Source organism: Thamnophis sirtalis, unplaced genomic scaffold (genome assembly GCF_051295495.1).
Source record: "Thamnophis sirtalis isolate CommonGarterSnake01/CBP01778 unplaced genomic scaffold, rThaSir2_p1.2 scaffold_1, whole genome shotgun sequence".
Lineage (NCBI taxonomy): Eukaryota > Metazoa > Chordata > Lepidosauria > Squamata > Natricidae > Thamnophis > Thamnophis sirtalis.
The window spans coordinates 175102544-175216449 of NW_028261381.1; the positions used below are offsets into that span (position 1 = coordinate 175102544).

The window sequence follows — 113906 nt, forward strand, 5'->3', positions numbered from 1 at the left end:
CTCCCATAACGACAACCCTGTGTGGTAGGACAGGCTCAGAAAGAGAGAGACTAGTCCTAAATCACCCAGCTGGCTTTCAGGCCTCAAGCAGGACTAGAATCCTACTTTCCAGACCGGAAGCTGCGCGGATTGGGTGGCCAAGTGGCAATTTTGCAGCCGATCGCACAATGGTCAACCAACCAACGCTCTAGGCAGTAGGAGGTCCTTCTCTATGGGTTTCCAAAAAAGCTTAAAGAACGTATTTTTAGAGGACATATTTTTTTTCCTCCACTCCTTTCTTTTTTCGGTTTACTTTTATTTGGTGAAATGTAATCCAAGACGGTCGATATATATAATATTCCTCTTTCCTCCTATTTTCTCCCATAACGACAACCCTGTGTGGTAGGACAGGCTCAGAGAGAGGGAGGGAGGGAGGGAGGGAGGGGGAGGGGGAGGGGGAGGGAGAGGGGGAGGGAGAGGGAGGGAGGGAGGGAGGGAGAGGGAGAGAGAGGGAGAGAGAGAGAGAGAGAGAGAGGGAGGGAGGGAGGGAGGGAGGGAGGGAGAGAGAGAGAGAGAGAGAGAGAGAGAGAGAGAGAGAGAGAGAGAGAGAGAGAGAGAGAGAGATAGATAGATAGATAAACTAGTCCTAAGTCACCCTGCTGGCTTTCAGGCCTCAAGCAGAACTAGAATCCTACTTTCCAGGACAATATCTTAATCGCTACACACATTCCTCAACTTACAACAGTTCATTTAGTGACCATTCAAAGCAGTGGTGGGTTGCAGCCGGTACGCCCCGGTATAGGCGTATTGGAGCACCGCCTGAGCTCCTTGCAGGTCTTTTAAGTCTTCTGCGCTTCTGCGCACGCAAATGGCGCATATATAGCACCTGTGAGATGTGACGCTGAGCAGCTGGAGCGTCGTGGAGGCTCGCAGAGGTGCTAAGATGCATGCCCGCGCTGCGCGCATCCATGAGGAACCCATCACGGTTCAAAGTTACAACGGCATTGAAAAAATAGACATGAACGTTTTTCACACTTACGACTGTTGGTAGCATCCCCTGAGTCACCTGATCAAAACTGAGACGCTTGGCAACTGGTTCATACTTATGACCGTTGCTGCGTCCCAAGGTCATGCGATAGCCTTCTGCGACCTCCTGACAAGCCAAGTGAACTCACTCAACAACTGCAATGATTCATTTAACAACTGTGGCATGAAAGGTCGTAAAATGGGGCAAAGCTCACTTAACAAGTGTTTTACTTAGCATAAATTTTGGACTCCATTGTGTTCATAAGTCAAGGACGATCTGTACATCACAACTGTATATTTTCTTCTCATACCCTGTTGCCCCTGTAGGAGGTTATCACCCAGCCCTCTCCCAGAAAAATGAAATATCCTAGGAAATATTGAAAAGGCAGAGTATTTCTCTGGATGTGAAAAGGGAGAAACATGTTTTAAAGGCAAAGTAACTCCCTGCAGCTTCCTGCCCCTACCCCCTTTGTCAATGGGCCATTAAGATGCCCAAGCCAGTCCCTTTACATAATAAAGAGTTCTCCCCTTCAGCTCCAGGGTGATGGGATTAAGGCATTATTAGCCTTTACCCACACCACCACATGGCATCTGAGAACTCAACCAAACCTGGATTCAAAACACAGCCTAGAGAGTTGCCCCTGCATGGCCCCATGGGAGTCTGTACCCAACATTGAAGCATGTGATCCCCTTTTCTGTTCAGGACTCAAGCCATGTGGCCTGTCCACCATTAAAACCATCTTTCCAAGCAGCCTCCAGTGTCTTTTCCCCCACTTGGAGCTGAACCCAGAAGGACATTTCTTCCAACACCCCGAACGTAAGACCTCTCTCGATAATAAGCTCAATCAGGCTTTTGAGCACATGCACTAAAATAATCCCTCCCCCGAAATTAAGGCCTCCCTGAATATATTGCGGTACAGCAGCAGCCATGACATGACCATGCTCACGCAAAATTTTTCGGGCACCAAACCGGTAGTAATGCTGGCAGGAACCATCGACAATGTTCCTCTAAGCCTTCTGGTCCTCTATCATCCTCTGGAGTCCATTTAAGCTCACGCCTGCTGCTTCCATGACTCCATCCAACCTCCTCATTCTCTGTCCTCCCCTTCTTCTTTTCCCCTCCATTGTTCCCAGCATGAGGCTCTTCTCCAGGGAGTCCTTCTTCCTTCTCATTAGGTGGCCAAAGTACTTGAGTCTCCTCTTCAGGATCTGGCCTTCTAAAGAGCCGTCAGGGTTGATCTCCTCTAGGGCTGACCGGTTGGATGGCCTTGCAGTCCAAGGGACTCGGAGCAGGAGTCTTCTTTTCCAGCACCAGAGTTCAAAGGCCTCCATTCTTTGGCGCTCAGCCTTCCTTATGGTCCAACCTTCACAGCCATCCATTGCAACTGGGAAAACCAGAGCTTAGTTTTAAAGAGGCACAAATAGGAAGAGGGACTGCAGGAGGCTATGTGCCAAGGTCTCCCAAGGGGGCTTGTTCGATGCTCACTTGGCATGAGATCCGAGCTTGGCTGTTGTTGCCATTCGCGTGCCAGGGAGACGGGCTCCAGCCCGCAAGCTGCAGTTTATTTAATTAGACTGTTTTCATCCGGAGGGAAGAAGAAGCCGAGAAACCTGTTGGGGAATCCCAAAGTCAATTATTTTCCCCGGGCTTTGTTCTTCATCTCCTTTTGTCACCTCCTGGGTAAACAAAGGAAAATGTTCTTTTGACAGCCCGGAGCAAGTTTGCTGTGGGTGTGGAGGCCACCAGGAGAAGCCATGATCAACTTTGCACCCTCGGGATCCGTGAGCAGCAAGCCAGCTCTTCCTCCAGATGTTGGTCAGGCCCATCTCACCCATGGGCAGGGGTGAAATGAGCCGAGGTGGCGCAGTGGTTAAATGCAGCACTGCAGGCTACTTCAGCTGACTGCAGTTCTGCAGTTCGGCTGTTCAAATCCCACTAGGCTCAGGGTTGACTCAGCCTTCCATCCTTCCGAAGTGGGTAAAATGAGGACCCGGATTGTTGTTGGGGGCAATATGCTGACTCTGTAAACCGCTTAGAGAGGGCTGAAAGCCCTATGAAGCGGTATATAAGTCTAACTGCTACTACTGCTACTGAAATCCAGCAGGTTGTGATAGGTTCTGGAGAACCGGTAGAAGTTTTGAGTAGTTTGGAGAACCAGCAAATGCCATCTCTGGCTGGCCCCAGAATGGGGTGGGAATGGACATTTTGCAGTATCCTTCCCCTGCCACACCCCACCAAGCCACAGCCACCAAGCCACACCACGCCCACAGAATCGGTAGTAAAAAAAAAAAATTGCATTTCACCACTGCCCACGGGCCAGGATTACAGGGAGGCTGGACTACACCTCTCCTAATCCCCTGCCGGATTCAACCGAAGCACTAGTGGAGTTTGGATCCACGCTTCCTTTTTAAGTGTTTAATTTGTTTACAAACATATCAATTCGTGAACAGAGTGGCACCTGGGTATCCTTCATTGTCACCTCAAGGCTCGACTACTGAAACGTGCTCTACATGGGGCTGCCCCTGAAAAGTGTTCGGAGACTACAATTGGTCCAGAATGCAGCCGCGCGAGCGATACTGGGTGTACCTAGGTACACCCATGTTACATCTATCCTCCGTGAGCTGCATTGGCTTCCCATCGGTCTCCGGACATGCTTCAAGGTGCTGGTCGTTACCTATAAAGCCCTACATGGCCTAGGACCTGGATATCTCCGTGACCACCTCCTGCAACATACCTCCCAGCATCCAATAAGATCGCACAGAGCGGGCCTTCTCCGGGTGCCGTCAACTACACAATGCCGTCTGGCGGCTCCCCGGGGGAGAGCCTTCTCTGTTGCTGCCCCGGCCCTTTGGAACGATCTACCCCCTGAGATCCAGACCCTCCCCACTCTCATGGCCTTCCGTAAGTCTGTTAAGACCTGGCTGTTCCGGCAGGCCTGGGGCTGTTGATCTTTGACTGAGCTTCAGCCCCATTACAACTGAGTGCATGTTGTGTTTTCTGTTTTTAAGTCATTTTGTCTCGTGTTTTTTAAAATCTTTTTTAATATTTTAAATTGCTTTTATGTAAGCCGCCCGGAGTCCTTCGGGATTGGGCGGCATACAAATCTATTAAAATTACAAATTACAAAATTACATTCTACTACAAATAAAACTAATAGCATTAGTCATAATTATTGCTTTCAACCAACATATATTTCTAATACTATTTATATGAAGGTGCAGTCTCATTATTCAATTATCCCATGTTTTCTCTTACTATTTGCTCCTATTTTATTATATAAAAGTGTATATAGTAATGTTCCCCTTTTTTCTTATTTCTCTTATTATAACTTTTAACCATGTCACCCTTGGTTAAAAAAGATTTTCTTTTTATCCTACCTAACTTCTAATCATGTCACCTACCTACAAAAAAAGAGAGAGGAAAAGCGGAGCAAATCAAAACACCCAAAAAATAAATAAATGAGAAGTCATCTATCCATTATCTCTTGCCCGCTTCAATACTTGAATTGCTATGCTTTGTTTCTCTATCACTTGCCTCCTGCATTCCTCTCTAGGAATCTTTCTCTCTTTCTACATCTGCTTTTTGGCTGTTCAGTCTGATCCACACTTCCTGAAGGCCTTACACGCCCCACTTGGGGCAGAAAGGGTAGACTTCTCAGACTGGCCTCCCTTGCAAGGGTGTTGTGCACCAAAGGAGCAGAAGATGCCTGCCTTCCTGCCTGCGTGGGATAATACATCCCTTCCTTACCACTGATTGTGTCCATTTGTGTGCCATGAGGTTGGAGTCAACCCTTAGCAGCCGCTCAGATAAAGGCAGTCCTCGACTTACGACCAGAATGGGGCCCAGAATGTACGTTGCTAAGTGATATATTTGTTAAGTGAGCTTTGCCCCATTTTACAACTTTGGTGAAAGGGATCACACGACCCCCCCTGGGCACTGGAACCGTCATAAATAGGAGTCAGGCTGCATTTTGATCATGTGATCCAACAGGATGCTGCGACGGTCATTAAGCGGGGAAAGAATTGTCCCAAGTCACTTTTTTCAGTGCCGTCGCAACTTTGAGCGGTCACTAAATGAACTGTTGTAAGTGGGGGACCACCTATAGGATTAATTGCCATTTGAAAAAACTCCTTGCAAAAAGAGGGCTCCAAAGCATGTGCAGAGTTCCTCCCGAGATTTATTATAATAAAACTTGTTATACATATATATTATTACATATTATACTCTTATTATATGTTATTATATTTATACTTGTTATTTCGTAAATGTTTGACAAACTCAATAAATGAATGAATGAATGAATAAATAAATAAAATAAAATATAGACGCCCCGCCCCTCAGTGCCTCCTTAAGCCCCGCCCTTTGCCCAGCCTCCCGCTCTCCCCTGCCTCTTCCAGCCAATCCCGTCTTCGTTCCCCGCAGCTGCTCCCACCCCGCCTTTTTTCCTTCCCTCCGCGAGCTCCGATTGGTCAGCAGCCAGGGAGCGCGAGGCGCGCGTGCCGCCACCCCGCCGGCCAATCAGCCGCTCCGGCCGGGCGGCGTCGGCGCCGAAACGACACCGGGGCGGGCCAATGAGGCGCCGACAAGCGCGTGTCCCGCCTTCCTTCCCCTCCAGGCCGGCGGCCACGCCCCTCCCGGTTGCCTGGCGAAGCCTGAGGCCTGGCCGGGGCCTGCTCGCCCGTCGCCGCGATGCCGCACGGCTTCAAAGCCGGAGACTTGGTGTTCGCCAAGATGAAGGGCTACCCGCACTGGCCGGCCCGGGTGAGTGAGAAAGGCACGGGGAGACGGGCGGAGGGGCGGGGGTGGCATGGGAAGAGCCGTCGCCTAGCAACCGCGCCCTCCCCCTCCCTCGTGGCGGGGGGCGTCTCCCCTCGCCTCCCTCGGAGTGCGCCCTCCACGTGACTCACGGAGGGGGGGGCAGCCCCCTCTGCTCCATGGGGGAGTCCCATCCTGGGGGGCTCTGATAAAAGGGGGGGAGGGGGAAGCTTTGGGGCCCACCACCACGTCTTTGCTAATGCCCCCCCCCAAAATCAGGAGGCTTGGCAGCAGGAGGGGAGGGGGTGCGTGGGGGTCGCCCCCCCTTTGCAAATATTGTGCAAAACATTGTGCAAATCTGCAGGCTCTTGGGTTAAACCCCCTGCTTAGCATGCACGTTTCGTGCGGGGGTGCAATTACGGGGGAAGGCGTGCAAACGCATCCCAGCTTCCTTTCGGCCTGGGCCTGGGTCGTGTTTTCGTGCAAGGATAGAGAAAAAAAAACAAAGAGCCCCCGCCCCCGTGGTTGTGCATGCAGGTGCAAGGGATACGGTTGCCGGCTCTTCTGTAGCTGCAAGATACCTCTTCGACTTGTCCTTGCCATTGGGTGCATGTTTTGTGTAGTATATATATATGTGTGTGTTTGTGTGTGTGTGTGTGTGTGTGTGTGTGTGTGTGTATAAATATAGAGGAGAACCTGTGGCTTAGTGGCTAATACAACTGCCTAATATGTAATACAGTCTATGTTCGATTCCCAGTAAGGGTATGGCTAGCTGATGAGAGCTAAATAGCTTGAAATAGATCTATACTAGTCTCCCTTTATTTATCAGCACAAATGCAACACACACACACACACAATATATATATGCTTTGCACATACACCCTATAGACACTATAAAGCACTGCACCCTAGAACAGGGATGGCAAACCTTTTTTGCCTTGGGTGCCAAAAGCATGCGCATGCGTGCTATTACATGCCCATGTGCGCCCACACCTGTCATTTAATGCCCCCCGGCTCTGTGCCCCCTGTGCATGCGTGCATGACCCCCCTCCTCTCCGCTGCCCCCCCTCCTCTCCGCTGCCCCCCCTCCTCTCCGCTGCCCCCCCTCCTCTCCGCTGCCCCTCCTCCTCTCCGCTGCCCCCCCTCCTCTCTGCTGCCCCGTGCATGTGCGCATGGCTTTTTTTAGAGCTTGGGGATGGTGAACACCGTTTGTCTAAAGGGGTATAAGGTTTCCTGCTTCAATAGGGGTTGGAGTAAAAGCAGCGGTGGGTTCCTCTCCCCGTCACTACCGATATACGCTGCTCACTGGGCCGGGCCTCCTGATCGTGCACGTGTGCTGTGCATGCATGTGCACTCCGCCTCCCCTGTGATACCCAGCTGCTTGTGCAGGTCCCCCCACCCTGGAGGCCCTCCAGAGGCTGTAAACACCTTCCCAGGGCTTCCGCAAGCATGCACGCTGGCGCTGAGCTTTGGCAATGGCTTGTGTGCCCGCTGATATGGCTCCGCGTGCCACAGGTTTGCCATCACGGCCCTAGAAAATCTAATCAGAAAAACAATTTTATGCCCTGAACACCATCACTCTGCTAAACAAATAATTCCTTCACCACTGTCAAAATATTCACTATTAGTCTTCTCATCGTTCCTATCACCCATCTCCTCCCACTTATGATTGCAGGACTGTTAACTTTGTGGCTTGTATCCTTACGGTTTATATTGGTTGTTTCCTAGTATGATTCGATTGCTTATTTATACCCTATGGGTATCATTATGTGTCGTACCTTATGATTCGTGACACAATGTACACTGAGAGCATAAACACCAAATTCCTTGTGTGTCCAATCACACTTGGCCAGTAAAGAATTCTTATCTATCTATCTATCTATCTATCTATCTATCTATCTATCTATCTATCTATCTATCTATCTATCTATCTATCTATCTATCTATCTATCTACCTACCTACCTACCTACCTACCTACCTACCACTTTTTCTCTAAATCTATCATCTATCTATCTATCTATCTATCTATCTATCTATCTACCTACCTACCTACCTACCTACCTACCTACCTACCTACCTACCTACCACTTTTTCTCTAAATCTATCATCCATCCATCCATCCATCCATCCATCCATCCATCCATCCATCCATCCATCCATCTATCTATCTATCTATCTATCTCTATAATTTGAATGAGAATATTCTTTATATTTGTGAACAGGTAGTGGTTTATATGTTTGCAGAGGGATACTAACTGCTATTGCTACTACCTTACTAACTACACTTAATTCACTTAACAATTGAGGCAAGAAATATCGTAAAATGTTAAAACTCAGGGAACAAATATCTCACCTAACAACAGAAATTTTGGACTCAGTTGTGGTCGTAGGTCGAGAACTACCTGTATGTTTGTGCATTAAAGCCAATTTGTTGTAGCGATTAAGACACTGGCCTAGAACCCAGGAGACAATGAGTTCTAGTTCCAGCTTAGACATGAAAGGCTGCTGGGTGACTGGGTCAATCATCAGGAGATGGTGAATGCTAATCCTGCCTTAGGCACAAAAGCAACTGGGGAGATTTGTGCCAATCTTCAGCAGATGTTGAGTTCTAGTTTCTCTTAGCATCAAAGGCAGCTGGGTGACTTTGGGTCAGTCCCCCTCTATCAATCCTCACGGGATTATAATGGGGAGAAATAAAAGGAAGAAAGATTATGTATGTTGGCCATCTTGACTTACTTATAAAGTAGTGAAGCCAGGATAAAAACTGAGGACTATATACAGTACACTGTGTAGACACACTCAAAATATATACATTATATATACTAGTCTCCCTTTATTTATTTATCAGCACAAATAAAAAAACACATTATATATGTATGTATATACAGAGAGAGCATAAAAGGTAAAGGTTCCCTCACACGTATGTGCTAGTCCTTCCCGACTCTAGGGGGCGGTGCTCATCTCGGTTTCAAAGCCAAAGAGTCAGTGCCATGACTCAATGCTAAAGGCGCACGGAACACTGTAACCTTCCCACCAAAGGTGTTCCCTATTTTTCTGCTTGCATTTTAACATGCTTTCAAACTGCTAGTTTGGCAGAAGCTGGGACAAGTAATGAGAGCTCACTGCGTTACGCGGCACTAGGGATTCGAACTTCCAAACTGTCGAGCTTTCTGATCGACAAGCTCAGCATCTTAGCCACTGAGCTACCGTGTTTAATAAAAAGGGCTAGGGGGTGACATGAAAGCAGCTTTCCAATATTTGAGCGGTTGCCACAAAGAAGAGGGAGACAAGCTATTCTCCGCAGGGCAAGAAGCAATGGATGGAAACTAATCAAGGAGAGAAGCAGCTTAGAACTAAGGAGGAATTTCCTGACAGTTGAGAACAATCAATCAGTGGAACAACTTCCCTCCAGAAGGTGTGGATACTCCAACACTGGAAGTTTTTAAAGAAGATGTTGGATAACCATTTGTCTGAAGTGGTGTAGGGTTTCCTGCCTGAGCAGGGGGTTGGACTAGAAGACCTCCAAGGTCCCCTTCCATCTGTTTTCTGGTCTTAGAATATATATGATGTCCAGCACTAAATAATAGCTGTAGGTTCCTTCTGGCCCAAGCATCAGGCCAGTGCTAACCCACACGAAATGTCAAGGGCTCCTGCTGGAGCGTGGAAGAGTCACCTGCCTTTGTGTCCAGGGGTAGCTGTTGTGGTCCAGCAGGAGCCGTTGGAGCTGCCAATGGACTCGGATAGCGAGGACCCCTATGAGTCTGCTATGGAAGATGTGGAGGACCCTGGGCAGGGTTCCGACTCAGAGCAGGGATCAGAGAGGCTGGTTGGCCACCAGGAGGCGCCTGAGGCATGGAGCAGTGGGGAAGATCAAAGGGAGTTTGTCCCAGACGCCAGGCAACGAAGGGCGGAGAAACGGAGGCAGCAGTTACGGAGACAGACTCATAAGAGATAATCCAGCCCAGGTGGTTGTGGCTTGGCCCCTCCCAAGAGAGTATATAAGAAGAGACTTTGGGAGGAGTCCTTTTGCAGGACACAACCGTTCGTACTAATCTGGGGAACTCCTTCTCTGGTCTGCCTTGTGTTCCCGTGTCTGTTGGCGTCTGGGTTGCTGCCAACATCTTGCCAGTGAGTCGTGTCTGGGCTTTCAGCCAACAGGATTATAATTGCTGTGAATGAAGAGTGGCAAACAGCTAAGCCTGTGTCTGCGTTCATTACCGGACGGAGGGGGGGGGGCAGAACAGGTAGCATAGTCCATGGTCTTGTAACCAAAGAAGTGTTGACTTTCTCTTGCATTGCCCCATGGTTTCAATGGCTCTGTCAGTCTTCTGGCAGTTATATCTGAATACAGAATAACAGAGGTGGAAGGGATCTTGGAGGTCTTCTAGTCTAGCCCCTGCTCAAGCAGGACACCCTATACTGGTGAACCTTTTTGGCACTGAATGCCTAAACTGGACACACATGTGCATGTCGGAAAACCGAACACCAGCTGGCCGGTGTGTGCACAGCTGTTTTTTGGGCTGTTTTCGGGCCATAAACGGCTTGAAAAATGGTCTGGTTTTTGGCCTTCGTTTTTCGGGACGTTTTTTGAGTCTTTTTCAGGCCAAAATCAGCCTGAAAACTGCCCCCCCAAAACAGGCATGCATGCGCCGGCCAGCCGGTTTTGGGGTTTCCGGTGCTCTGGTGCATGCGAAGACCAGCTGGCTGGCGTGCATGTGTGTGGCGGAAACCAGAAGAGCAGCTGGCGACAGCACCCATGCTCCCAGAGAGGGCTCTGCATGCCACCTCTGGCACGTGTGCCACAGATTCGGCATCACGTCCCTGCACCATTCTGGACAAATGGCTCTCTGATCTCTTACCTGTTTCAAAGTGTCCTCTGTGCCAAAGAACAAACAACAAGCCATCTTTAGTTATTCTGTTCTTTTGCTGAAGAAAGCAGGAAGCCGTAAAAGGATTTTTTAAAAAAATCTTTTTTTAAAAATTGAATTGAATTGAATTTATTTCATTTATATGCCGCCCTTTTCCCCGAAGGGGACTCAGGGCGGCTGACAATCCAAGTCAAGGGAAGGGATACAAATAAAGAATAAGAAAGACGAACAAAACAATACACAATTTAAAAAGCACACAACAACCATACCATTCAGGGAGGGGGGGGGGGGCAAAAGCTTTTTAGCCCCAGGCCTGTCGGAATAGCCAGGTTTTAAGGGCTTTGCGGAAGGCCTGGAGGGTGGTGAGGGTTCGAATCTCCACGGGGAGTTCGTTCCAGAGGGTCGGAGCAGCCACAGAGAAGGCTCTCCTCCGGGTAGTCGCCAGTCGGCATTGGCCAGCAGATGGAATTCGGAGGAGGCCTAATCTGTGGGATCTAATCGGTCTATTGGAGGTAATTGGCAGCAGGCGGTCTCTCAAGTACCCAGGTTTTTTTAAATCCACTGGGCTCCTCTGTTAGCCACCACTTGAAGGGTAGGAAGGAATTCCCTGTTTCTAATCTTGTGCTCGGGTTTTATTTACGATTATCCCTGCTGTCACACTCCATGGGATTTTCACAGGGGCGAGTTTAAATGCACATCCGTGCCGTTGCCAGCCCCACTTCTCTTCCCAAAGTCTTAGGCCGTGCAGTCAGTCACAGTAATAAAAGCAATAAATCAGCATCTCTGTCCCAGAAATAACTTATCAGTTTTCTGAGTTTAAATATTTGCCATTTGATGGGAAAGAAATAGCATTAGGGGAAAAAAATTCCGTCTTCTTGCATCCCAGTTTGTTCCTGCTCCTTAATTGCTAGTGTTAGTCTATTCGTTTCTGCACATTCTGATTTTTCCCTAATCATCTTCTCTCCAGTAGGAATCCTTGTCAGCTAGTTCTCTGGATTCCCCTCCCCCCTCTTTCCTCCTTTTTTGGAAAATAATATTTGCTCTTCTCCAGCCACCTGGCCCCACTTTTTATAGGGGGTGGACCAGTGTTGATGGCTTGAAGACGGGAGGACTTCAACTCCCAGAATTCATTCTCCAGCCAGCTTTGAGTTTGAATTGAAATTGGGTTTCAAGTCTTGCAATTGAAGTCCACCCATCTCCATGCCCTCAAGGTTAAGAAACACTGTGCTAGACAAATCACCTCTTTTCTTCCCTACAGGCAGTCCTCGAATTAACAACAGTTCTGTTGTTAAGGGAGACATTTGTGAAATGAATTTTGCTCCATTTTACGAACTTTCTCGCCGCAGCTGTTAAGTGAATCACTGGCAGTCGATAAGAGAGTAACCTGGTTGTTAAGTGAATCTGGTTTTCTCATTTGACTCTGTTTGTCAGAAGGTGGCAAAAACATGACCCTGGAACAGGTCATAAAGAGGAACCCATTGCCAAGAATCTGAATTCTGATGGGATGATGTTGGGGATGCTTTAAAGGTCGTAACTATGAAAAACGGTCATAAGTCACATTTCTTGCTCCAGTTGTTAATGGTCACTAAATGAACTGTTGTAAGTCAAGGACTTCCCGTATCCTTGCAATGCCTTGATATTTTTAGCACTCCTAACAAACCTTTTTGCTCAATCTGATTTTTTCCCTTCATGATGTTAGCCCATAGTTCAGGCTTCCTCATATCATTGCTCTTTTTGTGAATGGACTCTTGGTAATTCTGATTTAACAGACTAACAGATCTGTTCAATCAGATATTAACAGAGTTGGAAGAGGGACCTTGCAGGTCATCTAGTCCAACCCTCCGCTCAAGCCAGAGACCCTACACCATTTCTGACTGATGGCAGTCCAGTCTCTTCTCGAAAGCCTCCAGCGATGAAGCTCCCCCAACTTCCAAAGGCAACTTCTGTTCCATGAGTTGATTGTTCTCACGATCAGAAAATGTCTCCTTATTTCCAGGTTGAATCTCTCCTGGATCAGTTTCCATCCATTATTCCTTGTCTGGCCTTCGGGTGCCTTGGAAAATAGCTTAACCCCCTCCCCTCTGTGGCATATTCCTCTTCTCCCCCTCCCCTGCTTTTTCTTCCCTTTCCCCTCCTTTTCAGGACCTCCTTTTAATGTATACTTAGCACTCCATGTGTGTGTGTGTGTGTGTGTGTGTGTGTGTGTATGTATGTATGTATGTATGTATGCTGGTCTTGTTGTATTTGGGTCTTTTCCCGTGTAAGATTGAGATTGTTTTGGCAACATTTCGGCGAGGTCTCACTCGCCATCTTCAGGCTGGTGTTTTCAGCTTAAAGCGTGGTCGGAGCTGCTGTCTTTCTATAAATCTTGGTGGTGGGGTATGGAGTGCTAGGTTTGTTTCAGTAAGTGGATTGATTGGCTGTGTGGTTGTGTCATGATTGGTAGATTGGTGCTGATTGGTGGTGGCTGTGTGTCCGTTGTTGTTTTGTGTTATAACGGCCTGGGTGGTGGGTGGGCTTGACCACGCTTTAAGCTGAAAATGTCAGCCTGAAGATGGCGAGTGAGACCTCACCAAAACTTTGCCAAGACAATCTCAGTCTTACATGGGAAAAGATCCGAATACAACAAGACCAGCATACCTACACCCGTGAAAATCTACGAAAACAAATACTGTATACTGCACTGTTCAGTAGAAGCCATTTTACCTCAGTACAGTAAAAGCCATTTTAAGGCACCATAGGCTGTATCTTAACAGGAACCACCCTCCCCCCAAAAGGGTGTTAGGGGTGTCTTACCCCCAGAATATTTCTTTCCAGAGAGTAAGTCATCTGTGTACCAAGTTTGGTTGAAATTGCTCAAGGCGTTCAGGCTGGGTTTTGGGCTTAAAGCGTGGTCGGAGCTGCCGTCTTTCTATAAATCTTGGTGGGGGTGTGTGAAGTGCTGGCTTTGTTTCAGTAAGTGGAATGATTGGTCGTGTGGTTGTATCATGATTGGTGTTGATTGGTGTTGATTGGTGCTGGCTGTGTGTCCGTTGTTTCGTGTTGTAACAACCTGGGTGGTGGGTGGGGCTTGTTGATTAGGGCTGGTTTCCAGATGTCTGGTAGGTGGGAGGTATCGTCACGTTTATTCATGTTGTGCGGGAAGCTATTTCGATGGCTTCCATAATTATTCTCTTGTTGAAGTGTTCAGTTTTGGAGATTAATTTGGTTCCTTCAAAATTAATTTCATGTCCTGTGGCTTTAAGGTGCTGGAAAAGGGAGGAAGTTTTTTCTGTTTTTTCTTACTGCGTTCTTGTGTTCTGTGATACCTGCATTTATTCTCCTGTTCATTTGTCCTATATATGTTGCAGGGCAAATTTTGCATGGTATTTCGTAGACTCCTTGGTTTTCTAGCTGGATCTTGTCTTTGGGGTTTCTTAAGATGTTGGCTATTTTTTGGTCAGTGTTGAAGGCCGTCTTGATATTGTGTTTGTGGAGAATTTTGCTAATTTTATGTGTGGTGCCTTTGATGTAAGGGAGGAGGGAAATGCTGTTGTCCTGTTCTGTGTCTCGGTTTTTTGGGGGGAGTCTCCCTTTGGATTAGGTTGGTAATTGTTTGTCTTTGGAATCCATTGGAGATTAATACATTTGTGAGAGTGTGTAATTCAGTTTTCAGGTGGTCTTTGTCGGCTAGGGGTTTGGTTCTGGAGATGAAGGGTCTTGGCTACAGAGTTGATCTGTGCAGGGTGGTGATGGGATTGTGCGTTTAAGTAGCGGTTGGTGTGTGTTTTTTTCCGGTAGATGGTGTGTCCTAGGGAGCCCTTGGGTTTTTTGTAGATTAGGCCGTCCAGAAAGGGAAGTTGGTTGTTGCCAAACGTTGAAAAATGATTTACTCTCTGGAAAGAAATATTGTGGGGGTAAGACACCCCTAAAACCCTTTGGGAGGGGTTCCTGTTAAGATACAGCCTGTTGTGCCTTAAAATGGCTTTTACCGTACTGCTGTAAAATGGCTTCCACTGTACAGTGCAGTGGAGTTGCCATGGTAACGGCTTCACAATACTCCACAAGGCGGCTCCCCCTGGTAAGGGAGAAGATCCATCATTAGAAATTACATTTGGTCTGGGCATTTTACCCCTATAAATAAATATGCCAGGTCATCAGCTAGTCTTTTAAAAAATCCCCACCTGTCCAGAGTCTCTATTTCTATCAACTTTTATTTTTTGGTGTGGATTTATTTTGGGGGTGTTCAAGGCTGCCCAAAATTAGATTCTGAGAAAGGAAAATATGTGTATCTCAGAGCTGAAATGAGAGTCTCTTGGCATCCTTGTCCAAAACCATGTAACATGGGGATAACAATAATGTGTGATAATTATAGTAATTATTAATTATTATTATTTGTGGCATGGATTGTGTTACCTAGTTGGGTAATGAAACGTCCGCCAGAAAGCCACTAAGATAGGAGAGGACGAAGGACTTGCTATACAGCTAGTCCCCCACTTACAACAGTTCATTTAGTGACCATTCAAAGTTACAACAGCACTGGCAAAAGTGACGTTTTTCATAGTCACGACCTTTGCTGCATGTGATCGAAGGGCAGGAGCTTGGCCACTGGCTCATACTTACGACCGTTGCCGTGTCCCCATGATCCCCTCTTGCGACCTGCCAAGTCAAATGGCGGAAGCCCGATTCACTTAATGACCAGGTTGCTAACTTGTCAGCTGCAGTGATTCACTTAGCAGTTGTGACAAGAAGAGGAGGCAAAGCTCACTCAACAAATTTCTCACTTAACAACAGACATTTCGGACTCCGTTGTAGTTGTAAGTCAAGGACTCCCTGTATAGACTGAGAGCAGCTTAACCCTTATTGGTTATCATTACTGTGAATTTATTTAAAAGGTCACTTTTGAAATGGGTTCCCCCCCCCTTTCTCCCCCTTTTTGTAATTCAGGATATTTATTTATATATTTATTTATATTTATATTTTGGGCTTTTATACTCTGTTCGGTTCCACCTCTCTGTTTCCCTCCTATGTAAGAAATGTATTCTGCTTGGTTGTCAGACTCCCCTGGGGCCATGCAGGGGCAACTCTCTAGGCTGTGTTTTGAGTCCCAAGTTTGGTTGAATTCGGAGGTGCGATGTGGTGTAGAAGGCTAATCCTATCTTTGTTATGTAGAGTAAACAAGCTCAGGGCCCCTAATGGCACATTGACAAAGGTGGGGGCTATTAAGAGTGGTTCCACCACAAAAGCGCGTGTGACTAAAGCGCGGTGACAAAACCGCGCCGTCAAAACCGCGCGACAACAGCACGCCGACAACAGCGCGCCAACAGAAGCGCGCTGTAACATAACCCTAAAAATAAACCTAACCCTAAACCTTACCTTAAGTTAAATCGCGCTTCTGTTGGCGCGCTGTTGTCGGCGCGCTTTTGACATCACGGTTTTAGCGCCGCGGTGTTGTCGGCGCGCTTTTGACGTTCGCGGTTATGTCGTGCCACGATTAAGAATGAGTATTTCCTGCCTAAAAAACACGTTTCTCCATTTCTGATGCAGGGAAATGTAACATTCTGCCTTTTTCAATATCTCCCCATGATATTTCATTTTCCTAGGAGAGAGGTGGGTGCTAACTTCCTACAGTTCAACTCCGACTTCCCTTAAAATCAAGGACTCTGCCGTTACAAAGTCATGAGGGTTTTTAAACCACAGGCTCGATTCGTCATTTGTGACCGACAACCTTGAGTTGGGTTGTTGTTGTTGTTTTGGAAAAGTTCTGTCTGATGGTTGAAGCCAGAATGATGACCAAAAAGAATTTCCGGTCAAAACTTCGGAGCGATATCCGAAGCAGAGCCCTGCACGTTTTTGGCAATGCCCCTGTCTTCAAATTTGAAACTCTTCCAGCTTTTAAGGCGGACACTCTTGAATTCTTGAGTCAGATTTTGGAAGTGTTTCAAACTCAGAATCACCCAAACTCAGAGCAGCGCAGGAGAAAAGAAGGATTGGGGTGACGTGATCACTGTTTTAACAGAATAAGAGAATAGCAGAGTTGGAAGGGACCTTGGAGGTCTTCTAGTCCAGCCCCCTGTTCAAGCAGGAGACCCTGTACCATTTCAAACAAGTGGCTGTCCCAGTCTCTTCTTAAAAACTTCTAGTGTTGGCATCCCCACAACTTCTGGAGGCAAGTTGCTCCACTGGTTAATTGTTCCCACTGTTGGGAAATTTCTCCTGAGATCTAGGTTGCTTCTCTCCTTGGTTAGTTTCCACCCATTACTTCTTGTTCTACCCTCAGGTGCCTTGGAGAATAGTTTGACTCCCTCTTCTTTGTGGCAACCCCTGAGATATTGGAACACTGCTATCATGTCTCCCCTGGTCCTTCTTTTCATTAAACTAGACATACCCAGTTCCTGCAACCGTTCTTCATATGTTTTAGCCTCCAGTCCCCTCATCCTCTTTCTTGCTCTTCTCTGCACTCTTTCCAGAGTCTCCACATCTTTTCTACATCGTGGCGACCAAAACTGAATGCAAATATTCCAGGTGTGGCCTTACCAAGGCCTTATAAAGTGGTATTAACCCTTCACGTGATCTTGATTCTCTCCCTCTGTTGATGCAGCCTAGAACTGTGTTGGCTTTTTTGGCAGCTGCTGCACACGGCTGGCTCCTATTTAAATGGTTGTCCACTGGGACTCAAAAATTCCCTCTCCCAGTTACTACTATTGACCCTATATTATACCAGTATCTTCCAATATCTCAGGGGCTGCCATAATGAAAGGAGGGGGGTCAACCTCTTCTCCAAAGCACCCGAGGACAAGAAACAATGGATGGAAACTAATCAAGGGAGGAGGCAAGCTGGAACTAAGGAGGGGGAAATAGTGACTGTTTTTCACGCTTTACGACCGGTGTAGCATTCCCGGGGTTACATGATTAAGATTCAGCCGCTTAGCAACTGACTCACATTTATGATGGTTCCAGCGTCCCGGGGTCTCGCGATCCCCTTTTGCGACCTTCTGACAAGCCAAGTCAACGGGGATAGCCAGATTTACTTTACAACTGTTGTGCTACTAACTTAATAAGTGGTTCACTTAACCACTGTGATTAAAAAAAGGTCACTCAGTCAGGCGCGACTCAATGCCCGCTTTGCTTAACCCACATTCCGGTCCCCATTGTGGTCGTATGTTGAGGACTACCTGTAGTTAGGCTTGGAGAAAAGCTTTTTCCTACATCTGACTAAATGCCATTCTTGCAACTCTGCATACTTGCTTTTAAACTGTCCAAAGATTTGCACACAGCTATGGTGTGAGGCCACGGTGGCTCAGTGGCTAAGACACTGAGCTTGTCGATCAGAAAGATCGACAGTTTGGCGGTTCGAATCCCTAGCGCCGCGTAATGGAAAGAGCTCCCGTTCCTTGTCCCAGCTTCCGCCAACCTAGCAGTTTGAGAGCATGTAAAAAGGCAAGTCTAACTTTGCGCCTTGAGTCATGCCGGCCACATGACCACGGAGACGTCTTCGGACAGCGCTGGCTCTTCGGCATTGAAACGGAGATGAGCGCCGCCCCCTAGAGTCAGGAACGGCTAGCACATATGTGCGGGGGAAGCTTTACCTTTACCTATGGTCTCCCACTGGCTCTTTTTCCTCCAAGAACTTCCTGGGGAATTGAAAAAGGTTGCTCCGTTCCTACATTTGATAATTTCCTTGCATAAACTAAACAGTGAAACAGGAACGCTTTCTATTCCTGCCCTGACGCGCCTCTTCTTCATCTCTGCATCCTGTGAAAAAAAAAACAACCCACACATTTCGGCATTAGCGATTCCAACCTGGAGAATTGAATAATCCTATTTGAATAATTGGATATCGGAACCTTTGTTGGATGTGACTCATCCCAAAGAAGGTTTATTTCTAAGGCAGGGTTCCTCAACTTTTCCCCGGATTGGCAGCCCCGGGGGAGAGGGGGGAAGAGGAGATTTGTGGGGGAGGGGCATGCGCAAGCGGGATCGGGAGCACCCACAATGCTCATGTGAATGGGTCTGCGTGCACACCAGTTGCCCCACTTGTGTGGCCCGTTTGTGAATAGGTTGTGGACCGGTAGTGGGCGGAGCCCCCAGGTTGGGGACTCCTGTTCGAAGGGCAGATTCTGCTCAATTCTGGGCATCTTGTTTTAACAGGAATATATGTATGTATGTATGTATGTATGTATGTATGTATGTATGTATGTATGTATGTATATACTGTATGTGTGTGTGTGTATGTATGTGTATGTGTGTGTATGTATCTATCTATCTATCTATCAATATACACACACAAACACACACACACAAATAAAAAAAACACAAATATAACAAAGGCAACAGTAAAAATATTGGGTTTCTGTCGTGATGGACTCTTGTGACGAGCCGATTGACAGATGATGGAAGCAGTTAGCTTCCTCCCATAATTGGGGCTTACCAGGGGTTGTAAAAATCATATATACATACATACATACATACATACATACATACATACATATATACACATATACATATACATATATATATATATATAGACACACACACACACACACACACACACAGTTATTCTGGCTCCCTCTTATGGCCGATTGAGGAAACGGCAACCAATCACATTTTACAGTATGATTTAAAGAAACAGATACAACATTGTTGCATGATTTATATATTGCCAGCCCAACCGTTAGATTTATATTCCTAACAAGGTTGACCCCCTTTGCGGCAGCCCCTCAAATATTAGAAGACTGCTATCATGTCTCCCCTGGTCCTTTTTTTTCATTAAACTAGAGATTCCTAATTCCAACAACTGTTCTTTATACGTTTTAGACTCCAAATCATCTTTGTTGCTCTTCCTTTCACTCTTCATAGAGTCTCAACATCTCTTTTATATGATGGCGACCGTAACTGGGTAGGATATTCCAAGTGTGGCGAGAAACCAGCTGAGAAGGTCACACTGCTTAGCAGCAGAGTTTCAGGTGTCAATTATGGCTGTTAAGCAAGGACTACCTGCATAGCGTCCACTTCCCTTTTCAGCTCTTTCACCTGTGTGATTTTTGTGTGACACCATAAGCCATGATGCTGGGCTGGTTCCTGCTTGAGTATGGCTGGTCTTTCATTCCGTCTCCAATTTTTATTGACTTTGTCTTCCCCTCTTCTTTCCAGATTGATGACATCGTTGATGGGGCTGTGAAGCCTCCCCCCAACAAATACCCCATATTCTTTTTCGGAACCCACGAGACGTAAGTGCCAACTTGGGGAGGTTCTGCAGGTGACTCCGTGGCGTTAAGCCGGGTGGGATTGCTGTCCCTTTCTCTCCAAACCCTTCCATTTCTTGTTTGCTCTCTGTCTGTATCCCGCAGGGCGTTTTTGGGCCCCAAGGACCTCTTCCCTTATGAGAAGTACAAGGACAAATACGGGAAGTCCAACAAACGGAAAGGTTTCAATGAAGGGTTGTGGGAAATCCAGAACAACCCTCACGCCAGCTACAGCGCACCTCCGGTGAGTCTGACGTGATGCGTTTGGTTGCCCGGCTGTTTTGGCATCAGGTGGCCTGTTCTTTCAGCAGATCTGTATAGCAAAGGGCTGAACTGTGGGACATTCTGGTTGGGGAATTCTGGGAACTGAAGCCCACTTCCTAACCAGGGAATACTGGGAGTTGAAGTCCAGACGTCCCAGTTAGAGAATTCTGGAGTTGAAGCCCACTTCCTAGCCAGGGAATTCTGGGAGTTGAAGTCCAGACATTCCAGCTAGAGAATTCTGGAGTTGAAGGCCACTTCCTAGCCGGGAAATTCTGGGAGTTGAAGTCCAGACATTCCAGCTAGAGAATTCTGGAGTTGAAGGCCACTTCCTAGTCAGGGAATTCTGGGAGTTGAACTCCAGACATTCCAGCTAGAGAATTTTGGAGTTGAAGGCCACTTCCTAGTCGGGGAATTCTGGGAGTTGAAGTCCAGACATCCCAGCTAGAGAATTCTGGAGTTGAAGGCCACTTCCTAGATGGGGAATTCTGGGAGTTGAAGTCCAGACATCCCAGCTAGAGAATTCTGGAGTTGAAGGCCACTTCCTAGATGGGGAATTCTGGGAGTTGAAGTCCAGACATTCCAGCTAGAGAAAATACTGGGAGTTGAAGCCCACTTCCTAGACAGGGAATTCTGGGAGTTGAAGCCCAAACATCCCAGCTAGAAAATTCTGGGAGTTGAAGGTCACACAAGCTGGTTGTGGAATTCTGAATGTCCACAGGTACTGGTTGAAGAATTCTGACAGTAGAGGTCTGCACACTTTGAAGTTGTCAAGTTTGAAAAAACATTGCACAAGACTTCCAGCTGCTGTCATGAATCCGCTTCGCATCTGCCAGGATATTGAGAGACTGAATTCCTCAATTGAGTCCTATCCAGAGGCCTCCCAAAGGCCACCTTTCCCGTCACTACTCTCCTTTTGTCCCTTTCTCTCCTTCCTTAACCTTATAGCCAGTGAGCTCTTCCGACAGTGAAGCTGGCGACATCGACCCCGTCGGAGCGGGAGGAGGCAGCGACGTTCCCGGGGAGGAAGACTCAACCCCAGCCGCCGGTGTCGGGGCAGCAGGGATGACTGTGGAGAAGGCAGAGAGCGAGGAGTCGGACAAAGAAAGCGATCACAGCAGCATGAAAAGGAAATCGTTAGCCACGAAAGTGAGTAATTTCTGGAGGGTGCCGATTGGGAGCAGCGGCACTGATGGTTCTCAGCTTTTTTTACATCTTGACTCCAGGCCGAACCTGATTTGTGGTTGAGAACATGGATGCTAGTTAATGTTGTGGCCCACCAGCGGGCAGTACAGTGAGGAGGTTGGGGAGGAATCTGGGCCAGTCCTGGAGTCCGGGGAAGGCTCAGACGAGGGCTCTGTGTCGGAGGCAGAGAGGGGACCAGGGCTGTCTGACAGTTATCAGCTGCTTTCAGAGTCAGACATCAGTGAGGCAGAAGAACAGCTGGAGCCTGTTCCCAGTGTGCGCATGCACAGAGTTGCCAGACGAAGGGAGGAGCTAAGGAAGAAGGGTTGACTTGGAAGTGAAGTCACAGGTGGGAGGTGATTGGCTCCCTCCCACAGGAAATAAAAGAGGAGTGAAAGGGGAGGGGGCTTTTTGCAGGAAACCGTTTGGTCGTTCGTTCGATTCATTTCAGGAGTGTGAAGATCTGCCTGTGAATCTCAGAGACTCTGTGCCCAGTCTCTCCTGGCACAGGAGAATATTCACATGGGGCTTTCTAAGATAGATAAGGTCTGTGGTCATAAATATTCCTTTGAAAGACTGTGTTGCCAGGCCTTGGCTGAATGTGAATGTGAGGAATTCACATTCGTTTAATAAAAGGGGTTTTGTCAGGACCAGGACTTGGAGATCTATATGGATATGGTTGCTGATTGATGGTGGAGAAATGCTGGAATTTTTTTGCACCCTTTTTGGTGTGTCGGTTGCCTCTTTTGCTTAGTCTGTAGACGTTGTTCACCTCTGTTTATCCGTTGATGGTTGATTTGTCAGATTCGCTTCTAGAAATCCCCTGGCATTTTTGGAGTTGGCCGGTCCCATTTCCCCCCATTGAAACTAGGGTTAAATCAGTCTTATCTGTTGTGAAATTAAAATAACTTACGTCCTGCCTCCTGACTGCCAATTGGCCTTCATGGATGCGTCTCCTGCCAGTCTTCTGCCTCTTTGTCATACACAGTGCCCGTTGCAATCCTTAACATTGTATGTTTAGATTTAGATTTAGATTTAAAGTTTATTTATATGCCGCCCTTTTCCCTGGGGGGACTCAGGGCGGCTTACAACTTAAAAAGGGGGGGGGGGAGACAAACTTTTAACATATAAGACAAATACATAATTAAAACACAACATTCATACTATTCGGGCGGGTTGTAGTGTTAACCCCAGGCCTGACGGGATAGCCAGGTTCTGAGGGCTGTGCGGAAGGCCTGGACGGTGGTGATGGTACGAATTTCCACGGGGAGATCGTTCCACAGGGTCGGAGCTGCCACCGAGAAGGCTCTCCTCCGCGTAGTTGCCAGTCAACATTGACCGGCAGATGGGACTCGGAGGAGGCCTAACTGGTGAGATCTAATAGGTCGTGTGGAGGTAATTGGCAGTAGGCGGTCTCTCAAGTATCCAGATCCACTACCATGGAGGGCTTTATGGGTGGCAAGTAGCACCTTGAAGCGTACCCGGAGGTCGACAGGTAGCCAGTGCAGCTCGCGGAGGATAGGTGTTATGTGGGTGAAACGAGGTGCCCCCACAATCGCTCGCGCGGCCGCATTCTGGACTAGCTGAAGTCGCCGGATGCTCTTCAAGGGCAGCCCCATGTAGAGCACATGCAGTGATGTTGTAGATGACTCCAGTTTTTTTTATTATTATTATTTTAATTATGGGGTTGCTGGATGTTTCGAGGAGCTTTAGTTGCCTTGTGTGCTACGCCGATTCCATGTGGTTGTGGTAGTCTATTTGTGGTTTCTGAGATATTCCTGACGTATGGCAGTGTGTAATTCTATTTAGGGTTTGTGTTGGTCGTGCTATATTAGGTTGAGTGACACAGGCACGTCAATGCACACACACAATCTTAGGAGGCTGTTAAATATGGGGGAGGCCCACAAAAGTTAAATTAGAATTAAAACCGTGGAAGTTACCGTCTTTCCCACGGCGCCCGAGTTTTGCAAAACAAGAGTCTCTTTACTGTGGGGCTGTGCCCGGCCTTTTTTGATTCTCTCACAGTGGGAATATTTGCTTGGGATCCTCAGGGGTGGCCCTGCGGGAATTTTAATTATGTATTCCTGACACACTTTGTCTCCACTCCGTTCCTGCACGGAGTTAAGTAGCAACGCAGGGAGTCGTTTGTGATTTGACTGGCCAATAATAGGTAAACCTCAACCACAATTCATTTAGCGGCCATCCGAAGTTACAGCAGCACTGGGGGGGGGGATGTGAAGCGACTGACAAAAAGAGGAAATAAATAAAATAAAGGAAATACACACATAAATAAATAAAAGAAATACAGGAAATAAAGAAATAAAGGAAATAAAGAAATAAAGGAAATAAATAAAGGACGTGAAAGAAAATGAAATAAAGGAAATAAATAAATGAAATAAATAAATGAAATAAATGAATAGAGGAAATAAATAAATGAAATAAATAAATAAATAAATAAATGAAATAAATAAAAAGAGGAAATGAAATAAATGAATAGAGGAAATAAATAAATGAAATAAATAAATAAATAAATGAAATGAATGAAATAAATGAATAGAGGAAATAAATGAAATAAATAAATAAATGAAATAAATAAATAAAATAAATGAATAGAAGAAATAAATGAAATAAATAAATAAATAAATAAAAAGAGGAAATAAATAAATAAATGAAATAAATAAAAAGAGGAAATAAATAAATGAAACAAACAAATAAATGAAATAAATAAAAGAGGAAATAAATGAAATAAATAAATGAAATAAATAAATGAAATGAAATAAATGAATAGAGGAAATAAATAAATGAAATAAATAAAAAGAGGAAATGAAATAAATAAAAGAAATAAAGGAAATAAATAAAGAAATGGAGGAAATAAATAAATGAAATAAATAAATGAAATAAATGAAATAAATAAATGAAATAAATAAATGAAATAAATAAATGAAATGAAATAAATGAATAGAGGAAATAAATAAATGAAATAAATAAAAAGGAAATGAAATAAATAAAAGAAATAAATGAAATAAATAAAAGAAATAGAGGAAATAAATAAATGAAATAAATAAAATAAGGAAATAAATAAATTAGGCCATCTGATGCGGTGTCTGATTGTATTCCCTCGCTCCCGTTCTTCTAGATGCCGGTAGCAAAACGACCCAGGAAATCTTCGAGTGACCTTGAGCAAGCCAGCGGTTCTCCTTCGGAGGAGGAGAACTCGGAAAGCTCTTCTGAGTCAGAGAAGTACAGTGACCAGGTGGGGGTTTGTGCGCGTAGCCCCTGCGCTTGCGACCTCGGGAGTTATGTTAGGGAAGGGGAAGCAGTAGCAAGGGCGCTTGGATTCTTCATAGCACTTCACAGTCCTCTCTGAGGGGTTTGCAGAGTCAGCAACCTGCCCTCCCACAATCTGGGTCCTTGTTTGACCAACCTCTAAAGGATGGAAGGCTGAGCCAAGCTTGAGTCGTCAGGGTTGAACTCCTGGCAGTGGGCAGAGTTTGCCTGCAATGCTGCATTCTAACCACTGCGGGGAGATAGATAGATGATAGATAGATAGATAGATAGATAGATAGATAGATAGATAGATAGATAGATAGATAGATACATAGATACATAGATACATAGATACATAGATACATAGATACATAGATACATAGATACATAGATATAGATACATAGATACATATAGATGGATGATAGATGAGAGAGATAAATTATGATAGATAGATAGATAGATAGATAGATGATACATAGATACATAGATACATAGATACATAGATACATAGATACATAGATACATATAGATGGATGATAGATGAGAGAGATAAATTAAGATAGATAGATAGATAGATAGATAGATAGATAGATAGATAGATAGATAGATAGATAGATATAGATGGATTAGATAAAGATAGATAGACAAACAGACAGATAGATAGATGAGAGAGAGTGAATGATAAATAATGATAGATACCAAAGATGGATAGGATAGATGGATGGATGGATAGACAGACAGACAGACAGACAGATAGATGAGAGAGAGAGAGAGAGAGAGAGAGAGAGAGAGAGAGAGAGAGAGAGAGAGAATGATAAATAATGATAGATACCAAAGATGGATAGGATAGATGGATGGATGGATAGACAGACAGACAGACAGATAGATGAGAGAGAGAGAGAGAGAGAGAGAGAGTGATAAATAATGATAGATACCAAAGATGGATGGATAGATAGGATAGATGGGTGGGTGAGTAGATAGATACATACATACCTACATACATACCTACATACATAGATACATACAAAGATACATACATATAGATGAGAGAGATAAATAATGATAGATAGATAGATAGATAGATAGATAGATAGATAGATAGATAGATAGATAGATATAGTTGGATTAGATAAAGATATAGACAGAGAGAGAGAGAGATGAGAGAGAGAGTGATAAATAATGATAGATACCAAAGATGGATGGATAGATAGGATAGATGGGTGAGTGGGTCGCTGGATGGATAGATAGATAGATAGATAGAGCACTTATATACCACTTCACAGTGTTTTACAGCCCTCTCTAAGCGGTTTACAGAGTCAGCCTATTGCCCCCAACTATCTGAGTCCTCATTTTACTGTCCTTGGAAGGATGGAAGGCTGAGTCAACCGTGATCCGGTGAGACTCAAACTGCTGGCAGTCAGCAGAATTAGCCTGCAACTCCGCATTCTAATCACTTTGCCACCACAGCTGTAGCATTATATGTGTGGGAAACAGCTGTATTCTCTCTCATATATAATAGTCATTCTACTCTAAGGAGAAGCTACTCTTAAAGAGAAATTTCCAGACAGTGAGAACAACTAATCAGCGGAACAGCTGGCCTGCGGTATATCCTCCAGCCAAAACGGGCTGCGTACCCCTCCCACCTCTTGCGGCTCATTTTTGGCCGGCAGAATGCTGCAAGAAACCAGGGAGGGCAAAAGCAGTCTGCGTAGGGGCCTCGGGTGGGCTCCACACGGCCTGTTTTTGGCCAGCAGAGTACTGCTAGAGTCTGGGGAGGGCGAAATCGAGGTGCTGGGTGGGCCGCATGGAGCCCATTTTGGCTGGCAGGACCACCGTAGTTCTCGACTTACAACCATTCATTTGGTGATCATTCAAACTTACAGTGGCCCCAAAATAATCTGTGACTCAACGGGGGAAGCCAGATTCGCTTAGTGGCCCCCCGATTCAACAATTGTAGTGATTTGGTAAACAACCGTGGCAGAATGAGGTGCAGCTTATCACCCGCTTGGCTTAATGGCAGAAATTCTGGGCCCCGTTGCTGCCGTAACCCCCGGACTACCTCTATGCTCCCCTCTGCCCATCCTTAATGTTGGGGGGGGGAGGGGTGGAAATATTTTGGAACTGAGGGGGCTTCAATGTCAATTCCGCGTCTCCCGATGTAGGACTTCACTCCAGAGAAAAAAACGCCTGCCAGGGCTCCACGAAGGGCACCTGCTGGAGGGTGGAAGAAAAAGGTAAGAGGATTTTTCAAATCTCTTCCTTGGAAAAATTGACTGATTTTTATCGCTGGGTCGATTTAGAATCGGTGGCTTCATAACCGATACGAGAAACGAGTGGCAGAAACGGTTCGGAGTCAAGAGAGGCATTAGCCTTGTATCCCTACATAGCTGCAAGCGAATTAAATCCAAACCTCCCTTAAATTCCCTTGACCCAAATCTAATTCCAGGCAGGGGCTGATAGTGAGCTGAGAAGATTCCTATGCGTAGGCATTTTACCAATAAATCAATTTAATTGGACTTTCATTTGTGGGTTTGAACGTTCACACCTGACAACACCCATCCGGGTGCTCCCGCACCTGAACCTTCATATATGGCAATACCTGTCTTGCCTCTTGTGACCCGCCAGCAGAGCTGGCAGCAGTGTCGGACAGTGAGGAGGTTGGGGAGGAGCATGGGCCAGTCCTGGAGCCTGGGGAAGACTCGGACGCGGGCTCTGCATCAGAGGCAGAGGTGGGGCTAGGGCCATCTGGGAGTGATCAGGTGCCTACGGAGCTAGACAGCAGTGAGGCAGAGGAACAGCTGGGGCCTCTTCCAGATGCACGTATGCGCAGAGCTGTTAGGAGTGGAGAACAACAGAGGACAAGGAGTTGACTCGGGAAGCAAGGCACACGTAGACGCTGAATGGGTCTTCCCTGGCTGGGGAATAAATAGAAGGAATGGGGAGTGGTGGTCATAGGAGACAACAGTTCGTATTTCTGAAGATTTTGCTCATTGTGTTTCGTGCCACAAAGACTCCTTGTCAGAACCTAATTTGCAGCCTTTTGGCTGGGAGCTCACGAATTACCGCAAGGAACTCGTAAGGTTCCTCGCAGTTAACTCCTTGAAGGACCCTTGGCTCGACTTTGGGTGGGTGAATGCGATTAATTCATAGGAGGTAAATAAAGGGTTGATTGATTAGAGTTGATGATAGAGTTCCAGTTCAGCAGAGAGATGCCACCCACTTTCCAGGTTTGGGTTTTGTCGGGAAGATCATTTTGCAGGGCGGGAGGTCACTGATCCGTCTGCCTCTGGGGCGCTAAGGCTGCTTTTCCATTAGCAGAAAATCGAATCGGCCTCCGACTCGGAGAGCAAGGCAGAGTCCGAGGAGGAAGAGGAGGAGGACAATGACCGAGCGGGCAGCCGGCCGCTCACTCCCAAGTCCGATTCTGACTCCAACTCAGATGAATCCGTCAAGAAGCCCCCCCGTGGCAGGAAGCCAGGTCAGTAGCCCAGGTGGCTGCCAGAGCTGGACTGATCATGGGTAGTTTTAATCTTGGGCAATGGAGCATCTTCCTTCCTTCCTTCCTTCCTTCCTTCCTTCCTTCCTTCCTTCCTTCCTTCCTTCCTTCCTTCCTTCCTTCCTTCCTTCCTTCCTTCCTTCCTTTTTCTTGTATTTCCTTCCTTCCTTCCAGTCCTCCCTCCATTCTTCCTTCACTTTTTTCCTTCCTTCCTTTCTTCCCCCCCTCACTTAATTTTTTCCTTCCTTCCTTTCTTCATCCCTTCCTCCCTTTTTGCTTCCTTTCTTGTATTTCCTTCCTTCCTATTTCCTTCCCTTCTTCCTTCCTTTTTCTTCTCCATCCTTCCTTCTTGTATTTCCTTCCTCCCTTCATTCCTCCCTCCCTTCTTCCTTTACTTTTTTCCTTCCCTCCCTCCCTCACTTTTTTCCTTCCTTCCTTCCTTCCTTCCTTTCTTCATCCCTCCCTCCCTTTTTGCTTCCTTCCTTTTTCTTGTATTTCCTTCCTTTCTCTTTCCTTCGCTTCTTCCTTCCTTTTCCTTGTCCATCCTTCTTGTATTTCTTTCCTTCGTCCCTCCCTCCCTTTTCCTTCCTTCCTTTTTCTTGTATTTCCTTTCTTTCTATTTCCTTCCCTTCTTCCTTCCTTTTTCTTGTCCATCCTTCTTGTATTTCCTTCTTTCGTCCCTCCCTCCCTTTTCCTTCCTTCCTTTTTCTTGTATTTCCTTCCCTTTTTCTTGTCCATCCTCCCTCCCTCTTTCTTTCCTTCGTCCCTCCCTCCCTTCTTTTTTCTCCTCCCTCCCCCCTTCCCCTCCTTCCTTTCCCCTCCCTTCATTTTCTTCCATCCTTCCTTCCTTCCTCCCTCCTTCGTCTGAAGTCTCTCCACACTAGCCTTTTACTTTGCCTGGGGGTGGAGGAAGGGGATGCCTGGATTCAGGAGGGCTGTACTTCAAAGATGCCTCTTTCCAAACTCACCACCTCCCTCCTCCCCAGCTGCCGAGAAGCCTCCCCCCAAACCCCGGGGCCGGAAACCTAAACTTGAGAGACTTCCCAGCAGCTCCAGCAGCGACAGGTAAGAGACGGAGACTTTTTGTCATCCCCCCCCCCCCCGCTGGACTTTCCAGGACCTCCATTAGGGCAGCACCTTCCACGGGGGAGGCACGAGAGCTGAGCGTCCATGCAAACAAACAGCTGAGACACCCCCCCCCCTCCAACGCCTTGGACTCTCCCTCCTGTCTTTCTCTTCTGCCCCCTTCCCCGCAGTGACAGCGACGTGGACCGCATCAGCGAGTGGAAACGGCGGGACGAGGAGCGCCGGCGAGAACTGGAGGAGAAGCGGAAGCGCGAGCAGGAGCAGGAGCTGCGCCGGTTGCGGGAACAGGAGCGGGAGGAGAAGGAGCGGAAGCGGGAGAAAGCCGAGAAGGGGGCGGAGGCCGAGGCTGCGGAGAGCGACAGCAGCGTGGACAGCGAAGCCCCCAGGAGGGGCAAGAAGGGGCAGCCCAAGGCAGCCCCCTCTTCCTCAGACTCGGAGGCGGAGAAAGAGGTGAGCTTGAAGGGGCTGGGAGGGGGACGGTCTCCCGGGCCCCGGTCTTAGCCAGAGCTTCAGTTCTGTAGCCGCTGCAGCACAGAAAGGATTTGCCGTTTGGTTGGTGCCGATGCCTGTATTTTGAGGGCCAGGAGACTCACAAAGTGGTGTGTAGACAGTGAGCTTTAGCGTCACATTAAGGAGGAAAATTCCTGGGTGAGTTTGGGCCAATCACTAGGAGCCTGGGAGTTCTAGTTCTGCCTTAGTAATGGAAACCATCTGGGTGACTTTGGGCCAATCACTAGGAGCCTGAGAGTTCTAGTCCTGCCTTAGTAATGAATACTATCTGGATGAGTTTGGACCAATCACTAGGAGCCTGAGAGTTCTAGTCCTGCCTTAGTAATGGAAACCATCTGGGTGAGTTTGGGCCAATCACTAGGAGCCTGAGAGTTCTAGTCCCGCCTTAGTAATGAATACTATCTGGGTGACTTTGGGCCAGTCACTAGGAGCCTGAGAGTTCTAGTCTTTCCTTAGGCAGGAAAGCCAGTGGGGTGACTGGGCCAATCACCAGGAGACGGTCAGTTCTAATCCCGCATGAAAGCCATCTGGGTGACCTTTGTTAAGTGAGTTTGCCCCATTTTACAACCTTTTCTTGCCACAGTTGTTCGGTGAATCCCTGCCGTTGTTAAGTGAGTCATGCAGTGGTTAAGTGAATCCAGATCCCCCACAGCCTTTGCTCATCATAAGGTCGCAAAAGAGGATCAGCCTTCTATGCAACCGTTGTGCATGTCCGAATTTTGATCACGTGACCACGGCAAATGGTCGTAAGTGTGAAAAACGGTCCTAAGCCACCTTTTCCCCCAATGCCGTGGTAACTTTAAATGGTCACTAAATGATCTGTCACGAGTCGAGGACTGCCTGTGTCTCAGCCCCTGAGGATTTTGGATCAAGCTCACCTGTCTTCATTCTAAAGGCTTTTTGTAACCGCATCTTTTCCCTTTTTCCCACAGGTGAAAAAGAAAAAGCAACCATCTGTAGACCATTCAAAGAAATCCAGCCAAAAGGAGAAGAAAGGCCACGGAGAAGAGAAGACACGGAATAGGTGAGGGCCCACGCAGGTTTCCTTACGTATTTTTCGGAGTATAAGACGCACCAAGATTTTGAAGAGGCAAATTTTTTTAAAAAGGTTTTTGCACTCTGCAGATCTCCCAAAAACGGCTTCTTTTTTGCGAAAATCGTCCTTCCCCCCCCCCCCCAAAAAAGCGGGCATGAATACCCTTAAGGAGGCTTGTAGAGTGCTCATGCGGGTTGGGGAGGGGGCAAAAAAGAGCAAAATAGCCCATTTTTTGCTCATTTCTGCCCTCCCCAGCCTCCAGGAGCATTCTGAAAGCCTCGTAAAGGCTTTGCACGGCCATTTTGGTGAATTTGGTGGGTTTCTGGAGGCAAAAACATGCTGTATTCAGTGTATAAGATGCACCAGGATTTTCAGCCTCTTTTTTGAGGGGGGAAAAGGTGCGTCTTATACTCCGAAATACGGTAACCTATGGAGATTCTCAGTCATCCAGGTCATGGTTTTCCCAAAGGCGTTTTTTTAGGAGGCAACTGGACTTTCTGGTTTTTCTTTGAAGACGTTTCGCTTCTCCTCCAAGAAGCTTCTTCAGCTCTGACTGGATGGTGGGGACTGGAAGGATTTATGCTCCTTGCAGACAGCTGGTCATTTGCGTCCTTTGAGAGGGTCGTTGAGGCCACTTGGAGGTTCGTCTGTGTCCTCAGAGTCACCTGAGTGGTGCAAATGGGTGTGGGGCCTTCTTGGAACTGCTGAAAGGACTGTTGTAGACTGGAGATAGATGGTGTCGTATCCCTCCCCCTCTGTTGAGCATTCACCAAGCTGCCTCAATGGCTCTCTAAAAGGATGGAAATGACACAGCTGTCTGCAAGGAGCATAAATCCTTCCGTCCCCCACCATCCAGTCAGAGCTGAAGAAGCTTCTTGGATGAGAAGTGAAACATCTTCAAAGAAGACACAAATAAACCTCCAAGTGGTCTCAAGGACCCTCTAAAATGGATGCAAACGACTATCTGTCTGCAAGGAGCATAAATCCTTCCGTCCCCCACCATCCATTCAGAGCTGAAGAAGCTTCTTGGAGGAGAAGGGAAACGTCTTCAAAGAAACAAAATGAAATCCAGTTGCCTCTTGAAACAAAGCATCTTTGGGACAACCATGACCTGGAGGACCGAGAATCTCCATGGACTTTGGGATGAACATCCTTCGAAAGGCCCAGGAGTAAGAACAAATTTCCAGAAAAACTGCAAATGACAGGAACCATTTGCGCTTCAGTTTGAGAGGCAGGCAGCACAGACTCATCCTCAACAACCTGCACCTGTCTTCAACAGTGAATGGACACAGGTGAGAAAACATCCTGCAGCCAAGACGGCTCCCACAACCATTTGCACCACTCAGGTGACCCCCGAGGACACAGATTAAAACTCCCAAGTGGCCTCAACGACCCTCTAAAAAGGATGCAAATGACCAGCTTTGTCTGCAAGGAGCATGAATCCTTCCGTTCCCCACCATCCAGTCAGAGCTGAAGAAGCTTCTTGGAATGAGAAGTGAAACGTCTCCAAAAGAAGAAAACCAGAAAGTCCAGCTTCCTCTTGAGAAAAAAAGCACCTTTGGGATTTCTCCATGACTGGAGAATCACTATAGACTCTGAACTGGTGTCCATTGAAAGTTTTTTTGTTTTAAGCTGCTGCTCTAAATACCGTATTTTTCATAGTATAAGGCACTCCGAAGTATAAGACGCACCTAGCTTTTGGGAAGAAAAAACAAGAAAAAAAAAATCTGCCTTCCAGAAATTTGCTTCCTTGTAGCAAACTGCCTGTTCCAGTTTCAGCACAGACCTGATTAGTGCAAGCAGCTGATTGTCAGTTGGATCAGCCTCCCGACGATCAGCTGTTTCAGGCCGCAGGGATTGCCTATTGCTGCCTCTACGTGCCCCATTTTCGCCCTCTGCGTTCCATTTTTGGCCTCTGCGTTTTCAGCCTCTGTGCGCCCCATATTCTGCCTATTCTGATCCCCGCCGCCCAGAACAGGCGGAAGATGGAGCGTGTGGAGGCCGACAATGGGGCACGCAGAGGCAGCAATAGGCAATGGCAATCCCTGCAGCCTGAAGCAGCTGATGGTCGGGAGGCTGATCTAACTGACAATCAGCTGTTTGTGCTAATCAGGCTGTGCTGAAATTGAAACAGAGCCGAGGTGGCGCAGTGGTTAGGGTGCAGTACTGCAGGCCACTTCAGCTGACTGTTATCTGCAGTTCAGCGATTCAAATCTCACCGGCTCAAGGTTGGCTCACCCTTCCATCCTTCCGAGGTGGGTAAAATGAGGACCCGGATTGTTGGGGGCAATATGCTGTCTCTGTAAACCACTTAGAGAGGGCTGAAAGCCCTAGGAAGCTGTATATAAGTCTAACTGCTATTGCTATTGCTAAACTGAAACAGGCTTTTTGCTGCAAGGAGGCAAATTGCTGGGAGCTAGAGGCCCAAGGGTGGGGGATGGCGGGTGGGCAGGGCTAGATTCAGAGTATAAGATGCACCCAAATTTTGACCCTCTTTTAGGGGGTCTTATACTGCGAAAAATATGGTATGACCAGGGAGTTCTCTGCATTCCGTCCCTCATCTTTCTTTGATGCTCCCTGCAATTTTGGAGCATCTGAGTGATACTTCCGAGCAGAGCTGGTAGCCTGCCAGACCGGAGCGAATACTTGGAAAAATACTTTCCTATTTCTCTGCTGCCTTTTTCTCTCTCTCTGTAGGTCTCTGAAATCTGAACGAGGCAGGAAGAAGTCAGATCTGCCAGAAAGAAAAGTGGAGAAGAAAAAAGGTAACAAAAAAAAAGAAGAGAAAAAGAAAATAGCCGGAGGGTGGTGGTGGTAGCTGAGAGCCTTGAGTATTACCTACTTGGGAGGTGGGCTTGCGCGTTGGAAGTCGTAGAGATGATGGGGGCCTAGCATCCATGTCAACAGAGGTTGGGCCTTCACAGAAGAACAGGCTTGGAAGAGAACTTTAAGGTCTTCTAGTCCCAACTTCCCCCTCAAGCGGGAAACCCTGTAACTTCCTGGACAAATGGCTGCCCAGCCCCTATTTTTCATTGTCTCTGATTGCCTGGACCTAGAGCAGGATATACGCCTAGCCACTCAAGGCCACTGTGGAGGCAGCTGCTGGGGGAATCCCATTCAGGCTGGCAGGGCAGACTTTTAAAATACCCTTCCTCCTGTTGCAGAGCCCACAGTTGAAGAGAAGCTCCAAAAATTGCACAGCGAGATCAAGTTTGCCCTCAAAGTGGACAATCCGGTAAGCTGTTTGGAGCCAGTTTGATCTAGGGGTTAAGTTACCGAGCTAGAAACCAGGAGAGAGAGAGAGTTCTAGTCTTACGTTAGGCAAGCAGGAAAGCCAGCTGGGTGACTCTGGGCCAATCAGCAGGAGACGGTGAGTTCTAGTCCCGCCTTAGGTATGAAAGCCAGCTGGGTGACTCTGGGCCAATCAGCAGGAGACGGTCAGTTCTAGTCCCGCCTTAGCCATGAAAGCCAGCTGGGTGACTCTGGGCCAATCAGCAGGAGACTGTGAGTTCTAGTCCCGCCTTAGCCATGAAAGCCAGCTGGGTGACTCTGGGCCAATCAGCAGGAGACGGTGAGTTCTAGTCCCGCCTTAGGTATGAAAGCCAGCTGGGTGACTCTGGGCCAATCAGCAGGAGACGGTGAGTTCTAGTCCCGCCTTAGGTATGAAAGCCAGCTGGGTGACTCTGGGCCAATCAGCAGGAGACGGTGAGTTCTAGTCCCGCCTTACGCCTTGGCTTTAACATGGGTGGAATTCCACTCTCAGAATTCCACAGATAGCATCCTTTTAAGATGGGTGGACTTCAACTCCCAGAATTCCCCAGTCTGAATGCTTTAAGATGGGTGGGCTTCAAGAGGGGTGAAGAGCCGAGGTGGCACAGTGGTTAGAGTGCTGTACTGCAGCCACTTCAGCTGACTGTTATCTGCAGTTCGGCGGTTCAAATCTCACCGGCTCAGGGTTGACTCAGCCTTCCATCCTTCCGAGGTGGGTAAAATGAGGACCCGGACTGTGGGGGCAAATATGCTGACTCTGTAAACCGCTTAGAGAGGGCTGAAAGCCCTATGAAGCGGAATATAAGTCTAACTGCTATTGCTATTGCTATAACTCCCAGAATTCCCCAGTCTGAATGCTTTAAGATGGGTGGACTTCAGCTCCCAGAATTCTGGTAGTTCACACCTCTCCAAAGAGCTGGGATTGAGAAGCATTGCCTTCCTTCTTGAAGGACACCTGAACGTCCAGGTATACCTTTCCCCTTCAGGCCCCTCTCTTGATCGAAGGCCAGAGTTTCTGGAATCAAGGGCTGGAGGATGGCTAGTATTGCACACAACCTCTTTCCCCGCAATCCTTAATTCGCTGCCAGAAATGCTCTTCCTGGGACTGTCAAACCAACTCAGCCCCCCACCCACCGGGGCCGTAAGCTCACCTGATCCCCTCCTTTCCCTTTAGGACATCAAGAGGTGTCTGAGCGCGTTAGAAGAGCTGGGCAGCTTGCAAGTCACTTCACAGATCCTGCAGAAGCACACCGACGTCGTGGCTACTCTGAAAAAGGTATGTGGTGCCACGGAGGACGATTGGCGGTGGCGGCTATTTTATCTCCCCCCCCCCCCGCGCCTCCCCCCCACACTTGTACAGATAATCCTCAACTTCCAACAGCGCATTTAATGACCAAAGTTTCAACGGCGCTGAAAAAAGGGGACTTATGACCGTTTTTCGTGGTTACGACTGTTGCGACATCTCCGTGGCAAAATTTGAATGCTTGGCAACTGACTCGTATATACGACATTTGCAGTATCCTGGGATCACGCGGCCCCCTTTTGCAACCTTTGGAGGAGCAAAGTCAATGGGGAAATCCGATTCTCTTAACAACCGCGTGGCTTAAGTTAACAACTGCAACGATTCACTTAACAACTGTGGCAAGAAAAGTCGTTAAAACGGGGGCAGAAGCAAAGGTCTCCCTTAACAACAGAAATTTTGGTCTCAGTTGTGGTTCATAAGTCGGGGACGACCTGTACTCTTGCCGCCTCCTCCTATTTTCCCTACAACAACCCTGTAAGGTGGGTTAGGTTGAGAAAGAGAGAGAGAGACACGGAGAGACAAACAGAAAGAAAGGGAGAGAGAGAGAAACAATAGCAATAGCAATAGCAGTAGACTTATATACCGCTTCATAGGGCTTTCAGCCCTCTCTAAGCGGTTTACAGAGAGTCAGCATATTGCCCCCAACAATCTGGGTCCTCATTTTACCCACCTCGGAAGGATGGAAGGCTGAGTCAACCCTGAGCCGGTGGGATTTGAACCGCTGAACTGCTGATCTAGCAGTAGCCTGCAGTGCTGCATTTAACCACTGCGCCACCTTGGCTCAGAGAGAGAGAGAGAGAGAAAGACAGAAACAGAGAGAGAAAAAGAGACAAACAGAAAGACAGTGAAAGACAAACAGAGAGACAGACAGAGACAGACACAGAGACAAACAGAAAAAGATAAACAGAGAGAGAGAGACAGAGAGAGAAACAAAGAGAAACACAGAGAGAAACAGAGAGACACAGAGGCAAACAGAAAGAGATAAACAGAGAGACACAGAGAGAGAGAAACAGAAAGACAGAAACAGAGAGAGACACAGAGAGAAACAGACAGAGGCGAACAGAAAGAGAAACAGAGAGAGACAGAAAGAGACACAGAGAGAAACAGAGAGAGACACAGAGAAACAGAGAGACACAGAGGCAAACAGAAAGAGATAAACAGAGAGAGAATCAGAGACACAGAGAGAGAAACAGAAAGACAGAAACAAAGAGAGACACAGAGAAACAGAGACAGAGGCGAACAGAAAGAGAAACAGAGAGAGACAGAAAGAGACACAGAAACAGAGAGAGAGACAGAGAGAAACAGAGAAACAGAAAGAGACACAAAGAGAGAAACAGAAAGAGACACAGAGAGAGAGACAGGCAAACAGAAAGATAAACAGAGACAGAGAGAGAGAAACAAAGAGAGACAGAGAGAAAGAGACAGAGAAACAGAGGCAAACAGAAACAGGGAAACAGAGAGAAACAGAGAGACAGAGAGAAACAGAGAGACAGAGAGAGAAACTGAGAAAGAGAGAGAGACAGGCAAACAAAGAGAGAAACAGAGGGACAGAGAGACAAACAGAGAGAGACAGAGAGACCTTGTCACCTTCTGACAAGCAAAGTCCATGGAGAAGTCATATTTCACTTTAACGGTGGTGTTACCAGCTTAACTATTGCGAGAAAGGTCATAAAATGGAAGACAACTCGCTTAACACATGTTTCACTTAGCAAGAGAGAATTTGGGTTCCATTGTGGGTCGTAAGTGGAGGACTATGTCCCTGCTTCCCATTGTGGATTTTGGAAAACTGCACAGTTCAAAATCCTTTGTGGGTGAGCATCGGCATAGCTACGTCCGATTTATCTTCAGGTTAAGTGTATACAATTTCGGCTTGATGAATAAGATAATGCGTCTTATTCATCTGTTCATCATTAAACATTTGTTAAGGCCACAGTTGTTAACCAAATTGCTACAGTTGTTAAATTAATAACATGGTAGTTAATTGAATCTGGCTAGCTTTGAACATCACACTCATTTTTCTAAGCTGTTCTGAGCGAGGCTTCCCAGAGCATGAAGCAAACTCCTGGTCCCAACAAAAAACCCTTTTATTAATTGACTGAATTCTGCTCCTTCACCTCCAGCCAAGTCTTTCAAGGGAGGATTTACAGTCACAGACCTTATCTGGCTCGGAGAGCTGCTAGGCTGAGATCTGCAGAACTTGGCAAGGAATCTCAGAGAGTCACAAACCAATTAAGCAAACTAATTGTCTCTCCTGCAAACTCCACTCCCCTGTCGCTCCTCTTTTATTTCCTCTGGGAGGGGCCATTCACCGTCCACCTGTGGCCTTCCTCCCAAGTCGACCCCTGTCCTTTAGCTGTCCCCTTCGCCTGGCCACTCTGCATATGTGCACACTGGGAACAGGTTCCAGCTGTTCTTCTGCCCCACTGATGTCTGACTCCAAAGGCAGCTGATAACTGTCAGAGGGCCCTGGCCCCCTCTCTGCCTCTGACACAGGGCCCTCCTCAGAGCCTTCCCCAGACTCCAGGCCTGGCCCAGGTTCCTCCCCAACCTCCTTGCTGCCACCTCTGCTGGACGCTGGCAGGCCATAACATAAGCATGGTTTATTGACTCAAACTTTTTCCAAAAGGGCAAATGGAGATTCTCAGGGTTTGATTTTTTTTCTTAGCAAGTCAAGTTACCGTATTTTTCGGAGTATAAGACGCACCTTTTCCCCTCAAAAAAGAGGCTGAAAATCCGGGTGCATCTTATACACTGAATATAGCATTTTTTTGCCTCAAGAAACCCCACCCCCTTCACCAAAATGGCTGTGCAGAGCCTGTAGGACGCTTTCAGAGAGCTCCTGGGGGCTGTGGAGGGCAGAAATGAGCGAAAAATGAACCGTTTTTAGCTCGTTTTTTTCCTCCAGCCCCTAGGAGCACTCTATAAGCCTCCTACCCTTTTTTTGAAAGAAAAAAAAGTACGGGCCTGTTTTCACAAAAAACGGGCCATTTTTGGGAGATCTGCAAAGTGCAAAAACCTTTTTTTTAAAAAATTGCCTCATCAAAACCTCGGTGCGTCTTATACTCCGAAAAATAGGGTAATTGGTGAGCAACACTGGTTTAGTTCCAGTAAAGCTCATATCAGCTATAATCAATCTGATTGGGGCGTGTAGACTTAAGAAACCATCTTAATTGATGGAGCCTGAAGGGTTTGGATAGCTGCACACGAGGGAGCCCTTTGGAGCTGCCCTTCCGGACTGTCCCGGGTTGAACTTTTCTTTTGATCGCCATCAGATTCGACGTTACAAAGCGAACAAGGATGTGATGGGGAAAGCAGCCGAAGTCTACACGTGCCTGAAATCTCGCGTCCTGGGCCCCAAAACCGGGGCCAACCAGAAGGTGCACAGGGCTGAGGTGGAGAAGGAGAAGGAGGAAGGGGAGAAAGAGAAGGAGAAGTTGCCGGCAGGCGAAACGGAGAACGAACGGAGAGAGGAAGAGAACGCTGGTAAGGCCCTCTCCAGGAAGGAATCAAACTAGCGATAGCACTTAAGACTTATAGACCGCTTCACAGCACTTTCACAGCCCTCTCTAAGCGGTTTGCAGACTCAGACTTTTGCCCCTAACAATCTGCGTCCTCGTTTTACCCACCTCGGAAGGATGGAAAGCTGAGTCCACCTTGAGCCGATCAAAATCGAACTGCTGGCAGTGGGCAGAATCAGCCTGCAATCCTGCATTCCGACCAATGTGCCATGAGAGCAAGAGAGAGGGAGAGATTGTAGATAAACAGACAGTAGATAAATAGGGAGGGAGGGAGATGGATGGTCGGTAGGTAGATAGATAGATAAAGGTAAAGGTTCCCCTCGCACATATGTGCTAGTCGTTCCCAACTCTAGGGGGCGGCGCTCATCTCCGTTTCAAAGCGGAAGAGCCAGCGCTGTCCAAAGACGTCTCCATGGTCATGTGGCCGGCATGACTAAACACCAAAGGCGCATGTAACGCTGTTACCTTCCCACCAAAGGTGGTCCCTGTTTTTCTACTTGCATTTTTTACGTGCTTTCGAACTGCTAGGTTGGCAGAAACTGGGAGAAGTAACGGGAGCTCACTGCGTTACGCGGCGCTAGGGATTCGAACTGCTGAACTACCAACCTTTCAGATCGACAAGCTCAGTGTCTTAGCCACTCTAGCCACCATGTTCCTGAGAAATAGAGAGATAGAGATAGAGAGAAGAGATAGAGATAACACTTCATTCATTTTTTTTCATTTTTTTCATTTATTAAGATTTATAGGCCGCCCTTCTCCCTGAGGGGACTCAGGGTGGCTTACAACCACAGGGAAGGGGGTGCAATAATAAAAGACAAACAGTGAGTAAACTAAATAATTAATAAAACACAACTTGCATTCAACAGTCAACACTCGGGCGGGTAATTTAGGAACTTATCCCCAGGCCTGCTGGGAGAGCCAGGTCTTAAGGGCCGTGCGGAAGGTCTGGATGGTGGTGAGGGTACGGATCTCAACGGGGAGATCGTTCCACAGGGTCGGAGCTGCAACAGAAAAGGCTCTCCTCCGTGTAGTCGCCAGTCGACATTGATTGGCAGATGGAATCCGGAGGAGGCCCAGTCTGTGCGATCTAATCGGTCGAAGGGAGGTAATCGGCAGAAGGCGGTCTCTCAAGTACCCAGATCCACTACCATGGAGTGCTTTAAAGGTGGTCATCAATACCCTGAAGCGCACCCGGAGATCGACAGGTAGCCAGTGCAGCTCGCGGAGGATGGGTGTAATGTGGGCGAATCGCGGTGCGCCCACTATCACTCGCGCGGCTGCATTCTGGACTAACTGCAGTCGCCGGATGCACTTCAAGGGCAACCCCATGTAGAGCCCATTGCAGTATTCCAGCCTAGAGATCACGAGGGCTCGAGTGACTGTTGCGAGAGCCTCCCGGTTCAGGTAGGGCCGTAACTGACGGACCAGGCGAACCTGGGCAAATGCCCCCCTGGTCACAGCCGACAACTGATGGTCAAAGGTCAGCTGTGGATCCAGGAGGACTCCCAGATTACGGACCCTATCTGAGGGGTATAAAATTTGACCCCCCAGCCTGAGTGTTGGAATGTCAGCCAAATTATTGGGAGGGAAGCACAACAGCCACTCGGTCTTGTCCGGGTTGAGTACCAGTTTGTTAGCGCTCATCCAGTTCTTAACGGCCTCAAGACCCTGGTTCATCACGTCCACTGCTTCATTGAGTTGGCACGGGGCGGACAGATACAGTTGTGTATCGTCCACATATTGATGGTATTTTATCCCGTGCCTCCGGATGATCTCGCCCAGCGGTTTCATGTATATGTTAAATAGTAGGGGGGATAAGACCGAACCCTGCGGCACCCCATATGTTAGGGGCCTCAGGGACGATCTCTGCCCCCCGACCAACACCAACTGCGACCTGTCCGAGAGGTAGGAGGAGAACCACTGCAAAACAGTGCCTCCCACCCCCACCTCCCGCAGTCGTCGCAGAAGGATACCATGGTCAATGGTATCGAAAGCCGCTGAGAGGTCAAGGAGAACCAGGATGGACGCATGGCCTCCATCTCTGGCCCTCCAGAGATAATCTGGAGTCAACACTTAGACTTATATCCCCTTCACAGTGCTTTCCAGCCCTTTCTAAGCAATTTTACAGAGTCAGCCTCTTGCCCCCAACAATCTGGGTCCTCATTTTACTGACCTCGGAAGGATGGAAGGCTGAATCAACCTTGAACCCATCAGGATTGAATTGCTGGGAATGGGCAGAACCAGCCTGCAATGCTGCACTCCAGCCACTGTACCAACAGAGAGAGGGCGAGGGAGAGAGGAATGATAGATAGATAGATAGATAGATAGATAGATAGATAGATAGATAGATAGATAGATAGATAGATAGATAGATAGATGATAGATAGATAGTGTTCTGACCCCCATCGTCCCACACCAACACACTCCGAGCCAAAGATAAGTTACGGCATTTAATTAACAGACAGGTAGGTCCTTGGCAGCAAACCCGCACAGACAAGCTTGGGCAGCAATCCAGCACAGATAAGCCGTGGCAGCAATCCAGCCTGCCAAGCTCATAACAATGTTCTCCGACATTAGTTCCTGCGTTGACTTCTGCAAAAGGGGCGTGTGCACAAGCAGTCCTTTTATAGTCTGGAGAGGAGCCTAATTACCACCAGCTGAGTACAATCACTTCCTGTACTTGCACAACTGTTGCTGACTTCTATTAGCTCTTCGGTGCTGGGCATCCAGGAACAACTCACTGCTGACGTCAGGATCACACTCCCTTGTCTCCTCCCCACTGGTCCAAGGCTCAGGTGCCTCCTGGTGGCCAACCAGCCTCTCTGCGCCCTGCTCTGAGTCGGAACCCTGTCCAAGGTCCTCCAGAGCCGACTCATAGGGCCCCTCGCTATCGGAGTCTGGTGGCAGCTCCAATGGCTCCTGCTGGGCCACAACAGACAGACAGATAGATGAGAGAGAGAGAGAGAAAGAGAAAGAGAAATAGCACTTATAGACTGCTTCACAGTCCTCTCTTAAGAGAGTCAGCCTCTTGCCGCCAAACAATCTGGTCCCTCCTTTTACCGACCCCAGAACAACGGAAGTCTGAGTCAACCTTGAACCCATCAGGATTGAACAGCTGGCAGCCAGCAGAAGGAGCCTGCAATACTGCATTCTACCAGGCCTCCTAAATCCAAAGATTTCAAGAAATTCAGGAAATTTTGAGTAGTCCCACAGATTTTGAAAACCCTTGATAGGAATTTGCATGGTTCCTTGGAAAATGAGACTCTGTGGAACTGCCGGCTTCTCATCTTGACCCCTCTTCCCCTGTCCCCTCCAGGGGTGGGTTCCGGCAACCACTACTGCCGGTTCGCTCATGGGTGCTATTGTTTTGCGCATGCGCAGAAGCCAAAAACCAAGAGAACCGTTCAGGGGCATGGCAGGACTCATTCATTGCTGGTCCCAACCGTTGGGAACCCATAACTACCCCCACCCCCAAAGAGGACCCCATTCCTGAGAAGCAACCCAAGATTGCCAGGGGGGGGGGGAGAAATCCAGCCATTTGCTTGTGCCCTTCGCTGCTCTTCTCCTTTTCTCCTGGTGTGAGAAGGCCTCTTCCTCTTCCAGATCTCCCAGCGCCTGTGAATGGGGAATCAGCCGGCCAGAAAGGCGAAGGGGGAACCGAGGACAAAGGCCCAGAGGAGGACTGGACTTCGGAAGGTGGCAAGAGGGGAACGTCGCCCGAAGACCCCCACAACGAGTAAGTCTGTCTGGGTGGCCGGCAGGCACATGAGGGAGGGACCGAGGGCGGGAGGCAGGAAGAAAGGAAGGAGAAAAATCGGGAGGGAAGGGAGGCAGGCAGGAAGAAAGGAAGGAGAAAAATGTGGAGGGAAGGCAGGAAGAATAGAAGGAGAAAAATAGAAAGGGGAGGGAGGAAGAAAGGAAGGAGAAAAATAGGAAAGGGAGAGAGGAAGAAAGGAAGGAGAAAAATACGAAGGGAAAGGAGGGGGAGAGGAAGAAGGAAGGAAGGGTTGGGAGGGTAGGGAAAAAGCAGAGGACAGATAAAGGAGGGAGGGAAGAAAGGAAGGAGAGGAAGGAAATAAGAGGACGGGAAGGAAAAATGAAGGAAGGAAGGAGAGAGGACAGGTAAAAGGAGGAAAGGAAGGAGACATGGAGGGGAGAAGGAAGAGTGGAAGGCGGAGAAGACAGATGGAGAGAAGGAAGAGTGAAAGGGAAGGAGAAAAAGGAAGGGAAGGAGGAAGAAGGAAGGGTTGGGAGGGAAGGGGAAAAGGAGTGGACAGATGGAGGGAAGAAAGGAAGGAGAGAAAGGAAATAGAGGACGGGAAGGAAAAATGGGGGAAGGAAGGAGAGAGGACAGGTAAAAGGAGGAAAGGAAGGAGATATGGAGGGGAGAAGGGTGGAAGGAGAGGACAGATGGAGAAAGAGGGAGGAAGGAAAGGAAGGAAGGAGAGGGAGGAAAGGAAGGAGAAATGCGAGATGGAAGGAAGGAAAATAGAGGGATGAAAGGGAGGAATGAAAGAAGGGGGGAAGGAGAAAGAAGGGAGGGAGGGAATATCTTGCAAACTGCCCTTCCCTTCCTCGGCCTCCAAGAAGATCATTCCCAATTTAAGAAGGTGACCTCCGAACCCCGTTTCCCTGCCTTTCCTCCCGCCCTGATCTCTCTCTCTCCCTCTCTCTTTCCTCCCTTCCCTGGGATCTCCGCAGAGCGCAAGACTATCCCGAGACGGACCGGGCAGGGATGGAGCGAAGCACAGTCCAGCCAGAGTCAGACTCGGCGGATGAAGACGACGAGAGTTGAGGGCGGACAAAAGCCCCCACACCCCCCCCACACCCCGCGCGAGTAAGTGGCGGCCCCGGATTGTTGCGATGCTGGCACCCTCCTCCGCCCGGCGTTTCCGCGATGCTTCTCAAAAAGCCACGCAGTAGACGGCGTTCTAGGTCATGTCCTTCCCGAGAACTCTTCCCCCCTCTCTCCTCTCCCCCCTCCGCTCCCTCGACTATGATGAACTTTGGGGGGGGAGAGGGCAGCCCCACCCTCCCTTACCCCCCCGGTACGTTTGTATTGGCCCCACGTTGCCCTTCCTCCGCGCGTCCCTTTCCCGCCCTCTCCCGCCTTTAATCTTGTGATTTCCACAGAACACGAAATGAATATATAAAGGGTTGTTTTTTAATGAAAAAAAAAAGAAAAGGCCGCCGATCTTTGTCCATCTTTCTTTTTCTTTTTTTCTTTTTCCCTTTCTCCGCCTCGCTGGGTTGAGGAACGAGAAGAGCAGGGGTGGCGACGGAGCTTAAAACTTCGCAATCCCGCCGTATCCCGACGCCCTGGGACGGGGGAATTCTCAGTGAGGCAAGCCAAAGGGATTCCCCTAGAAGAGAATATTTGCAGGTCAGGGTGGAACTACGGGGTGCCTGGTATTCCCTGAGCTTCCTTCTCTTCCTGCGGACATTTCGTGACCCAACTAAGGAACGTCATCAGTGGCAGATGAGAGAGTGTTTGGAGGAGGAAGAGAAGGAGGAAAATGACAGTGGGGTCCTTGAGGTTTTGAACTTGGCTGTTTTCTTGCAGATGTTTCATTACCCTACTAGCAGTGGTGGGTTTCAAAAATTGTTCGAACCTACTCTGTGGGTGTGGCCTCCTTTGTGGGAGTGGCTTGCTGCCCATGTGACCGGATGGGAGTGGCTTGGCGCCCATGTGACCAGATGGGAGTGGCTTGGTGACCATGTGACTGGATGGGAGTGGCTTGCCCCCCATGTGACCGGATATGAAGATGCCAACGACACTTGTCAGAACCACCTTAACTCACCTCTCACACAGCACTGGCATGCATAAGAATATGATGTAAATTTGTTTTTTAAAAGGCATCTTTGGTTTGCGTTAAAACAACTTCAACACACGCAATGTTCTGATTGCCCCACAAACGCAGGAGTCATCCTTACCTTTCACAGAGGCACTGAGTTTTATAAATAGGAGCATGGTAGTGTAGAATAATCATATCCAAGGACCAGTGGTGGGTTTCAAAAAATTTTTGGAACCTCTTCTGTAGGTGTGGCCTGCTTTCCGGGTCCACTGGTGGAACCTCTTCTAACCGGTTCGGTAGATTTGACGAACCGGTTCTACCGAATAGGTGCGAACTGGTAGGAACCCACCTCTGTCTACTAGGTAACATTATCCCGTGCTAGAAGGAAATAGGGCTGGAGGAAGTGGAGGAAGAGGAGACAAATGACAATGAGGTCTTTGGTACTCTCTGAACTTGGCTTTTTTGGCGGAAATTTCAAAACCAAACTAGGAAACAACATTAATGCTAGAAAAGAGTGACGTTTGCATAGTGGAGGAAGAGGAGAGAAGGGGAGGAGGAGGAGGAGGTAAAGCAGTCCTTGGTGTTGTGGCCTGTTGGGCCAGTTTTTTGCCCTCCCCGGGCTCTGGAGACTTTCCTGAAGCCTGGAGAGAATGAAAATGGCTTCCCCCGGCCCTCGGGAAGGCCGAAAATCGGAGCTGGAGGGCTGCCATGCCGGTAAATACGGCTCCACCTGCCACCAGTGGCATATGTGCCACAGGTTCGCCATCACGGCTATAGAGAATAAGTATTTCCCAGCGCTCCCTCCTCCTCCTCTTAGCGCTGATGGTGTTATCCAGTTGGGTATCAAAACGTCTAGACCAGTGTTTCTCAACCTTGGCAACTTGAAGATGTCCGGACGTCAACTCCCAGAATTCCCCAGCCAGCGAATGCTGGCTGGGGAATTCTGGGAGTTGACGTCCGGACATCTTCAAGTTGCCAAGGTTGAGAAACACTGGTCTAGAAAACAAGCTCAGAGGGGGAAATGCTCTGTCGTGTTAACTTCCTGGCTGAGTTGGGCCCAGCCTCTTTTTTTGGGGGGGGTCCTTCTCCTGGCCCCCAATGTTTTGTTCGTTAGCAGAGTTTACCTCCCCCCTCCCGCGGTTTATGGATGATGGAATGTTTCTTATGATGACTCCCCGCAACGCCGTCAAACCCCTGCAGATATCCGAGGTGGCGCAGTGGTTAAATGCAGCACTGCAGGCTACTTCAGCTGACTGCAGTTCTGCAGTTCGGCTGTTCAAATCTCACCGGCTCAGGGTTGACTCAGCCTTCCATCCTTCCGAGGTGGGTGAAATGAGGACCCGGATTGTTGTTGGGGGCAATATGCTGACTCCGTAAACCGCTTAGAGAGGGCTGAAAGCCCTATGAAGCGGTATATAAGTCTAACTGCTATTGCTATTGCTACTATCTGAAGCCTGAAAGATGGCTAAAAGCAGGCTACGTTAGAGGTGTTGTGGTCCACCAAAGGCCAGCAGAGCTGGCGGCAGATTCGGACAGTGAGGAGGTTGGGGAGGAAGATGGGCCACTCCTGGAGTCTGGGGAAGGCTCCGATGAGGGCTCTGTGTCGGAGGCAGAGAGGGGGCCAGGGCCCTCTGACAGTTATCAGCTGCCTTCAGAGTCAGACATCAGTGAGGCAGAAGAACAGCTGGAGCCTGTTCCCAGTGTGCGCATGCTCAGAGTTGCCAGACGAAGGGAACAGCTAAGGAACAAGGATCGATTCTGGAGTAAGGCCACAGGTGGACGATGAATGGCCCCTCCCAGAGGAAATAAAAGAGGAGCGAAAGGGGAGTGGAGTTTGCAGGAGAGACAATTAGTTCCCTTAATTGGTTCCTGATTCTCTGAGACTCCTTGCCAAGTTCTGCAGATCTCGGCCTGGCAGCTCTCCAAGCCAGATAAAGTCTGTGACCGTAAATCCTCCCTCGAAAGACTTTGCTGGAGGTGAAGGCGCAGAATTCCCAGTCAATTAAGGTCAGAACAGGAGATCAAGAGGTGGCAGGGAAGACTTGCGCAGGTAACCCTTTGCTGGTGTTTGGACTCTGGCAGAAGAAGGAAGGTATTTTTTTTGCTAAGGACTCTTGGACCAACCCCCAAACCATCTCCAGGTCCTCTTGCCGTGGGTCAGGCCTGACTAATCCACCCTGGGGCCTGGTTGGGCCCACAAGCTCTCGTGTGGGGCAGGAACTTATTGGTTTAGTTTTGTTTTTTTCAATCTCTCTTGCTTATTTTCCTTCTTCAAAAACTTCCTCTGCGCGTAGAAGACTTGAAGGAGCTTGGGGTTGGACGTTCATCCGAGGACCTGCACCTTCGTCTCTCTCTCTCCCCCCAACCCCCCAAGCGAGGGGAGGGTGGCCCTCTCTCTGACTTCAGCCCTTCCCCCTCCCCACTGATAGAGCAGACCATTCTGTCACTTAGTGCAGGTTGTCCTCGACTTACGACCCCACTTCCGTCATGAATACCATCATTAAGTGAGTCATGTCCCAATTTTACAACCTCCTTTCCGGTTGGTCGCAAACCACACGGTTGTTCAGCGAATCCAGCTTCGTTCACAAATCACACCGTTGTTAAACGAACCCAGCTTTTCCCCCATCGGCTTATCATAAACACCCCCCCCCCACCCCCCATGGAAACATTATAAGTGACAATCGCACAAAGATGCAGCAGCTGTCATGAACACCCCCAAATTTTGTTTCTCGGGACTGCAAGGACGTAAGTGTGAGGACTCATTGTCAGTTGCTTTCTTCAGCGCCATCTTAACTATGAACGGTCGTAATCCGAGGACTTACCTGGATTGGAAATTCTGGGGAGATGGTAAGAGCCCCACACAGCGATCCCTCCCTTTCTAATGCGAGCTTCCCACAATGGACGAATGATGGAGCTTTTGTTGGCAAGGGAGATATTTAAGTAAAAAATTGCCCCATTTTACGACCGTTCTGGCCACAGTTGTTAAGTGAAACACAAGTGGTTAAATGAGTGACATGGTTCTGAAGTGAAACTGGCTTCTGCATTGGCTTGGCCTGTCCCACTTAGCAACAGAGATTTGACACTCAGTTGTGGTCGTTCAATTGAGGACTGTCTGAGTAGTCCTCAACTTGCGACGGGAATTCAGCCCAACATTCCTGTTGCTAAGTGAGACACTAGTTAAGTGAATTTTACCCCATTTCACAATCTTCCTTGCTACAGTTGTGATAAGTGAATCGTTACCATTGATCATTTCGTAACCCGGTTCTTAAGTCAATCTTGCTGCCCTGCTGCTTGTCAGGAGGTGGCAAAAGGGGATCACATGACCCTGGGACAGTGGAACCTTCAAGTGTGAGTCAGGTGCCAAGCGTTTGAATTTAGTTCATGTGAAATGGTCATAAGTGTGAAAAATGGTCATAAGTCACTTTTTTTCAGTGCCACTGCAACTTTGGTCATTAAAGGAAATTGTCAGCGGTCAGCACAGCTGGCAGCAGATTCGGACAGTGAGGAGGTTGGGGAGGAACCTGGGCCAGTCCTGGAGTCTGGGGAAGGCTCTGAGGAGGGCTCTGTGTCAGAGGCAGAGAGGGGGCCAGGGCCATCCGACAGTTATCAGCTGCCTTCAGAGTCAGACATCAGTGAGGCAGAAGAACAGCTGGAGCCTGTTCCCAGTGTGCCCATGCGCATAGCTGCCAGCAGAAGGGAAGAGCTAAAGAACAGGGGTCGACTTGGGAATAAGGCCACAGGTGGACGGTGAATGGCCCCTCCCAGAGGAAATAAAAGAGGAGCGAAAGGGGAGTGGAGTTTGCAGGAGACAATTAAGTTCCCTTAATTGGTTCGTGACTCTCCGAGGCTCCTTGCCAAGTTTTGCAACTATCGTCCTGGCAGCTCTCCAAGCCAGATAAGATCTGTGACTGTAAATCCTCCTTGAAAGACTTGCCTGGATGTGAAGGAGCAGAATTCACGTGAAATGAATAAAAGGGATTTTTCTCGGGATAAGAAGTCTTGCTTCATGCTCTCGGGAAGCCTCGGTCAGAACAGAAATGCTGTAACTCCAGCACTATCTCTAGGATAACTTCACACTTGTTTCCTTTCGAAGCTGTGGAGCGTTGTGTCGAACACACAAAGGGGGAAAGTATAAGTAGAAAGCCCCCCCATATCAAAAATCTAATATACCCTCCCACCCAGTGAAGGATCAAAAGTCTGCAAAAGTTATAGCTAACCCTCTACTTAACAACCATCTTCATTTATTGACCAAAGTTAACTACAGCCCAGAAAAAAAATACCACAATTGTTTTTCACACAACCGTTGCAATATTCCCATGGTTGCATTATCGTAATTCAGATGCTTGGCAAGTGGCTCGTATTTATGACGGTCGCAGTGTCCCGGGGTCACATGATTCCCCTTTTGTGACCTTCCGACAAGCAAAGCTTACAGGGAAGTTGGGTTCGCTTAACAACCACATTACTTAACCAGAGTGATTCACGTTAACGGCTGTGGATGAGAGATGATAAAATAAAGTTCACTTAACTGTTTTGCTTAGTAACAGAAATTTTGGGTTAGGGTTAAGGCTGAATTGTGGTCGTAAGCCGAGGACTACCTGTATTTGAAAAAGAACATTCGGCGAGTAGTGGATGGGAATCCCATTCGCACAATTTAGGAATGCTGCCTGCCCTGTTTCCATCCTTACCCCATTTTTAGACGTGTAAAACTACAACTCCCAGCCTCCACGGCCAATGGCGGGTGTTAGGAATATAATTCTAACGGTTGGGTAGGCAATATATAAGTCATATAGTAATGCTGTACCTGTTTCTTTAAATCATACTGTAAAATGTGATTGGTTGCTGTTTCCTCAATCGGCCATAAGAGGGAGCCAGAATGACTTAGCTCTCTCTGCACTGCTGTGTCTCTGTATGCTGGTTTGTGTGTTCTCCAACACAACGCTTCTCTGAATTTACTCGCTCTCCCAACAGGGAGTTTACTTAACAGAGGGGTTCCTGGAAGTTGCAATCCCACCCTGTCACCCACGAAGTCAAAATCCACCTTTGTCCCCAGTTGTCAACCCACAGGGCAGAATAACAAGAGTTGGAAGGGACCTTGGAGGTCTTCTAGTCCAGCCCCCTGCTCAAGCAGGAGACCCTATTCCATTTCGGACATATGGCGGTCCAGTGCTGAGAAATTCTCTTCCGATTTCAGACGAGCTACCAAGATGATGAGGGGACCAGAGGCTCGGATATACGACGAAAGGTTGAGAGAAGGACCACGGGAGACAGGATAGCAGTCTCCCAATATTGGAGGGGCTGCCACAGAGGGGAGGGAGGGGGTGTCAAGCTATTTTCCAAGGCACCTGAACAACAAGCAACAATGGATGGAAACTGATCCAGGAGAGATTCAAGCTAGAAATAAGGAGATATTTTCTGACAGTGAGAACAATCAACCAACGGAATAGAAGTTGCCTTCAGAAGTTGTGGGAGCTTCATCCCTGGAGGCTTTCAAGAAGAGACTGGACTGCCATTGGTCAGAAATGGTGTAGGTTCTCCTGCTTGAGCGGGGTGTTGGACTAGATGACCTACAAGGTCCCTTCCAACTCCCTTCATCTCTTCTGTTCATATGAAGATTGGTTGCAGAAATTGGGTTTGCCTAGTCTATTGGATGGAAGGACACTACCTTGTGTCCACGATAGCATCTTCCAATATTTGAGGGTCAAATTTATTCTTCAAAACGCCTGAAGGCAGGACAAGAAGCCATGGGTGAAATCTATAATCAAGGAGAGAATCAATCTGGAATTAAAGAGAAGTTCCTAACGGTGAAGACAATCAACCAGTGGAACTCCTTGCCACCAGACGTTGTGGGTGCTGCGTGACTGGAGGCTTTCAAGAAGACATTGGACAGCCATTTATCTGAACTGGTGAAGGTTCTCCTGCTTGAGCAGGAAGTTGGACTAGAACAGGGCTCCCCAACCCTGGGGCTGCGGCCCCAGTACCGGGCAGTGGCCCATTCCAAACTGGGCAGTGGAAGTGGCAGAAGAACCTGTGCGCAGCTCCATTTGTGTGAGCAGTAGACAACTGCATGGGCACACCAAACTCCGTACATGCCTGCCAGGGGTGAAATTCAGCAGGTTCTGACAGGTTCTGGAGAACCAGTAGTGAAAATTTTGAGTAGTTTGGAGAACCGGCAAATACCACCTCTGGCTGGTCCCAGGGGACTAGAGATTTTGCAGTATCCTTCCCCCAGGATTGGAGTGGGAATGGAGATTTTGCAGTATCCTTCCCCCAGGAGTGGGGAGAGGAATGGGGATTTTGCAGTATCCTTCCCCCAGGAGTGGGGAGGGAATGGGGATTTTTGCAGTATCCTTCCCCCAGGAGTGGGGAGGGAATGGGGATTTTGCAGTATCCTTCCCCCTGGAGTGGGGTGGGAATGGAGATTTTGCAGTATCCTTCCCCCAGGATTGGAGTGGGAATGGAGATTTTGCAGTATCCTTCCCCTAGGAGTAGAGAGGGAATGGAGATTTTGCAGTATCCTTCCCCCAGGATTGGAGTGGGAATGGAGATTTTGCAGTATCCTTCCCCTAGGAGTAGAGAGGGAATGGGGATTTTGCAGTATCCTTCCCCCAGGACTGGGGTGGGAATGGGGATTTTGCAGTATCCTTCCCCCAGGACTGGGGTGGGAATGGAGATTTTGCAGTATCCTTCCCCCAGGAGTGGGGTGGGAATGGAGATTTTGCAGTATCCTTCCCCCAGGAGTGGGGAGGGAATGGGGATTTTGCAGTATCCTTCCCCCAGGAGTGGGGTGGGAATGGGGATTTTGCAGTATCTTTCCCCCAGGACTGGGGTGGGAATGGGGATTTTGCAGTATCCTTCCCCCAGGAGTGGGGTGGGAATGGAGATTTTGCAGTATCCTTCCCCCAGGACTGGGGTGGGAATGGAGATTTTGCAGTATCCTTCCCCCAGGAGTGGGGTGGGAATGGAGATTTTGCAGTATCCTTCCCCCAGGAGTGGGGAGGGAATGGGGATTTTGCAGTATCCTTCCCCTAGGAGTGGGGTGGGAATGGGGATTTTGCAGTATTCTTCCCCCAGGAGTGGGGTGGGAATGGGGATTTTGCAGTATCCTTCCCCCAGGAGTGGGGAGGGAATGGAGATTTTGCAGTATCCTTCCCCCTGGAGTGGGGTGGGAATGGGGATTTTGCAGTATCCTTCCCCCAGGAGTGGGGAGGGAATGGAGATTTTGCCGTATCCTTCCCCCTGGAGTGGGGTGGGAATGGAGATTTTGCCGTATCCTTCCCCCAGGAGTGGGGAGGGAATGGAGATTTTGCAGTATCCTTTCCCCAGGAATGGGGATTTTGCAGTATCCTTCTCCTAGGAGTGGGGAGGGAATGGGGATTTTGCAGTATCCTTCCCCCAGGAATGGGGAGGGAATGGGGATTTTGCAGTATCCTTCCCCCTGGAGTGGGGTGGGAATGGAGATTTTGCCGTATCCTTCCCGTAGGATTGGAGTGGGAATGGAGATTTTGCAGTATCCTTCCCCCAGGAATGGGGATTTTGCAGTATCCTTCCCCCTGGAGTGGGGAGGGAATGGGGATTTTACAGTATCCTTCCCCCAGGACTGGGGTGGGAATGGAGATTTTGCAGTATCCTTCCCCCAGGAATGGGGATTTTGCAGTATCCTTCCCCCTGGAGTGGGGAGGGAATGGGGATTTTGCAGTAACCTTCCCCCAGGAATGGGGTGGGAATGGAGGTTTTGCAGTATCCTTGCCCCAGGATTGGAATGAGAATGGAGATTTTGCAGCATCCTTCCCCCAGGAGTGGGGAGGGAATGGAGATTTTGCAGTATCCTTCCCCCAGGAATGGGGATTTGCAGTATCCTTCCCCCTGGAGTGGGGAGGGAATGGGGATTTTGCAGTAACCTTCCCCCAGGAATGGGGTGGGAATGGAGGTTTTGCAGTATCCTTGCCCCAGGATTGGAATGAGAATGGAGATTTTGCAGCATCCTTCCCCCTCGAGTGGGGTGGGAATGGGGATTTTGCAGTATCCTTCCCCCAGGAGTGGGGAGGGAATGGAGATTTTGCAGTATCCTTTCCCCAGGAATGGGGAGGGAATGGGGATTTTGCAGTATCCTTCTCCTAGGAGTGGGGAGGGAATGGGGATTTTGCAGTATCCTTCCCCCAGGACTGGGGTGGGAATGGAGGTTTTGCAGTATCCTTCCCCCAGGGTTGGAATGAGAATGGGGATTTTGCAGTATCCTTCCCCCAGGAGTGGGGAGGGAATGGAGATTTTGCCGTATCCTTCCCCCAGGAGTGGGGAGGGAATGGAGATTTTACAGTATCCTTCCCCTGGAGTGGGAGGGAATGGAGATTTTACAGTATCCTTCCCCTGGAGTGGGGAGGGAATGGAGATTTTACAGTATCCTTCCCCTGGAGTGGGAGGGAATGGAGATTTTACAGTATTCTTCACCTGGAGTGGGAGGGAATGGAGATTTTACAGTATCCTTCCCCTGGAGTGGGGAGGGAATGGAGATTTTGCCGTATCCTTCCCCCAGGAGTGGGGAGGGAATGGAGATTTTGCAGTATCCTTTCCCCAGGAATGGGGAGGGAATGGGGATTTTGCAATATCCTTCTCCTAGGAGTGGGGAGGGAATGGGGATTTTGCAGTATCCTTCCCCCAGGACTGGGGTGGGAATGGGGATTTTGCAGTATCCTTCCCCCAGGAATGGGGAGGGAATGGGGATTTTGCAGTATCCTTCCCCTAGGAGTGGAGAGGGAATGGGGATTTTGCAGTATCCTTCCCCTGCCACGCCCATCAAGCCACGCCCACAGAACCGGTAGTTTAAAAAAGTGAATTTCACCACTGGTGCCTGTCACTTGCACGGAACCATCCCCTCCCTCCTCTGCTAGTCCGCAAAGCCCAGAAAGATTGGGGACCGCCCAATGGGAAGACCTCCAAGGTCCTTTCAGCTCTATTATCCTGTATTCTGAATTGTAGCTGTTTGAGCAGAAAATCTTGTAGTTCCCGACCTACGGAATCTGGGAGTGTTTATGGCAGCAAAATTGGACGATAAGGAGGTTGGGGAGGAACTTGGGTCAGTCCTGGAGCCCGGGGAAGGCTCTGATGAGTGCTCTGTGTCAGAGGTAGAGATTGAGCTAGTGCCATCCGACATTTCCCAGCTGCCTTCGGAGTCGGAGATAAGTGGGAAGGAAGAACCGCTGGGGCCTGTTCCAGATGTGCATATGCGCAGAGATGTCAGGAGAAGAGAACAAGTGGGAGGAACGGAGAAAGGCACATGTGGTCAGTGAATGGCCCCTCCCTGGCTGGGGAATAAATAGAAGCTAAAGAGGAGTGATGTCATGGGAAACAACCATTCCATATCTCAGAGACTGAGAGAATTTGATTTACAGTTTTGTGGCTGAAAGCTCCTTGACTGGCAATTTATCCAAGAACTGATAAGGTGTCAACTCCTTGGCATAGTGGGAGAAGGGGAGGGAGCGCATTCCATGCATACTTTTCGGGTAAGTTCTCAGATTAGTGCAGCAGGCTTCCGGGGGGCACCTCATTGGGGAATGTGATTTATGACACAAAGGAGGGGGGAAGGAACAGGGGTAAGTTCAGCTATAGTTCAAACAAAGCTGACTGCGAAAAGGCCTTGTCTATGGTGCTCCTAATAAATGACTAGCTTTGTATTGAAACTTATCTCGATACTCATGCATCAATTAGGGCGTTTTTAGGAAACCTGACAGACAGTCAGATCTGCTTTTAAAATCTATCAGGATTACCAGGTCTCATGAGTCCTGGACTCTCCAACTGCTCCCCCACCCCCTGATATTGGAGGGTGCCTGGAGGGAAACTCAGGCAACCTTGGCAGAGGGCCAGCTATCCGAAGAGAGCCTGACTGCAGCCAGAGTGCAGCCTGACCTCAGACATCAAAGCTGAGATGCCCATTCCAGCGGCCGAAGCAAGAGGAGATGAGTATTCAACCCCTAAAGCAGCTAAAGCTGAGCTCCCTCACCCCAATGCCTGGAAAAAGGGAAGGGCCCTGAACAAGCTGGGAAGAGTGCAGTGGATGCTGGACTTGAACCCAGCCAGGCTGCCAAAGCCCCCGATGGAGCCCTGGGAGAATTCTGTAGAGCAACGGAGGGAGGAATTTAACTAGGCAACCCTCCGTGAAGAGAGGCCATTATGCAGGCCCAAAGAGAGGGGAGGAGCAGTGGATCCTCTTGAGGTGACGAGAAGCAGGCGGGAGTGCAGCCCCCCTTCTCCACCCATCAGGAGGAGGCTGAGACCAGTGCCCCTCCCATGTAGGAGGCAGGCTGCCCAGGGCACACAATCTCCTCCCCTCCTCCCTCCGAACTGAGAAATATGGCCAGACATATCAAGCACAAGCATACAGAGGCCGACAGGAGGAGAGAGGAGTGGTGTGAATCGAAGCGCCCCAGTTCAGGGGAAAGTTTGATGGGGAGACTCAGACCAGTTAGACCTATTTCTTGATTAAGCTGAGATCCACCTGGAATGCTATGGACACCTCTACTCATCCCCCAGAGCCATAGTGAATATTATCGTAGAGGGGCTAGAGGGAGAAGCAAGAGAATAGCTAGCAGCCCTCCACAAGAGGAAAGCACCCCCAACTCAAGGCGTGGATGACTTCCTACGACAACTAGAGGCCAGATTTGTGGAGGTGGAGGAGGACCTGTGTGCGGAAGATGAGCTCAGCGACCTAAAGCAGAGGGGCCGACCCATCAAAGAGCACATCCGTGAATTTAGGAGAGTCATTGGAAGGCTACCCCCTTTACCAGAGCGTCTGTTAGTACATTCTTTTCAGAACAAGCCTGGACAAGCAGATTGCCCAAGTAACTGCTTACCGCGACATGCCAAACTGACTCTCTGAGTGGTTCCGAGTGACAATAAAAGTCAACGGCAGATTGCGCGCTAATGACATGAGAAAGCCACTGGACAGACATGAAAGAGAGAGGTCAACCCGACCTGTAACCGCCCGGCCGATGGGGACCCACAGCAACAGAGCGGGCCTTGAAACCAGCCCCCCCTCAAAGTCCATTGAAATGGTACAGATGCGGCGGGTGAGCCACATGGCATCTACATGCATGACCCCAACCCCGATGCCAAGGCTGAGCCACCACCAAGGGCATGACTGGAATGGGGCCCCAAATGAACCACCAATGCATCCTGGAAGGTCCTCCAGGCTGCAGAGGTCCCTCCCCACCCAGACAAAGAGGGGGGGGGAGCCCAGGCAACAATGATCAGTTGCCAGAATCCTATGACAGTGACGACAAGGGCGAACGACTCAATGGTGAGAGGACCAGTTCACCCTTTCCTTTTTCCAATATGCCTCACAGCCCCCAAAACAGGAAGCCGGGGGGATTTTCAAGCCCTAATAGACTCAGGCTACACTAGATGCTTGATCAACCTGACCACAGTCCTGAAACGGGGGATCAGAGCAAAAAGACTGGCTCACCCAATCCGGTTTGAACGGGTCGACCGGTCCCTAATGGGGGAAGCCTATGCCACCCACCTGACTGAACCAGTGAGGCTAGAGCTAGCGGATCATTGGGAAGTAATTCAATTCATAATAGACCCTAAAATGACAGATGCAGTCATACTGGGACTCTCCTGGCTAGACAAGTGGGGACTGGCCATCTGGTGGTAAGGGGGTACCCTGAGACTTAGGATAGCAAAGAGCCCCCAACCCCTTCCACATCAGCAAGCAGAAACACGGGGACCCCCCCCCAAAAAAGAGCCCACCAGAACAACTGGCAGCCACATCCAACGAAATCCCAGAGACCAGACAAATCCCGGGGGAATACCAGGACATCACAGAAGTATTCAGTGAGACCAAGTGCAACATTCTGCCCCCCTCGCACCACTATGAGGCAGATTGCACCATCAAAATCATCCCTGGGGCAAAACTATCTAAATCCAAACTGTATGCCATGACGCCTGGGAAATGCAAGAAATGCGCAAATACATAGACAAAAACCTAGCATGGGGGTTCATGGAGCCAGCCAAGCCACGGGTCACAGCGCCAGTCCTCTTCAAAAAAATAAAAATAAAATAGATGGAACTACAAGATTCTGTGTGGACTTTAGAGGAATCAATGCTGCATGCATACACAACCTATACCCCCTCCCCCTCATGAAGAGAAGACCGTGAAAAATCCCCAGACTGCTGCAACTAGTAACAGAGTCAACGAGGCCATGGGAGGAGATCTCAATGGACTTTATAGTAGAGTTGCCGAAAAGTGGGGGAAACACGGTGATTTGGACTGTAATAGACCTATTCTCCAAACAGGCACACTTCATACTCTGCAGTGGACTACCCTCAGCTCACCAGCTGGCCAAACTGTTGCTGAAGCACATCTACTGCCTGCATGGAGTACCTTAAAGAATTATCTCAGACAGAGGGGTCCAGTTCATGGCTAAGATCTGGAAGGAGTTCCATTGAGTCATCCCAGGGCCTTAGCTCAGCCTTTCACCCAAGCACCAATGGAGGGGCAGAGAGACTGAACACCATGGTAGAGCAGTACCACGTGAACTATGAGCAGTCCAATTGGGCAGAACTTCTGTCTTGCTGCAATAATGCTGTTCACAGTAGCACAGGACTAACACCGTTCGAAGTAGTGAGCGGCATGGACTTCGTCCCAATGCCTGAGTATCCAAGGGATCCCCCCTCCTCAATCAGCTTGACTGATTGGATGTCAATGCTAGAAGCAACCTGGGAGAATGTCAAAAAAGCACTGGCTAAAGCAGGTAAACACCGAGCTCCACAACAACCATTCCTGATGGGAGAGAAGGTTTACCCCTCCACAAAATAGAAAAAAGCAAGAAACTGGGGCCAAAGTTTATGGGACCATTCCCCATGGTAAAGATCATCAACCCAGTCACAGTGCAATTGAAACTGCCCCGACTACTAGGGAATATACACCCAGTATTCTACAGTAGCCTCTTAAAACCTGTGGTCAGATCTACTCTGAGACCACTACCCCAGGAGCCCCCAGGCCCTGTGGTCATAGGGGGCCAAATCCATTATGAGGTGCAATGAATCCTTGATTCGAGGTGGCACAGGAGACAACTCCAGTACTTAATGAAGTGGACGGGCAATCCCTTGTCAGAAGCATCTTGGGTAAAGAGTAGAAATATCTAGGCTGATCACCTTCTAGAAAAATTCCATGCAGAAAATCCAAACAAGCCTGGGGGGAGGACATAGCCTTAAATCCTATACTGGTACTCAAAATTGTTTTTGCTTTGTACAGGTTGCGTTTGGAAAGTGAGGGGAGCCGAATGTCAACTCCTAACGTTGCCATAGTGAGAGAAGGGGAGGGAGCGCATACCACACATACTTTTCAGCTAAAGTCATATCTCAGATTACTTCAGCAGGCTTGGGAGGGGTGCACCTCATTTGGAAATGTGATTTATGACACAGACTGAGGGGAAGGAAGGAACAGGGGTAATGTTCATCTATAACTCAAATGAAGCTTTGATGTGACTGCAAAAAGGCCTTGCCTATGGTGCTCCTAATAAATGTATTGAAACGTCTCAATACTCATGAATCAATTAGGGCATTTTTAGGAAACCTGACATAAGGTCTTAACCCTTGGAAGGATTATTGCCCGGCTTTTCCTGTGTGGAAAAACCATGAATTCCCAGTAGGTTAAATAGAGAGGGTTTTTTTTTCTGGACAAGGGGTTCTGTTTCTTGGTTTTGCTAAGGCTGGATCAGGACAGGGAGTGACAAGTGGGGTGTGAGTTAGGAGCAGAAACACACAAGCACCGTTCAAGTGAGCTTCTGACTCAACATTTCGTTCTTTAGTGAATCATGCTGCGCGCCTGGCTTTATGGAGACGGATCGCCTGCGACCTTCTCCAGGGTGAGTCCATCGTCATTTGCAGCCCCCGCTAAGCACCCCTGTTTCCGAAGCATTCTTCCCTTCCCGCTTCCTTCCCTCTTTCTACTCGTCTTCCTCCTTCTTGCTAGAAGCATAGTTCTTGAGACTCTTCGGGAGGTAGGACTGCACGAGTTTGAAGATGCTCCACTCTTGACCTCCAGAGGTTGGGGATGCTTCTTCCTCTGCCTCCCTGCCAGGAATCATCTCCTCACACTCTTTGAGGTCGTAGGCCCGCTGGATTTTGAGGATGTCCACCTGGTCCCGCGCAGCAGAAGAAGAAGCCTCTTCCGCCTGCCTCCTGATAGCGGACCCGTCCTCACATTCTTTGGGTTCGTAGGCTTTCTGGGTGTCCAGGAGGTTCTTGGGTTTCTCGGGAGGTGGTGGCTGTTTCTCTTCTTCTGCGGTCAAAGGTCCCTTGGGGACCTCATTGTTGTTGTTGTTCTCATTGATCTTGACTTTTAGAATGTTGTCCAAGCTTGTAAGCAACCCGCTCTCCATAGTAGATGGGACTTCCAGTGTCGAAATTGAGTCTACGGATGGCATTTCAGCCTGGATACGTGATGGAACTTCTTGCAATTGGGCACCTGATGGAACTACGTCCACTTGGACAGCTGGTGGGACTGCTCCCACGTGGACAGCAGGTGAGATGACTTCTTCCTTCTGCACAGGAGGTGGGAACGCTACCTTCTTCATGGAAGGTGCTTTCTCAATAGAAATTTGGAGCACCTCCATTTCCTCTTTCTCCTCCTTACTGGGTAGTCTGTCTTCAAAACACTCTTGAGGGTCATAATCCTGCAGGAGTTTCAAGATGTTCTCCCTGCTCTGTGGAAAGAATTCTCTTTGGTCAGAATCGGGGATTTCTATTTCGTCGAACGTGTCTTCGCAACCTTTGGGTTCGTAATCCCGGAGGAGCTTTAAGATGTCCTCCCTGCTGGGCGTGACTTCTTCCTCTTCCTGGGCAGGGACTTCTTCCTCTTGCTTCTGGAAAGAAGCCGAGATGTGCTTCTTCAGTGCTTGGATGGAGGGGATTTTTGGCACATAGGTCTCCAGCATTTTCATGATGCCCCAATTTTTGGATTCTTCCTTGCTAGCAGATGGCACTTCCTCTTCATCGCAGCTAGGAGTAACGTCCTCCTTACAACCTTGAGGGTCGTATGCCTCTTGGATTTTGATGATGTCCTCCGATTCTCTGAAACTAAAAGATGGGACCTCCTCAGACTCCTCCTTCTTCTTCACGAAAAGGGTGTCATCGTAGCACTCTCCGGGGTCGTACACTTTCTGGATTTTCAAGATGTTACTCTCGGTATCCCTCATGTCAAATGGGGGGAGCCCTTCTTCGGCTTCGTCCTTACTCTCCGCCCCATCTTTCTTGGTCACGATGGGAGGGAAGTAGTCCTTCAACCAAAGCAGGGCCTTGGGGCTTTGCAAGGCAAATTCCATGAGTTCGTCCATCGAGCCTTGGGCTTCGGCCATGATGGCAAAGCTCTTGTTCAAGAGGCCGGTGGACAAGTCGCTGAAACAGTGGGCGGAAGCAAAGGTGGAGTGGAGCTCGCTCATATCATGGCAGGTTTGGTACAGCTTGTTTTGGAGATTGGAGGGAAGATCTTTCAAGTTGGTCAAGAGGCTCTCATAGGTGTTCTTCAAGTTGCTGGTCAGGCTCCGGGACATTTCTAGAGTTTTGGCTTCTATCTGTTGGAAACAAAAGACATTCCTTCAGATGTATAATCCTTCTCACCTGCTCGTCAAGTAGCTAGCATCCCTGGCCAGAAATTAAACCAACTGAAACCCAATTCTGACCTATTTCCAATCAGGGATAACCTCCTCCTCACTAAATTAGCAAGTGATTAGCGCGAGAATCAAGGAATATGGATAGAAGAGAATATCTGTGGCTCGGGGTTGAACTGTGGGGTCCTTGGTGCTTTCTGAGCTTGGTGGTTTTCTTGCAGACGTTTCATGACCCAACTAGGGAACGTCATCAGGGCTAAAAGGGAGTGGTGTTTGTGAAGAGGAGGAGCAGGAACTGGAGGAGGATGACGACAACTATGGGGTCCTTGGTGCTCTCTGAGGATGGTGGTTTCCTTGCAGACATTTCACGACCCAACTAGGGAATGTCATCAGGGCTAAAAGGGAGTGGGGTTTGTGGAGAGGAGGAGGAAAAGGACTGTGGGGTTCTGGGTAGCCTCTGAATGTGGTGGTTTTCTTGCCAACATCTCACGACCCAACTAGAGGACATAATCAGGGCTAAAGAGGAAGGGGGTTTGTGGGGAGGGGGAGGAGAACGGTGGAGTTCTTGATGGTTTCTGAACTTGGTTGTTTTCTTGCAGGTGTTTCGAGACCTAACTAGGGTACATCATCAGTGCTAGTAGGGAGTGGGGTTGTGGAGAGGAGGAGGAGGAGGAGGAGGACAACAGCTATGGAGTCCTTGGTGCTCTCTGCGCATCGTTATTTTCTTGTAGAGGTCTCATGACCCATTACATTATCACTGCTTGATTGGACGATTGTTTACTTCTTGAATGTTGATCTAGTGTTAAACTTGGTATTAATTATCAAAGAACTACCAACTTAGACAAACAAGCTAACAGTGAACAGCAGCCTGGTCAGGGGACCACCAAGAACACTCCCACCCACATTGACAAGGCAAGCCATTAGTATATACCATGTTTCCCCAAAAATAAGACAGGGTCTTATTTTCTTTTGACCCCCGAAATAAGTGCTTGGCCTTATTTTCGGGGAGGTCTTATTATTTTTGAGGGGCAGGAGGCAGCGAGCGTGGTCGCCTCATGGCTGCTGCTGTGTTGCAATATTTTCAGTGGAGGGCTTATTATCCGGGGAGGTCTTATTTTCAGGGAAACAGGGTAAAACGAGAGCAAACCTCACTCCCATCTACCACTGATGATGTTACCTATTTGGATCATGAAACGTCTGCAACAAAACCAGCAAGCTCAGAGAGCACCAAGGAATCCACGAATCAAGCGGTCTTCATCCTAACAAAATCAGAAATGAACAGGATGTCAAACACAGGACGCTGAGTTAGGCTCCCAGGGGGTCACGATTTTGGTAAGCCGAAGCAAGGAGGCTTCAGAATGCTTTGCATAAAATTTCAGAAGATCCTTAAGTTGAACTTTGGAGAAGCTCGATTAGCAGAGATCTTCCATAACAGGGAGTGGAGAGGCACAACGAGTTGCTTTCTGCACTTTCCCGCTACGGCTAAAGTCTTCTGATTGTACCGTGTTTTCCTGAAAATAAGACCGGGTCTTATATTAAAGTTTGCTCCAAAAGACGTATTAGGGCTTATTTCTGGTTAGGTCTTTTTTTTGGAGAAATACGGTACTAAATGCGTCCATCTGGCTGGTGATCTAAACTGGGGCTTATTATTGGGATATGGCTTGATGTATTTTTCGGAGTATAAGACACACCTTTTTCCCTCAAAAAAGAGGGTGAAAATCTGGGGGCATCTTATACGATGAATACAGCATTTTTGGCCTACTGAAACCCCGCTCCCTTTGCAAAAACGGTCGTGCAGAGGGTTTGGGAGGCTTGCAAAGTGCTCCTGGGGGCTGGGGAGGGCAAAAAAGCAAAAAACAGGCCATTTCCCCCCACCCCAGCCCCCAGGAATACAAACCTCCCAAAGCTCTGCATGCCCCCCCCTTTTTTTGCAAAAAATGAGGTGTGCAGAGTGCAAAAGCTTTTTTTTTTTTTTAAATTCACCTCTTCAAAATCATGGTGTGTCTTAACCTCACGTGCGTCTTATAGTCCGAAAAATACAGTATATTACAAGCACTGTGAACAATCATGCTAGGGTTTATTTTCCAGTTGGGTCTTATTTTCGGGGAAACACGGTATTTTTATGGGTTTTTTCCCCCCCAAATTTGTGATTTGTGGTGATTTAACCTCATAAAAATATGAAACCTCATCAAAGACATAAAATCAGAGTAAAAACATCAAGCGTGAAATATACTTTTCTGGGCGGACAAAGCTTGAGGGCAGAGCATTCCAGATTTTCAGTTTCTAGCTATATTTTTTGGGTGTATGTGTGTTTGTGTGTTTAAATATTAACCTTTTTTTCTGTGAAGGAACAGCTCTTTCTCCCATACAGGTAGTCCTCGACTTATAACCAACTCATTTAGGGGCTGTTTAAAGTTAAAACCACACCGGAAAAAGGGACTTGCAGCCAATCCTCGCACTTACAACCCCACTTGGACATCCCCGCGGTCGTGCGATCAAAATGCGGGCGCTTGGCAACCATGTGCTTGTGACGGTTGCCACATCCTGCGGTCATGTGATCTCCATTTTCAACTGTCCCGGGGCACTTCCAACAAGCCAAAGCAGTGGGCAAATCCAGATTCACTTAATGACCCCAAGGTTCACTTAACAATGGCAGGGGTTTGATTAGCAGCCGCGGCAAACAAGATTGCAAAACAGCTTGCCAGCTCACTTAATAAGCACCTTAGGTAGGAATGGATAGCCCAGTTTCGATGGTGGTCATAAGTCGAGAACTATCTGTGTCTCCTTTTAAGACTTGGCCCCCTCGGAATGTGTTAGCATCCCAGAATCCTGTTTGGGAATTTTAGGGATTTGGAGGCCTTTAAATTCAAGGAGGATATTTTATTTCCCAGCCAAGAGGGGGATGGATTATCACCTTGAAAAGGGGGGAGAAATCAGTTAAGTTGGGAAGATCGAAGCAAGTGAGGAAGAAACTCAAGGCTGCTCGATCTTGATTTTCTTTGGTTTAAGAATAATGGAAAGAAATTGTCAGGCTCCTGAGAATCTGTTGTTATAGCTTATGATAACAGAGTTTCAGTAGCTCAGTGCTTCTCCAACCAGTTCCCAGAATTCCCTTGCCAGCCTTGGGATACCCGTAGGAATACGGCAGTGCATCCACAACCTCTGAAGGCAAGCCGTTCCCCTGAGCAGAACAGATAAACAGAGCTGGAAGGGACCTTGTAGATCATCTAGTCCAACCCCCTGCCCAAGCAGGAGACTCTACACCAGTGGTCTCCAACCTTGGCAACTTTAAGACTTGTGGACTTCAACTCCCAGAGTTCCTCAGCCAGCAAAGCTGGCTGAGGAACTCTGGGAGTTGAAGTCCACAAGTCTTAAAAGTTGCGAAGGTTGGAGACCACTGCTCTACACCATTCCTGACCGATGGCAATCCAGTCTCTTCTTGAAAGCCTCCAGGGATGAAACTCCCACAACTTCTGAAGGCAACGTCTGCTCCATTGATTAATTGTTCTCACGATTTCAATTTCCAGGTTCAATCTCTCTCCTTGATCAGTTTCCATCCATTGTTCCTCGCCTGGCCTTCAGGTGCTTTGGAAGATAGCTTGACCTCCTCCTCTCTGTGGCAGCTCCTCAAATATTGGAAGGATGCTATCGTGTCTTCTCTGGTCCTTCTCTTCACTAGACTTGCCGTGCGCAGTTCCTGCAACCGTTCTTCATATAGCTCCTATGTTGTCTCTTGACCTGGCTTACCCCTTGGAGAGGTTTTAGATCGCTCCAGTCATAAAACTGACCCTCAGCAAGGTTAGGTGATCCAAAGCACCAGAAGGCAAGACAAGAAACAATGGATGGAAACTAATCAAGGAGAAAAGCAACCTGGGATTAAAGAGAAACTTCCTAACAGCGAGGACAATTAACCAGAGGAACAGCTTGCCTCCAGAAGTTGTGGGTGCTCCATCACTGGAGGTGTTTAAGAAGAGCTTGTGGACAGTCATTTGTCTGAAATGGCATAGGGTCCCCTCCTTGAGCAGGGGGTTGGACTAGTAGACCTTCAGAGCCCCTTCCAGCTCTATCCTCATTCTGATTCTTGAAAGAGGACAGCAATTGACAGCATACTACAAACACCATGTGTCTGCACATTCCTCATCAGGAAACTGGGTAGCCCTCTCCCCACAGCACGGACAGAGGAGTAGAGCAAAAGTATCGAAGCATCTCGAGCCTAACAAAACTAGAAGTGAATTGGCACGCTGAAGGAAGCATCCAATTGCCAACACTTTCCCCTTTGGGTTTCCCTTTCAACAAATCTCGTTAAAGAAGAATCTGGCTTTTTACTTGTAAGTGGCAGCTAAAGGAAGAGCGAAACGAATCCGCCTTTGCTAATTTGCTGTTTCACAAATATTCTAGATTGCAATTGCCATCCGCTCCAAAACCATCCGCGTGATAATAGGGGTTCTATTCTGATCGGGTTCCAGATTAGGAAAACCGAAGTCTAGGACTGGCTGGGGGAATTCTGGGAGTTGAAGTCCGCAGAGCTTAAGGTGTCCAAGGTTGAGAAAGGGGTAGCCACTGCCCCCACTGCAATGTGGGGGGGGGGGAGAAGGTTTATTGAAAAGGGATACTTCAGTATGAGTTGCTGTTCTGCATCTTGTGTTCCAAGATTTGAAGTCCAGTCATGCAGAGTCCAGTTTGTGAGGTAGGGTGACTTCAACATATTGACCGCCGAGACACAGATAATGTTAAAGACTTGGGGAGGGGAGCAGGGGGCAAGGAAAACTTACTGCAGAAGCGACATCTTCTTCACTTCTAGCCATCCTTAACAACAGATCGTCTTCTTCGCAACCAGGAGCTGTTAGTGTTATAAGAGCCACGTCTCTGTGGACTTCCTCCTGGGGCAGAGGGGTCAATGGGGGCCTGGTGACTTCTGGTGGAGGGGTTGGTGGCTTCTTGGGTTCCACTTCTGGTGGAGGGGTTGGTGGCTTCTCGGGCTCCACTTCTGGTGGAGGGGTTGGTGGCTTCTCGGGCTCCACTTCTGGTGGAGGGCTTGGAACTGGTGGCACCTCTTCTGGAGGACTTGGTACCTGTGAGATGTAAAACCTCTCAGGTGAAAAATCAGGAGGCCATGAACAACAAAAAGAGCTTTTTATTATTATTATAATTAAGTCTTTTGCAAAAGGGTTCCCTCTGTTCTATTTCTAGAAACAGGAGAGAGCAAAGTATGGGTCTGGATACATAGTTTAAATACATTTCCAGCAAAGAAGAAAAGGAACCCCAACACCCCTTATTCTCATTGGCTAACTAATGTTAGATAAGTTTTTGGCTATTCCACAGCAGTTTCCCGAACAAGAAATCCCCCAAGGATTTCTTGCCACATTTCTTCATAACAATCCTATCAATCCTAGCATGCTTTCCTGCCAATGTTAGCCTGACCTGAACCTGGAATGTACTAACCAATTTATAACTATGTTTTTTTACCCAGAAAGTTTCTTATACAACTCCTTATCTTAACGTGTCACAGAGGGCTAGGTGATACACAGTTTTAAATATGGAGTTTCTATGGCACTTTTCTTTACAGGAATAATTTTACTTCTCTCAGTACCTCTAGCTCAATCTCAGCGGGAAGAGTTGGTGGTATCTCTGGCTCTATCTCTGCTGGAGGTCTTGGTAAAACTTCTGGCTCCACCTCTTCTGGAGGACCTGGTACCTCTAGCTCAAGCTCTGTTGGAGGACTTGGTGGGACTTCGGGCTCAACCTCTTCTGGAGATCTTAGTACCTCTGGCTCAACCTCTTCTGGAGGAATTGGTGGCAATTCTGGCTCAACCTCTTCTGGGGGTGGGACTTCTGGCTCAACCTCTTCTGGAGGTGGAACCTCTGGCTCAACTTCTTCTGGAGGTGGAACCTCTGGCTCAACTTCTTCTGGAGGTGGAACCTCTGGCTCAAGCTCTTCTGGAGGTGGGACTTCTGCCTCAAGCTCTTCTGGAGGTGGGACTTCTGCCTCAAGCTCTTCTGGAGGTGGGACTTCTGCCTCAAGCTCTTCTGGAGGTGGGACTTCTGCCTCAACTTCTGCTGGAGGACTTGGTGGGACTTCTGGTTCAACCTCTTCTGGAGGTGGGACTTCTGGCTCAACCTCTTCTGGAGGTGGTACCTCTGGCTCAACCTGTTCCGCAGTACTTGGTGTTACCTCTAGCTCAATCTCTTCTGGAGGACCTGGTGGGACTTCTGGCTCAACCTCTTCTGGAGGTGGGACCTCTAGCTCAACCTCTTCTGGAGGTGGTACCTCTGGCTCAACCTCTTCTGGAGGTGGGACTTCTGCCTCAACCTCTTCTGGAGGTGGTACCTCTGGCTCAACTTCTGCTGGAGGACTTGGTGGTACCTCTGGCTCAACCTGTTCCGCAGTACTTGGTGTTACCTCTAGCTTAATCTCTTCTGGAGGACCTGGTGGGACTTCTGGCTCAACTTCTTCTGGAGGTGGGACTTCTGGCTCAACCTCTGCGGCAAGGCTTGGTGGCACCTCCAGCTGAATTTCTGGCACCTTTTCAGAGCTGGCGTACGGAGGCCGCACATACTCGATCTCCTCCATGTACTGAATCTCCGTGGAAAACACTGGGGCCATCTCCGCGCTCTCACCCTCATCAAGAGATTCTTGCTTTTCTTCAACCTTGCTGCTTATGGATATACAGACCCCCACGTCTTCGTTTGCGCTGCTCTGGGCACGTTGCAGACCGCTTTCACCAATACTGGAGTCGAGGGAGAGAGTTTCGGTTTTCATGCCCATGGATTGCTGCTGGAAGGAATGCTGCCTCTGACACCATTGGATGCTGATTTCGGTCAGCTTCTCAAAGCTTTTCTGGTAGTCCATAGCGTCCACGCGTTGGACCTGTCCAATCTGGGGAAGATCCCACCAAGCAAACGGGGAGAGGAAGAAGAAAAGATGAAGTCACTGGTTGGGGGGTAAACATGTACAGATGGGGTCCTTGGTGCTCCATCTGACCTGGGCTGTTTGCTTGCAGACGTTTCGATACCAAACTAGGTAACACCATCAGTGCAAGGGTTGAAAAAAAAATGTTTGACACTAACCCCGGAGGATACAGAAGCCCGTACCTCCTATGCTAATTATTAGGGCTATTACTGAATCTGGATTAGAGATTGCCAGAAGGCTAATGAGTTGGGCGGCTATAGGAACTGAATACAGGCCAGTCCTCGACTTACGACTACAACCGAGCCCGAAATTTCTATCATTAAGTGACACATTTGTTCGGTGAATTTTGCTCCCTTTTGCAAACTTTCTTGCCACAGTTTTGTTAAGTGGATCACTGCCGTGACCCGACAAAAGCGCGCACGACAAAAGCGCGCCGACAAAACCGCGGTGCTAAAACCGTGACGTCATCACCGCGACATCATCACCACGGCGACAGAAGGGCGCTTTACAACAGCGCGGCTACAGAAAGTCAATTTAAGTTAAGGTAAGGGTTAGGGTTAGGGTTAGGGTTAGGGTTAGGGTTAGGGTTAGGGTTAGGGTTAGGGTTAGGTTTAGGGTTAGGGTTAGGTTTAGGGTTAGGTTTAGGGTTAGGTTAGTTTTAGGGTTAGGTTTAGGGTTAGGTTTAGGGTTAGGTTAGGTTTAGGGTTAGGTTTAGGGTTAGGTTAGGTTTAGGGTTAGGTTTAGGGTTAGTGTTATGTTTAGGGTTAGGTTTAGGGTTAGGTTTAGGGTTAGGTTTAGAGTTAGCTTTTGAATGCTAATAAAAGCATTTTGCTGAGCGCTTTGGACGGCGCGGATTTGCCCTCCGCGGTTATGTCGCCGTGCTAGGGTCGCCTTTTTCCTTAGCGCTTTGGACGGCGCGGATTTGCCCTCCGCAGTTATGTCGGCGCAGAAAAGGGCTTTGCGGTTTTGTCGGTGAACTGATCACTGCAATTGTTAAGTTAAGTAATATGGTTGTTAAGTGAATCTGGCTTCCCCATTGACTTTGGCTTGTCAGAAGGTCGCAAAAGTGACCCCAAGGATACTGCAACTGTCATAAATGTGAGGCAGTTGCTAAGCGTCTGAATTTTGATCACATGACTGTGGGGAGACCACAAAGTTTGATAAGTGTAAAAAAAATGGTGATACAGTAGGTAACTTTTTTCAGTGCCGTTGTAACTCTGAACGGTAGCTAAACAAACTGTTGTAAGTCAAGGACTGCCTATAAATAAATTAACCAGAGGCTATAAGTTGGTGGAGTTTCTGGATCTTTTACTGTAATTCCAAAATATTGCTTAACTCTTCTGGGTGATTGACTGGAATCCTGCAGGATGGATCTGCCAGCAGAGCTGGCAGCAGACTCAGACAGTGAGGAGGGTTGGGGAGGAACCTGGGCCAGTCCTGGAGTCTGGGGAAGGCTCTGACGAGGGCTCTGCGTCGGAGGCAGAGAAGGGGGCCAGGGCCCTCTGACAGTTATCATCTGCCTTCGGAGTCAGACATCAGTGAGGCAGAAGAACAGGTGGAGCCCGTTCCTAGTGTGCGCATGCGCAGAGCTGCCAGAAGGCAAGAACAATTAAGAAAACAGGGTTGACTTGGGAGTAAGACTTGGAGATGATTGGCCCCTCCCATAAGACATAGAAGAGGAGCGAAGGGGACGTGAGCTTTTGCAGGAAGCAATTAGTTCAGCTGGTTGCTTCAAGCTTTGAAAAGTTCTGTTTGACTCACTGCTGAGTTTGGCCTTGTTCTGCCTTTGGCAATTAGGCCTCTGGCAACATTTCAAGGGAGATAAGGTGGGTGTTTATCAACATTCCCTTGAGAGACTGCGGCAACTCGAGCAGACATCTGTCGGAATCTTCACAGTCTGTGAAGCCTTGTGGACTGTTAATGACCATAATTTGCAGTCGTATACATAAATAAAAGAGTGGTTTGGGGACTAAGAGCCGAGGTGGCGCAGTGGTTAAATGCAGCACTGCAGGGTACTTCAGCTGACTGCAGTTCTGCAGTTCGGCTGTTCAAATCTCACTGGCTCAGGGTTGACTCAGCCTTCCATCCTTCCGAGGTGGGTAAAATGAGGACCCGGATTGGTGTTGGGGGCAATATGCTGACTCTGTAAACTGCTTAGAGAGGGCTGAAAGTCTAACTGCTATTGGTATTGCTATTTATGCTTTGCCTAGGTCAGAACTCATTTCTTTAGCAAGGCGAGAGAGGGGAGGAAAAATGATCTCAGGTAGTCCTCGACTTATGACCGTTCACTTAGCGGCCGTTTGAAATTACGATACACCTTACAGGGGGGAACATCACCAAGATCTGAAATTCTGCTGCTTGACCTCCCCACGATCATGCGACTTTAAACACTCAGGAACTGAGGCATATTATGGGTATTTGCAGCATCTCGTGACTACATTTTATGACATTTTTGGTGAAAACCAGCCTTTTTACTTCCAGTTTTCAGCAAAAACATCCCTTAGCAAATCTCCATGAAAAATGTAATTAATATTGAATCGAGACCCAATTTATGATGGTCCCCTTTAATTTTAAACATATGTTTTGATTTTTTAATTTTTTTTAAAAAAGAATTAAAAAATTAAAATGTTTAAACTTAGAATATTTCAACTTTCATTTTTTTAAAAATTACGTGTGTTAATTTTTTTGAATTTTAAAAAGTTTAAATGTTTAAAATCATTTTACAAACTGTTTTTTCAATTAAAAAGTTTTTAAATGTAAAATGTTAAAAAATTTACCTTTTAAATGTTAAAACTTTTGAACATTAAAAACCTAAACATTTAAAACATTTGCACTTTAAAATTTTTCAAAACAAAAAATGTCGATTGAAAGTTTTGAAAAGTTTATTTTTAAAAATGCTTTACAAATTTGTTTTTTGAGATTAAAAAAGTTCTTTAAATTTAAAAATAGTTTTAAGTTTAAAAGATAAAACTTTTAAAATTTAAAGTTTAAATTTAAAGATTTTAAAATCTTTAAACATCAAAAAATTTTTTTAAAAACTTAAAAAAACTTTGTAAAACATTTTCAAATTTTTTAAAAACACACCTACCCTATAAGGTGACAATGGCAAATGGAAAAGGGAGGCTGATCTTACCAAATCAATGGTTTATTGAATTTAAAAAAGTTTAACTTAAAAACTTTTACAAATTACTTTTTAATGAAAAAATAACATTTTTAAATTTTCAAACTCACAATGTTAAGATTTTTGAACATTAAAAACCTAAACGTTTCAAATTTAAATTATTTGAACTTTAAAATTTTTCAAAATTAAAAATGCCAATTGTTTAAATTTTTAAAAGTTTAAAAATGTTTTACAAGTTTCATTTTTTAAATTAAAAAAGTTCTTTAAATTTAAAAAAATAGTTTAAAAGAGAAAACTTTTTAAATTAAAAAAAAACACCGAACATTTAAAAACCTTTAAACATTTAAAACTTATTTTTCGAAACTTGAAAAAAAACATTTGTAAAAGTTTTACAACTTGTAAAAACATTTTCAAAACTTATAAATTACACATCCACCCTGGAAGGTGACAGTGGCAAAGGGTTTGTTGTATTTTAAAAAGTTTAACTGAAAAACTTCTACCAATTATTTTCTTAAGTTAAAAAATAACATTTTTTTGAAATTAAATATTTTTTAAAATTTCAAACATTAAATTTTTTTAACATTAAAACTTTTTTTAAAAAAGACTTTAAAAAATTGCAAAAGTTTGACGATTTGCAAAACATTTTCAAAATTTTTAGGAACACGCCTATCCCGGAAGACGACAGTGCCAAATGGAAAAGGGAGGCGGAGCTTACCAAATCAATGGTTTGTTGAAGCTGGGCCAGATTTTCTTCGGTGCTCTTCCGGGCTAGCCTCAGCTTGCTCAGGGCCATCATGTAGGCGCGTTGGCGAAGTTTGCCTGAAAGGTTGCTGATCCGCGCGAAGCATACTTGCATCTCGTGGTCAGTGCTAGAATCTTCCAGTTCCTGTACGGCTTTCTTCAGGTTTTCTGAGCAGGCAAGCACAAGAAAACAGTTGTCAAGCTTCCAAGTAACACACCTGACTCCGAGTCAGGTAGATTCCTCAAAGAAGTCCTTTATTGGACATATCATATTGGCACAGGCCGGTGAAAACCGACTGAAGTTTCCTGCAGTTTTCACCTAATTAAAAGTAATTTTTCCCCCTTTCCCAAACAATGTCACATGGTCCCATAAAGCTGCCGTCTGGTTGCTTGGTAATGTAACTCCTCCTTTCTCTCTCTCCATGTGGGAATGTCCTTGGTTCTCAAGAGAAAGTCTTTTGTTTTGTCTACAAACCCCAGCTATCTCTATTCCCCTTCCCTTCTGTTCCTCGGCTCCAGTGTGGCAACACTCAAGCCTCAAAATGGCCTCGGTTGGGCCAGCTTCAGGGTTGACAACAACTTCATTTTATTGCTAGTCTTACAACATACAGCCATTTGTTTAGTGACAAAGTTACGGCACTGAAAAAGGGAACTTCTGACCTTTTTTCACACTTACGACCCTTGCAGCACCCCCATGATCCTGTGATTTACATTCGGACGCTTGGCAACTGGTTCATATTTATGACGGCCGCAGGTAGCGGAGTGTGTGTGCACGAACTGAATGCACGGCCCCGTGAGCAGCATACCAGTAGCGACGGGGAGAGGAACCCACCCCACTGGTTGTAACTTTGAACGGTCACTGAACAAATGATTGTAAGTCGAGAACTGCCTGTATGATGTTTCGTTACCTACCTATTTCCTCCTCTGTAAGCGGCAAGTAATGATCCATAAGCTGCTCCGATTTGTCCAGCAGCCGATCGACCGTCCGCACAAAAAGTTGGCATATTTGACAAGTCAGAAGGCGGTGAGGCTCGTTGGTATCTTCGGACCACGGAACCTCCAGGTTCTGCAGTCCATCTGCATATTTGCTAGCTTCGGCCTCCGCTTCGGCCAAGATGTTGGCAGTGGTTGGTCCCAGGACCTTTTGCAAGAACACAGAAAACACAATTAACAGAATAATAATGGGAGTTGGAAGGGACCTTGGAGGTCCTCTAGTCCAACCTCCTGTACAAGCAGGGGACTCTATACCTGTGATGGCAAACTTATTGCATGCGTGTCAGAAGTGGAACGCAAAGCCATCTCTCCTGGCATACGGAGCCGTCAGGTTCTTCCGGGTTCCGGCCAGTGGTGGGTTGCAGGCGGTATGCCCTGGTATGGGCGTACCGGTACCTATGGGGAGCACCAGGTACCGTTCCGGTAAGGTGCTCCAGAGGACCCCCCCCCCAGCCCACTGTCCTTACTAGTATTTGATCTGTTCGGAGCTTCTGCACACATACACAGAGCGTACGGCACCAGTGCGACGCTCCACCGAGCAGCTGGAGCGTCGCGGAGGCATCGCAGGCAGTAAGTATGCATGCACATGTTGCATGAGTGTGCGCACGTGCTGTGTGCCTTCATGTAGTGGACGCCCGGCCCCATTGCACCGTACTGGATGCAGCGGGATCAGGAACCCACCACTGGTTCCGGCGCTCCAGCCAGCTTGTCTTCACGCACGCTGGAGGGCCAGAAACTGAGACAACAGCCCCCCAGTGTACATGCGCCAGGAAGATGATCTTCTGGTGTGCACATGTGCATTGGCCACCTGGTCTTGTGGTTTCTGGCACGTACGCATGCACAAAGAACAGCCTATTTGCCCAAAGACATGGAGATGGGATCCCGGCGGTCACTTCCTAGGAGAACAGAGCTGCTAGCCAGGACAGATGAGCTGAGGGTTCCCTCCCTCCCCACCCGAGCGGGCATCTTGCACGGCCCCAGCCCTCCAGCCCACGGCAACACACGTCCACGGTCCGGAGTGCCTGGCTGGCTTGGGCACCCCAGAAGAGCAGCAGTAACACCAACGCTACTTGTTCTCAGTGACGAGCCAGAGGGGAGGCGGCGGTTCTCCTCCAGAATCCCAGCTGCAAGCAGCAGGATGACAACCGCTGTGCAGCCCCGCAACCCCAGGAGAACAGCAGGGGCAGCGCTACTTTTTCTCAGTGGCCGCCCTCCCCATCCTTGCCCACCACCGAGAACAAGCAGCGCTGCTCCTGCTGCTCTCCTGGGGCTCTGCAGTGGTTCTCCCCCTGCCGCTTGTGGCTGGGATTCTAGAGGAGAAACCCCCCCCTTGCCAGCCACCGGGAACAAGCAGCGCTACCACAGGAGTGGAGTCCGTGCCGGAGGAACGTCTGTCTGCAATTGGTTGCAGTCACCTCACCCTGCCTGATCCCCCCACCCCAGCCGACCCACCACCGCCACCTTAGCCATTAAAGCTGTTTGGATGACTTTAGGCCAATCACCAAGAGATAGTGAGTTCTAGCTCCATCTTGGCAGGGGTGGGTTTCTCGCCCCGTTCCAACCGGTTCGGGGCTGGCGGCGTCCTCGTGCACGCATGCGGTGCGCGCGTGCACGCACACAGCGCACGCATGCGTACTAGCGTCTGTGCGATGCTCCAGCTGCTCCTGGAGGATCGCGCGGGCGCTGTATGCGTCCTGCGCATGCGTGGAAGCGCAGAACTCGTCAAAACCGGGTAAGGAGCGCGGGTGCGTGGGTGGGCCCTTCGCCGTTCCCAGACGTTACTTACTTCCGGGTTCACCAACCAACCGGTTCGCAGGGACCGCCGCGAACCGGTTGAAACCCACCCCTGCATCTTGGGCATGAAAGCCAGCTGGGTGATTTTGAGCCAACCACCAGGAGACAGTGAGTTCTAGTCCCACCTTAGGCATGAACGCTGAACTGAATGACTTTGGGTCAATTACCAGGAGACAGGGAATTCTAGTCCCAGTTTAGGCATGAAAGCTGGCTGGCTGACTTTTTGGGCCAAGGAGAACTCACCAGGAGGCTGGGAGTTCTAGTCCTGCCTTAGGCTTGAAAGCCAACTGAATGATTTCAGACTGATCGCCATGAGATGGTGAGTTCGAGTCCTACTTTAGGCATAGAAGCTGGCTGGGACACTTTGGGCCAAATACTAGGAGGCATGGAGTTCTAGTCCCACTTTGGCATAGAAGCCAACTGAATGACTTCGGGCCAATCTCAGCCCAACCCACCTCACAGGAATTGTTGTTGTGGGGGGAAAGGAGTTAAGTACGTTGGATACATTCACAGCCTTGAGTCATTTGTAAAAAATAACTGGCTAATAACCGGGCGTTGCCTGGGTATTGATTTATAGGGAGAAAATGTCCAGACCAAACGTAATTTCTGATGTTGGATTTTCCCCCTTACCAGAGGGAGCCCCCTTGTGGAGTACTGTGAAGCCGTTACCATGGCAACTCTACTGCGCTGTACAGTAGAAGCCATTTTTACGGCAGCACAGTAGAAGTCATTTTACGGCAGTACAGTAGAAGCCATTTTACGGCAGCACAGCAGAAGCCATTTTTACGGCAGTACAGTAGAAGCCATTTTTACGGCAGTACAGTAGAAGCCATTTTTACGGCAGTACAGTAGAAGCCATTTTAAGGCACAACAGGCTGTATCTTAACAGAACACACACACCGAGGGATGTTAGGGGTGTCTTACCCCCACAGTATTTTTTTCCAGAGGGGTAAGTCATCTGTGTACCAAGTCTGGTTGAAATTGCTCGAGGCATTCCAGAGTTATGCTGGAACATACACACACACACACAAACACACACAAACACACACAAACACACACACACACAAACAGCCATTATTTAGATGTAGATGTAGATGTAGATGTAGATGTAGATGTAGGCAAGATACAAATAAATATATCAATCAAACGACCTGCAAACGAGTGGTGAGAAACGTCTCCCCACCACCCATCAACCCAACAAGCTGATCTTTGGTCTTGCAGGTGAAAAGAGGTGGAGCCCACCCACCTTTTCGATGGAGAACGCCGAGTCCTCAATCAGACTGCAAGGAAAGAAGGAATCGAGCGAGGGAGGGGGCGGAGAAGAGACGGACTCCACCGACAGCTCGACATCCGTCTCCAACAGGTACGGCTGGCTGGAGACATCCGGAGTGATGGTGATGTCCGGCGAAGGTGTTCGGGAAATCTCCCAATCCACCTTCAGCTCTTCGTCTGGGCTGCTCACGATGTCCAAAGAGAGAGCTGCAGAGAAAACTCGCTTGAGTCCAAAGCCCATCATCCTGATCTTGACACCCTTGGACATGGGATATCCCCATGGCAGGTCCAGCTTCTACCATTCAGAGCTGGGCTGTCTCTTCGGCGGGAGACCCCCATCAAGGTGGACAATATTACAGGTGGTCCTCAGCTCGTTTAGTCACCAAAATGGAAAAAATGTGACTTAGGACTAGTCCTCGTACTTATGACCACCACAGCTTCAACACAGTTATGAGGTCAAAATCTGGGTGCTTGGCAACCAGCATGTATTTAATGGTGGTTGCAACATGCTGGGGTCATGTCTTCACTATTAGTGTCCTTCCCCGTTACCTTCGGCCAAGTAGATAATGGAGAGAATCAGATTCGCTCAATGACCGTGGGATTCACTTAACAACTGCAGTGATTCACTGAACAACCATGGCAGAAAAGGTCGCTAAATCATGTACGGGTCACTGAATTGACGTATTTGGCAAAGGGAATTCTACTCCCCACGGTAGCAATAGCAATAGAGTGCGGTGGCCTACAGGTGGAGCTCTTGCCTCACAACGAGGAGGCTGTGAGTTTGATCCTAGGTAGGGGCAACTATTTCTCTCTCTGCACACACTGATAATATATCTAATGAACAAAGTTCCGCATTGGCAACAGGAAAGGCATCTGGCCAGGAAACATTCAGCTTGATTCTGTTGCCCAGACTCCACCCCGCAAGGGGTTATGGGGTCGTTAAATGATGATTACAGTAGCCATAGCAATAGCACTTAGACATACATACTGCTTCAGCCCTCTCTAAGCAGTTTTACAGAGTCAGCCTCTTGCCCCCCAACAATCTGGGTCCTCATTTTACCGACCTCGGAAGGACGGAAGGCTGAGTCCACCTTGAGCCTGGTGGGATTCGCCTGCCAAATTGCAGGCAGCCAGCAGTCAGCAAAAGGAGCCTGCAGTACTGCCCTCTAACCACTGCCCCCCCCAAGGCTCATAAGTCAAAGACTACCTGTAAGAAATAAGGAGGATGGGATGGAAATGGCATCTCCGGCGGTCCTGTTGAACCCCCTCCCCTCAAACTCCTTCCCTAGGAGCAGAGTCTCAACCTTAAAATCTTGAAGAGATGGGGGACTTCAATTCCCAGGATTCCCTGCGAATCATGGTCGATTGAGGCAGGGGTCGGTTGCTGCTGGCATTACTGCCAGTTCGCGACTCGTGAGCAATGTGCGCGCATGTGCCAGACACAAGCGTTAGGCGCACGTGCCCTGTTCAATGAAAATTGTTCTGCGCAGATGCGCAGAACAATTTACAACGAACTGTGCACACGCAGTCACTAAAATCCAAAATGGCGGCGGCCAGGCGGCAGTGAGGGAACCGGTTCAGGGGCACGGCAGGCCTGGGTCGCTGTTGGTTCTGCAACCCACACCTGAATCCCACTACCGGTAGGGCCGAACCAGGCCGAACCGGGCCGAATCACGCTGAACCAGCAGCAACTCACCTCTGGTATGAGGGGGAGTACCTATAAGTGATACGGATTGAGTCTTCCCGTTGCAGCCAGCAGATGGCGCTTTCTTTCCAATAAGACTTCAGGGCTTGTTTAAGCCCCTTGCCGTCAATCAAAGCCCCCAGACACCACCTGACCTCCCCATGCAACGAATATCCTGGCGCTCTGAAAGCAGTCCTTGAATTACGACCACAACCGAGGACCAAAATGGAAGTTGCTAAGTAAAGCATTTTCTTAAGCGAGGTCGTCCCATTTGACAACTTTCCTTGCCACAGCCGTTAAGTGAATCGTTGCACTGATTAACTTAGTAACCTGGTTGTTAAGCGGATCTGAGTTCCTCATTGACTTTGCTGGTCAGAAGGCCGCGAAAGTGGATCGCGTGACACACACACCCTCCCCGGGACGCTGCAACCGTCGTAAATATGAAACACTTGCTCAGGGTCTGAATTTTGAGCACGTGACCACGGGAACGTTGCAACGGTCGTAAGTGAGAACAACGGTCGTTAGGTCCCTTTTTTCAGGGCCGTCGTCACTTTGAATGGTGACTGGATGAATTCTTGTAACCCGAGGACTACCTGCCTTCCAGAGGAGGTATTCAGCCAGTTCGGACTGGTTCAGGCAAACCGGTAGCGGAAATTTTGAGTAGCAATAGCAATAGCAGTTAGACTTATATACCGCTTCATAGGGCGTTCAGCCCTCTCTAAGCGGTTCACAGAGTCAGCATATCGCCCCCACACAATCTGGGTCCTCATTTCACCCACCTCGGAAGGATGGAAGGCTGAGTCAACCTTGAGCCGGTGAGATTAGAACCGCTGAACTGCAGATAACAGTCAGCTGAAGTGGCCTGCACCCTAACCACTGCGCCACCTCGGCTCTATATTAGAGTAGTTTAGAGAACTGGCAAATATCACCTCTGGTTGACACACACACACACACCCGCCCCATCATTCCTGTCTTATATTCCCTTGTTTTTTAGCTCAGCTGATTCGCGTGGAATAGCGGATTGCTGCGCCTCAGCTGGGCTAAAACACGGCTCAGTTCACCAGCACTGATACCGTGGGTGGTCTATGGGTGCTGCGCATGAACGAAGCACTCTCTCATAGAACCGGTAGGAAAATACACTATATTGCCAAAAGTATTCGCTCACCCATCCAAATAACCAGAATCAGGTGTTCCAATCACTTCCATGGCCACAGGTGTATAAAATCAAGTACCTAGGCATGCAGCCTGTTTTTACAAACATTTGTGAAAGAGTGGGTCGCTCCCAGGAGCTCAGTGAATTATTTATTTATTTATTTATTTATTTATTTATTTATTTATTTATTTATTTATTTACTTATTTACTTATTTACTTATTTACTTATTTACTTATTTACTTATTTACTTATTTACTTATTTACTTATTTACTTATTTACTTATTTACTTATTTACTTATTTACTTATTTACTTATTTACTTATTTACTTATTTACTTATTTACTTATTTACTTATTTATTTAGTAGATTTATAGGCCGCCCAATCCCGGAGGACTCCGTGCGGCTTACAAAGCTAAAAGAAGAGTAATTAATAAAAATAAAGGGAAACAATTTTAAAACATCACACATGCACTCAATCTGATGGGGGGCTGGACCTCAACAATGAGGTCAACAGCCCCAGGCCTGCCGGAATAGCCAGGTTTTAATAGCTTTTCGGAAGGCCATGAGAGTGGGCAAGGTCTGGATCTCTGGGGGTAGCTCATTCCAAAGGGTCGGAGCAGCCACAGAAAAGGCCCTCCTCCGGGGAGCCGCCAGCCGACATTGTCTGGCTGACGGCATCTGAAAGAGGCCCACCCTGTGGGATCTCACCGGCTGTTGGGGAGGTATGTGGCAGGAGGCGGTCTCGCAGATATCCTGGTCCTAAGCCATGTAGGGCTTTAAAAGTAATGACCAGCACCTTGAATTGCGTCCGGAGACCAATAGGAAGCCAGTGCAGCTCGCGGAGGATAGGTGTAACATGGGTGTATCTTGGTACACCCAATATCACTCTAGTGTGATCTGAATTCTAGTGTGGAACTGTGATAGGATGCCACCTGTGCAACAAATCCAGTGGTGAGATTTCCTTGCTCCTAAATATTCCACAGTCAACTGTCAGCTGTATATATAAGAACGTGGAAGTGTTTGGGAACGACAGCAACTCAACCACGAAGTGGTAGGCCGCGTAAACCCGTCCAACATCATGTGTGTGACCTCACAAATGCGCTTCTGGAAGAATGGCCAAAGATTCCCACAAACACACTCCTGAACCTTGTGGACAGCCTTCCCAGAAGAGTTGAAGCTGTTAAAGCTGCAAAGGGTGGACCGACGTCACATTGAACCCTATGGATTAGGAATGGGAGGTCACTTACTGAACTTACTGTAATTCATATGCGAGGAAAGGCAGGTGAGCGAATACTTTTGGCAATGGAGTGTATTTGGAATCCCACCACTGCCGTGCCTTCCCAAATCTTAGGGTCTAGCAGTCTCCCTTGTTTTATCCCCAGAATCCTCTTACTCACACTCCATTTGCTCCCGTTCCAGCTGATCGATGATGTAATTCAAATCCTGCAAAGATTGATTGTCGTCTGATATGCTCTGCGCGTCCCTGTCTACAGACTGGACAAAGATTGAATGACAAATTAGAAAGCAGATTTGAATTCCAAGCCAGATTTTTTCTTCAATCAGGTTTCTCTCTCTTTCCTAAGGTGTGCTAGCTAACCAGTCAATACCAATATCAACAAACCGGTCGCGACAAATATGGGTTTGTTTTAATGAGAGGTTTTTCTGATTGAGCCCATTCAGGCCAGGATTTCCACCAAAGAGTATGCGAAAGGCAAACAAACCACAATCGGGGGTAGCATTTAAAAAAAACAAACCAGTTTCTGGTCTGGTTTTTGACTTTCCAGTTGAATCACAACCTTGAGATATATGTTTTTTTCTGGCCAACACAGTTCTAGGCTGCATTAACAGAGATAGAATCAAAATGACAATTAGAACAATTAACCAATGGAACAATTTGCCTCCAGAAGTTGAGAATTCTCCAACACTGGAAGTTTTTAAGAAGGTGTTGGATAAACATTTGTCTGAAATGGTGTAGGGTTTCTGTTCTGACCTCCCGTCTGTATGGTGAGTCACGCCGACACAAGATTACTGCTAGATAATTTATTCACAGTAAATTAACACACCGACAAGACTTTGGCAGCAACCCAGACTTCCACAGATAAGAAATACACACCAGAGCTTCTCCAGCTTTAGTATAATAGTTGAGTCCTGCAAACAGCCTCCTCCCAAAGCCTCTTCTTATATACTCTCTTGGGAGGAGCCTAATCATAACCACCTGGCCCCAATTATCTTCTATATCTCCATAGTTTCTGTTGGCGCTTATCTGCCCGTCTTTGCCTGGTGTTCGGGACCAACTCCCTTTGCTCCTCCCCACTGCTCCAGTGCCTGACGTCAGGGACAAACTCCCTTTGACTTTCACCACTGCTCCATGACTCAAGCGCCTCCTGGTGGCCAACCAGCCTCTCTGGTCCCTGCTCGGAGTCTGAACCCTGTCCAGGGTCCTCCACATCTTCCAGAGCTGACTCATAGGGTCCCTCGCTATTGGAGTATGTTTGCAGCTCCAATGGCTCATGCTGGGCCACAACAGGTTTCCTACCTAAGCAGGGGGTTGGACTAGAAGACCTCCAAAGTCCCTTCCAACTCTGCTATTGTATTGTATTGTATTGTATTGTATTGTATTGTATTGTATTGTATTGTATTGTATTGTATTGTATTGTATTGTATTGTATTGTATGCTATGCTATGCTATGCTATGCTATTCTATTCTATTCTATTCTATTCTATTCTATTCTTTATTCTCTATTCTATTCTATAATATAACTAAAAACTAAGGAGCAGCTTAGTTTTTTTTTAGTGAAGTTATAAACTGGTTTCCAACATAATGAGTCAAATGCCTTTTCTTATCAAGCAAAACAGGCCATTTGCTTTTCTTTCACTGTACATTGCTTAGGTTTAAAATTAGTTCCACACATTGTTCTTTAACTAATACTTCCCTATGGTGTAGGAGGAACAATTTAGAAAATGGTATGTGACATTACTCATGACCAGTTCACACTTTAATGACAGTAGTGGTCATCCTCAATGTCTGACTGTTTGTTTAACAACAGTTCAAAGTTACAACACTGGGAAAATTGGTTTATGACTCGTCCTTGAAGCTACAATTATCGCCCCACCCAGCCAGATTCCTAACAACCATGGTGATTTTATATATATTTAGTATCTCAGGGGCTGCCACAAAGAAGAGGGGGTCATTTTATTCTCTAAAGCACCAGAGGGCAGGGCAAGAAGCAACGGATGGAAACTAATCAAGGACAGAAACAATCCGGATTTAAGGAGAAATTTCCTAACAGTGAGGACAATCAGTAGAATTACTTGACTCCAGATATTGTGGGCCCTTCAACACTGGAGGTTTTAAAGGAAAGGCTGGAGAACCATTTGTCTGGAATAGAATGGGGTCTCCTGCTTGAAGAGGGGGTTGGACTAGAAGACCTCTAAGCTCCCTTCCTGCTCTATTCTGATTGATTGACCGATTCACTTAACAACTGGGATAAGAAATGGCAGTAAAATCAGGTCTGGTCACATGATGACTTACTTAACAACCACATTGCTTAGGGATCAAAATTTTGATTCCCATTGTTGTTATAAGTGGAGAACTACTTGGAACATATTACCCCTGATCAAGTATTGCTAGACATCTTGAAGACTGCTGCATTTTGATGTGACATATTTTGGGCATGGAAACAAGGGTCTTTATACCTTCTCGGGAAATTATGTACCATTTATAGACCTTCTGTGGCACTCCATAAAAATGTAAGGGGAATACTGGGAAAAAAAAGCCTTTTTTGCGTGTGCCGAAACATCTTCCAGTTCTAAAAAGTCTTCAACCCATCACTTAGTGACTGTTTAAAGGACAGATTAAAAAAAAAGCAAAAAACATACAGGCAATCCTTGACTTACGACAATAATTGAGCCCAAAATTTCCATTGCTAAGCAAGACAGTTGTTGTGAGTTAGAATAGAATAGAATAGAATAGAATAGAATAGCAGAGTTGGAAGGGACCTTGAAGGTCTTCTAGTCCAACCCCCTGCCTAGGCAGGAAACCCTACACCACTAGAGACAAATGTTCATCTTCTTCTTAAACTTCCAGTGTTGGAGCATTCACAACTTCTGGAGGCAACTTCTATTCCCCTGATTAATTGTTTTAACTGTCAGGAAATTTACTCCTCAGTTCTAAGTTGCTTCCTTCCTTGATTAGAGGTTGGAAGATAAGACCTCCAAGATACCTTCCAACTCTGTTTTTCTGTTATTCTTTTCCAATTGGTCTTGATGCTCTCTGAATTTGGATCAGATTTGCAGATGTTTCATGATCCGACTAGGTCAGGGGTCTCCAACCCTGGGCTTCGGCCCACTACGGAACCATGGCCTATTCGGAATTGGGCTGCGCAACCAGGGGGCCATCACGCATGGAGCTTGACTTGAATGAGGACAATCCGACGCATGCCAGGGGTGGGTTCCTGCCAGTTCTAACCTCTTCTATAGAAGAGGTTCCACAAATCTACCGTGCCGTTTAGAACCTGTTCCAGCTCCCTCCCCCCTGGCCTGCCCGCACATCATCAAGATGAAGAACAAGATGAGGAATTCTGGGAGTTGAAGTCCACAAGCCTTAAAGCTGTCAAGTTTGAACACCCCTGGGTTGTTTTTTTTCTAAAGGGTTAGGGGTGCGAGGGTCTTGTAACTTGACAACTTTAAGACTTGCGTGCTTCAAATGCCAGAGTTTCTGAGCCAACATTTTGGTTCCTAAGCAAGAGCGTTGTGAGTTTCACCACATTTTACAAGTTGGCCATGCCCACCCAGTCACATGGCTGATAAGCCACTCCCACCCAGTCACATGGCCAGCAAGCCACTCCCTCCCAGTCACACGGCCAGCAAGCCACTCCCACCAAGTCACATGGCTGGCAAGCCACTCCCACAAAGCAGGCCACACCCACAGAAGAGATTCTAAAAATATTTGAAACCCACCACTGATGCTCACAGGCATGCAGCTCAATGTACGGAACTTGAGCTGTGCGTGCATACGCGGGTGCACCGGCCTGCTGCTCATGGAAATCGAGCTGTATGTGCGTGCACACAGCTCGTTTCCCCTTTCCTCCACCAGGGATTCAGCCAGTTCAGACCTGCTAATTTTACATCTGGTTCGCTGAACTGGTAGTTGCAAGAACTGGCTGGCCCTGCCCACTCCACCACGCCCCCTCCCAGGAGCCATCACGTGACCTGTTTTGGATGCCAGGTCATTGAAGAGCCCACGCTGAGGCTCCGAGAGGGAGAAAAGCAGACCTCCCGGAAATTCCGGAAACGGGCCTGTTTCCAGCTCTGGAGAGCCTCCAGAGCGCAGGGGAAGGATGTTTTCACCCTCCCGGAAGCTTGTCGAATGCCTCCAGAGCCTGGGGAGGATGAAAAATGGGCCTCCAGGAACTTCTGGAAGTCCGGAAATAGGCCCATTTCAGGCCTCCAGAGAGTCTCCAGAGCCAGGTGGGGAGGCCATTTCCCCCCTCCTGGAGGCTCAAGGAAAGCCTCTGGATCCTGAGGAGGATGAAAACGCCGACATTTTTGATGTCGTGGTGATGCTAGTGCCCACATGACGTGGCGATGCTAACATGAGTAGGGGAGAGAGCCCTTGTACACACTGGCCAGATTACTCATGTGGCCCAATGGCCAACAGGCCACAGCCTGGAGTGACCCACAACCCACAGATTTGGGACCCCTGATCTATATTGTCAGTTTTAATGGGAGTGTTGTTTTCTTCTTAGTAGTTCCTTTATTAGGTTATAGTTTTCATCTTATTTGTCTGGTATTAATCCCTGCTTATCTAGATGTTGATTTCTGGTGAGGGCGACTTTTTGCTTCCTTTTTAATTTTCCATCATCTCTTTTGAATAGTATGTACGGTAAATGAATGGTATGTAAATATAAGCAGGAAGCAAACCCTGTTCCCTGCTTAGCACAGATGACGTTACCTAGCTGGGTTATGAAACGTCCGCGAGAAAACAATCAAGCTCAGACAGCACCAAGGATTCCACAGTTCCACCCTGAGCTACAGATATTGTCTTCTATTGGTTATCCAACTGTGGATCTTATTGTTGCCCATATCCCTCCTGTGAGTTGCCGCTTTGTGTGCGAACACAAGGGAAACACACCTTGTGTCTTTCAGAATAACCTGAAAGGTCTATGGGTCTCTACAACAAATACCTGTTCGCGGTCAGAGTCTGCAGTCGTCCACAGGGCACCATCCAAAGGTGAGGAGTCCAAAGGAAGGAAATGAAACAGTAGAATCGTTAGAGTGGATGGGAACCCTTGAGGACAACTAGTCTAGCCCAGAGGCACGCAAAAAAAGAGCACTTACGCAGTAGCGTTTCGGGTGTTTTTCCCCCTTGGTTACTTCAAGGGCCCGTTCCCACGCACATCTTTCAAGTTTTGACTTCCCCCCCGCCTTTTCTCAGGATTTTGGGGCGGGCGGGGGGAAATGTTCAGGACCAGTCTTTTTGAAAGTGTTTCAGTGGGCTGAGGGATCCAGCCCTAAGAAATAGGTGGCAGTTGTAGCTGGGTGACTTGGGGCTTGTGATTATGATGCTGCCCTGATAGCATTGTGTGCATTTTTGCAAGCCCCTTGGAGAGAGTCAGCTGCCAGCAGCCAAGGGGAAATTACTGGTTTTTTAAAATATATATATATATATACAAAACACCCTAAAAATAACTTTGGTTGTTAATACAGATTGTGTTGGCGTGAGACTCTCTCTACGTGCCTGGCTCATAAAGAGGCTACGCCAACTCACCACAGCCAACTCCCTGTAGGACAGGGGTGAAATTCAGCAGGTTCTGACCGGTTCTGGAGAACCGGTAGCGGAATTTTTGAGTAGTTCAGAGAACCGGCAAACACCACCTCTGGCTGGCCCCGCCCCAATCTATTCTCTGCCTCCTGAGTCTCAGCTGATCGGGAGGGAATGGGGATTTTGCAGTAACCTTCCTCTGGCGTGGGGAGGGAATGGAGATTTTACAGTATCCTTCGCCTACCACCAAGCCACACCCACAGAACCGGTAGTAAAAAAAATAATTGAATTTCACCACTGCTGTGGGATAAGAGTTACGCTTAATATCGAAGAAATTGTGGAATGGAATCGTTAAAGAATGGAGGCAAAAGGAGGGAATGAAGTGGAAGGTGAACGGCAAAACATAAAATTATTTTCAATAATCGAATTGTTGACTGGTCCTGCGGCGAGTTGTCCCCCGTGGTGAATTGGCCATGTGCAAGTTGGCCAGAGTGAGTTGTCCCATTCTGTTTATAAAAGGAGAGAGTTTGAGCGTTGGTGTCCATAAATATGACTTCACAGGCCTCCCTGGAATTTCTCCCCCTTGCCCAAATCTCAGGATACGAAATGGGCCGCCGTGGCTTTCGCTCACCCATAGTTCCCCCACGTTGGCCCGCTCAGATGGACGGAAATCACCTCTTCCTTCATGGCAGCATATTCCTTCCTGGCCTGGAATCCAAGAAGCTCCCAGCATTCCATGCTGCCCTTGTGAAGCATGGTGATGTCACAGATGGCCAAAAGGTCACTTCAATGCTGTGGAGGTCCCACTTCCCAGCCAAGGGGAAGGGGCCACCCGGAGAGGACGTCAATCCCAACCGAGGCTGAGATGACCTAGCCAAATCCATGGGCTTCTTGAAGAGATCTCCTTGTAGGAGACCGGGACAAACTTTTCTAATAAAGGAGGATATTTGCAGCTCAGGGTTGAACTATGGTGTCCTTGGTGCTCTTTGAGCCCGCTTGTTTTCTTACAGACATTTCATAACCCAACTAGGTAACATCATCAGTGAGGGTGGAGGTTCATTCTTCAAGCTTAAGTTTTCAGAATGTTGCGTTACCAGGCTAGGCAACATCTTCAGTGGAGTTTAGGGGGTGTCAATGTCGGTGTTCTGCTTATCAGTGGTGTGATTCAACCAGTCTAACAACCGGTTCGCTGAGCATGCACTTTGCGCATGCGCAGCGGGTTAAAACAAAGCTAAAAAAACTATCTACTGCAGCTAAGGCGTGCCAAAACAGCTGAGGCGCGGCAATCGGTTCTGCCACGCCTATCAGCTGGGCTAAAAAACAAGGAAATAGCAATAGCAATAGCAGTTAGACTTATATACCGCTTCATAGGGCTTTCAGCCCTCTCTAAGCGGTTTACAGAGTCAGCATATCGCCCCCACAGTCTGGGTCCTCATTTCACCCACCTCGGAAGGATGGAAGGCTGAGTCAACCCTGAGCCGGTGAGATTTGAACCGCTGAACTGCAGCTAACAGTCGGCTGAAGTGGCTGCAGTACTGCACTCTAACCACTGCGCCACCTCGGCTCTAGGTAAGTATAGCTCAGGGGTGGACGGATGGGCCCAGCTGAAGGTTGGAGTGAACCGGTTCACTCTCAGCTGATCTTCAGAGCTACTGGTAGGCCTGAACCAGTAGGCTGAACTGATGGAATCTCACTGGTTTTTGTATTAAAACAGTGGCTTGATTATTATGAATCAGTTACGGCATCGTTAGGAAACTTGATACCCACCACTGCTGCGTGTGGTCAGTAGGTCTTGTGATTGAGAGGTCATGTCAGGTGAGGGTGATGTCAGGTGGGAGTCTTTTGATGGGTCCTGTGACAGGAAGGTCACATCAGTTGGGAGGTGAAGGGGTGGCTTTGTGTTGTGGGGGGTTGTGTGGGTGAATCAATCGCATAGCTAACAGTGACGGCACTAACTCTCAACCAACCCAGGCAAACAGAGGTGGGCTGCTGCCGCTTCACACCAGTTCAGGCAAACCGGTAGTTAAGATTCTATGCAGTTCGGTGAACTGAGAAATCCCACCACTGGCTGGCCCTGCCCTGCCCTTTTTTGGCCTGGTTTTTTTACCGTTTTCTGGCCCGAAAATGGCCTGAAAACTGCTCAAAAAACTGCCTGAAAACAGCCAAATACGTGGCCCCAAAACAGTCTGGTTATCTGCAGTTCAGCGGTTCAAATCTCACCGGCTCAAAGGTTGACTCAGCCTTCCATCCTTCCGAGGTGGATGAAAGGAGGACCCAGACTGTGGAGGCAATATGCTGACTCTGTAAACTGCTTAGAGAGGGCTGAAAGCCCTCTGAAGTGGTATAGAAGTCTAACTGCTATTGCTATTGCTATTTTTGGGCTGTTTTTATGCTGTTATTCGGCCTATTGCCAGCCATTTTCAGGCTGTTTTTCAGGGCAATAATGGCCTGAAAATAGCCCCCAAAATGGCCTGTAAAATTGACTGAAAACAGTCCAAAAAAAACTGGCCCCAAAACAGCTTGTTTTGAGGCTGTTTTCAGGCCATTATTCAGACCATTTTTCAGCCATTTCCAGGCTGTTTTCTGGGTCAAAAATCACCTGGAAAATGGCCTGAAAATGGGTAAAAAAACAGCCTGAAAACAGCCAAAAAACAGGCTTGGGCAGGGCCAGCCAATGGTGGGATTAGCCCCAACTGGCTGAATCCTACCTTTGCCTTTGAGGTAAGTGGCCGGGAGGTGGGGCTGGGTGTGATGAGTGACATCACCCACCCAGTCACATGACCCACAGGCCACGCCTCCCAGCCAGAGAACCAGTTGTTGCTGTGTTATTCAAGTCCCACCACTGCATGCAACCCCCCAACAAGCACTTCTCCACTCAACGACCCTCACCTGACATGAACTCCACATCACAAGAGCTACTGACCGCACGGAGCCCTTAATAGCACTGACATCCCCTAAATTCCACTGAAGATGTTTTACCTACCCTAGAAACATTGAGAAACCAAGCCACAAACTTGGAGAATGAACCTCCACCCTCATCCTACCCCTGAGCTACAGACATTCACCACTATCGCAAACATCATTGGTATCAGAGGGAGTGTGGGGTTTACTCCTAGTTTATATTCTAGTGCAAGGCTGTCAAACTCCTGGCCCGGAGGCCGGATGTATCAGATGCTGGCCATGCCCATGCCCAGTTTAGCAAGGGGGAGAAAATTTCCAATACGTCATGTGATGCTGCTGTGACAACGTGAGTTTGACACCCCTGTTCTAGTGAGCCGTGATGGCGCAGTGCTTGGAATGCAGTACTGCAGGTTAAGTCACTGCTCACTGCAGGAGTTCGATCCTGACCGGCTCAAGGTTGACTCATCCTTCCGTCCTTCCGAAGTTAGTAAAATGAGGATCCAGATTGTTGGGGGCAAGATGCTGACTCTGTAAACTGCTCAGAGAGGGGCTGTAAAGCACTGTGAAGCGGTATATAAGTCTAAGCACTATTGCTATTGCTTATCCTGTCAGGGTTAATGGGCCTGGTCTTAGAGATTCTTTGATCCAGAAGGCCAATGGCCCCAGAAGGGAAAAACAGGAGTCATGTACAACATTCAATGTAAGGACTACAACCACCATTAGAATAAACAGGCAGAAGACTCACAGAATGCAATCCTGAACATCAACTGGCAGTCAGAAGACAGGATGAAAACTAACTTTACAACATATGGACCAGAAGTGGGTTCCTACCGGTTCGGACTGGTTCAGCCAAACTGGTAGTAACTTGGCAGCCTGGGTTGCTGGAACCAGCAGTGACCCAGGCCTGCCACGCCCCTGAACGGGTTTTCCTGGCACTCTTGTTTTTTGGCTTCCGCGCGAGGGCAGAAGCAATTTTTTTAGTATTGCGCATGCGTGCACAGCTTGGTGCGCAACCATGAGCAAACCGGCAGTAGCGGCTGCTGGAACCCACCCCTGATATGGGCAGACTTAACCAGAGTCCCTATTGCAAAAATGTGACCATCTTAGAGCCAGGCCAAGTCCAAAAATGCCAGGGAATTTCTAGAAGCCTGGCACTCTGACAAGTCAGCCATCAACAGACACATAGACATAAACAACATCTACAGACTATGCAAAAGAGACAATACAATACAGTACAGTACAATACAATACAATAGCAGAGTTGGAAGGGACCTTGGAGGTCTTCTAGTCCAACTCCCTGCCCAGGCAGGAAACCCTATACCGTTCCAGACAAATGGCTCTCCAACATCTTCGTAAAGACGTCCAGTGTTGGGGCATTCACAACTTCTGGAGGCAACTTCTGTTCCACTGATTAATTGTTCTCACTGTCAGGAAATTCCTCCTCAGTTCTAAGTTGCTTCTCTCCTTGATTAGTTTCCACCCATTGCTTCTCGTTCTACCCTCAGGTGCCTTGGAGAATAGCTTGACTCCCTCTTCTTTGTGACAATTGACCAGCCAAAAAGGAAACAAAAAGTCTCTTCCCACCAGCAATCAGCACCCAGATCAGCATCAATTAACTCAATCAACACCAGACCAACAATCAAGTGAACAATATCCCACTCCGAGAACTGCCAAGTAACCCAACAGTAAACAGCGCAACCAAAAGAACCTCTAGCACCATGTTTCTTAACCTTAGCAGCTTTAAGATAGCAATAGCAATAGCAATAGTTAGACTTATATACCGCTTCATAGGGCTTTCAGCCCTCTCTAAGCGGTTTACAGAGTCAGCATATCACCCCCAACAACAATCCGGGTCCTCATTTTACCCACCTCGGAAGGCTGAGTCAACCTTGAGCCTGGTGGGATTTGAACTGCTGAACTGTAGTCAGCTGAAGTAGCCTGCAGTGCTGCATTTAACCACTGCGCCAGCTTTGCTGGCTGTGGAATTCTGGGAGTTGAAGTCCACCCATCTTAAAGCTGCTAAGGTTAAGAAACACTGCTCTAGGACCAAACTCCACCAACACTGGCAGGGCAAGCTGTTAACTAGAATATAAATTGAGAGCAACCCCCCCCATTTCTAACTAACACTGGTGATGTTACCTAGTAGGGTAATGAAACGTCTGCAAGGAAAACCACACCAAGCTCAGGAAGTACCAAGGACCCCCTCATAAACTTTTCCTGCCCGTCGTCTCAATATTTGAGGTCTTCTAGTCCAACCCCCTGCTCAAGCAGGAAAACCCTACACCATTCCGGACAAATGGCTGTCCAGCCTCCTCTTGAAAACCTCCAGTGTTGGAGAGTACCCACACCTTCTGGAGGCAAGCCATTCCACTGCTTAATTGTTCTTACTGTCAGGAACGTTCTCCTTAGTTCCAGGTTGCTGCTTCTCCTTGATTAGTTTCCATCCATTGCTTCTTGTCCTGCGTTCAAGGTGCTTCGGAGAAGAGGTTGACTCCCTCCTCTTTGCGTCAGCCTCTTAAATATCGGAGGACTGCTATCATGTCTCCCCTGGTCCTTCTTTTCATTAAACTAGACACACCCAGTTCCTGCAACCGTTCTTCATAGGTTTGAGACCCTCCAGTCCCCTAATCCTCTTTGTTGCTCTTCTCTGCACTCTTTCTAGAGTCTCCACATCTTTTTTACATTGTGGGGACCAAAACGGGATGCCGGATTCCAAGTGTGGCCTTATCAAGGCTTTATAAAGTGTTATTAACACCTCACGTGATCTTGATTCTCTCCCTCTGTTTATACAACCAAGATTTATATTAGCTTTTTTTTTGGCTGCTGCTACACACTGCTATTTAAGTGATTGTCCGCTAAGACGCCAAAATCTCTCTCACAGTTACTACTATTGGGCCAGGTACTACTACTGTTCTATACCTGTGCATATTTGGGTTTTAAAATATTTTGAAACATTGTGTAAGGAAAGGTCTTTACAGGTGGAATTTTCCTTTTTATTTTTAAATTCCTTTAAGCCTTTAAGGAGATGTTTTCTCTCCCGTGTTCCTTCCGTTTCAATGTGTGGGGCGTGTGATGGGCCCGTCATCTTTATACTTTATACTTTATTCATTACATTTCCCAGTTGACCCACTGAGTATCCCATTTTTTTCCTCGCCCTCCTCTCATCCGTCCTCGCCTTTTGCTCTTTAAGAATTGGAAAGTTTGAAGGTATCAAGAAAAAAACACAAAATCCAAAATCTAAATGAAATACGATAGAAGGGGAAATAATATAATGTGAGCGATATCGATGGATGATTGCTAAGATGAAAAAACAGGAAGTTCCTGTTCGCACTGTATTGTATAAATGTGTATTGTATACTGTATTGTATAAATGTGGTGTACGTCTAATTTTTGTGTGTGTGTATTTTACATGTTTGTTAATAAAAATCTTTCTAAAAAATAAATAAATAAAAAAAGATTTCAGACCTAAAAAATTAAAAGAAAGAAAAACAAAATCCTCTATATTGTGATTTGTGCACATTTGGGAGGAATTTGCGCCTCGTAGCTTGTCTGCCAGTGAAACACCAATTAGTTGTGTTCACAAGTTGGTTAGTTTTCACACGAATGATGGGGAATTGTGTTTTCAGTGGACCAGGAAAATCCAACCCATTTGGTCCATTTACAGACCAAGCTTCAAAGCACCCCCACCCCCTTCCCGTGTTGTGGCCCGTGGTAACCAGCCGAGTCGGACAGTGAGGAGGTTGGGGAGGAACATGGGCCAGTCCTGGGGGCTGAGGAAAGCTCAGACGAGGGCTCTGCGTCAGAGGCAGAGAGGGAGCGAGACAGCAGTGAGGCAGAGGAACAGCTGGAGCCTGTTCCCAGTGTGCGCATGTGCAGAGCTGCCAGAAGAGAAGAAAGCAAGGTTGACTTAGAAGTAAAGCCACACCTTGGAGGTGAGTCGCCCCTCCCCTAGGAAACAAAAGAGGAGCAAATGGGGAGGGGGCTTTTGCAGGAAACAATTCGCTCCTCCGGTCGTGTCAAGAGTGGAAAGGTCTGTTTGTGACTGTAAGACACTTTGTGCCACATTTTGGCTCGCCCAATGTTTGGAAACTAGTTATTTGGCAGCTCGCCAAGCGAGATAAGGTTCGTGTTGATGAACATTCCTCGGAAAGACTGTTTGCTAAGCCTTGCGGACTGTGAATGGAAGGAATTCACAGTCGTGTAAATAAAAGGGGACCAGGACTCTGCTTCTTGCTTTTTAAGGAAGCCTGGGTGAGAACACCCAAGTTCATTGGATCATCATGTCGTCTGAGGTCCCAAATTTGATTTTTTGGGGATTGTTAACTAACAAGCTACGGAAATTCAACAAAAATTAGATTTCCCAAACGGCTGGCATCTCAGAGAAGGAAGCTCTGATTGAAAGCTTTGCTAGCTTTTTTTTTACATCCCTGCCTCATGATTTGGCTGAATTACAGGCAGTCCTCGACTTACAACAGCAATTGGGACCACAATTTCAATCAATTTCAATCGTAAGTTGGTGTAAGTCATAAGCCGAGACATCACGTAACTGATTTTACAACTGTTTCTACCACAGTAGTAAAGGAAGTCATGTGGCCATTAAGTGAATCATGTGGTCGCTAAGTGAATCATGTGGTCACTAAGTGAATCATGTGGTCGCTATGGGAATCATGTGGTCATTAAGAGAATCCAGCATCCCCAATTGACATAGTTTTGCTGGAAATTAGTTGGCAAATTGCAATTGGGCCCCTGCAGCATGCAGCCACTGGTTGTAAATCGAGCTAGATGCCAAGCAGCTGAATTCGAATTGTGCAACCGTTAGAATAATACAAGAGTTGTATTTATGACATGTCATAAATCACTTTTCCCCCTGGCTGCCGTAACTTGGAAATGTCATTAAACAGAGGGTTGTAAGCCAAGGAATACCTGTATATCCACAGAAATAATTGTTCTCCCCTCCTCAAATTAAGAGGACTATGGAAAATACAGTGCCAAAGACTGCAGTATATAAGTTTGACAAATACATCAGGAAAACGCCCGCTTTAAAAGCAGAATATCTACAGTTGTGAACAGTTAGACAGAGGAACTCATGACCTCAAACGCGGTTGGGATTCTCCTTTGCTGGGTGTCTTCAAGCAAAGGCTGGACAGCCATCTTGAATTTGAATTCCTGCCTTGAGCAGGGGTCGAGACTGGATTCTCCCTTTGCACACCCTTGTGAGTGTCAAGTATAAGCAATCACAAGTGGTGGCCATCATCTACCAGAGCTTCAGGACAGCAAGGGTCAAGGACTTCAATGGGGGAGGGGGAGAGAACCATGTTTAGTCTGTCATCCAAGCCGTGACCCGTCAAAACCGCGTTCCACAAAAGCGCGGTCGACGAAATCGCCTATGTGACGTCATCACAACGCGACGAAAAAGATCGAAAAATTGAAATAAAAATTAAATTACAGCAAGCCGATTCACATAAAGGTAAGGGTTAGGTTAAGGGTTAGGGTTAGGGTTAGGTTAAGGGTTAGGGTTAGGTTTAGAGCATTAGCGTTACGTTTAGCGTTAGGTTAAGGGTTAGCGTTAGGTTTTTCATTAGGTTAAGGGTTAGGTTTAGGGTTAGGTTAAGGGTTAGGTTTAGGGTTAGGTTTAGGGTTAGGTTTAGGGTTAGGTTTAGGGTTAGGTTTAGGGTTAGGTTTGGGGGGGTTAGGGTAAGGTTTTTGCTTTATTTTTACATTTTTCGATCTTTTTCGTCACGCTGTGATGACGTCACATACGCGCTTTCGTCGACCGCGATTTTGTCGTCCGCGGTTTTGTGGTGGAACCCATCCAAGCAACGGCCACAGGACTTTCCCTGCTGTCCATAATCACCACCAGCCATGAGTTGGTAGAACATCTCCAACTCAGCTTGACTTGAAAGCCAGCAAGAGGCCAACTCTAGCTATTAGAGCAGTGCTCCTCAAGGCTCGTCAGCTTGAAGACGGGCGGGCTTCGACTCCCAGAATTCCCCAGGCTGTCTGGGGAATTCTGGGAGTCGAAGTCCACCCGTTCTTCAAGAGGACGAGCTTGAAGAACTCAGACGTTGAGCTGGAACCACTGTTTGAGGAGATCCTGAAGGAACGTGCAGATGCTTGCTGGTTTCCAAGGGTCTTTAATTGGAAACAATGCCTTGAAGCCCTCCTGCTGGCCCAGGGGGGGAGCTGGCCTACCTCACCCCAGCCCTACCAGACCTCCATCTCCCTCCCATGACTTCTGTGGTGGAACTGAAGCCCGCTAGCTCATCAGCCTTTTCAACGTTTGGCATCTGTGAGCGTAGGAGGGGGTGTCAAAGGAGGCTACAGTGGAGGTGGGGTTGGAGGAGGTGGGTAGGGAAAGAGCCGAGACCCTGCGCTCTCTGACTTGAGTTTTTGTTCAGAGGTGTTCCCTTCTCGTTGCCTGAGGACAGGATGACCCAGCAGTTCCTTGCCTGAGCGAGAAGACCCCGCATTCCTTCCCATGAATTCCAACAGCTCGTCCAGATTCTCCCGGGCCGTGGCTAATTTTTGCCGGCTTTGGAGAACGATGCTGTTGGGCAGATCTCTCAGGTTGGTGCTGGAGGACAGGTAGCCCTGCATCTCCTCCAGGTTTTCGTGGATCTGAGTCACCTTCTCCTGCAGGTGCGCCGGCAGCTCGGAGATGTGCGGCAGGAGGTTGTGGTAGGTGTGGTAGAGCTCCCGGGCCAGGTCACGGGTGAGAAGGAAAGCTTTCATCTCCAGTTGCTAAAAGCAAAAGAAAGAAAGAAAGAAAGGAATGGATCTCTAGCTTTGGGGCGTGAGATCTTTCAAATCAGTGTAGGAAGTTAGCACCCACCGCTCTCCTAGGAAAATGAGATATTTTAGGAAGTATTAAAAGGGCAGAATATTTCCCCTAAAATCCTGCTTCCTAGTGAATCTAAATCGTGCGGCACAGCTGATTGACACACAGCTGATTGTCGGAGTTACCGGTTCAGGTGAACCAGTAGCATTTTTTTTTACTACCAGTTTGGGCGAACCAGTAGCATTTTTTTACTACCGGTTTGGGCGAACAGGTCTGAACCTGTAGCATTTCACCCCTGATCTGAACCCTGTCTTATTCATGTGTCATCAAAATAAGAAGGAATCGAACTGCAAAATCTTGGATACCTGCTTAGCTTTTTTGCCTTTTGTTGGGTTATTCTTGTGCTCCACCGCCCCTCCCCCTCACCATCCCACCAATGGCCACTAATAAAACCTGGACCCACTTGGGTTTTCTGTTTTACCAAAATACCTCAGGCAGTAAAGAGATGGACTCTCTGATCGTTGACGATGTTGATAATGATGGCTGCATGTTGGGCAAACCCTGCGATGCATTCCATTGAGTCCACCAATTAGCCAAATGCTGCGGGACGTTGGACAAAGTGGCGCTCCCTGTAGTTTGAGCGTATTCCACCTACAAAGAGAGAAAGAAGCATTAGTACAGCTAGTCCTCGACTTAAAGCTAAAGGTTCCCCTCGCACATTTGTGCTACTCTTTCCCGACTCTAGGGGTGTATGTGCTCATCTCCGTTTCAAAGCCGAAGAGCCAGCGCTGTCCGAAGACGTCTCCGTGGTCATGTGGCCGGCATGACTCAACGCCAAAGGCGCAAGGAACACTGTTACCTTCCCACCAACGGCGGTCCCTATTTTTCTACTTGCATTTTTACATGCTTTCGAACTGCTAGGTTGGCAGAAGCTGGGACTAGTAACGGGAGCTCACTCCGTTGCGCGGCGCTAGGGGTTCGAACTGCTGAAGTGCCGACCTTTCTGATCGACAAGCTCTACAAGAAATTGTACCGTGTGTTAATAATGAAAATGCTTAGCCACTGAGCCACCCTATCCCTTAGTTGTAAGTCCTCGACTTACAACTATCCAAAGTGAGAAAGGAAGATTACTGATAATCCTCAACTTACAACAGTTAATTTAAGTGACTGTTCAAAGTTACATCGGCGCTGAACAATGTGTCTTGCGACCATTTTTCACAGTTACGATCTTTGTGGCATCCCCTTGATCACCTGATTAAAATTCAGACGCTTGGCAACTGGCTCATCTCGATGACGGTTTCAGTGTCCCAGGTTCAGGCAATCCACCTGTTACAACATTCTGACAAGCAAAGCAGAGGTGGGTTCCTACCAGTTCACACCTATTCAGTAGAACCGGTTCGTCAAATCTACCAAACCGGTTAGAAGAGGTTCCACCAGTGGATCCGGAAAGCAGGTCACATCTACAGAAGAGGTTCCCAAAAATTTTGAAACCCACCACTGACACACACACACACACTCACATAGAGAGAGAGAGAGAGAGAGAGAGAGAGAGAGAGAGAGAGAGAGAGAGAGAAAGGAAGAAAGAAAGAAAGAAAGAAAGAAAGAAAGAAAGAAAAAAGAAAGAAAAAGAGTGAGAGAGAGATGAAAGAAAAAAAGAAAAAAGGGACAGAGAGATAAAAGGAAGGAAAGAGAGAGAGAGAGAGAGAACACATGGCCGGCAAGCCACTCCCACCAGGTCACATGGCTGGCAAGCCACTCCCACAAAGGAGGCCACACCCACAGAGTACGTTCCAAAAATTTTTGAAACCCACCACTGAAGCAAAGTCAACTGGGAAGCCGGATTCACTTAACAACCATGTTACCAACTTAACTGAGATTCACTCCATAACCGCGACAAGAAAATTCACAAAATGGGGCAAAGTTCATTTAACAAATGTCTCAAGGTCGACTCAGCCTTCCATCCTTCCGAGGTGGGTGAAATGAGGACTTGGACTGTGGGGGCAAGTTGCTGACTCAATTTGCTAAAAAAAAATTGTAAACCATTTAGAGAGGGCTGAAAGCCCTATGAAGCGGTATATAAGTCTAATAAATAAATAAATAAATAAATTTACCAACAGAAATTCTGGGCTCAGTTGTGGTTGAAGTTGAAGATGATAACATAGGTGTTCCTTGACCTACAACCTCAATTGAGCCCAAGATTTCTGTTGCTAAGCAAGACAGTTTTTAAGTGGGTTACGCCCCTTGTTACAGTTGTTAAGTGAATCACTGCAGTTGGTAAATTAGTAACGTGGTTGGCTAAGTGGCTCTGGCTTCCCCTTTGACGTTGCTTGCCAGAAGGTCGCAAAAGGTGATGACGTGAACACCAAGACACTGCAACCATCATAAATATGAATCAGTTGCCAAGGGTATGAATTTTGATCACGGGATCACGGTGATGAACTGTTGTAAGTTGAGGACATCTGTAGGTTGGTGATGGACTTTGAAACAAGGATGGAGGACATACGATAGCAGAAAAATTTGGAATAAGGATGGAGAACATATGATGGCTGAAACCTTTGAAACAAGGATGGGGGTCATAGGGTAGTGGAGAACTTTGGAATAAGGATGGAGGACATATGATGGTAGAGAACTTTGAAACAGGGATGATGTCCTGACCCAGGCTTCCTTAAAAAGCATGAAGCATTGGTCCCGGCAAAACTCCTTTTATTTACACGATTGTGAATTCCTTTCATTCACAGGCTGCAAGGCTTGGCAAACAATCTTTCTGAGGAATATTTATCAACACGAACCTTATCTCGCTTGGAGAGCTGCCAAATAACTAATTTCCAAACACAGGGCAAGGCAAAACTTGGCACAGAGTCTCTTATAGTCACAAACAGAATTTTCCACTCTTGAAACGACCGAAGGAACGAATTCTTTCCTACAAAAGCCCCCTCCACATTCATTCCTCTTTTGTTTCTTATAGGAGGGGCAATCACCTCCAAGGTGTGGCTTTATTCCTAAGTCAACCCTGCTTTCTGAGTTGTTCTTGTCTTCTGGCAGCTCTGCACATGCGCACACTGGGAACAGGCTCCAGCTGTTCCTCTGCCTCACTGCTGTCTAGCTCCCTCTCTGCCTCCGATGCAGAGCCCTTGTCTGAGCTTTCCTCAGCCCCCAGGACTGGCCCATGTTCCTCCCCAACCTCCTCACTGCCTGCCAGCGGGCCACAACAGATGGAGGACATACGATATCAGAGAATTTTGGAATAAAGATGGAGGACATATGATGGCAGAAAACTTTGGAATAAGGATGGAGGACATACGATATCAGAGATCTTTGGAATAAGGATGGAGGACATACAATATTAGAGAACTTTGGAATAAGGATGGAGGACATACGATATGAGAGAACTTTGGAATAAGGATGGAGGACATACAATACCAAAGAACTTTGGAATAAGGATGGAGGACATACTATATCAGAGAACTTTGGAATAAGGATGGAGGACATACGATATCAGAGAACTTTGGAATAAGGATGGATGACGTATGATATCAGAGAACTGTGGAATAAGGATGGAGGACATACGATATCAGAGAACTTTGGAATAAGGATGGGGGACATACAATATCAGAGAACTTTGGAATAAGGATGGAGGACATACGATGGCAGAGAACTTTGGAATAAGGATGGAGGACATACGATGGCAGAGAACTTTGGAATAAGGATGGAGGACATACGATATCAGAGAACTTTGGAATAAGGATGGAGGACATACGATGGCAGAGAACTTTGGAATAAGGATGGAGGACATACGATATCAGAGAACTTTGGAATAAGGATGGCAGACATATGATGGCAGAAAACTTTGGAATAAGGATGGAGGACATACGATATCAGAGAACTTTGGAATAAGGATGGAGGACATATGATGGCAGAGAACTTTGGAATAAGGATGGAGGACATACAATATCAGAGAACTTCGGAATAAGAATGGATGGCCTGGGGCCGTTGACCTCTTGATTGAGGTCCGGCCCCTCTCTGATTGGGTGTATGTTGTGCTTTTTTAAACTTTGTTGTGTTTCATTGTTTTAATTCTTTTTAAATAGTTTTTCATTTCTGTAAGCCGTCCAGAGTCCTTCGGGATTGGGCAGCCTAGAAATTCAATAAATGAAATGAATGGAGTACGATATCAGAGAACTTTGGAATAAAGGATGCAGGGCATACAATATCAGAGAACTTTGAAACAGGGATGTGATGTTGGTGGCACTAGCATCTTCCAGCTCCTCACACCTACCATGTCCAAGATCTGATCAAGCAGTGAGAGATTCTTGTGTGTGTTCTGACGCGCTGCCTTGATTTGGTGCAACACAATTTTGAAGGCCCGATTCCTCAGCTGGGTCGAAAGCGTGTTGATCCTCATGAAACATCCTTCTTTGCAAAGGTCTTGCATTGCCGTGTCCACTTGCCCTAGGGTGGAGTTCGAAAGAGCTGAGAAAACACAATCACAATTCTCCTCGATATGGAAGCATCAAGGCCAATTTTGCCAACGGTTGAGGCCTTCGGTGTTTAAAAAGGATTTAGGCTGAACATCACAGTGCTGGGCAGTCACCTGATGTACTCAGGGGTGGGTTTCAGGCGGTTCGCGGTGGTCCCCGCGAACCGGTTGGTCGGCGAACCCGGAAGTAAGTAACTTCCGGGAACGCCGAAAGGTCCACCCGCCCGCCCGCGTTTCTTACCCGGTTTTGACGAGTTCTGCGCTTCCACGCATGCGCAGGACGCATACAGCGCCTGCGCGATCCTCCAGGAGCAGCTGGAGCATCGCACAGACGCTAGTACGCATGCATGCACTGCACGCGTGCACGAGGACGCCGCCGGCCCCGTTCCAACCGAACCGGTTGGAACGGGGCGAGAAACCCACCCCTGGATGTACTGTAATACCGCATTAGAGGTAGCCCCTCAGATAGGACCATAATGGAGCCTGCCCATTATGGTCGTGTGTTCTCTTGGTCATAAAAACAGGTTGGTTATGTGACTGATCCGATTTTAGGACCTTTTTTTTTGCAATGGTCATTAAGCGAATGTAGTGGATATTAAGCAGCCACAGCAGTTAGTAAGCAAGTGCCATGGTCATTAAGTGAAGCAATGATTCACTATGGGTGTAAGGTAAAGGAAAAGGTTCCCCTCGCACATATGTGCTAGTCGTTCCTGACTCTAGGGGGCGGTGCTCATCTCCGTTTCAAAGCCGAAGAGCCAGCGCTGTCCGAAGACGTCTCGGTGGTCACGTAGCCGGCATAAGACTCAACACTGAAGGCTCACGGGACGCTGTTCCCTTCCCACCAAAGGTGGTTCCTATTTTTCTACTTGCATTTTTAGGTGCTTTTAAACTGCTAGGTTGGCAGAAGCTGGGAGAAGGAACGGGAACTCACTCCATTACTAGGGATTCGGAGTGCTGAACTGCCGGCCTTTCTGATTGACAAACTCAGCGTCTTAGCCCCTGAGCCACCACATCTCCACTATGGGTGAGGCTTTGCCCAAAAACTGAAAATGTTGGTTTCCAGCAGAACTGTAATAAAACACACTCACATGACCATGGGAGGTTGCAAATGGCCATCGATGCAACCATATTGCTGAGTATCTAAAGTTAGGTCAGGTGACCATAGAGGGGACTTGACCATTGGAACTTTGAATCCTGGTTGTAGGTCCCCTTGTCAGCTACTATACTCCCTTACACTTGCTTGTGCTTCCCTACCATGTGGTGACAATCCAGAAAGGGAGGAGTTCACAGCAGGGCAGAGGTGGGTTCCTACCAGTTCGCACCTATTCGGTAGAACCGGTTCATCAAATCTACCGAACCGGTTAGAAGAGGTTCCACCAGTGGACCCGGAAAGCAGGCCACACCTACAGAAGAGGTTCCAAAATTTTTTGAAACCCACCACTGGTCCTTGGATAGGATTATTCTACACTATCATGCTCCTATTTATAAAACTCAGGGCCTCTGTGAAAGGTAAGGATGACTACTGCGTTGGTGGTGCAATCAGAACATTGCGTGTGTTGAAGTTGTTTTAACGCAAACCAAAGATGCCTTTTAAAAAACAAGTTTACATCATATCCTTATGCATGCCAGGGCTGTGTGAGAGGTAATTTAAGGTGGTTCTGACAAGTGTCGTCGGCATCTTCATATCCGGTCACATGGGCGGCAAGCCACTCCCACAAAGGAGACCACACCCACAGAGTAGGTTCGAACAGTTTTTGAAACCCACCACTGCAGCAGGGGAAAGGAATATCACAGTAGGGGAAAGCAAAAGTAACGGCATTCCCGGGATGCTGCTTCAAGGTCACCTGGCTGGGAATATGCAGGCAGCTGCATTATCAACCTACACTTGAACTGACCGTTCTGAAAACATCTTGCTTGAACCTGATTTTGGGAGGGGGATTGTCAGCAATGAGAGGCAGTTAAGGGAGGGAAAGGTTGAACTTAAGGGGTTCGGGCGTGTGATTCTCAGTTCTGGCTTTGCATTATTCCAAAAAACTTGACTTCTAATAAAAATACAACTTTCCTAATAAATGGAGTGAAGGATCATTTCTATTTAGAGGTTGAAGTGCTGGGAGGTATGACACTTCTTGTTTTTGTTGTGGTAACTTTGACTGCTAAGTGACTGGTCATAAGGTGAGGATTACCTATACGTGGGAATGACCTTGGAAGACTTGAAGAACTCCTTAAACACATGCTCTTTTTATTTTGTATCTGGAAAACAATTCAATTTGCTTGGAATTTTTTTACTAATAAATTGAGCAATAATTGTGGGACTTCAGTAATTCTCTATCCATTTATAAATATTGCCTTTGCCGGAAATACAGCTTTGTTTTTTAAAAAAATTAAATTAAATCTAGGAATAATCCTGAATCCCCTTAAGGAAAGGACAGAAACTTTTAAAAATATTTAAATAAACTTAACTGTATGCGTATATGTAAGTAGTTATGTGTAGATAGATAGATAATAAATGACATAGATAGATAGATAGATAGATAGATAGATAGATAGATAGATAGATAGATAGATAGATAGATAGATAGATGGTAGATATAAAGATAAGAAACTGTTAAAATATTTAAAATAAAATTAACTGTATGCCTATATGTAAGTAGTTATGTGTAGATAGAGAGATGATAAATGACAGATAGATAGATAAATAGATAGATGATAGATATAAAGATAAGAAACTGTTAAAATATTTAAAATAAAATTAACTATGTATATATGTAAGTAGTTATGTGTAGATAGAGATTTGATAGATGATAATAGATGATAGATGATTGATAGATGATTACAGATAGATAGATAGATAGATAGATAGATAGATAGATAGATAGATAGATAGATAGATAGATAGATAGATAGATGATAGAAGATATAAAGGTCAGAAACTGTTAAATATTTACAATAAAATTAACTGTATGGATATATAGGTAGTTATGTGTAGGTAGAGATTTGATAGATGATAATAGGTGATACATGATTGATAGGTGATGATAGGTGATGATAGATAGATAGATAGATAGATAGATAGATAGATAGATGATAGATAGATAGATAGATAGATAGATAGATAGATAGATAGATAGATAGATAGATAGATAGATAATAGATATAAAGGTCAGAAACTGTTAAATATTGACAATAAAATTAACTGTATGCATATATGTAGGTAGTTATGTGTAGATAGAGAGATGATAGATGATAATAGATGATAGATTATATATATATATATATATATATATATATATATATATATATATATATATATATATATATATGATAGATAGATAGATAGATAGATAGATAGATAGATAGATAGAGATAGATAGATAGATAGATAGATAGATAGATAGATAGATAGATAGATAGATATCAGAAACTTAAAATATTTAAAATAAAATTAACTGTGTGTTGGCAGATATGTATAGAGCTAGATGATGATGATGATGATAGACAGACAGACAGAGATGGATGCATGGATGGATAGATGGATGGATGCATGCATGGCTAGTTATCAGAAACTGTTAAAATATTTAAAATAAAATTGTGTGTGTGGATAGGTATGTGTAAAGATGGATGATAGACATACCGACATACAGACAAACAGAGATAGACGGATGATAGATGATGAATAGATGGTAGATGGAATGATAGATGATAAAAGATAGATCACAAACTGTTAAAATATTTAAAATAAAATGAACAATATGTGCGTATGTAGATAGATGTGTAGGTAGATGTAGAGATTGAGATGTTTTTGTTCCCAAGAGCGTTTTGTGGAAAATTGTGACTAGATTTGATCAGAGGTGGGTTGCTCCCGGTTAGGCCCGGTTCGGCCGAACTGGTAGTGGAATTCAGGCAGTGACGTGCGGTGAAGCTTATGGCTGGTGAGGCAAAAAGAAAGAACGTGGCTTTCGCCCGCACCCCTCCACAGCAGCTATGTCCGAAATAGAGGCGTCCTGCGCCCTGCAGCTATGTCCGACCCAGCTGCGGGGCGTGGGGCGCCTCTATGTCAGACAGAAGTGGTGAGGCGCTTTCTTTCGGCTTTTGCCCGCCCCGCCCGGCAAACACTTCCACCTTGCAGGCGCCGGAGCAACAGGCCACCAGGAGTACGTCCCGCCCGCAGCAGAAGAGCGCCAGTTCCTGCCCAGGCTGTTGCGAGAGCCGTGGAGGTGAAAGGCAAAGAGGGGTGGGGGGTGTTCCAAGAGGCCCCCTCCTCTTTTTGCACTCCACAAGCCAGGCCCGCAGCGGGAAGAGACTCAGCTCCGCTTCTATCGCCCCCCTCCACTCCAGAGAAGCCGGCCGCGGGCGAGTCTCCGCAGCCCCAGTTCCGTCTCCAAGTAGTCCCGGGAGGAAACGGGCCAGCCCCGCTTCCCTCACTGGACTTTCCGGGACGGAGGACCTGCATTCCGCTCCCACTTCTCGAGTGGCCAGTCTCGGCTCCCACCGCTTTCATTCAGAGCTCCGGCAGGCTCGCCGAGCAGGAGCCCAGACGAGGCTGGAGCGAGACCCGCGGAGGCGAAAGGCTGGCCACTTGGAGCTTGGAAGGGGGAGCAGAATGCGGGTCCTCTGCTCCCGGAAAGTCCGGGGAGGGAAGCGGGGCTGGCCCGTTTCCTCCTGGGGCTGCTTGGAGATGGAACCGGGGCTGCGGAGACTCACCCATGGCCGGCTTCTCTGGAGCGGGCGGGGGGGCGATAGAAGCGGAGCTGAGCCTCTTGCCGCTGCGGGCCTGGCTTGCGGAGTGCAAAAAGGGGAGGGGGCCTCTTGGAACTCCCCCCACCCCTCTTTGCCTTTTGCCTCAGCGGCTCTCGCTCCAGCCTCGTCCGGGCTCCTCATTTGAAGAAGTCAGCTTCTTTTTACCACTTTAAATATTGTTCAGGGAACTATTTCTGTTTCAACTGGTGAACCAAATAATACATACATGTTGCAGTGAATTTTGGGAAGTGTTCAAGAATAACTATAATTTTCTATAGGAAACTGGCCATTTCAAAATGATGTCCCATATTACTACACTTATATACTCGGTCAAACATCAAATATCACTTTATAGCTGCATATTATAGGGGATGGATGATTGGAATTTTGAATTCCTCCCCCCCCCTGCCCCCTTCCTCGGACCCACCTTTTCCAGCTGTGTCAGAGGATCATTTCAACTCTCTTCTTGTCCCCCATGATGAAAATGTAAAAAGAAAAAGGCAACTTAGGGAAGACCTGCTGCTCCCAGACCAGGAGGCAGAGAACCACGCGCCTCCTTTGCATAAGGAATTTTTCGCCTTTTAACCCTTGCTTAACTCTGAGCAAGGGTTAAAAGGCGAAAAATTCCTTATGCAAAGGAGGCCCGTAGTTCTCTCGCCTCCCCCTGCAGTTAGCACTAAGCAGAGTCATTCTGGTAGCAACTACCTTAGCCTTTTTCCTTTTAATTTTCCTTTTCTTTTCCTCATGACACAGGGGAGGCCCCATCTCCCCTGCCTCCAGGGACGTGCAGTCACTAGAGGCAGGGGAGGCGTGGCCTCACCAGTCATGAGGAAAAGGAAATAATTTTAAAGATTTTTTTAAAAAAATAATTAAAGCCAAGGTAGTTGCTACCAGATTCACAGTGACTTGGAACAGTGCTTAGTGTTAACTATAGGAGGAGGCCAGAGAAATAGGGGCCTCCTGTGCATCAGCAATTTTTCGCCTTTTAAGAGTTAAGCAAGGGTTAACAAGCAAAAAAATTTGTATGCAAAGGAGGCACGTGTTCTCTCGCCTCCTGTAAAGGGCATTTTTAGAGGCTTTTTAGAGTTCTCTGGGAGCAACTAGCTCAGTCTGACTCAGAGCTCTGGCCTTTCATGAGGACAGGCAGAAGCAGAGTTGAAATCGTCTCTGAAACAGCTGGAAAAGGTGCGTGTGTGGGGAGGGGGGAGGAATTCAAAAAGTTTGATCGGAAGGCAGCAGGGGAAGGGGGGGTTATGGCAGAAGAGCTGCTTTCAAGCCTTTGGAAAATATATCCAATCCAACTTCTTTGTTTGTGTTTGTTTGAGAGTGAGTGAGTGAGAGAAGGATCCAATTTCTCTGTGTGCATGTGTCTGTTTGAGAGAGGGGGAAGGGAGGGGGGAAGGAGGGGGAGGGAGAAGAAAAAGAATGGGAAAACTTATTTTGCAAAGGGGAAAAATGCTGTCGCTTTAAATCGGAACTGAGCATGCCTGGCTGTGGAATTCTGGGAGTTGAAGTCCACAAGTCTAAAAAGCTGCCTCACCAGCCATAAAGCTGACTGCACGTCACTGCCTGCCTCCCCTGACCGCATGTCTCTGAATTCAGGCCTGGGTCGCAGAACTGGCAGCGACCCAGGCCTGTCATGCCCCCAAACCGGTTCCTTCACCGCTGCTAGGCTGCCGCCATTTTGGTTTTTAGTGACTGCGTGTGCGCAGTTCACTGTAAATTGTTCTGCACATTGAATGGCACCGGCACAGGTTACAAACTGGTAGTAAACCCGGCAGCAAATCCGGCACCCCTGGATTTGACCGATTCTCAAACTGTTGCCAGCTCTTTCCTTACCTCTGTAACAAATTGGAAATATTTGGAAATGTATCTCCTGCCCAGAACATGGCGAACCTTTGAAGGAAACATCTCAGAGACTTAGAGAGATAGCAAGGAGGATCTTCCTCAGACTTTTTGATGAAGAGTTGCTTCAGGTCTGAACCTAAGTAGAATACCCACAAATTGTCCTCCACCATGACATGTGTCCATCGGATGCCACCCTTATGAGGTTCTTCACTAATGACTTATCTAGGAGAGCTTCCAAAGAATTGGCCGAAACCTACTCCTGAAGCTCCAAAACAACTGGAAACATCTGTCAAGGAGCTAACCTACCCCCTCTAGGAAGCCCCAGTCAAGATTACCCGTAATGCTAAGAAAGGGTTTTGAAAAGCGATGAAGGTTGGAGGAGAAACAAGAATTAGGAGATGCGCCACGAGAGGAATCTTTAGCTTCAACTAGCACACGGATCGGCAACCTTAAACAGTCAAAGAGCCACAAAGGTCCTAACCGGAAGCCTCCCGTTCAATTCTAGAGCCGACCAGAAGTCCGGTTCCCCCACCATAGAGTCTCCTCCTAGTGCAGCGTCCTTTTTCCTCTACCCTGTCCTAACCAAAAGCCCTATCAATTGTGGAGCCGACCAGCAACAGGGAGCCGCAGCAGAGGAATGAAAGAGCCACATGCGGCTCCGGAGCCGCAGGTTTCTGACCCCTGAACTAGCTTGAGCCGTTTCTCACCCTTTTTAGACTCTGGTATTGGAAGGTAATAATTCATCCATTCCTCAGATTTACTTAGCGCCCGCTCGATGGTGTTCGCAAAGACCTGTCCGACGGGCGATACCACGAACGAGCTGAGGCTGGTGGCCATAGCTGAAGCAGTTTCGTTCCCATACGGCATGAAGAGAGAAGACGTGCCTTCGCTGGTAGCTTTGTCCTTTCCTCGTTGAGATAAAAGTCTCCCCTTGTGGGTCACCAGAATGCTCTCTGGTTCTTCCTTTTTTGGGCCAGTAAGATAGACAGCAGGAACAGGGAGAAGAGACATGAAAAAAGGGGTTCAGTAGGTTGCCCTTTTTTTGGCCATGGTCCTTAAGTGAATCCATCTTGTGGAGTGGTATGGTGGCCTAGGGGTGGAGCTCTCACCTCACAATCAGGAGGCTGCGAGTTCAATCCCAGATAGAGCTATTCGGCAGATATTTTTCTCTCTCTGGGCACAATGAGAATATATCTGCCAAACAAAACTCCGCATTGGCGCCAGGAAGGGCATCGGGCCAGTAAACACTCTGCTAGCTCCAGTCAGTTTACCAGGCTCCACCCCGCAACGGATTATGGGATCATTAAAAAAATGATGGTGGTGATGATGATAATAAGCGAATCCATCTTCCCCCACTGACTTTGCTTTTCACAAGTATCAGATCACAAGTATTCAGAAGTCCTTGATTTATAACTGTTCATTTATAGTGACTGTTCTAAGTTACCACGGCACTGAAAAAGGTGACTTGTGATCTTTTTTTCACTGTTACGATCTTTGCAGCTTTCCCATGGTCACGTGACCAAAATTCAGATGCTTGGCAACTGACCCATATTTATGACGGTTGCAATGTCCCAGCGCCACATCCGTGATCCCCTTTTGCGACCCTCTGATAAACAGAGTCAATGGGGAACCCAAACTGCACGGATTCATTTAATAATTAAGGCAAAAAAGGTCGAATTATGGGGCAAAACCCACTTAACAAATGTCTCACTTAACAACAGAAATTTCGGGCTCAATGTTGGTCGTACGTTGAGGACTACCTGTATTCAGATCACAAATGGCGATCCTGCCAGGAGGTTTCAGCCATCCTAAATACACACACCAGTTGCCAAGCGTCCAAATTCGGTGAGGATCTTGCAAGGATTGTAAATATGAAGACCAGTTGTAAGTCACTTTTTTTCAAACAATTGCTAAATACCGTATTTTTTGGAGTATAAGACACACCTTTCCCTCCCTAAAAGAGCATGGAAATGTTGGTGCATCTTATACACCGAATACAGCCATTTTTGGCCTTCGGAAGCCTCACCCCCGTATCCAATTTTTGCAAAATATGGGTGAAAAACAGGCCATTTTTCACAAAAATGGAGGTGTTTTTCCCTTCCTCCAGCCCCCAGGAGCACTCTGGAGGCTTCAGCAGGGCTGGGGGAAGGCTAAAATGCCCCAATTTTTGTGAAAAATGGCCTATTTTCCACCTGTTTTTCATAAAAATAGGGGCATTTTTGCCTTCCCCCAGCCCCGCTGAAGACTGCAGAGTGCTCCTGGGGGGCCGGGGAGGACCAAAACTTTTTTTTTCTTACTTACCTCTTCAAAATCTTGGTGCGTCTTATACCCTGGTGTGTCTTATACTCCGAAAAATACGATAGCCATAAGTTGAGGACTAACTGCATACCTTGGTTATTCCAGACTACAGTTCTGTAGTCTGATATTAAACATAGTATCGGATAGCTAGTAGAATCAGAAAGATAATAGCGCTGAAGAAAATGCAGTTCGCCCTCGACTTACGACCACAAGTGAGCCCAACCTTTCTTTTGCTAAGTGGGACAGTGCCCCATTTTACAACCTGTCTTGCCACTGTTGTCAAGTGAATCACTGCAGTTGTTAAGTTAATAACATGGTTGTTAAGTGAATCTGGCTTCCCCCATTGACTTTGCTTGTCGCAAAAGGGGATCGCATGACTCCGGGACACTGCAACCGTCATAACTATGAGTCAGTTGCCCAGTGTACAAATTTTAATCGTGCGACCATGGGGGATGCGGTAATGGTCGTAGGTGTGTGAAAAACAGTTGTTGCTCAATTTTTTTCAGCGCCGTCGTAACTTCGAACCATCACCAAACGAATGGTCGTAAGTCGAGGACTACCTGTATGTTGTCAGGATGGGAACATAGGGTAGTCCATTCCTAAGGACTTTACTCGGGCGCAGTTGTGGGAAACGAGCCTGAAAATGCGAATAAGCGGGTTCTACCTTCATTTCGGTTTGAGTTGGGACTTCCGTCTGTGGGTGATGCATCGCCACGATTTCTTGTATGATATTATGAAGACCCTTTGGGACCATCTCAAGGACGGGTTTGGTCTGAGGATGGAGAAGACAAAGAAGCCTGACAATGGTCCTAATAAATGACTAATTTTCCTTTGAAGTTTGGTCCGAGACTCATGAATCAATTACGGCATTTTGAGGAAACCTGACAAAGTCACTTTCTTAAACAACCAGGTTGTTGTTGAGTGTGAATCAGTGGTGGGTTCCTACCGGTTCGGCCCGGTTCGGCCAAACCGGTAGTGGTTTGGCGGCTGGAACCAGCAGCAACCCAGGCCTGACACGTCCCTGAACCGATTCTCCGGGTGGCGCCATAGGCACCGCCATCTTGTCTTTTTTGCTTCTGCCCATGCGCAGAGCAATTTTGTATTGCCCTGCGTAGATGCGCATGTGGAAACCAGCAGTAGTGACTGCCGGAACCCACCCCTGGTGTGAATGTTGCTTTTCAAGAGAGTTTTCATTTCTTTCACCTGCTATTTACTTTTTTAAGATGCGGGTGGTCCAATCCAGATCTTTCTATGTTTGACCCAGTTGGAGTAGAACCCCGTGACTTCTATCCAGTCATGTAGAACGGAGTTCCCCAAGCTCTCTGGGTTGGTGGCCCGGAGCAGGGGGAGGGGAGAAAGAGGAATGATTTTGTAGGCGGGGCAAATGTTTGCGGCGACGCGAGCGTGAGTGGGGCTGCAAGCAACCGCATCGAGGCTCTTGCGAGTGCGACCATGGGCACCCATGAGAAAGCTCACACGAGTGGGGTCACGGGACCCATGACGAGGCTCACGCAAGTGGGGCCACGGGGCATCTGAGATGAGGTTCGTATGAGTGGGCCCACAGGCGCCTGCCGTGATGCCTCCGTGAGTGGGACCACGGGCACCCATGATGAGGCTCACGCGAGTGCGGCCACAGGTGCCCACGATGAGGCTCGCACATGTGGGGCCATGGCCACCTGTCACGAGGCTCGCGTGTGCCTTTGTGGAAGCACGCATTGGCTGGCCACTCCCTTGGCTCGGTGGCAACTAGCCAGGTTGGGGGCCCTCTGATGTAGAAGACTGGATAGTGGGGTTCAGAAGATGAGAGAAGAAAAATGGATGGAAATGACCGGATTTTAGAGGACCGTGAAGGCGATATCCATAATGGGATTCGCCAGTGGACTAGGCTGCCTTCAAAGACGGTAGGCGCTACTTGTCTGGAGGTGTTTCAACCGATGCTGGCGGCCATCTGCTTGGGATTGTGGAGTCACGGATTCCTGGGATCCGAGCTGGATGAGCTCAGAGATCCCAGATCCCCAACCCTTCCTTCCCATGATTCTGTGAGAACATAATCCAATAATAAAGGGCTTCCAGATGATCTCCAAGCCCAGCTCATGAGCCTGGATTTCTCAAAGGGAAGGAACACCATACCCTCTCATACAGTATATGAAAGACCGAGCCTTCCTCGAAACATGGGAATTTTAGTTTCTTTGGCTCCTGCGGAGGAGGAGATACTAAGACAGGTAGAATCTTCTCCGGAACAGATCCTGAAAAAAAAAAGAGAGAGAAAAGAATCCTTCTCAACTAGCTGGTCCTCCTCATGACGGGAACTAATCAAGGAGAGAAGAAATCTATGAAATATCCTGATGGTGGCAACAATTAATCAGTGGAACGGCTTCCCTTACAGAGGGAGAGACAGCCTAAATAGTATAGGGCAGGGGTGTCAAACTCAAGGCCTGCGGGCCGGATCCAGCCCACTGGTCTGCTCTGGAAACATCCAAGGACCAGCCTGTGGTGCCTCTGCCAGCAAAAATGGAGCTTGGGAGGACCACCTGGTGTGTCTGTTTTAGGCCGTGATGGCCCCCTGCAGCCCTCAGCCAGTGAAAGTGGAGCTCGGAGGGCTGCATAGGGCTCTCCCGGGCTCCATTTTCACTGGCAGAGGGCTGTAAGAGGCCATCACGTTCGAAAATGGAGCTTTGATGAGTGACATCGAGCTGGCCACGCCCCCCGCCCGTGGCACTCACCCCCGAGGTCAAACTCAGCCTGACGTGGCCCTCAATGAAATCGAGTTTGACATAGCAATAGCAATAGCAATAGCAGTAGACTTATATACCGCTTCATAGGCCTTTCAGGCCTCTCTAAGCGGTTTACAGAGAGTCAGCATATTGCCCCCAACAATCTGGGTCCTCATTTTACCCACCTCGGAAGGATGGAAGGCTGAGTCAACCCTGAGCCGGTGAGATTTGAACCGCTGAACTGCTGATCTAGCAGTAGCCTGCAGTGCTGCATTTAACCACTGCGCCATCCTTGGTATAGGGTTTCCTGTTGTGGCCCGCCAACCGCCAGCAGAGCTGGCAACAGATTCGGACAGTGAGGAGGTTGGGGAGGAACATGGGCCAGTCCTGGAGTCTGGGGAAGGCTCTGAGGAGATCAGTGGGGCAGAAGAACAGCTGGAGCCTGTTCCCAGTGTGCGCATGCGCAGGGTTGCCAGGCGAAGGGAACAGCTAAAGAACAGGGGTCGACTTGGTAGGAAGGCCACTGGTGGACGATGAATGGCCCCTCCCAGAAGGAATAAAAGAGGAGCGAAAGGGGAGTGGAGATTGCTGGAGACAATTATTTCGCTTAATTGGTTCGTGACTCTCAGAGGCTCCTTGCCAAGTTCTGCAGAAATCGTGCAGGCAGCTCTCCAAGCCAGATAAGGTCTGTGACCATAAATCCTCCCTTGAAAGACTTTGCTGGATGTGAAGGAGCAGAATTCACAGGAAATGAATAAAAGGGTTTTTTTTGTCGGGACCAGGAATTTGCTCGGGAAGCCTGGGTCAGAACATTTCCTGCCTGAGCAAGGGGTTGGACTAGGAGACCTCCAAGGCCCCTTCCAATTCAATGGCAGTCAACGCTTACGTGAAGCTTCAGAAGGTGGTGGCAAGATGGCTAAAGCTTCACACTTTGGCGGAGTACGGGGCGGTGAGAGATCCCTCTCCACAGCTTTGGGTTCCTGAAGAGCTTTCCGCTCTTCTTTAACTTGTTCGGTGGAGCCCGATTCAAGCAAGATAATTATGGGTCCAGTTGGTGTGCATAAGGTGTCCAACGTCCTCTTAGATAACACCTCACATGGCTTCTCTTCAGGTTGAACCGCCTGGATTACTTGTTCTTCCTACAATGGTGGATGCAAAAAAGTGAGAACAGTTATGAGGAACACCATCAGTGGTGGGATTAAAAAAAACTTTGCTATCAGTTCTGTGGGTGTGGCTGGGGAATGATGCTGCAAAATCCCCATTCCAGGGGAAGGATACTGTGAAATCTACATTCTCTCCCCACTCCTGGGGGAAGGATACTGCAAAATCTCCATTTCCACCCTATTCCAGGGAAAGGATACTGCAAAATCTCTATTCCCTCCTCACTCCAGGAGGAAGGATACTGTAAAATCCCTATTCCCTCCCCGCTCCAGGGGGAAGGATACTGCAAAATCTCCATTCTCTCCCCACTCCTGGGGGAAAGATACTGCAAAATCTCCATTCTCTCCCCACTCCTGGGGGAAAGATACTGCAAAATCTCTATTCCCTCCTCACTCCAGGGGAAGGATACTGCAAAATCTCCATTTCCACCCAATACCAGGGGAAGGATATTGCAAAATCTCCATTGTCTCCCCACTCCTGGGGGAAGGATACTGCAAAATCCCCATTCCCTCCCCACTTCAGGGAAAGGATACTGCAAAATCTCTATTCCCTCCTCACTCCAGGGGAAGGATACTGCAAAATCTCTATTCCCCCCACCACTCCAGGGGGAAGGATACTGCAAAATCTCTATTCCCTCCTCACTCCAGGGGAAGGATACTGCAAAATCTCTATTCCCTCCTCACTCCAGGGGAAGGATACTGCAAAATCCCCATCCCCTCCCAACTCCTGGGGGAAGGATACTGCAAAATCCCCACTCCCTCCCCACTCCTGGGGGAAGGATACTGCAAAATCCCCATTCCCACCCCACTCCTGGGGGAAGGATACTGCAAAATCTCCATTCTCACCCCACTCCTGGGGGAAGGATACTGCGAAATCTACATTCCCTCCCCACTCCTGGGGGAAGGATACTGCAAAATCTCAATTTCCACACTATTCCAGGGAAAGGATACTGCAAAATCTCTATTCCCTCCTCACTCCAGGGGGAAGGATACTGTAAAATCCCTATTCCCTCCCCGCTCCAGGGGGAAGGATACTGCAAAATCTCCATTCTCTCCCCACTCCTGGGGGAAGGATACTGTAAAATCCCCATTCCCTCACCACTCCTTGGGGAAGGATACTGCAATATCTCCATTTCCACCCAATTCCAGGGGAAGGATACTGCAAAATCTCCATTTCTACCCTATTCCAGGGGAAGGATACTGCAAAATCTCCATTCCCTCCTCACTCCAGGGGAAGGATACTGCAAAATCTCCATTCCCCCCTCCACTCAAGGGGGAAGGATACTGCAAAATCTCCATTTCCACCCAATTCCAGGGGAAGGATACTGCAAAATCTCCATTCCCTCCTCACTCCAGGGGAAGGATACTGCAAAATCTCCATTCCCCCCTCCACTCAAGGGGGAAGGATACTGCAAAATCTCCAATCCCTCCCCACTTCGGGGGAAGGATACTGCAAAATCTCCATTTCTACCCTATTCCAGGGGAAGGATACTGCAAAATCTCCATTCCCCCCTCCACTCAAGGGGGAAGGATACTGCAAAATCTCCAATCCCTCCCCACTTCTGGGGGAAGGATACTGCAATATCTCCATTTCCACCCAATTCCAGGGGAAGGATACTGCAAAATCTCCATTCCCTCCTCACTCCAGGGGAAGGATACTGCAAAAATCCCATTCCTTCCTCACTCCTAGGGGAAGGATATTACAAAATTCCCATTTCCTCACTACTCCAGGGGAAGGATACCGTAAAATCCCCATTCCCCCCCACTTCAGGGAAAGGATACTGTAAAATCCCTATTCCCTCCCCACCCCACTAACCTGCTTGCCAGCTCCGTTCTGTGCAGGGCAACAAAAGAAGACCCAGCTGATCAGCTGGGACTTGGGAGGCAGTGAAAAATGGGGGCAGAGCCAACCAGAGGTGGTATTTGCCGGCTTCCCGAACTACTCAAAATATATGTCAGAATTGGCTGAATACCACCTCTGGATGCCATCCATTTTGCGCTAGCTGGAATGTCAGATCAAATAAACATAAATAAAAAATGTGGCGACATATTTTATGAAGGATAAAAATTGTACGGGAAATCTCTTATCTTTCTTCACAACGTATGAAGAACGGCTGCAAAAACTGGGCATGTCTAATTTAATGCAAAGAAGGACTGGGGGGGGGGGGGGACATGATGGCCAGTCTTTCAGTATTTGAAAGCCGCCACAAAGAAGAGGGAGTCAAACTATTCTCCAAAGCACCAGAAGAACCAATGGATGGAAACTAATCAAGGAGAGAAGCAACCTGGAATTAAGGAGAAACTTTCTAGCAATGAGAACAATTAATCAATGGAACGGCTTGCCTCCAGAAGTTGTGGGGTGTTTCCATCACT

At 47.7% G+C, this 113906-nt stretch overlaps 3 protein-coding genes across 4 annotated transcripts in view; 1 reads left to right on the forward strand and 2 right to left on the reverse strand.

Moving 5' to 3' along the window:
- The first annotated feature begins 5607 nt into the window (after nt 1-5607).
- HDGFL2 (HDGF like 2) lies at nt 5608-43984 on the forward strand. Of its 2 annotated transcripts, none has more exons than XM_087703354.1 (16): nt 5608-5767; nt 19763-19839; nt 19960-20098; nt 21064-21264; nt 24437-24553; nt 26731-26802; nt 27884-28046; nt 29051-29129; nt 29321-29600; nt 30593-30684; nt 33394-33461; nt 33861-33931; nt 35141-35242; nt 38542-38752; nt 42391-42523; nt 43489-43984. In XM_087703354.1, exons 1-16 carry the CDS (start codon nt 5696-5698, stop codon nt 43580-43582), a joined length of 1971 nt encoding a protein of 656 aa, XP_087559480.1. In that variant the 5' UTR covers nt 5608-5695; the 3' UTR covers nt 43583-43984. The 2 variants fall into 2 exon arrangements, with proteins under 2 accessions (XP_087559480.1, XP_087559481.1); XM_087703355.1 differs by having other exon boundaries at nt 27887-28046.
- Nucleotides 43985-58361: 14377 nt separating this feature from the next.
- LOC148049864 (uncharacterized) lies at nt 58362-79329 on the reverse strand. Its single transcript, XM_087703361.1, has 9 exons — nt 79255-79329; nt 74993-75225; nt 71872-72100; nt 70934-71127; nt 66426-67064; nt 66264-66329; nt 65778-66113; nt 64960-65259; nt 58362-60151 (listed from the first exon to the last, which is right to left on the reverse strand). Exons 1-9 carry the CDS (start codon nt 79259-79261, stop codon nt 58526-58528), a joined length of 3630 nt encoding a protein of 1209 aa, XP_087559487.1. The 5' UTR covers nt 79262-79329; the 3' UTR covers nt 58362-58525.
- Nucleotides 79330-93639: 14310 nt separating this feature from the next.
- The window catches only part of LOC148049865 (uncharacterized), a 30236-nt gene continuing 9969 nt past the window's right edge, over nt 93640-113906 (reverse strand). Inside the window, exons 5-11 of the mRNA XM_087703370.1 lie at nt 111260-111512; nt 109790-109905; nt 108324-108431; nt 106069-106324; nt 98576-98748; nt 94789-94950; nt 93640-94262 (exon numbers count right to left, since the gene is read on the reverse strand). Coding sequence (XP_087559496.1) covers nt 93840-94262; nt 94789-94950; nt 98576-98748; nt 106069-106324; nt 108324-108431; nt 109790-109905; nt 111260-111512 — 1491 coding nt within the window. The 3' untranslated portion in view covers nt 93640-93839. The remainder of the gene's footprint in view (nt 94263-94788; nt 94951-98575; nt 98749-106068; nt 106325-108323; nt 108432-109789; nt 109906-111259; nt 111513-113906) is intronic.

What these genes read in the sequence shown, in the direction of transcription:
- HDGFL2 (XM_087703354.1), top strand. Translation starts at nt 5,696, where the DNA reads ATGCCGCACGGCTTCAAAGCCGGAGACTTGGTGTTCGCCAAGATGAAG. An exon ending in CTGGAGGGTGGAAGAAAAAG is followed by an intron (nt 26,803 to 27,883) that starts GTAAGAGGATTT and finishes CTTTTCCATTAG; the next exon opens with CAGAAAATCGAATCGGCCTC. An exon ending in GAGAGAGGAAGAGAACGCTG is followed by an intron (nt 38,753 to 42,390) that starts GTAAGGCCCTCT and finishes TTCCTCTTCCAG; the next exon opens with ATCTCCCAGCGCCTGTGAAT.
- LOC148049864 (XM_087703361.1), bottom strand. An exon ending in GCTTACAGAGGAGGAAATAG is followed by an intron (nt 71,128 to 71,871) that starts GTAGGTAACGAA and finishes TTGCCTGCTCAG; the next exon opens with AAAACCTGAAGAAAGCCGTA. An exon ending in CAGAAGAGGTTGAGCTAGAG is followed by an intron (nt 66,330 to 66,425) that starts GTCCCACCTCCA and finishes GAACAGGTTGAG; the next exon opens with CCAGAGGTACCACCTCCAGA.